We start from the raw sequence: 144,179 nt of genomic DNA, 5'->3' as shown, positions 1-144,179 counted from the left end.
GCAAATAGTTCTCAAGACTCCATGTCAAAAATACCCAACACAAGAAAGGTCTGGTGGAGTGGCTCAAGTGGTAAGAGTGCCTGCCAGCAAGTGTGAGGCTGTGAGTCCAACCCCCAGTACCACCAAAAAAATAAAATAAAGTGGGGCCAAGTTGGAGCAAGTAGGTCACTGGCTTGCCCTTAGGGGACATAACCCTGACCCTTTCCTTCCTCCCTCTATCTGTCTCTCTCTGTCACTATGAATTGCCACATGCTCCTGAAATCAGAGTTTTGGACCAAAGGCCCAAACTCCTGGGATTCCACATGCCAGGTCCAGCCACTTGCCCCTGAGACACTGTGAGTGACAAAGAAAGATTTATGACATGGCTCTCTTGGTACAGTGGAGTCTGTGATCAGAAGACTTCCAAACTCTTTGTGTGCCACAGGGAAGAATCCATGGCAGGACACATGGGTGTAAGTGGAGTTTATTACAAGTTAAGGGAGAGAAATACAAAAGGGAGCATGGTGGAGCCAGGTGGAATCTGGAGAGAGAGCGAGCATGTTTCTGCTATCCAGGTGCTTTTAAAACCTACACTAACCTAAGGGAAGGGAAGAACCAGGTGATTTCCATCCAGTAATCAATGAGTGGGGCTGGGCATGGGCGGTTCCCAGGCCAGGTGAGGGCGGTCCCTGAGCCAGAGCATGGTTAATCTGAAATACAATTTTTTTTATGAGTTCTGAACTTTCCCTAATTCTGGCTTGCCTCAATCCCCCCAAGAGACAAGAGCCCCCAAAAATATTTCTGAGGTTGCTGACAGGAATTCTCTTTTCTTCTGAATCTGCTTTGAGCTGACAAGGGGCAGCAGACCCTACCTACAAGGGGATATTGCCTCTCCTATTTCTTTCCCTTGGGGCTAATGTGGACACAAGGTGTCTGAATTACTGTCCAGCACAGTCAAGGTTTCTCATGGAGACCTAGGTTGTTTGTGGTGATGTTCATCAGTAGAGATTGATAGCCCTGTTGTCTCATGATTTGGGTCCTATGGGCCTTCATTCTGGAAAAGACAAATCTGATTAGCAAGTTTAAGAGGCATGACCCAAATGCAAACACTGATAGGAGAATCAGAAAGGGCCCTGCCAGGTGTAGCAGGAATGATAAAGCAATATAATTTTTCATTTTGAAAAGTAACAGTCTTATGGTTACTTTTCCTATAGGTGTTTATCCTGTAGCTATTTTTAACCCTTGGATGGCCCTCTGTTTGGACTGCCACTGTAGTGGGCAGTTAAGGACTGATTATTTGGGGTAAGATCTACATTAGGGGACAGCTGTACCAGGGGCAGGTCCTAGTCCAGTAAGAGGTACGGAAAGGAGACTCACAGCATCCCTAAGCAGAAGTTAGATAACATTAAATGTTCTATTGCCATTGCTTAAACAGAAGGCCTTGGCCAAAGAATGAGTTTGCTTTTTGCCAGAAGCCTAGAGGGCTTAAATATTAAAGCACATGCATAAGAGCCCCTTTTTAAAAATCTCTCTGCTTTGGTTACTTTTAGAGGTCTGGCATAATTGATTTCATCTAGATTTGAAGAAGTGCCCTCATTTGTGCAGTCTTTTTGAACTGTCCCAGGTGGCTGAACACCACTTGTCTCTCTAAGATGCCAAGCTAACTGCTCAGGGGCCTCATGCTCTTCAACTGTTTCTCTGAACGGTCATCTCTAAAGATTCTGCCAATTTGGCAGTTTTGTCCCTCAAACCCAGGAATAGCCTCTCCTGCAAAGTCATAGCTTCTTTTAGAAAGTCAGATTTTGTTCCACGGAGGAGGAAAAATAACAAATCAAACAAATCAGAAGTCAGCACCAATGAGACCTTTCTGGTCAAATTAAGCAACAAAGAGATTTATTAAAAATGACTCTTAGGGTGGGCTTAATTAAATCTAATTGTCCCATGGAGGATGTACTGACACCTTTAAGTTGCTGTAAAGTGTCAGCAGGTAACGGTTATGAAGTTTGTACAAGGAAAATGCAAAATGATCCCAATATTTAAGAATGTCTGTCCTGGTTGACAGATAAGAACTTGTCAGAGTCATTTTTCATGGGCTTATCTTTAAATGTCCCAGTAAGATTAGAACTATAATGACAAAACTTAAACTGGTTACCAGTTTAGTAATTAATATAACAGTCTAGTTACTTTTAATTGTATATAGTATTACTAAATTTCTCTTACTATAATTGGGATGTGTCATAAGAAGAGGCAAAGTAAGCACTCAGTCCACCTTCAGCCATCTTCTGGGTACAGACATGAGCAGGGGACAAAGCCCAGTATTTCTGTTTTTTACCTTCTGGAGGTTGTTTCCTATATGCAATTCCTGGAAATAGGAGCCCTCTAACATCTAGTTATAATCAGAACAATGGTGTTCATTCTTTTCTGTTTCTTCTCATGTCAGATGGCCAGTAAACAATCTGTTCCTAGATCCTAAAATGTCTCAAAGGCTGAGGGAAATAAATGTTATCATTTGTGTGAAATGGCTTCCCAATAACACATAAGTTTTGATTCCAAATAGAGTGAACTTGTCTTATTGTAATTTTATGTTTTTGTAAACTAAAAGGTAATGGCAATTTATTACAGCCCCACTTAAGAGTTTTTTACATATTTTGTTTCATTTAATTCTCTCAAATTTTCTATTAAATTGGTCACCATGTTACAATGTAGACAGAGAGATAAGTAGTTTATTGAAGTTCACACAATTTCTAATTCAAATGCAGTTCTGTTGATACAAAGCCAGTGCTCTTTCCACAGAAGTACAATAAACCTAGATCTTACATGAGTCTCAGGCAATCATCTCAGCTCCCTTAGAATGATACAGTACACCCTTGGTATCTAAGGGGTACCTGGTTCCAAGGATGTATAGAGTTCAGTGATGTACTTAAGATACTTGATTCACTTTTTTCCCATAATGCCATCCAACTTCTGCTAAAGACATGTCCCCTATCAACAAATCTCAAATTGTCACTTTATCACTTAAATTAGGCACATTAACTTTTACCTTTCTTTTTGGGCACCATTTGCTTTTGAGGAGGGAGATTTTCACAAAACAAAGGGCAGGGAAATAGCAGATCACACAATGATTTAAACACAACTGATGGTAACACAGGGCTGACTGAGAGCTTCTCTGCACTGAGCTACACGATGTGCATGCAGGAACTTAAATTTTTTGTTTTTGTAATTTCTTTTGACTTTCTTCTTCTTCATATTTTCTGGATCATGCTTGGTCAAAACCACATGTAATAAATCCATGTATGAGGCAGGTTAGCTGCCTTACCTCATTGAGACAGAATGAGGTAAGGCAGCTTATTTTGCCTACTTCACTCAAGACCATTTTTTAATTTATACCAGTGTGGAAGTCTAAAAAAGCTGGTTTCTGGAGGCTAATGACTCTATAAAAGGATGGGTAATGCCATGGACTGAATTGTAATCCCCCCTTCCCACCACCAATTTATGTGGTGAAGCACTAACTCCCAATGTGACTATATTTGAAATAGGGTTTTTGAGAGGTAATCAAGGTCACAGTACCATAAGAATGGGGCACAATCTGATTTGAGGATATGATTGGTGGCCTTATAAGAAGAGACAGCTCTCTCGCTCTCTCTCTCTCTCTCTCTCTCTCTCTCTCTCTCTCTTTCTCTCTTCCTCCTCCTCCTTCCCATGTGGACATGATGAGAAGGTGTCTGTTTCTCAGACAGGAAGAGAGACCTCACCAGTACTTGAATCAGTTGGCATCTTGATTTGGACTTCCTAGCCTCCCACACTGTGAGAAAATAAATTTTTCAAGCCACTGAGTTTCTGGTACTCATCATGGCAACCTGAGTTCACTAATACTGGTTAGAAGAGGAAAAGCAGACAACATTGGCAGAGAAAACCACATAGATCAAAATGCCTTTAAACTACTGGAATAGAGGAAAATAGTTGAGTAACCAGAGCAGGCAGATGGGGGACAGCAAGGAATTTCTTAGGTATATGGTAGAACCAGACTGTATGTGATCAAGGGACTAGAATGGTACCAGGAAACCAGAGCTGCACATCAGACACCAATGGATCTTGATGTACATTAAGTGTCCTCGTTATTTCCAGAAAATTATCCTTTCCCCCTTCATAAAAGCCTCCATGTTTGAACCTTAAGTCATCAAACTAATGTACCCACATCCCCATGGCTTATACTTTTTCTCCTATCATGTGATGAAGTGTTCATTAATCAAAGCAAATGCCTCCACTTTGTGCAGTCGATTCTTCACCTACTGTGCTCCAGGTCACTCCCTCCCATTCATTAGGGGATTTTAGCACTGCGTACTTCAGGTTTCTTGCCTGAAGCTAGAAGTGAGGGGGCAGGAACCTCTTCCCCCTAGAGGGAGGTGTTCAGTTCATGGGTCTTGTTTTTGCCAAATCCCAGCTGCTTTCCTTTCCTTTCTGTGTAAACTCACTCAAATTTGGGTTCCTGGCACTAGGACTCTCAAAATACTATCTCTTTATAGCTTACTAAAATTACTAAAATGTTTTATTTGAAAATATAAAATATGATATAAAGTTAGGAACTTATGCGTGACTATAAACTTACTTACATATAAAATGTAAAATAATGACCTTTTGAGGGGAACAGATGGAAGAGTAGAAGCTTTCTCCACCAGGGCCCAAGAATAAGAGTTTGGATATTGAAGAAGAGACCACCTACAGAAGAGCCAATGAGAGGAGAGCACAGAGAAACACAAAAGAGTGAGGCTCTAATGTACTGTGTTTTCATTTTTATTTGCTTGTGGCAACTTTTAAATTTCCCCCTTCATTTTTTGAAAACCCACTGATCATTCAATAGTGTATTTCTTTTTTGGTCTCCATGTATTTGTATATTTCCTGTAGTGTTCTTTCTTTCTTTCTTTTTCTTTCTCTTTCTTTTCTTCCTTCCTTCCTTCCTTCCTTCCTTCCTTCCTTCCTTCCTTCCTTCCTCCCTTCCTTCCTTTTTTCTTTCTGTAGTACTGGGACTTAAACTCAGGGCCTACACCTTGAGCCACTCCACTAGCTCTTTCTTGTGAAGGGTTTTGTCAAGATAGGGTCTCATGGAACTATTTGCTTGGAGTAGCTTTGAACTGCAATCCTCCTGATCTTTGTCTCCTGAGTAGCTAGGGTTACAGGCATGAGCCACTGGCACCCAGCTCTTTGATGTTGATTTCTAATATAAGATTCAAGGAGTTATTTCAGTTTTCTTCTAATCGCAAAAGTTGGCTGATGTCCTAAAACATGAGCTGTTGTGTAGAAATTTCTATGAGCTGCTGAGAAGAATGTATTCTGTGATTGTTTGGTGGAATATTCTGTAGATGTCTGTTAAGAGCATTTGATCTGTAGTATGTCATTTAATTCTGAAGAGACTTGTTTTGATTTTCTTTTTGTTTTGTCTAGAAGAGCCATCTATCAGTGAGATTGGGGTATTGAACTCACTTACTATTATATTGAAAGTCTATCTGTGCCTTAATGTCCAGTAGTACTTGTGTTATGAAATTACATAAATATGTTTACATATTTATATGTATATACATGTATATATATATACATATATGTATATATATATAAAATCTCAAGCATCAGCAATGTATATAATTATATACAATATATATAATTATAAATATATATATATATTTACAATTGCTATAACCTCTTGATGGATTGTTCCCCTTATCAGGATGAAATGACTTTTTTGTGTTTTCTGAGTAATTTTAGATTGAAATCTGCTTTGTCACATATGAGTATAGCTCCTCCTTCTTGTTTTCTGGTCCCATTTGTTTTGAAAAATCCTTTTCCATCTTTTTTACTTTAAAGTTGTTTGTCTTTGCCAGTGAGGTACAATTCTTGCAGGCAACAAATGGCTCAGCTTTTTAGTCTACTTTGCCTGTCTTATCCTTTTGTGTGTGTGTGTGTGTGTGTGGTACTAGGTTTGAAATCAGGGCCTCATGCTTGCTAGGCAGGTGCTCTGCCACTTAAGCCATGTCCAGCCCTTTTTGTTTTGCTCTTAGAGTCAAATGCGTTTTGCTGGTGGCTGGCCTCAGATCGTGATCCTCTTACTTATTCTTTCCCTATAGCCAGGGCCACAGGTGGGTACCACCACACTGGCTTCCTGATCTCTACTTTCCAAGTGGCTGGAATTATAGCTATATATAGTCATGCTTTGCTATTCTGTGTCTTTTAATTGGAGAATTGAGATTGTTAACATTCAGAATTATTACTGAATGTATATCCTAGTTCTTGTCATTTTATTATTTTTGTAATGTTTGATTCTTTCCTATTCCTCATTTGTTGATCTACTTTTGTAGTGAGATTTATTCTTTCCCATAATCTCATAGCTGTGTTTATCTTCCTCTTCAGAGTATTAAAGTGCCTTAAGTATCTTCTGAAGTGCAGACTTAGTGGTCCTGAATTAATTATGGGGGCACTGGTGTTGGAAACTCAGGGCCTCACACTTGTTACGAATGTGCTCTTATTGCTTGAGCCACTCTACAAGCCCCATTTATTTTTCATTTTTCATGGAAGTTTGTGTTTCTCCTTGAATTATAAAGGATAGCTTTGCTTGATATAGTTAACTAGATTGACAGTTTTTCTCTCTTAGGGCTTGAAGTATATCATTTGACATCCATCTTGCTTTTAGAGTTTCTGTTGAGAAATTTGTTATTTTGATGGCTTTGAATTTATATTTGAGTTATCAATTCCTTCTTGTGACTTTCAATATTCTTGTTCTGTATAGTTTATGTTGTAACTATAATATGACATGAAGACATTCTTTTCTAGCGTAATCTGTTTGGTGTTCTAAAAGCCTGTTATATCTGGATGACCATTTTCCCCCTTAGATTTGGGATATTTTCAGTCATTGTTGTACTCAATATGTTTTTTTCATCTCTCATCCTGCATCAATGCCCATGATGTGTAGGTTTCTTCTTTTACTGGTGTCCCAGATGTCTTGCATGTTCTGTTCAAATTGTCTTTCTTTTTTCATTATTGTTTGAATGTTCTAATTCATCTGTCTGTGGTCAAGCACTAATAATCTGTTTTCTACTTGATCCAGTTTATTGGTGCTTTCAATTGAGGTTTTTGACTTATTGAGCTTTTCATTTCTACAATTTCATTTTGATTTTTTTCACAATTCCTACCTCTATTGAATTCTTCTTTTATATCCCACATTGTTTTCCTTATTTCATTAAGCTGCTTTTTGTATTCCCTTTGAATTCATTCATGCGTTTATTTCTTAGTTTCATTGATCATTCTTATAATCATTGTTTTGAATTCTTTGGGATTTTTTAAACACTTTTCTATCATTAGATTCCATTATTGTTGAATTATTGATGTTTGGAAGAGTTGTGTGTCTTGCTTTTTCATATTACTTGTGTTTCTACATTGACATTTATGTGTCTGTGGCCACATCACTGATTGGATGTTTTATATTCTTTGTTCTTTCAGTTGAAGTATTTGCAATGTTCATGCAGGACAGGGTAGTGACAGGTGAGCCATTGTTTCTCACCACCTGACTGAGAGTTCATCTAAGTAGCCAAACACTTACCCGACATACTCATGGCACTCCAGCACCACTCTGAGAGAAGAAAACTGGCTGCAGAAGTGACTGGATATGTGATAATATGGAAGAACAGTAATAACTAATTAAGAACAATTACCACCAGAACTCCAGTAACTTTGACAGAATAAGAAGCAAAGGTAACACTATATAAGTTAGGATGACAGTAGTTAATTTAGGGTAGGAATGGAAATAAAACAGGAAGAATTATACTAGTGAATAGTTAGAGAATATAAACAGGTATAAAAATGGAAGAAGAAGCTGAAGTAAATAGAAGGGAGGAATGAGAAAGAAGAGAATAGAGATCTGGTTAAAGATGTAATTTGGGGGTGGGGAGAGGAGAAACTAAAAAAAAAAAAAGACACAGCAAACAAACACCCAGCTGAAAACAATAGGGAGGGAGAAAGGAGGAAGAAAGGAAGATTAAAATATTGAAAATTACAAGACAAGTTGGCTACAATCCCTACACTTGTGAGGCAGAGGCAGGGAGATCACAAACCTAGGCCAGCTTATACCCTATGGGGAGAGACTATCTCAAAGACAGAAAAAAGATGAACCAACAAAGGCCAGCCATGGTGGGACACACCTGTAATTCCATCTACTTGAGATGCAGAGATTGGAAGGATTGCTGTTTGAGACCAGCCTAGGCAAAGTTTGCAAGACTCATTTCAACAAACAAAGTAAGTATTGTGGCTCATTTCTGTAATCCCAATTGGAGGCACAGGTAAGAGGATGGTGGTCCAAGGCCAGCCCGTGGCAAAAACCATGAGACCCTATCTGAAAATAAAGCAAAAAGAGCTAGGGGCATGCATCAAGTGATAAAGCACTTGTCTAGCAAGTGCAAGGTCTTGAGTTCAAGGCCCCAGTACCACAAAAAAAAAAAATAAAGAAAGAACTGGATGAACAAATCAAAGAAATCATTAAATGTAGAAGTAACATAACTATAAAAGCAAGGAAAGGAGAAAAAGAAAGTGTATAAAAACAAAGACAACAAGAAAGGGTTCCCAGCCCTTGCTGTGTGTTCACATAGACCAGATGATGCAGACTTCTAATCTCTAATATCAATTGTTGGATCAGGCTCCTTATACAATGGCTTCTCACCAGTGATCTGTGATTGAATTCAGAGAACAGAGAATTTTCCTGGTGCCTAAATGCTTTGCAGATTCCAGTATCCTTCTTGATGTTCATTGTTATGTTTTCTAAGTCTCTTATTTTTTCTTTGTTTACTCTCTACTCCTCTGTGCCATGACACTTCTGCTCAAACCACTTGTGGATGCTGTCCTTCCCAGTTCTACTATCCCCCCCTCTTTTTTTTTTTAAGTGAAATTCCATCTGTTTACAGCTGAAACCACAGTGCATGCTTTTTGAAGTTTTGGTTTATTTGTTCTTTTGGCTCAATTCCTATTCTTTGCAGCTGCCCACACTCCATGTTTCACACAGGGCTCTCTACCTGCAGTGGAGTGTTCTGTCTCTCCTTCTGTTCTGCTTACCAAAGCTGTCTTCCTTCCTTTTTTAAATCTGGTTCTGTTTGCTCCTGAAACCTCAATGTCTTCCCGCTGTCACCCACCTTCTAAGGTAACTGTTCTCCAGCTACTTCCCTGGAGATGCTAGGGTTGGGTTCCTTTCATCCACCATCTTGTTTATTGGCTATTTGTATATCTTCTTTGAAATGTTTATTCAGATCCTTTGCTCAAAGTTAAAACAGCAAGCATTTATTACCTCACAGTTTATGTATGTCTGTAATAGAAATACACCTGTGGCTCAGTGTCTCACAAGTCTGCAGTCAAGGTGTCGGAGTATGGTGTGTGGTCTCAGCCAAGGAAAATCCTGTTCCCAGCACATTCATGTGTAGCGGGTCAACATGACTCAGTTCTTTGTGGGTCTTTGGACTGAGGTCCTCAGTTTCTCCAAACCCGTTACCTTTAATACCTTACCACTTAAGGCATCTCTGTAGGGCAGTGCTCAACAAGTCAATTGATATCTCATCTATCCATGAAACAAGTGAATGAAAGACAAAAAAAGCAAGATGTATGCAGAGGTCTTCAAATCAGAATATAACTTAGTATTGGAAATGACATCCAAATTCTGCATTCATTAGAAACAAATCCCCACACACTTGCACAGAAATGATCAAGATGGGAGGAGGGAACTCTTGGGCATGGGCAGATAAGCTTATGGCATAGGATTCTGGTGATGGCTTCATGGGTGTATGCTTATCTCCAAACTTATCAAGTTGTACACATTAGCTGTGGATAGCTTTCTTTTACATTTTTCTCTTCTTTATTAGTGTATATTAATTGTACAAAGAGGTTTCATTGTGATAACCATGCATACATGCAACATACTTTGATCAAATTCACTCCCTCAATTACTCTGTCTTACCACCCCCACATTTTAAACAACTTTTAATAGATTTCATTGTGTATAGCTTTTTGTATGTAAAAGATTTAAAAAGGAAATATTTTTATTTATTTACTTTTTGGTGGCACTGGGGTTTGAACTCAAGGCTTCATACTTGCTAGGCAGGCACTCTACCCCTGAAGTCACCCCACTGGCCCTAGGAAATATTTTTTAAAAGAAACAAATCATAAGTCTGCCCATACTAAAAGGACAGGACAACACCGGGCTTGAATGTAAGAGTTAGGGATCTTTGGGAGCCATCTTAGAAGCTGCTAACCATATCTGCTCTTGCCCACATTATAATTGGGTTCTTGACCTTTTATTATTTTGTTCTGAGAGCAGGTACTCTTACTTCTTATTTTCTCAATGGTATGGTTTGCACTATAAAAGTTTCATGGTTTGTTTTGAGGTGGGGTTGCCCTCTATTGCCCAGGCTGGTAGTGAACTTCCAGATTCAAATGATTCTCCCACCTTAGGCTCCTCAATAGCTGGGACTATAGTCATGTGTCACCCATGGCTGGCCAAAATTTTTAATTAAAAAAATACATTTTTATCTTAAATGGCTATTGCCAATTTGCCTGCTGTGGGCATTTCACACTCCCACCAGCTACCTATGGTGTGCTGGTTTCCCACACAGCCTTGCCAATAGAGCACATTGTCACACTTTTGGATTTCTGCCCATGTCAGGGCTTTGGACATGCCAGGCAAGTGCTACCACTGCATTATGTCCCTAGCTCCAGATTCTCAAACCCCTACAGTATATGGTGTGATACCCATATGTTCTTACATTAATAATGGACAGGGTGCATGTGTGTGCACACACACAAATGGTCACAAATGAATTGTATGATTCAGAAGAGAACCCTAGGTATGTAGCTCTAATGCTAAGTGGGAAATTGGACATGGAGTGGAACAGTGGAATGGAACTGGGGAAATGTCCAGCCTCCCAAGGTAGAAAGGGGAGACCTGATCCAGGCTTTGGACTTCTGTTTTGGGTAGGGAAGACAGGGCTCCTCTCCTGTCTTGTACTATAATGGGAGAGCAGTGTTCTTAATTGCCAGAGAGCTTGTGAAGGAGGGAGGGAGTGTGTTAGAGGAGATTCAGCATTGGATAACAAAGCTTCTAGGAGGAAGGGCACCACAGGTTGGGACAGAACTGGTACCTCTTAGTATAGGTTTTCTTGTTTCTGGCAAAACACTAGGCAGCATTTTTATCACATTCACACAGCTGTTGTCCTGGTTTGCAGCACAGAAGGTTGCCATAGCAACAATAGTGGCCACATAGCACCAAAGGCCATGATTACTGAGTGCAGCAGGAGGGTCTTCATGCTGATGACTCTCTTAGATGTGCCCCTGTTGATACCTCTAGTGATTCTTTCAAAAGCTTTTAATTTTGATGTAGCCAATTTACCTACTCTTTGTAGGTGCTTTGGGTGTCATGTCTAAGAAACCATTGTCACAAAGATTGGCTTATTTCCTTCTCACACTTTTATTTATTTTTATTATTCATATGTGCATACAAGGCTTGGGTCATTTCTCCCCCCTGCCCCCACCCCCTCCTCCTTCTCACACTTTTAAAGTTGTAGCTATTAGTTCAGATCTCTGATCCATTTTGAGTTAAGTTTTTGTGAATGTTATGAGTTATGGGTCCAGTTTTATTACTTTGAATGTGGATGTCCATATTTCTCAGGACTGTTTGTTGAAGATTATTTTTTCCATTGAGTTATCTTGCCTCCACTTACTGAAACACCACAAATATGACACCTTACTTCTAACCTCTCAGTTGTCTTCTATTTATTTGTATGTCTATCCTTATGAAAATACCATGGAAGATTTGTGGTAAAGTGTATGTGTGTGTCACTGGGGTTTGAACTCAGGTACTCATGCTTGAAAGGCAGGCACCCTACCACTTGAGCCACTCCACCAGTCCTTTTTTGTGATGGGTTTTCTCAAGATAGGATCTCTGCTTCCTACAAGCTAGGATTCCGGACAAGAGCCATCCACCTGGCACTTGACTGTAGTAAATTTTGAAATCAGAACTTTTTCATCTTGCTTTGCCTCCTCTAGGTTTCTTGCATTCCCACATGAATTTTTGGATCAGTGTGTTCCTTACTGCAAGAAAGATAGATAGTTGAGGGTTTTTTGTTTTTGTTGTTGTTGTTGTTTTTTCTTTTGAGACAGGGTCATTTTTATGCAGCCCAGGCTGGCCTCAAACTTGTGATCCTCCTGCCTCACCCTCCTCAGTGCTGGGATTACAGGTGTGTATGAGCATGTCAATCTTCTTGAAATTTTGGTAGGAATTGAATTTCATCTGTGGACCAACTTGAAGAATATTCTCATTTTAAAATGTTAAGTCTTCTGATCCATGTACACTTAGATCTTTAATTTCTATCAATAATATTTTATAGTTTTTAGTACATAGGTCTGATACTTTTTGGTTCTATTATAAATGGCATTTTCTTAATTTTTATTTTTAGATTCTTATTTATTAGTTCTAGTGCTTTCTTTAGTGGATTCCTTAGAATTATCTATATACATGATCATATCATCTGCAAAACTTCTTTCTTTCCAATCTGGTGGCCTTTTACTTCATTCCCCTGCCTAATTGCTCTGGCTAGAACTTCTGGTACAGTGTTGAATAGATGTGCTGAGTATAGGCTCTCCAGACATCCTTGTCTTTGCTCTCAATCTTGGGAGGAAAGCATTTGTTTTTTACCATTAAGGATGATGTTGACTGTACGTGTTTTGCAGACTACTTAAATGAGGCCAAGGCAGTTCCCTTCTGTTCCTAGTTTGGTGAGTGTTTTTATTAAAAAGGCTGTTGAATTTTGTTAAATGCTTTTTTGCATCTATTGAGATAATTTTTTAACTTTTTTTTTTTTGGTGATACTTGGGTTTGAACTCAGGGTCTTGAACTTTCTAGGTAGGTGCTCTACTGCTTGAGCCTTGCCTCCAGCCCTGTTTGCTTTAGTTGTTTTTCAGGTAGGGTCTCATATTTTTTCCCAGGCTGTCCTGGAACACAATACTCCTATTACATAGCTTTGTATAGCTGGGATGACAGTGTGAACCACCATGTCCTGCTTCTTTGTTGAGATGGGGTTTCACTGACTTTTTACTTGGACTGGTCTCAAACTGCTATTCTCCTGTGAGCCACCATGCTTTGCTATGAGCATGGTTTATACTTATTGTGTGGTCTATGGTAGAGCTTTTCAATGCCAATAGGAGCTATCTCATTTCCCAGCTTTGTTGCTTAAGTATTTTGGTCACTTTCCTATTTGTTGCATCTGTTTTTGACAAATGCCCAGGGTGAAAGTAGAAGGAGGATAGGCAGGTCCCAGTGGGTAAGCTCTGATATTAGATTTTAAAAGGCTGTGTGACTTGGGTGCTGGTAGCTTATACCTGTAATCCTAGCTCCTAAGAGACTGAGAGTCTAGGATCATGATTCGGGGCCAGCCCTGGCAAATAATTCAGTAGGCCCCATCTCCAAAATAACTAGAGCAAAATGAACTTGGAGGTATGGCTCAAGTACTAGAGTGCCTGCTTTGCAAGCATGCAGCCCTGAGTTCAAACCTTGGTCTCTCCCTCTTCAGTCCCCCCAAAAGGGCTATGTAAGTGGTTCACAATTTCCAGGCAGGCACTTTACCACTTGAGTCATGCCTTCAGACCCAGAATGGGTCTTTTTTAGGAGAAACCAAAGATTTATTAAGACACCATTTAAAAGAGAAAAAAATGGTGGGAGCAGCTAGGCAAAGGACCATAGCACTACTGCTAGGTCTATTGCTGCTGGAGTGGGTTTTTAAGAGTGCCAGCCCTATTCTGTCAGTCTTTTATACTGGAAGATTAATTTAGCACAGAACATAGAATACATTGAAAAGAAAAATCTGAAAGCAGGTTAGAAGTTCTTACATAAATTTCAGTTTGAGATAATCGCCTAGATTTTGGTCAATGGCATTGAAAATAGGAACTTTCTGACTTTATATCATTAAGAAGGAATTCATAAGACGTTTACAAAGTAGTTATTTAATGTAACATTTATTTCATATTAGCATGTTATCACTTGTACAAAGTAATGAATTTCGTTATGATATTCCATACATGTATGTAATGTGCTTTGATCATATTCACCCCAGTACCCTCTTTTCTCCTCCTCCCCCTTCCTCTTCTCAAATAGTTCTCTTGTACTGTAATGTCTTTTTAAATTTTTTTATTCTATTTTTTTAATCATATTATTGTACTGGGGGTACATTCTGACATTTACAAAAGTTCTTACAATATATCATAGTTGAATTCATCCACTTCATCCCTCTCCTTTAACCCTCCTCCCCCCATTCCTGGAATAGTTCAACAGGTCTCATTTTTTCATTTTCATACATGAGTACATAATAAATCCACCACATTCACCCTCTTTTGCCCTTTCTTTCCCCCTCACACACATATACTGGTTCCAACCCTCCCAGGCAGGACCTGTTTTGCCTTCTTATTCTCTGTTTTTGAAAAAAAAAAGACTTTTTGTTTGTTTGTTTAAGATAGCTATACAGGTACCGTTTCCATATATTTATGTATTATAACCCAAATTGGTTCATCCCCTCTATTTTTCTCCTTCCTACCTTACTCCCCTTCTTATGTTGATTTCAACAGGTTTAAAAATTCTATATTCATTCTTGCATAGAAAGTTCATCAACCATGTTGACCTTAACTTCCTTCTATTACCCTCTCTCCCATTAGTGACCTCCCCTTAGTATGATCTGTCTTTCATAATATTGCTGCATTTGTATTAGGTCTATATTCCTCATATGAGAGAAAACAAGCAGCCTTTGGCTTTCTGAACCTGGTTAACTTCACTTAAGATAATGTTTTCCAGTTCCATCCATTACCTGCAAATGATAAAATTTCATTCTTCTTTATGGCTGAATGAAATTCCATTGTATATAAATACCACATTTGCTTAATCCACTTATCAGTTGTGGGGTGTCATGGTTATTTTCATAGCTTGACTATTGTGAATAATGCTGCAATAAACATGGATGTGCAGGTGCCTTTATTGTAACCTGACTTATATTCCTTATGGAATATAAGTGGAATTGCTGGGTCATATGGCAGTTCTATTTTTAGATTTTTGAAGAGCCTCCATACTGTTTTCCATGGTAGTTGTAATAATTTACATTCCCACCAGCAGTGTATGAGTGTCCTTTTCCCTCACATCCTCACCAACATTTGTTGTTGTCTGTGTTCTTGATGGTAGCCACTCTACCAGGAGTGAGATAGATTCCTAACATGGTTTTGATTTGCATTTCCTATATGGCCAGGGATGTGAATAATTTCTTCATGTGTTTTTTGGCCATTTGGACTTCTTCCTTTGAGAAATCTCTGTTCAATTAATTTGTCATTTTCTTCACTGACTCACTGGTTAAGTTTAGTTTTTTGAGCTTCCTGTATATTCTGGTTATCAGTCCCTTGTCAGATGTATAGCTAGTAAAGATTTTCTCCCTTTTTGTGACCTGCCTCTTCAATATGGTAACAATTTCTTTTGTTGTGCAGAATCTTTTTAGTTTCATGTAGTCCCATTTGTCAATACTTTCTCTTACCTGCTGAGGCATTTGAGTTCTGTTTAGGAAGTCATTGTCTATGCCTGTAAGTTCCAATGCTCTTTTCTGCACTAACCTCAAAGTTTCAGGTCTTATGTTTAGGTCCTTAATCCACTTTGAGTTGATATTTGTACAGGATGAAAGACATGGATCTACTTTCAGTTTTCTGCATGCAGATATCCAGTTTCCCAGCAACATTTGTTAAAGAGGCCATCTTTTCTCCATCATATGTTTTGGGCACCTTTGTCAAAAATCAGGTGAGCTTAGCTACATGCTAAGCTTCTACAGTTGAGAAAAACATGTATTGTTTTTCCAAGTCTGGCTTATTTCATTTAACATAATGATCTCCATCCAGTTCCATCCATTTTCCTACAAATGACATACATTTTTTCTGCCTTATGGTTGAATAATACTCCATTGTGTATACATACCACATTTTCTTTATCCCTTCATTCATTTATGGGCATCTGACTGATTCTATACTTGGTTATTATGATTATTATGAATATTGTGGGTGTGTAGGTATCTCTTTTTATGCTGACATATTCCTTTGGGTATACACTCAGGTAGTTTAGCAAGATTTATATTTGGCAGCTATTTTTTTTTTTTTAGGTAAGCTTCATACTGATTTCTATCATGGTTGCACTAATTTACATTCATACCAATGGTACATAAGGGTCACCACCTCCCAATCCTTGCTACCATTTGTTGTTTTTTTTCTTCTTTATGGAAGCCATTATGACTGAGGTGAGATGGAATGTAGTTTTGATTTACATTTCCCTCATAGCTAAGGATGCTGAGCATTTTTTCATGTACTTATTGGCCATTTGCATATCTTTTGAAAACAGTCTGCTCAGTTCATCTGCCTATTTGTTTATTGGATTATTTGTTCTTTTGCTTTTTAATGTTTTGTGTTCTTTATAGTTTCTGGATATCAGTCCCCTATTAGGTAGCTGTTGAAGATTTTCTTCCATTAATAGGCTATCTCTTCATTCGGTTAATTGTTTCCTTTGCTCTGCATCAACTTTTTAATTTTATGCAGTCCCATTTGTCAATTCTTGCTCTTGTTTCCTGGGCTATTGAAGTCCCATTTCAGAAAGTTATGCAGAATGGTTCAAGCGGTAAGGACAACTGCCTAGCAAGCATGAGGCCCTGAGTTCAAGCCCCAGTGCTGCAAGAAAGTCATTGCATCTACCTACAAGGGTTTTTTGTTAGGTTCAAACTATTCAACGAAGCAAGGATAGATGAGAAAGAAAATGAACCTACCTCAACGACTGGACAGGCCTTTATTAAAAGCCAGTGAGGGGCACAAAATATGCCTGGAGAAATCCAAAAGTGGTTCTCAGTCGTGGTAAAGTGCAGTCCTTAAGTAGGGAAGGAGGAGGGAAAAAAGGTCACTAGGTAGCTGGTTCCAGGAAGGGAGAACAGGTGTCTGGTGGGTGAAATATGTTGTTTTGCAAGTTGTGCCACAGTTCAGGGGAGGAGAGGAATTTTGAGGTAGCCTCAGGGCGGGAGTTGTTTGTCCAAGTCTTTTATAACCTTCTATTATTCCAGACTCTAAAGGGATATAAGAAGGAGCAGGGACAGCATTATATTCTGGCTGCTTCCTCCTGACTGAGGGGCACAGATGACTCATGGGGATCCCTAAAAGTCTGGAGGAGGATCATGATCGTGACTTATTTGCTTGTGGTCTGGGATATGGTGGTCACTCGATCGGTCAAAAATCTTTGCAGAAGGCTAATAAAGCAAGGAAGAAAAGTTAACAGTAACAAGATTACAAAGAGAAGGGTGATGATGGGCAGGAGCTATGGGGGGGAGGTTACCAAAAATAGTGAGGGAGCTGGCACTTTGTTTTCTCAAAAAATGAGGATGGTTATGGGGAAGATTGAGGCATCAGTGGTGTAGGATAAAAGGGGAAGTAGGTATGCCAGAGTATGGGTTTCTGTCCAGTTAGAGGGCAGTCATATGTAAGCTTGATATCAGCAAATGAAAAATATTCCCTGTTTTAACTCCAGGCAGCTCCAGGATGTGATCTCAACAAGAAATTCTACCTAGTTTGTGTTGCTCTCTTGGTGATAGGAGTTGAAGGTGGTGTTCAGATGTGCTGCCGTGAGGGGTTGTACCTGTGGTGAGCTGGTGGAGGATACCAGCTATTCTGACATCAGTCTTCCAGTTTTTTTGGTGGAGGAAAACATGGGTATTGGAGGGGGTGTTGGGAAGTAACCTATAGTCTTGGTGTGAGAATGGGTCTGGAAAGGAAAGAGCAAAGAGGGAGGTGGTCCAGACATCGGGGGAGTATAGGAGTAAAGGGCCATTCAGTGGTCAAGGCCCAGTGCAAATCCAGCATGTTGACCAGGAGGGGTTAGTTTCAAACAATAATGATGCAGAGGAATTCAGGATAGGAAGCAGTGGTGGTGCTGGTTATGCATTGCTTGGTGAGAGTGAGGCACTGAGTGAGAAAACAAGAAGAGTATAAGGCAAAGGGAATAGAAGGTTATTTGGTCTGGGGTGCAGTAGAGGAAAGTTCCCTGGAGCCATAAGTCCTTGAGCACATCTAGGGTCCGTGAGATAGATAGAAAGGTTGAGGGAAGACAGTAGAGGTTTTGAAGGTCAATACTAAGGTCAGTTAGGAATTGTAGAAAGTGTTTAGTTAGGGGTTTCTTTGTGTCCAGGATGGACTGAAGCAGAAAGATCTTCAGGGAAGTAGGACCAATAAGGGTGGAGCGATATGAATGAGGGGGATATAGTTTAAGTCTAGGTATGTGGACCCAGGCTGGGTATCCTTTCAATTTGGCTGCTGTGGATGTGGCTAAGATAATTTTATATGGTCCCATCCATTTGGGTTTTAGGGAAGTTCTAGAGTGAGGTGTGGAGATACAGACCAAGTCACCTATTTTGATTGAGGAAGGGGTCTTGGTGGAGGGGAGAGGCTGGGGAGGGTGAGAATCTGAGTGGGCCCAAAGGGCAGCTCTGAGATAGGAGTGGTTGAAGCAGTGGTGGGGGCAGAGTGGCTAGGGGAGAGGGTAGAAGCCTGGTATGAGGAGAGGTTGCCCATACAGAATGTCAAACGGGCTGATTTGGAGGGGTTTCTTAGGCGTGGCCCTTATTTTGAGGAGGGCTAAGGGTAGTAGCTTAATCCAATCTAGGTGGGTTTCAATGGTCAGTTTGGTTAGGGTGGTTTTTAAGGTCCAATTGATGTGTTCCACCCTACCAGAAGATTGTTGTGGATGGTAGGGAATGTGGAATTTCCAAGGGATGTTTAGATATTGGACTATCTCTTGTGTGATTGTGGAGGTAAACTCAGGCCTGTTATCTGACTGCAGAGGTAGGTATCCCAAAATGGGGACTAATGTCCCATATTAGGATGAAAGCCACTGTGAGAGGCTCTTTTATTAGTGGTAGGAAAGGCCACCACTCACCCCAAGAAGGTATCTACCAGGACCAGAAGGTATTCAAATTTTTTAACAGGGGGTATGTGGGTAAAGTCTATCTGCCAGTAGGAGGCCAGGAGGGCCCTGCGAGCTTGATGGATGGGGAAAGATGGGGGTCTGATATTAGAAATGGGATTGGCCTTTAGACAAATAGAGCAGGTCTTAGACAGATTCTGTAGAGTTAACTGGTCCGGAGGTGTTAGACAGATTTGAGATGTGAGAAATATTTGAAATGACTGTAAGTTGGGATGAAAGAGGTTGTGAAGGTATTGCAGAGCAGACTGTGAGTAGTTATGGGGAAGGACCACTTTGTCTTGTAGGTACCACCGCCCTTCTATATTTCTCCCTTGGTTTGAGGAGAGAAAGTCCTGTTCAGCTAGGGAGTAAGAAGGGAAAGCTGTAGGAGGGTGGACCAAGAAGAGATAATGAGGGATTGGGAGCCCCAGTGCAGCCTCTCTGCTTAGTTTATCAACTTCATTGTTTGCCTGGGATATGTAGTGACCATCGTGTTGATGTCCTCTACAGTGAATGATTGCAGCCTTTGAGGGGAGTAAAACTGCTTCTAGGAGTTTTTCTATGAGTTTTACATTTAATGATGGGTGTTCCCTTTTGTGCTAAGAAACCTCTCTCCCTCCAGATGAGAATGTTGGAGTGGATGATGTTATAGGCACACTTGGAGTCTGTATATATGTTGATAACCTTGTGTTTTGCTAGGGTGAGAGCTCTGGTTACAGCTATCAGTTCTGCACTTGAGATGAAGTTTTAGGTAGTAATGAGGAGGGAAACAGGACTGATCATCATGGTATCCTTCAATGTTGTCATATCCCACCTGATCAAGGGAGGTTTTGTGTGAGCTCCCATCGATGAACCAGTTGGGAGCTCCCACAATGTGCTGATCTAGAATGTGTGAGAAAGGATTTAGACCTAGAGTTAGGCCTAAAGTTTCAATGCAGGAGTGTAAGGGGGTTCTGGACTGGTGAGGAATTGGGAGTAAGGTGGCTGGGTAGAGGGTTTTACATTGCTGGTAGATTACTGAGGGGTCTAGTAAGAAGGCATGGAGGAGTTGGAGTCAAGAGGGAAGAAGAGAGAGAAACACCTGATGGCTTAATAAGTCCTGGACAGAGTGAGAAGTTATGACAGTCTGGGGGTTGTGTAAGGTTAGCTTGTTGGCCTTGGGGATGAGATCAGCAATGGCCAAGAGAAATAGAGGACATCCCAGACACAGTGTCAAGTGGTTTGGAGAGGTAGGTTATGGGATGAAAGGTATCACTTGCCTTTTGACAGAGGAGGCCTAGAGGCTGATCTTTATAGAGTGGAGGAAGAGAAAAAAGAGATTGGAGGGACTAGGGAGGTATAAAGAAGTGGCTTTGCTGAGGGAGGTTTTAAGGAAGTGGATGGCTGAATCAAAGGAAGAGGGGGCCAAGAGGGCCTCTTCCGGGGATCCCTTTGTGGCCACATAAAGGGGTTGTGCTATAAGTGAGAAATTGGGGATCCAGATTCTGAAGTAATTAAAAAGCCCATTTTTAAATTGGGTTGTTTGATTATTTTTTTTGCTATTATATTGTTTGAGTTCCTTATGCACTGTAGATATTAGCACTTCTTTGGTCTGTTATTCCCTTTGTTGTACCGAAACTTTTTAGCTTGAAATAATCCCACTGGTCACTCTTTTGCTTGCCTGTTTGTTTTCTGTGCATTTGGGGACATGCCTGAAAAGTAATTTGCCGAGGTCAATGTCCCAAGGCATCTCATCTCTCCCATGTTCTCTTCTTTATTTTTGAAGCTTCGGGTCTGACACGTAAGTCTGTAATCCAGTTTGAGTGGATGTTTTTATCTGGTGAGAGACCAGAATCTAGTTTCATTCTGCTGCATGTGGATATCCAGTTTTCCCAGCACCACTTATTTGAAAGACTATTCTTTTCCCAGTGTGTTGTCAAAAAAGCAATTGGCTGTAAGTGCACGGTGTTATCTGGGTCTGTCTCCCCTGTTCTGGTTTGTGTGTCCTTCTTTACACCAATGCTATGCTGTTTGATTACCATACCTTTGTAGTGTGTTTTGAAGTCAGGTAGTATAATGCTTTTTGCTCTGTTCTTTATGCTCAGTATTGCTTTGGCTACTTGGAGTCTCATCCCAGTGAGAATGTTTTATCAAGAAGACCAAAAAATAACAAGTGCTAACAAGGATGTGAAGAAAGAGAACCTCTTTGGTTTCTTTGTGGGAATGTAAATTAGTATAGTCACGATGGAGAATAGTATGGAGGGTTCTCAAAAAACAGAACACAGAACTACCGTATGATCTAGCAATCCTACTGCTGAAACCAACAGTAGTGTCAAAAAGGCACACTCCCATGTTTATTATTATTCACAAAGTCCAGGATATGGAATCAACCTAAATGCCTACCAGCTGACTAATGGATAAAGAAAATGTGGTCCATGTACACAATGGAATATTACTCAGCCATAAACAATCACGAAGTCCTGTCTCATCATAAATCAACCATAAAAATTTAATGTGACAGATACGCTAAAAACTGAGTTGATCCCCACCTACTATATGTATGAGTCAAAACATCACAATGTACCTCATAAACGTACAAATGTTATACATAAGCAAAAATTAATAAATTTGAAAAAGAGCCAGGTTAAGACGCATGGACATATTTAGAGGTGACCCATTGCAATTCTGTGGATGGTAAGCTCTTACCCCAAAGTCCTTTAAAATATGGGCTTATGTTCTGGTATTAAAGGAGCAGTGTTTTACCAGAAAGACCACTGTGGTGGCCATACGGTTTGTTCCAAGCTGAGAAGATTTGGAAGTGAGAGGGGCACTAATAATAACTATGCCAAGATACCAGGTAGAAATACTGATTATTCTGGGGAATCTGGGTGTAGGGTCAGCCTACTACTCAAGCCATCTAGAAAATGTGGGAAAAAAAGAAAAATTAGTTCAGTTAGGTTGAGATATGTGAACAAACATGGGTGTGGAGCTTGGGAGATAAAAAAGGAAGTTTAACAGACAAATGTGGAAGTCATCATGGAGGGAGGGATAAGGAGAGAAGACTAGATTACTTTATGAAGTATGGAACAGTCTAAGAAAACAATTTCCAAACGGCTGATGAGCAGTCTTCATCGGTCCTAGTTTTTTCAAAATCTTTAATGAAACTCATTTAAAAATATTATATACTTATTCACCTTAGTTAACAGGCTATGCTACATATAATTTAACTTTTCCATGGAGGTTCACTGACCCTGCTCTATCCATCAAATCCTGCACCACACCAGAGACTCCAGAAGTCCCAATGCCCACTTGCAGAGCAGGTCTGTGGAGCTGTCTGCTTGTAACTGTCTCAACACAACAGTGAAATCAAAGATTTGTTACTTTAAGTCCTTTAGGTCACAGTTTTATGGGACACTCCTTTAAAATTAATTACTGAATCAGAGGTAAAAAACAGCTTTTCCTCAAGTTCTTTTCTTATTGTTCAAAAAGTGCTATTTGCTGTTATCATTAGTGTTTGCTGAGTTAGCAGAGTACAGTGCCTATCTTTACTGCGTACCTGAGATTGTGGCTTATATTCAGCCTATTTTCTCCTCGCGTTTGCAAGAAGCTTAATGCTAGAGATGTGAAGGAGGTCTAAACCTAACTATTCCAAAAAAAAAAAAAAAGTGTGCTTCCATGCACTTATAAAGAGCTTGTGCTAAAGCCTTTGTCCGAATCATGGAAGGGGACAGTACAAGAAATAACAGGCAGCACCACAGCCTACCAATGTTTTATCAGAATTACAGGCATGTGCAAATTTAAAATCTTATTTTTATGCTCTAAGAAGATAAAGATCCATTAATCCACATTACAGATAAATTCTTTCTGTAGTAACTGCTCATGTTCTGAGTAACCTTTTGGTGCACAGATGGAAGGAGGAGAGGAAACAGCAATGGTGAAATATTAGCAGGCACTAACCTCTTCCTTCAGGGGACTCTATAATTATTTAGAAGTATAAATAGCTTCACTATCCTTACAAGCTTATCTACATGAATTATTATTGCACAGTCATATATACAAACATATGGTATACTTAATAAACAAATGTTTATCAGCACATACAGCAGTTGGCTCTATCAGCCAGTCTGTGGGACAATTAAAATCCACCCCCCATCCCTTGACAGAGGTCTGTAGAATGAGACTGCAGTGTTTACATGTTAGGATAGTCATTTCACCATTTTCTATTCAAAACTGGAGCCAGCTGTTCCATTAGGCCCACACAGGGCAGAATTAGGTAAGCACTAATAGAATCTGTTTTTCTAATACTTGACTTTTTAAGAAATAAAAACTCGAAGAAACAGTGTTTTGAATGTTGGAAATTTCTAATAAACCATTCATGCCAGCTTACTGTAATAACATCTCCATCTGTATCTGCAACTTGAGGTCCTGGGCTCCAGGCTTCTGTGTCCAACTACCAGTTTAACACTGGCATGCCCATAGCACACGTGGAGGAACTCACATTTACGTGCTTTACAGCACACCTGACCTGCATGGCAAATCTGCTTCCATCCCATTCAGTCCACCTCTGTAATTGGCACAACTGCTACCAGTTGCTGGACATAAAAACTCTGTCTGATCATAGATTTGTGTTTCCCTAAAACCCCAAACAAGTCTCCCTGGTACTACCTCCAATATAGATCCTAAATTCTGATCACTTCTCACCCGATCCAACAATAAAACCTGGTCTGAATCATCCTTATCACTGGTCTGTTAGTTGATTACTGTTATGGTTTGAGTGTGTCTTCCAAAAGCTCATGTTGCATTTTGGTAAAGCAGAGAGGAGTGGACTCTTTTAGAGATGTGGCCTAGTGGGAGATGATCAGGTCACTGGTGGTATTACCTTAGGAGGAGAAAAATGTAGCTTTTGCACGATGAAGCTTATTCCAGTGAGGGTAAGTTACAAAAAGAGGAAGCCCTGCTCTGAATCTCTTCAGCTTCTTGTCTCACCATGTGATCTCTTCTGCATCGTGATGTCATCTGCCTAAGGCCCTCTAAGAGAGCAAACAGATTTGGCCACCTGATCTTGGACTTTCAGTCTCCAAAACTAGTGGCCAAATACATATTTCTTTCTAAAGTTCCCAGCTTTAAATATTTTTATATAGCAACAGAAAATAGACTAAGTTACTCACCCATCTTTCTGTTCTTCCATATGAAGAGAACTCTAATGTCATTCAGAATGGCAATGTGCTAGCTTACAACAAACAAGCATACAAACAAATATCTAAATTTCTGGTTGGAGCTAAGCATGGCCAGGTCACATGATCTGGCCTGAGAAAGTAAGTGGGCATTGCCATAAAGGTATTTAAGAGAGGGCTGCAGTGGTTGTCAGGGATCCATGTAGCTCTTCATGCCTGCCACTTCAGGCATGTGGGGCGTAAAAGCCTGGCAAGCTTGAGGACCTGAGTTCAAACCCTGATACTGCAAAAAAAAAAAAAAAAAAAAAAGACACATGGGCCTGATTTCTGGTGGACAGACCTGCATTCCTTTGCTGGAGTGCCTTCTGCCACTGGGGTTTTTGCTACCTGTGTGACAGAGCAGAAGTGCCAAAGAAGTAAAGCCTTCAGGAGCAACCTTGGACAAATGGTTGCCAGTGACTGGTGTATAAATACTTGCTCCTGGGCTGGGAGAACCCTGAGGGGTGTGTTTCCCCATTAGGAGGTGGTTTGATAACATAACTGTTTCATTTCCCCAGTCTCAAATGTAGTAGGCAGAAAACTCCCCAAAGTACCAGGTCCTAATACTAAAACCAATAAATATTATCTTAGATGGAAAAAGGTCCTTTCATAAGTTAAAGATCTTTAGGTGGGGAGATTATCATAGATCATTTGGGTGGGACCTACGAGAGAGGAAGAGAAATCTATATACTGAGATATGGAGATACACAGAGATTAGAGATTTGACTGTGCTGGCATTGAGACTGGCGTGATGCATCAACAAGCCAACCACCTGAAGGTGTAGGATGCAAGATTTTTTCCGAGAGTATCTGGAAGGACTGCAGGCTCACCAACACTTTGATTTTGGCTCAGTGATAGGGAGTTCAGGCTTCTGGCATCTACCTATGAGTGAGTACGTTCAGCTGTTCTAAGCCACCAAATTTCTTATAGCAGACGTAGGAAACCAATACAACACATCTTCCTATCTTATATACTTCTATCCAAACCCATCTTAGCACTGCCTTCTGTACGAAAGCCAAATGATGGCACACACTTGTTTTTACTAGTTTTCCTTCCCCTGCTCCCTTCCTGGAAGGTAGATGTGATGTGGGAGATGGTCAGCCATATTGTAACTATAAGGTGACCACAAACAATAAAGCCACACGCTAAAGGTGGTGAAAAGAGAATGGTCATCTAGACTTTATTTACAGTTAATTACTATATAGTTCTCTTACTGTATAACAGGCATCTCAAACCAAGTCTGCAATTTTTCCAGCCTTCTTTTTATTCTGATAGATAGCACTTCTTTCAGTTATTGGGCCAAAAGTCTTAGGTCCATCCTCTGCTCATCCTCTTCTCTCACATCCCATGCCCAACCCATGATCACTAATACTGTTAGCTCTTTTGTCAAAATATACTCATCTGTCACTATCTGGATTACCCTAACACCTTAGCTTCTGCCTTTTCCACCCTTCCCGTGCTACGATCTGTCTTCCCGAAGAACCAGAGCAGGGTGGGACCTAGGACATTTAAACATTAAGTCAGAAAATGTCATTCCTTTGCTCAAAGTCCTCTAGTAACTTCACATTTTACATAGTGAAATCCAGTCTTTATCAAAGTCCTGAAGGCCCTCCAGGATTTGGCTCCATTTCTTTCTCACTCCATTTCTTGCGCTTTTTCCCTTGCTTCCTTCTCTCCTTTCTGCTCCTTGAAAACAACAACTATGTTCCTGCCTCAGAACCTTTGCTGTTGCTGATTCCTCTGTCTGGAATACTGATCTACATATCCATGTCTATATCACTCACTTCTTTAGATCTTTCTTCAAATTTGCCTATCAGAGTTATTAGATAACTCTTTATTCCCGTCTGTTTAATTTTTCTTCATAGCATAGCAGTTATTACCATTCCTCCTGACATATTTTATACATACTATATAATTATCATCCACTACAACGTGTCTCCTCTCACTAAACTGTAAGCTTCATGAGGTCTCTGGCATTGTTGTGAGGCCCCTGTATCAGCCCTGAACTGCCAGCTACAAAAGAGTATGAACCATGATTTGTCTGGGTTTTGCATTATGAGCCTCAGGATCTTATTTAGTCTGTGTTTTAGCAGGCTTCTTCTGATTGCTCCCATAGAGCAATGGGAAATTCAGATTCTTGATTCAGCCTCTGTTGTCATTTGGCGGGAGGGATTCCTCTGGACCATCTCAAAAGTGTGCTCCCCAAGAAAACCTGTACAATGGCCCATCATGATCTTGTCATTCCATGAAGACTCCTATTATTTTAGATGAGTTAAAATAATATGCTCTTTCTAAACAAGGCGGCAGACATATTAACTAAGCCTATTGAGAGTCCTGCACTGTCGTAGCGCTGAGAACAAAAAGAGGAAAAGACCAGTGCCCTGTGCTCAAACGCAACGTTCACGAGAACTAAGCCACCATCAAAGGAAGAACGAAGCCTGTGTCTTCTGGGGGCAGTAAGAAGGCTTCGGGAGACAGATCTGTCAATCAATCAACGAGCCCATCACCCGAATGAAAGGCCCCGCCTACTCCAGCTCAGGAGCCCGCCCCCACCTCAAGTTGGCCCCAGTGGTCCCCCACATACGGGCCCAGCCAACCCAAGGACGTCTCGCGTGACGTACCTGAGACGCGTGCGCATCCGCGGCCGGGACCCTGCGTGCATGGAAGCGCTGGGAGCGACCTCTTCGGCCTGGAGGCCGCAGGTACAAGGCTCATCTGCGGCTTCCGCCGCCGCCATCTCGCCGGCGTGAACAGTCAGGTGGGCGGCGTCGACGGCGAGGCGGGGTCAGCGGCGAGGACACGGATGGCGGTGAGGACCGGGGCGGCGAGGATGGTGGTGGCGGCGGCGAGGACGGTGTCGGGAGCGAGGACCGGGACGGCAGCGGCGGCGGCGGGGACGGGAGCGGCGTCTGCGTGGAGGACCGGGGCAGCGGTGGCGTACGCGAGGACGGCGTCTGCGTCGAGGACGGCGGCGGTGAGGACGTGGGCGGTGTCGGGAGCGAGGACCGGGGCGGCAGCGGCGGCGGCGTCTGCGGCGAGGGCGGTGAGGACCGGGGCGGCGAGGATGGTGAGGACCGGGGCGGCGAGGATGGTGGTGGCGGCGGTAGCGTCGGCGAGGACCGGGGCGTCGTAGGAGAAGACAGCGGCGAGGACACGGATGGCGGTGAGGACCGGGGCGGCGAGGATGGTGGTGGCGGCGGTAGCGGCGGCGGCGAGGACGGTGTCGGGAGCGAGGACGGGGGCGGCGGGGACGGGAGCGGCGTCTGCGTCGAGGACCGGGGCAGCGGTGGCGTACGCGATGACGGCGTCTGCGTCGAGGACGGCGGCGGCGTCGATGGCGAGGACGGCGTCAGCGGCGAGGACGGCGGCGGTGAGGACGTGGGCGGTGTCGGGAGCGAGGACCGGGGCGGCAGCGGCGGCGGCGTCTGCGGCGAGGGCGGTGAGGACCGGGGCGGCGAGGATGGTGGTGGCGGCGGTAGCGTCGGCGAGGACCGGGGCGTCGTAGGAGAAGACGGCGGTGAGGACGGGGGCGGCGTCTGCGTCGAGGACCGGGGCAGCGGTGGCGTACGCGAAGACGGCAGCAGCGGCAGCGAGGACGGCGTCTGCGTCGAGGACGGCGAGGACAGGGATGGCGGTGAGGACCGGGGCGGCGAGGATGGTGGTGGCGGCGGTAGCGTCGGCGAGGACCGGGGCGTCGTAGGAGAAGACAGCGGCGAGAACGGTGGCGGTGAGGACGGGGGCGGTGGCGGCGAGGACCGGGGCGGCGGCGACGAGGACGGCGGCGGCGGCGGTGAGGACGTGGGCGGTGGCGAGGGCGGTGTCGGCAGCGAGGACCGGGGCGGCGGCGGCGGCGCCCGCGGCAGGTGGGCAGGGAGCGGCGGGGCGGGCTGCGGCGAGGGGGCAGCGCGGGTTCCGCCACGCCGGCTCCGCTCCGCCTCCGCGGCGGGCTGCCGGCCGAGGCCCGGGCGCCGCATGGGTCCCGCGCGCAACTCGCGCCGCCGGGGCGGGCGGGCGGGGGAGGGGGGACGGCGGGCTCGAGCACCCGTCGCGGCTCGGGACGCCGCGTGCCCGCTGCTTCAGGGCCGGGGCCGAGGCCGGGAAAAGTTGGGTGGACCGCGAGCCCGCGTGGGCCGGGCGGGAAGTGCGGGTGCGGGGCGGCCGGAGGCCCGTTCGGGAAGGCGGGAGGCGCGGGCCCCGCGGGGTGCGCTCCGCGTGGCGGGGCCCTGCCGGCCGGGACGGAGCGCGGGAGGCCGCGAGCGCGGCGGCGGGGACCGGGCTGTGCTCCTCCGCTTCCGTCCGGACGCGCCGGGAGGACGTCTGGGGCCGCAGTCGCCTGTGGACCGCCGTGTCTGTCCCGGGGAAGTGCCGGAGGGCCTGCTGAGTGGCGATGGCGGGGGGCGCCGCCAGCAGCGCGAGGTTGGGCCGCGCGGAATCCGAACTCTGAGAAACTCCCATCCGCGTTCCCCCTCCCGTCCCCCGCGGCGTCCTGGACCCAGAGAGCCCGGGTTCCGAGTCCCGCGGCCCCCGTCCCACCACCCCGGTTGAAGAGGCGCCTGGGTCGGGCCAGTAGTTGCCCAAGGCCCGCAGCACGTGAGCGCGCAGCTTCGGGGACAGGAAACGTGGCCTTTCATGCTTTGGCTGAGGTTGCTTGTTTCTGAAACGAGGTTCGGGAATGCTTTATTAGCACAATCTGTGCGACGCCCCTTGACGGCAGACAAGACTCATGTTGGGTTCTTCTTCCTTCTTCTTTTTTTTTCTTCATCCCAAATACACTTTGTATTCTAGACATCAGATGCCAGGTCATTTGCAGTAGTGACGCAATAGTAGAGACCTATACTGTTGGCCTCTTGAGGCCTTGTTCTATACTGGATTTGTTAGCACGACCTTGGATGAGCCATTTGCCCTCTCTGGACATCAATTTTCTTATCTGTGAAATGGGAGATGAGGTTGGTAATTTGACTAGAGCAGCCACACAAGGATACTTCAGCTTGTTCTAGAGGAATTAGGATTGATTTAAAACAAAAGAGATGAGAAGCAAGAAGGATTTAAAAAGCGAAACAACAAACTAAAAATACTTGGTATTAGATTTAATGAGAATACCGTTCTCTCGCAGGCAATTGGTGTTCTTGGCTACACATCTGTCTTTGCTAAGAAGTTGCTAAGTGCTTAGAGCATATTACGTGTATCGCCATGGACCTGATTTTTTTTCTTTCTTTTTTAACCTTCCAGCCTGGACTAGATGCTCAGTTGGGTTGGTCTTGGTGGGGCTTTCCCTGAAGAAAATCCCCAAATCTGTTATTGCCATGTTATTGGTTTTCTTCTGTCGGTACAGCCACACTTCTGCCATCTTGTTCCTGCTGGCCTAAGAAGTAGTGAGTTAATTCCTACTGCATGTGACATTTCTGAACTAATGGGTTTCTTTCAACTGAGTGTAGTAAGTGGGCAAGCAAACAGTGTGCTCAGAGGCAGCACATTAAAAACAGCTCCAAGCAACAGTTCTCCACTCCACCTGACCCCCTAGACCCCTGGCCAAGCTGTCAGTAAAACCTCTGGAAACATTTTAGATGCTGTGGGCCATGGAGTTGAAACAACTGGGGTCATTACAGCACATTAACCATCAAGCCAAAGTATTGGAAAGTGAGGAGGATTTTATTTTAATTATTTTCATTTTATTATAACCGAATGCTTCTCTCCTATTTGCTTCTGCTAGTAGCTTTCAAAATCCATTTTGGGTCTGACCACATGATTTTCAGTAATCCACCCCCACCTTTTTGTTGTTGTCTTAGTTTCGTGGAAGCTGCAGTTAGTGGTTAGCTCTTGAGGTAGTGAAAAAATGCTATCTTCTCCAAAAAGTAAAGGCTTGACCAATTAGGTTGAGTCTTTAAGATAGCTATACTGTGCGTGTGTATAAGTACTACTTTAACTGAGGACTATTCAATCAATAAAAATCATGCTCCTGAAAATAGTTACCATTTGAGACCCAGGCTGTTTTTCAGACACTGAGGTAGGAGTGAGCATCAGTTCACATATGAGAAAACAAAGCCAAGAGCAGACACAGCTGAGTGTTACAGCAGGTTCCCACAAGCTTACTGATGGTCTTTGAATCCTAACAGACTTTTTGTAGTGCTGGAAAGGGAATTCTTAGCTATCCTCCAGGGTTGTATTATGTATGTGAAAAGCAACAAGTAGACTGTAAAGTGTTCCCTAACCCAGGACATTTCATAAACTCTGGTGGACCCAGGAAGCAGCGTGTGAAGTGGTAAAGGCTATCTTTGGGATTCTTTGGAGCCTGTAGGATCTGGAGGAAATCCTGAGCTCTCTCACACTGGTTTCTGCATATGTAAAGTCAAGGCAATACTATCTGCCTTGCTTTACTGAGCTGTACCTGTGAATTGCAGTGGTGCTCAATAAAGACTGGTACTTCCTTTCTCTCCCTGTACAGGCACTCCAGATAATGGGATTGATTAAGTCTCCAGTAGGAATTGTTCTCAGGGGAAAAAGGCTTTTAAAGTACATTTTTGTCCTTATGAATAATTCTTCAGCTTTTGCCTCCGCAACCCAGCCCCCAGCATGCACAGTGAATATTCCAGGGCCTGTGGTAACCTAGTCCAAAAAGAACAAATTGATCAAAACCAGAGGCCAGAAAGGACAGGTCTTTTGTAGGAAGTTGAAGATGGATGTAACTAGTTTCCTTTTGTTCGTTTTGTGGGCTTTATCCTTTTTTATTCATTTGTCACAGGGAAAAGACACTGAATTTGGGAGTTTCTAGCTGTAGGGAGACCCTAGAAGAACTGTAGCTGAATGTGACTGACAGTAGAAGCTGGAAAGCTTGGCATGAGGGAACACTCTGTTAGATGTAGAATTTGGCTACATATGGGGCTAATTTCCACCAGTCTGATAAGGCTTTCTTGTGGGATTTTGAAGTTTTTGCGCTCCAGGCAGATTTTGACTGGTTGGTGGCATCATAAATGAGTTTTCATAGTAAGTTGTATGCCGAAAAGGAAATTAAATTCCAAGAGGGTGTTTGTTGTGACTGATGCCAGAATTTCTCAGAGAATTTTATTAAGATTCAGTCAGTCTATAAAAGTACTTTTTAGTTCCCTGAAGATATTAATTAAGAAATAGGTTTTTTTTAAATAGCAGTGTCTCCTTTGTGAGCATTTGAGATTTCATCCTCCTAAATCATTGGAACAATTGAAGTCCAAAACATCATAGAGATGTATATTTCTAAAGCATTTTATCCTCCTTTTCACATTGTTTTGGTAGTGAGTTTTGGTTTCTTTCACATTTTGATAGCTTTGTTTTTATATTGGTAGAGCTCCTGTGTGCCTTCTTTTCTTTGAGGTTATTCTTGTCCATTCATGGTGAAGAGGTAGCACAGTTAGGTGCAGAAGAGTGAGGCAGGCACACCTCACGGTGAGCCACGTTGGAACAGTACAGGTGATCGTTTTGGAGTGCTGGGCTCTTCACAGCTGCTTCTTGCAGCTGATTTAAGAGTTGATCGATTTACTGCCAATGCACAGAAGAGGAGATGGTACAGAAACACATGTCCAGCAAGGAGTTAACCATAGAGTTGCATGTGGGCCACCACAGCCTGTGCTTCCATTGATGCTGCTGGGGAAGGCAGGGGCATTGCTTGCTCTGCTGAGCATGTAGCCTCTGTCCTATAGGGTGGGAGGTTCATTAAGGAGTGAGGGTCAGGTTTGTATCTGTATATGGAAAGATTGTGTGGAGGATGAAATGCATCAAGGGGAATTAGGAGAAAGGAATCCATTAAAGTAGTCAGCTGGAGACACAATGAGGGCTTGAATGTCAGATACTAAGATGGTGGCGTGGTGATGGAGGAAAGGGAACATGTTGGGATCAGAAGAGCTGAGTCCCCCTGCATGTTGAAGTTGAGAGGGGATAGAATCAAATCTGAGCATTTCCTGTCCTCATCCTTCCCACTGCAGTTCTGGGCTGCCAGGGGTGGAGATTCAATCTCCTTATAGACGGAAAACAGTCTCTGCAGAAGCAGAATTGCCTCCTTTGGTCGATTTGCTGACAGCTAGAGACAGGTGTCTGAATCCAACCTGCAAGGACTGTCTCCTCTCTGTGCCTGTCCACTGGCCTTATCATTTCTACATTTCCAGAAGCGTCTCAGGACAGAAGTCAGGCTGCTCAGACACTGTTTAGGGAGATTCTGGTTTGAGTATTCAAACTTGAAGTAAGTGAAAAGTGCCAAAGACAAGAAGCTACCAAAGAAAGAAGCCTTCAGTGGTGTCCCAATATTCCCTGGTTTCCCAGAGGACCCCTCGGGGCGCTAAGTACTAGTTGATCTGTCCTAGGTGGGGTTGACTGGGAAAGGTGAGTTCACTGTGAACAGTGGGGAACATTGGCCAGCTTGAAGGGGAGGAGGCCATCCTTCCCTGAAGTCTGAAGTCTCTGGGGAGCCAGGCCAAGACAGAGTGGCAGCACAGGGTGATGGTTGACTGATACCTAATCATAGAACACACTGTTGCCATTTTCGAAATGTACTGGTCTTGTATCCTCTTCCCCTTGTCAGTGCCAGACATGGTAGTAAACTTTCTTTTGGGCGTCTGTTTTTCCGACTTGCATAATACCCCTGATCTTCAGATGGTTGCTTCTTGCTCGGTCAGGCTGGAGATCTGTTGATCAGGTTCTGGCTTTATTTGGGCTGCATTCTTTGTGAAGAGGCAGCCGAGTTACCTGTGTGGATCAGACTGCTTCCCTGCTTCATCAGTCACAACCCATCTCTATCAGCAAGTCACCTTGCATAGACTCAGCTCACCTACTTTCTGCTTGATGCTTTTCCTTTCCTTCAAAGAGGTGACCTTTTGTCTTTGTTCTAAGGGCACCTTTCCCTGGCACTCTAACTGTGAGGTGTTACAAGCATCTACTGAGTTCATCTTGTATGGTAGGAGCACTTGCCAGACAGAGCACATGTTTTAATTGGAGAAGAGCATTCTTGCCTGCAGATATTAGCTGTTACGCTTACCTCTTGAACATTATGTCCTAGGCAAAGCCTTGATGCTGTTTTTGTTTCATGTTTGTGTGTGTGTGTGTGTGTGTTTTAATTCTTACTGGGATGCAAAAAGATATTTATCAAATGTTTAAATCTACAGTAGTGCCACTGCTCTGGCAGGCAGAAAGAATAAATACATATCTAGCCAGGATACCACTGATTTGTCTTCTCTTTCCCACGTTGTTGCTGTTTTGTTGGCAGGACCATCTGATTCGTGTACTGGCGCAGTTTCGATTTTAGTAGTGAGTGTGAAAAGATTCCTGGGCTGCTTGCCGAAGCGAAGGGACTCCAGTGAGTGGGCTTCGGGGCTGCCGGTCTTGACTCCAGAAACCAGTGCTCTGTCTCTGTCAGGAAGGGCAGGCCGAGGGAGCTTGCCTGGGAGGGCTGTTGGTGACAGTGAGAAACCTCCCCTCTGATGCCCGTTCCCCTCAGCATGTTGCTGGTGTTGGAACCCAGGGCTTTGTGCATGCTAGGCGAGTGCTGTACTGCAGAGCTATATCTCCAGCCCAAGAACTCTCTTAATCTCAGTCTTGATTTTCCTCATTCAGTTCGGTTGAGAGTCAGGAAGGCCCCAGAACCGATGCAGTTTGGGGACAGCAGGTTCAGGATAGGATGGGCAGCAGCTTCTCCGTAGGTCTCACCATAAAAGTTTTCCTGGCATCCTACATTTCCCTCCCTTTCTATTGATCCCAGTCCCATCACTGGGAGCTTAGAATTGGGATTGAACCTTATCAGCCAGCCTTGTTGACTGTAGAGTGAGGCATGGAAACCGTTTAGGGTTGGGTCAGCAGTTTCACATCTGCATAAGAACTCTGTTTTGGTGGTCGTGTTTACAGTCAGTTCACTTGATTTCTGGTAAATTATATAGACAGTATGTGAATACATTCTCCTGCACCCCACCTTCCCATTCAGTCAGTGTAGAAGTGTGAAGTGGACTTCTCAAGCCTTCTGTCCAGCACCTCTCCCCCAGGCCACACCACCTGCTGGGTCCTCAGGAGTAAGTAGTCTTAGCATTTGGATGTGTACCCTGAAACTGTCAGCTCACATAGACAGGCTGTATAGTTAGACTGTATAGGCAGCCTGCATAAAAGAAAGTTTTTTCTTTCTTTTATAAGCTTAAATCTGATCACATGTGTTCTACTACTTGCTTTGTTCATGTAACACACTTTAGAGATCTTTTCATGTATGTAGCTTTTCTTTGTTCTTTTATTTTTCTACAAAATATGTTATAGGTATATCATAATTTATGAATTGGTTTCCTTTTGATGGACAGATATATAAGTTAATTCTTTAAATTGTGATGTTCTCTTCACACAGAAACACCTGTGTTTCTCTAGGAGTAGAACTGGTTTGTCCAGTGTTGCATTCATTTAACATGCTGCCGTAGTACTTTTACTGTGCTCCTGGGAGATGTGCTGCTTTCAACTACCAATCGCGTATGAGACTGCCCGTTTCCCCACTGGTGGCCATTCTCCTGAATGAAATAGTTTGTGTTTGGTAGGCATTTTGTTGATTGTTGGTAAAGTTGTGACACTCATCATTCAGCCTCTGGATCTTAGTGGTGAGATCCTAGACTTTCAGTGACTGTAGAACAAGCCCACAGGACCTTGTCTCTGCTCTGGTCGATGTGAGCCCCTGGAAGCAAGTGCTTCTGGTTGCACATGCACATTCTCTCCACTTCTCCCAGAAGCTAGGTACAGTGATAGAACACTTTAATTTTGGTGTAACATGCCAGAGAGTTTCTCTGAATCTCTCCCCTGAGGAACCAGGAGTGTGTAAGTACTAGTCAGTACTAATGTGCCCAGCACTGCTGAGGCAGGGATTCGGGATTGGGAGGTGACTGGGAGAATGTTTAGATACCATGAGCCAGAAAACCAGATGCTGTTGTTTCTGGGAAGCCTGTGAGAATGTGGTGAGGTGAGATTCTGTATGAGGCAGGTCTTTCCTTCTAACTGTGTGGCCATAACCCTTCTGGCTTGTGCAGTGAGGTCACTGAAGTGCAGAGGGGTAAAGTAGATGATTTTCTTGGGCCAGACAAGGCTGGGATTCAGCCTTGGGCCCGCCTGCCTCCAAAGCTTATGTTTTTATGTTCCTAATAGTGCTGGCCCCGAGATGATATCCATCATTCCATGGTTTCATTCTCCTGGTCACCTGTATTTGCATCAGTGTGTGTGTGCATGGATGTTTGTGAACGATGGCAAGCTCGTTTTGCAACCCTGATGTATTTGCTCACCCAGCCAGATGTCCGAGGCCTGCAGGTTGAATGGGGAGAAGGCTATACCCAAGACCTGCATAGCAACACAGTGCAGGGGTCCAGATGAGGAAAATGAAACCTTGCTGTTGGGAGCCGAGCTGGGTGGGTGAGCCTAGGAGCACCCAGAGCACCCAGAAAGGATGCAGCAGGACTGGGGCAGACGTGGTAGCCTGTAGAGTCAGGTACACGGGCCTGTAACACGAGTCTGGATGATGTATGTAAAAGTTAACTATACAAATGAGATAGCCATAGCCTGTGGTGTGAGAGAGATTCCAGAGTAGTGTGTGACGAGTGCCAGAGGGATGGCCCTAACAGGAAGTCAGCAGAATGGAGACTTCACCTTGACTCTGGAGGTCTGAGAGGCTTCTCAGAAGCAGAACAAATTGAAACAAACCTTGCTTACCCCTTAGAGAACAGGGGAATTCAGTTTTTAATCCACCTTGCACTTGACAGGTAAGGATACTTGAGACCCCAGGGATGAGGTACCTTGTTCAAGGTCGTGGTCCTTGTGAATGGGAGCCACGCCTGGATCCTGCCCCTCTGTCCCACCCCACCACATATGTGCTTAGTTATTGCTGCTGTAGCAGTTCTCCTGGGAGCTAGCTGGTACTTATCACCTATATTATGGGCCAAATGAACGAACAAGGTCCCAATTCAGTTTTTTACCTGACTCGTCTGTCTGAGTGAAGTTAGAGTGTCAGCTTCTCAGTTTGGCCTTGGGTAGAGTAAGTGTAACACCCCTGCTTCCCTTCTAAGTAGATGTTGATTCACTCAGGAAATATTTACAGTGTCCACCAGGTGCCAGTTACTGTTCTTGGTACTGGGGATTGTGCAATGAATGAAAGAGGCCAAAATCCTTGTTAGGCTATTTTCTAGTGAGGGTGACAGACACTAATGAATACGTACTGTGTATGCTCGTGCCCTAGGAGTGTGGTAACAAAACAGAAGTGTGTTCTACCCCAGTTCTGGAGGCTCTGAAGGGCCTGTTACCTGCTTCTTTCTGAGCTTCTGGTAGTTGCTGGCACTTTATGGTGCTCCTGACTTGTGACAGCATAGGTTTTGTGTCTGTCTTTGCTGTCACATGCCATTACTTGGGGCTTCCCATGTGTCTGTGTATTAGGGTTCTCCAGAGACACACAACTAATAGGAGACCGGTGTTAGAGCATGACTCACTGTATTAGGGTTCTCCTGAGAAGCAGAACAAATCAGGGTGTGTGTTTGTGTGTACATGAAGAGATTTGTTGTAAGGTTTTGGCTCGTGTGATTATGGAGCCTAAGTCCCAGGATCTGCAGTAGCAAGATGGAGACCCAGCAGAGCTAATGGTGTCAGTTCCAGTCCAAGTCTCAGGGTTGAGAATCAGGAGAGTGGAGGGTATAAGTTCTGGTCTGACAGCTGTCAGTTTTAAGATACTAAGAGAGCCAGTTTTTTGGTTTAAGTCCAAAGGCAGGACAAGACCAGTGCAGCAGCTCAAACTAGTCAATCAAGAGGACTTAGTTCCCTCTTATCCAAAATGTTTGTTCTGTCAGGTCTTCATTTGATTAATGAAGTTCACCAACGTTAGCCAGGACAATCTGCTTTACTTTACTCAATCTACCAATGCAAAATTTCATATTATCTAGGATCCCTCCCCCAACACAGAATTGATGGCTAAATATCTGGGCTTGTTGATAAGTAAAATTATCCGTCACACTCATCTTAACCAATTGTATATGCAAAGATCCTATTTCCAAATAAGGTCACGTTCTGAAGTTCCAGATGGATATGAGTTTTTTGGGATACTGTCAAACCCGGGAGTATGTGAGATGAGGCAAAGGGGGAAGGTGAGGTGTTGGAAGGTAGCCAAGGAAGGCCTTGCTGAGAAGGAGGTGTTCAAGCTTCAGTGAGGGGGAGGGGTGAGAGGAAGGCATGTTCTGGGGGAGGTTCTGAATGGAGAAGAAGGGTCAGCAAATTGCAGAGGCTCTGAGGTGGGTTCATGTGCCAACAAATGGCATAGGGCCAGGGTCGTTAAGGAGCAATGTGTGTAAGTGGGGATATGTGAGGGGATTGAGGATCAAGGAGGTCCTTGCCTGTTTTTGTGAAGACTTTGTTCTAGTAGGCCTGGAGCCACCCTTGTGGCTTTGAGCACAATATGAGAGCAAGATAGTGTAAACCAACTGAATTTTTCTAAGCTTAATGGCCATGCCATCCGTGTGTGTGTGTGTGTGTGTGTGTGTGTGTGTGTGTGTGTGTGTGTACCTAGATATTTTGCAGCAGTTATTTCGAGGTTTTTAAAAAATGTAGTGCTCTCTTGACTATTGATCCACCATCCTTTCTGTCTGTTCTCTTTCCTTCCAGATGCCTTTCACCCCATAAACCACATGCCTGGAGAAGGAGACAGTAGACAGGTGAGGTGGTGGTAGGGACTGCCAGTAAACAGCATTTGTGAGCTACAGAGCCTCACACCACCTGAAGTGGTAGGCTCTTTTCCCTCCAGCCCTGGGCCTGTGTGGTGGACACTGCTGATAGTTCAGGTGCTCTTTGCTCTGAGCAGATTTAGAAGAAGTTGAGGTCCATGTGCAGACTTAGTTTGTTCAGCTTCCTGGATCCTTCTGTGTGTAAAGTTATTATGCTGCGAAGAGTCAAGTCTGCTCCCTTGGTCAACGGACCACATTCGGCCTTGAAAACAGGGCAGGGAGGAAAGTCCAAAAGGATATGTGGAAAGCCATTGAACTCTGGTGTGGATACATGAGCCCAGGGCCTCTCTACCACCCACTTTGTATGGCCTAAAAGTTTTCAAACTTCATACTTGTCATAAAAACACTCCTGCAAGCTGAGTATCTGGAGGCTTGTCCTCAGCATACCTGGCCCAGCGGTCCAAGGCAAGGCTGGGTCAGCTTGCTTTATTACTGAGGAAATCATGATTTCAGATTCCAGCTTCAGACTTGAGAGGAAATCGCGTTATCTGGTTGATGTGGAATTTCCTCTTGAGGCTTCTGCAGGAAAGGGCCTACCACTGTGTGATGAGCGCTCCTGAGAAATGGGCCATGGTTGGGCCTGCTGCATCTGCCTGAGGACATACCAGAAGCTGCCCATGTCAGGAGGTTATGTGGGCATCGCTGGCACCCCAGACCCCCAAGAGACATCACTTTAGAATATAATTATGTGTAAGCAGAGATGGAAACAGATTTCCCTGTGCCAGCTGCAGCTGCTTCTCTAATGTTTCAGGAGTTACCTTTGGGGTAACACTTCTTCTCCCTCTCAAGCAAAACATACTTATACAAAATAAAGTTGTGTAGACTGTTCCTAGGTAGAAGCTAGCATTACAGATGTGTTCGGTAAGAGTGTAATTCCTCCTAGTACATCAAAAGGACTTCCTTAAAGGAACTGCCTTTTAAGTTCACAGCCTTTCTCTGCCAGAGCCACTCAGGAAGTTTGGGATCTAGTTATAGTTAGAGCAGAGCTGGGCCTTGCTTAGGATTGAGAGCCAGAGGAGGATCCAACTCTTCCCATAAAATAGCTTCTTTATCCTGTGTCCAGGGGTGGTTTTTATCTGTGGATGTACTTAAGCATTTAGTAAGTAAATACTTGCTGGTGGGTAAGATCACACTCAATGTGGGCCCTAAGGTCTTCTCTGGGTTCTGAGCTTGCTGCATGCTGTGATTTAGCTCAGAGTTTTGAGAGTGCAGTCTTCTGGTCCACAGTTTGGTACTGAAATATGAAATTCTGGTCTCATCCTAGAATTTGGGAAAGCCATTTGCCTTTCTGAGCCTCAATTGTCTGATCTTTAACCTGAGGGTAGATGAAATGAGTGTCTCCCTTATTTGCTGCCTTCCTCCCCCCAGGGCAGGTCCTTGGCGCTGGCTGCTTCCCTAGTAACATGGGAATCCCTTGAGGGTACGGCTCTCTAGAAAAGGGAACATGAACTCTGTCCCAGCCAACCTGACACGTACCCAGCTCTCCCCGAACTCAAGACCCTGAGCTCCAGTGCTCTCTGTATGGTCTTCTTCCCGGCTGGCCAGATGGTCAGGGTTCTTGCTTTCTGGGTAGATGATAGTGAGAGGAGTAGCAGATACAGAGGATTTGGCTAAATCTCCATCTCTGGAGGCAGGTCTCTCAGTTGCTTAACCTCATCTGTTCTCAAGTTTCATACAACTTTCTATTCTTTTTTATTTTTAAATAACTTTTGTTTGAGTTAACACATATATTACAGGAAGCAAATAAACACATGAAGCAAGGAACAAAATCATCCATATAACACACAGAATTTTTTATTTTTGCCTTGAACACAGGCCCTGTATTTCTGGATGTTGTAAAAATTGTTTTTGTATTACAAGTAAGACAGGAAAGAATCGATTATACTCCATGCTTACATATACATTAAGTACTAAATTTGTTAAGAATTAACAAATTCATAAATATCATAAAATGTTTTTTAAATGGTTTTCTCTGGATTTTGGTATTGTAGGTTTACATTGTTGTATTTTTGGCATTTTCTACATTGTACATGTATTCTCTTTGTAGTAAAGCCTATTAAAATCAATGTTAATTAAAATCAACTGTTAAAATCAGTGAATGAAATCAAATATTGATTTAGGATCAATATTTGTGTGTGCTAGACACTATAAGAACGCGCCTTTACTCAAGTGGTGGAGTACTCGCCAAGCAATCACAAGGTCTAAGTTAAAAAAAAGCCTTTACGATGTCTTATCATTGCAGAGCAGACCATTGAAAATGGTACTGTGTTAAAATATACCTAATGTAAAATTGACTTTAACCGTTTTTTAAGTACACAGTTTTGCAGCATTAAGTACATTTGCTATGAGACCCTTTCTTTAACTCCTTATTTATAAACTAGAAGCTGAGACTTAGGAAAACAAAGACCTTGCCTAAGATCCCAGAACTGGTAAGTTTCTAAGACAGTATTTGAGGGCAGACTGACAGATATTCAGAAAGCCTCAGCGTTCTGGGCTCTTTGGTTTGTGGCCTTGGGATACATTTTCTTATTCTGTCCTGCCCACCACTGAATGAAGAAAACCATTCACTCTGTGTGTTTCTCCCTTGAGACTTGTTGGGGTTACATTTTATGTATTTGTCAGGAAGCTAGGATCAGCGTGAGGCAGATGGATACCAAGGTTGATGACTTGGGTGCTTCTGTTGTGTTAGTGAGAAAGGTTGAAGTGTGTGCTGCTGTGCTGGGCAGGGTGTCTGCTGGGATTCTGTCTGTAGAAGGTGGCCGGCAGCAAGGTGTGCTGGAAGCACCGTGGCCCAGAGCTCAGATGGATGGTATTACCGGGTCTGGGTGCACTGTGCTGGGTAGTTTTGGATAACAAGCACTGAACTTAAGAGTTAGAAGGTCTGGGCTTCAGTCTCGGTTTTACCACATGGTAAATATGCTTTGGCCTTCATTTCCTCATTTCTAAGTGGTCGATGGAAGTGCCTGTTCTGCATGCCCACGATAGTGCTGGTGATTAAGAAAGTGCTAAGTAAACCCGAGGGCTCTCGAGTATTGTTTCTATGCTGAGCGTTTAATGCTGAGGGAAGAGTGTGTGGGGCTCACCCCAGAGACCCGAGAAGGATGGGTTTGAATGTGCTTTTCTGGGCTGTCAGCATGCTTCTTCTGCTGTTGCTTAGCTGGTAAAGTGGATGTTCCTCCGTGTTCTACCCAGTACTAACTGTTGTGGGCCTTTACTGAAATTCATCCCTGCCAAGTTCTTTGAGTTCATTCTCCCCAAGATGCACATATCCCTGCCTGGGTGAATTGTAATTCACCTGATTTTGTAGCTCCATGTGGTTGAAGTACGCAGCAGCTTTCCCTGGTCTCAGCTGTCTGCCTTGCCTCCACAGTTCAGTCCCTCCATTCTACTCTCTAATGCTAAGTAGCCCTAAGTGTGTGAGTGTGCTGGGATCTGGACGGTGTCGTTGGGGGGAGAGGAGCTCGCATTCTCCTTGGACCCATTTGTGCAAGACACTGCAGAAGGTCAAGATGAAGACAGGGCCTTAGGTCTCAGACAACCCCTTGTTTCACAGGGAAGACCTACAATTAGGGCTGGGAGTAGGCCCCACCATGAGAACTGTAGCCTTTGGTCCACATGGATGGAAGTGGGTTGTTGGGGAGAGTGGGGATGGAAAGGGGATAAGTTGTTGGCTGACATCTGTGACTGGTTGGTTTTTTTTTTAAACTGGGTTTTGAACTCAGGGCCTTGTGCTTGCTAGGCAGGTACTCTGTCACTTGAGCCACAACCCTAATGACTGCTTGCTTTTTAACAACTGTTTGAGTTAGCTGTTTTTGGCTGGGATTCCTGTGTAACCATTGGGGTAATTTTTGGAGTCATCACTGTTGCAGCATACGATTCATTTGAAAGGAAAGCCAGGTCTGTGTTGGGCTTTGTGGAAGCTGGTGGCCCTATCTCACTGTCCACTTGTTCTTGGCTTTGAGACTGGTACTCAAAGACAAAGTAAGTCACAGATACCTATTTTGAACTGAGTATGGCTGTGCTGCATGGAATTTAATTTCCAGATCAAATCCTGTTGGCTTACATTTGGCCATAGCACTCTGGTTGGTCATGGGGTTTATTTACAAAGTGTGATGAGTCTGTGGGTAGGAGACACTTGAGTTCTCCAGCCTTTAGGGGAGCAGCAGTAGAGAAGCCTTGGAACCACTCAGGAAGCCAAAGTGGAGGTTTTCACCTTCTATTTTTCGTTTTCTGAAAATTTTTGGTCCCTACTAACTGCAGGAAACCTTTTCGTTTTGAGGAATCAAATTGAGTTTTTACTCAACATTACTTTGCCTCTGTTTTAAGGCAGCAATAGCTTTTAGTTGTTGACTTACTGTGTGCTGAGCCTTTTATGTAGATTATCTCATTTAATCCTTATGCCTTGGAATGTGAGTATTGTTTTTCCCACTTACAGAAGAAAAAAACCAGGTGGTTCAGTGATTTGCCCACAGACCTATGTGTGAGTAGCAGGGCCAGAGTCTGGTCTTTTGCACCACAACCCTGGGCACAGAAGAGTCCTGGATGGAATGGGGAGCTCATTGAGGCTCTGTGACCTCTTTGACCCTCCTCCCAGGAGAGGCTGGCAGTGGGCAGAGGGGACTGTTTTGAACCTGGACTTAGATTTTAGGCTGTCTCAGTGGAGTGACTGGACCACAGAAATGACAGTTTTTACCCTTTGTTGCATCTTTTCCTGTTTCACTACTTTTTTCTAGGTGTCCTTGCTCAAGACAAGTGCAGTGAGGTGGTGAGATTGATGACTGCAGGTGGTGATGGCATCAATTAACCACCTGCCCTGTGTGTGCCAGCTGCTGGGCTGAAGGTTCCTCCTTGGCAGCCTTCCATGCTCTCCCTGCAAGTTTGAGGAACAAATCCACATTTCTAGGGGGTGTGTCTTTTGTCTCTACAGCTTTTCCTCCTGAGATGCTTAGAGAGTCCTGGCAGGAATAAGCTTAAGGTTGTTTATAGTTGCTGGCATGTCAGTCTTGCCCAGGTATTGGCTCCTCTTGCAATTGAGAGCCACCACCATCCCTGTTTCACAGACAGGGATTTTAAGGGAAGTTACAGATCTGACACTCTTCTGAGTAGCAGCTTTCTTCTCTATGCCATGGATTCCCCTGAATGGCTCCTAAAAAACATCTGAGAGGGTGTTTGTTTAAAATTAGCTTGTGTTCTGAAAGTGGAAAAAGGGCTGTTCAGATGCTCTTTGGGCTTGCTGGTACCCAGCAGGCTTCCCCATTAGGAGTGCTTGGCTCATGCTGGGCTCCTTCCCAGGCATTTTCTGGCTTTGTCAGCTGGGGCTGGCTACTTAGCCTTCCTCAGGCTGTAGCCTATAAATTGCTAATAATGATATCTAAAAGAAGCTGTGGTAAAGTAGAAGTGAAACAACATATGTAAGTCACAGGAGTCAACTAGTTTTCAACCAACATGACTTAGAAAAATCACAGAGCTCAGCTACAGAAGCTGAAGCCTGAGAAACTCCTCCCTTCCTCAGGACAGTGGTAAGGAACCCCCCCCTGGAAATCCTCCTCCAAAACAAGAGGGCCAGGATGGGGCATAAGGAGCTCTTATTTTAGGTAGGATCTTTCTAAGATTTTCCCTTCATTTTGGTTTTGGGATTTTTGCTTTAGTTGCTGGGAATCAGAACCCTAAGCAAGTTCATGTTAACCACATGGCCTCTCAGAAGTGCCCAGATTAGTCTTTCTAAAATGATGAAATACTTCAGTAGGGAAAAAGAAACAGGTATTTCAAACATGCGTATTGGACTTGTTTACTTTTAGGGTAATACTTTCATTGATTACATAATCATGGTGAGGTGGCCTTGAAAGGCCTCTGGCCTCTCAAAAGACCTGCTCAGGCATCTAGTAGATTCGATCTTAAAGTTCCTACCACTAACGAGAGACCTTTTTTCCTTTCTTCCTCTCTTCCTCCTTCATTTTTATAAATTTGAGACAAGCATAGAGAAAGCTTCAAGAAGAGCAGGAAAAGTGACCTGTGATTTTTGATCTTTGTGAATTCTAATTTTGTGTGTATTTGCTGTGTGATCTTGAGCAATTTTCTTTACTTCAGTCCTGAAGGAACCTAAACTCTTGTATGGGAGATAGGCCTGGAGTTGTGATTGTGCTAATACTGCTGTGGGTTCAGACCAGGATTCTTTTCTTTAGAGATTGAGTCTTGGCGTGATAGTGGTGTTAGTAGTGATGGCTTTGAAGCCCTCTGCTTATCTGTCCCTATGCCCCGAACCTGTCAGCAAACTCTGCAAAGGCAGGAACATGGTTTGTGCTCTGTTGTGTTTTAAGCATTTTATGTGTCATACTTTTATGTGCAGTGCAGTTGACACCTACATAAAAGATGTGAAAGCTTTGGGCTATGCACGTAACCTGGCAGAAAGAAGGCAGAGAGGTAGATTACATTGTCAGGTCAGCTATGGCCATTTACTGTGCAGAATTGGCTCTCAACCACCAGGGGTGCTGGGAGCTGTATGGGGCCAGGGATGCTGAATGTGCTCCATCATAAGGACTGGTGCCACAACCAGATTTTTCTCTCCTCATGCCATGTCCACAGCCCCTCTGCTGAGAATGAGCTGAAGGGATGAGTAGTGTTATCTCCTGTTTTATGATTGTGAATTTTTTTTGTTGTTTGTTTTTGTGGTAATGGGTATCGAACCCAGGGCCTAATGCATGTTAAGCAAGTGCTCTACCACTATACCACAGCCTGCAGTGCACCCCAAAAGTCATGTTTTGAATGCAGCTATAACATCTCAGGCCCTTAAATCAGACACTGGCATAGTTGTCTTGAGCACATACCCAGCCATATAAATTTAACATCCCAAGAAACTTAAATGAGACGTAGGGAAGAACTTTCTGACATTCTTTGCTTAGTTTTAAAATTAGTGCTAAATGCAGCATTCTAGAGAAGGAGCTTTTCGCACTATTAGTTTAGTGATTTGACACTTTAAAAAAGATGAAATAGAATAAAAAATATTAATGTATCACACACAGTAAAACTGTGTATGTGCGTGTGTGACTGTCCGAGTCACAGGTGGAAATGTGTTTCTGACCATGGTCATGGTCAGGCTGTCTTGATTATTGCTTATGTCAGTACTGCTTGGATTGTGGAATCCTTGTAGCAGGGCTCTTTCTCTTTCATTTCTGTCCCCTTCATCATTAGCCCAGTGCTGAGTCCTTCGCTGATTGTTTGGTCTGCTGGAAGAACTGGTTATAGGTTCCCCTTCAGACAGATGAGTGTTAAAGATAATTTGGAGAGTATTGTCCCTTCAAGGAAATGAGAGAGGCGGTCTTGCCCTTGCGTTAAGAATGAGACAAGCAGAAACACACTGGGGTGTAGCAAAATACATCGCTTCGGACAAACCAAGGGAATAGCAGATGCAGGGAAGGGGATGAGTTTCCTGCATTTGCTGAAGACAGATCCAAAAGGAACTCAATTGTCATTCATCTCCTCCACTAGACTCTTACCAGCCAGGGAAGATTAAACTGGTGTCACAGGAGAGGGGACTGGAGGCCGACGCCACGCCCAGATAGGCTTTGTCACAGGCTGTACCTGTTCTGAGGACTCATTCATCTTTTCTAGAATCATCTACTTTTCCCTAAGTTGTCTACTTCTTCTTTCTCTCCCTCTACAAAGATCAGCTTCTGTATTTTCCTGGGTATTCGAGTATTTACTTTTCTTTCATATGACACCTCTGTGTGTGTAAATAAACTTATATGCCTTTTCTCCTGCTAGTCTGCCTCCTTTTTGTTTATTTTGTAGACTCAGTTATCCAACCCTTAGGTTAGAGGGAGAGTTTTGACTCCCCTGTGATGCCAACTGTGTGACAAGAGCTTGGACTGTGAAGTCAAGAAACTTGAACTTACATTGTGTGTGCATACTTCTTAGTTGTGTGAACTTGGGCAACTCCTCCATCTTTCAGCTAGGTGTAATAGTGGCACCTACCTGAGAGGTGTAGTGAGGTTAGATGAGCTAGTTCGTGTTTGAGTTAGATGCCTAGGATCTGATAAGCACCACCTATTCTTCCTGGATTTATGATTTGTTTTTTGTGATACTGGGTTTTGAACCCAGGGCCTACACCTTGAGCCACTCTACCGCCCTTTTTATGTAAAGGGTTTTCTTTTGAGATAGGGTCTTGTGAACTATTTGCCCAGGCTGGCTTTGAACTGCAATCCTCCTGCTCTGTGCGCCTCCTCAGTAGCTAGGACTGTAGGCATGAGCCACTGGCTCCCAGCGGGTTTATGATTTTTTTTTTTTTGTAGTACTGGGGGTTGAACTCAGGTCCTTGTGCTTGTGAGGCAGGTACTCTACCACTTGAGCCATGCCCCCAGCCGTTTTTGCTGTTAGGTATTTTTTGAATAGGGTCTCACATTTATGTCTGGGCTGGCTTGTACCTCAGTCCTCCTATTTATGCTTCCCTGGTAACTGGGATGGCAAGCACACGCCACCATGCCCAGCTTTTTATTTGTTGAGATGGGGTCTCATGAACTTTTCGCCAGGACTGGCCTCAAACCATGACTCTCCTGATTTCCAGCTCCTGAGTGGCTGGGATTACAGGCATGAGCCACCTCCCTTGGCTGGTTTTATGATAATATTAAGAGCGATTATGTAGCTCACCTTGGTCCCAGGGTCCCAGTTAGAGCTCCTGGAGTTCCAGTTCTATGAGGGTTGTTGATTTGAACTAAACTCATAGCTTGAACCTGTGGCTTGGTTGTGGCAGTCAAAGGAAGTAGCTATTGCAGCAGAGCAGGCGTGTGCATTACAAGGAGATGTCCTGGTTTTTAATGTAGAAAACAGTGTTGGCATGAAATAGGGCTCTTGCAGTTGGATCTGAGAATGCAAATGGCATTTCTTGGGAAAGCCAAGAGCCTTTAAACTTCCTCTAAAAGCAAGGTTCCCGAAACTAAGGTAGGACTGTATATGCTTGAACTGGTGGTTTTTTGTCTAGCACAGTTGTGGTGGAAGCTCTGAGATCTGGCAGATGCTGGTTCTTACATCATCCACTGGGCCTAGCAGAGCTGCTGTGCAGTGAACACATGAAAGTGTGTGTGTCAGTAGCTCACAGGGTGACTTGCTGAAGGTGCACAAAAGAGAGGACCAAACAGGCTAGGTTTTTGCATTGCCCCTTGTTTTCAAGTCCAAGTCTACTCATGTTGTTCAGGTGGAAGCCATCTTTCTCCCCAGAGTTAAAATAATTTTGTCCTTTATACCTGTAAGTGCTGATCGTTTTCGTGTTTTGGGAGGTAACAGCGGTAGATACTAAAAGTTACCTAATGATAGTTTCTGACTTACACTTTAGTTGAAAAGCTGTCCTTTCTTTGGAAGCAGCATAGTTTAGAGACAGTTGAGTGTAATGGTTAAGAGCACAAACGTTTAGCCAGACCAGGCTCCTAGCCTGTCTGTATTTCCAACAAGCTGTGTGACTTTGGGCAAGCACCTTAACCTGTCTGTGCCCCATCTGTAAAATGAGCTCAAAAGAGATTCTACCCCTTTATATGTTGTCAGAAGGAGTGAGGCAGGCTCATAAACTGCAGCAGGTGAGAACTGTTACTATCGTCATCTTCCAAGAGACTGGGATTCTAGGCCTGGCCTTGCTGTTCCTGGCAGTGCTCTGGTAGGTTGCTGAGCCTCTCCGAACCTCAGTGTTCTTTTTTGTGAAACAAGGAAGTTGGCTGGATCCCTCAGACACCTGTGCAGCAGGCGTCCCATTTCTTGTCAGCTGAGCAATGGGTGAGGTCTGCAGGATTGTGAAGGTTCCCTTTTTCACTAAGGGCTTGTAGTTACTTTGCCAGATGTGGTCCTGATAAGCCTGTGTTTTTTTTTTCTTCGTTTTCTATTCTTAGTGTCTCTTCCTGTCCTTACTTCTGCCAGGGCTGCTCATGCTTATTGTGCGTTTCCTAGACTGTTGAGACTGCAGGTAACGCCTGTTGGGCTGGAGTCAAACCTCACACCCAGGGGATGTTATAAATTGGGGTGGTCCTGTTACTTTGCCATTGGCTTTTAAATTTTGTCTGTATGTCTGTCCTGTGCTCCCCAGTCTATCTGAGGCTGACCAGGATGAGCCAGAAAGGATTGGCTTTTGTGATCTTTAATAAGCTGCCTTCTTGCTTTGTTCCTTCCTGGCCTTCAGTTTAGCTTGAATGTTAAGAGCTTACCGAGCCCCTCCCAGTGTATTTTTGTATTTCGCAGTGCTTCCTTGTGAGCCCCATTTTCGTAAGGAGCAGGGCTGTGGAGTTCATGTCTGGTCTGCGATTGACGTTTCAGGCTCATCTTCTGGTTCTCCCGACAGGCATGCACCATGAATTAATTGAGTTGTTTTCATCTCACTTCCCGCCTAATTGAACACCTGCCCAGTGAGTGCTGCCAGCTCACCTGCCTGCTGCCTGCCTCGCCAGCCGTCCCTGTCATGTCAGTGTCTTGCTGTACTAGAAGAGTCAGTCTTGTCATTTGTAGTTAGTTGATTATGTTCTTCAGAGAACTGTTTTCTTCTTCACTTAATTTAAAGGCACTGAGGCATCCTCTTTCATACAGTCCCTCTGCATTCCCATCTCATCCTCCCAGTTACCATTGCTGCTGGTGGTAAACCTCAAAACTGCCCAAAGACCCAATGCAGAGCGAGCTGTGTGGTGGCCTCCGGCTGTTCATTCTTAAAGCACTGCTGACGGCAATAGGGCGGGTGAATTTGATCACAGTGCGTTACATGCATGTGTGGAAACATCACAATGAAACCTCTGTACAATCAATATGTGCTAATAAAAAATAGGGGAAAAATAAAGTACTGCTGATGGTTTAGACCTGATGAGAAATGGTCTTTGAAGGATGGAACACAGGATGGTTTTTCTTCCCCCACCTCATGGTAGTGTTAAGTCCTGAACTCAGGACTTAACATGTGCTAGGGAGGTACTTTACCACTCAAGCCACACACTCAGTCCTTTTTGCTTTAGGGTCTCACTCCTGCCCCCTAGCCTTAGACCTAGTCATCCTACCTATGGTCTCCCACGTAGCTGGGAGGACAGGTATATGTCACCATGCCTAGCTTGTTTGTTCAGATGGGGACTTGCTAACTTTTTTCCCTGGCTTTCCTGGAACCTCAAAGTGCAATCCTCCTGATCTCTGCCTCCTGGGTAGTGTGAGCCACACTGCACCAGCCAAGATGACTTAAAGACTGCTGATTTTCTTTTTTTAAACATCAGGGACTTACATGTTTCTAAAGAGAAAGATGGTGTTACTGAAAATGACAACAAGGGCAGGAAATCTAGTCCTTCCTGGTCACAGAAAGCTGTCTTTGTTCTGGATCTGTTTGTCCACTCCACTGTTTTCTTTGGTTGAAAAGTGCTATAGCCAGCCATGTGGTTCCTAGTGGAGCCTTGGTTAGGTATGATTTTGTTGTTAAATATATACCAGGCATACAACAACCCTCATTAATTATTCGGTAGAATTTTATATCTTAGTTCTGCCTTAGTGGTGGTCTGACCTTTTAAAAATAAGTATACTTGTGTCTAGATTGAACTTACTAAAAATGACATTAGAAAAGGCATTTTTAACTACTTTGATTACACTGTGGTTTTGAATTTTGCTTTCAGTTTCCTTTGGGCTTTTCTTGGTAGAATTTTAAATTTTTAAATATTTTGAAGGGGCATGGTTCTTCAAAAAAGCTACATAGAATTACTGTATAACCCAACATCTCCATCCTAATTCTGTTCAAAAGAACTGAAAACAGTGTGAGTTCTTGTAAATGAGTAATTCATAACTGCATTGTTCATGAAAGCCAAAAGGTAGAAGCAACACAAGTGTTAAAATGTGATGTGTCCTCACAATGGAATATTACTCAGCCATTAAAAGGAACAAAGTACAGATAAATTATAACATGGATAAACCTTTAAAACATTATGCCGTAGGTGATATAAGCCAAACACAAAAGGCCATATATTATAGAAGTCCATTTACATGAAATATCTAAAATAGGTAAATCTATATAGAGAGAAAGCAGATGGATGATTGCTAGGGGCTGTGGGGAGGGGAGTGTGGGGATTGACTGCTTAGTGGGTTTGTTTGGGGTGATGAAAATGTTTTGGTGTTAAACAGAGGTAGTGATTGTACAGCACCGTGAATGTGTAAATGTCACTGAATTGTACACACCTGGCACATTGATAAACACATTACATGAATTTCACCTCAAAAAGATTTGAAGGGACAGCCATATTGTTCTTGTCAAGTGTAGCTTTTTTTTTCCCCTCCCTGAACTAGGGTTTGAACTCAGGGCCTCCTGCTTGGTAGGCAGGTACACTAGCACTTCATCTATGCCTCCATCCAGCCCTACAAGTAGTTTTTAAAGAGGCACCATATAGCCATACAAGAAGCACTCTGCTGTTAGAGTGCTCTTCACTGTGGGTACAAGAAGGAAGTGGAGTTAGTTCGCAGGCCTGGGATCCTGGCCTCTCACTCCACGCCCTGGGCAAGTGAGCCTGGCATGGGGCCTCCCCACTCTTGGCCTGTTTCCTCTTCTCTGAAGAGGGCTTAGAAGGAGGCCGCCCCTTTTAGGGTTGCCATGAGAATCAGGTGAGATAATGGATATAATGTTGGACCCACTGTAACTGCTTAATAATTATTAACCTTTATCTCATGTCTGTCGAAGGAGAAAAGAAAGTGGACTCTGAGAGAAGCAAAATGCCAGAACTAGAGAAATAGGGATTGATGTCAGCCGTGTAGAAAAGAATAACAAAGAATCCTGTTCTCTAGGCTCCTTTTAGAAGTCTCCATGAGCTATGGGAGCTTCTGAGAACTGACTTGTACCAATTAAAACAAAAGAGCATTTGTAAAGCACTTAGAATAGTGCCTGGCTGAGTGAGTTCTCCGTGAGAAGGAATCAGCCACATTTTATGGCTGTTAAGAAGGCAGCTTGGGCGACAGCCCCTGCCCACTTCTCTTCCAGAGCTGCCTACTTAGTAGCACTGGGTGGTCTCGTTTCATTCTGGAAATGGTTCTGAGTCAGCACTAGGCACACATGGAGAGCTGCCTGTGTCTTTCATTAGCCCCTCAGGTTTTGCAGGAAATTGAGCAACTGACTTCACTTCTGTGGGCTTGTTTTGTGTTTCTGATTCCTTGGGAGAAAGGACTTCATTATCACCTGCCCCCAGGTGAATCCTATAGCCTAAGGAAGGCTGGGCTGTGGAGGAGGAAGGGTGGTGAGGCAGGGAAGGCCAGACTGACTCTCACTAGTTAGGACGTAGTTGGTAGGTCTTCCTAGCACACAGTTTGGTCTAGGAGCTCTAACTTGAGGATACTACTTGGATATCAGTGACTAGGATCTCTCTCTTTTCTGTTTTCACTAAATGTCTTTACTACACAGCACCTTATTATGTTCTGGTGATTTTTCTACTTTTGGTGCTTCACAATTTAGTTTCCAAATAGTGTCATGGGCTTGGGGTGTAAAGAGCAGGATTTAACAGTTGTGGGCATAGAATTTCACTTATCTGGCTACCCCTCCTTCTTCTGAGGTACTTTTTTCCCTTTGCACTCTTGGGGCCTACCAGATACAGGTTTTGGTTCCCTGTATTCAGGTCGTTCTTGACCTGACTGGGACAGTCAGGGCTCTCCCTGAATTTGTTTTTTTAAGTAAAAGAAAAATTCTTAAGACGACCTGGGTGTTGGAAGAGAAGCCTGGGCGGTATTGCAACCTCGTAAATATAGGATCCTGAAGGGCCCGTCTCTTCCTCTGTTTCTACAGAGACTCCAGTGCATGGATATGCTACTTCGAAGTGCAGGTGAAGCAGCCTCTGTGTAGAAACCTGAAGGAATGTAGAGCTGATATGGGACTTGCAATCAGATCACAGATACTAATGGGTTGGACTGTGGAGAGATGTTGATGGGGAGCTGCTGCTGTGCTGCCCAACTCAGGATTGGGCTGTGGACAGGCTCGGAGGCATGGTGGGGATTATCTCAAGCCCATGTCCCTGCTCTGTCTGTGGTGGTGAAGCTCGGGCAGGGTTCTGGAGCTCTGGTGGCCCTGGCATGCTCTCTGCTGGGGAAAGCTGGCCTGCTGGGTTTCAGGAGGACGAAGGTTTGCCTTGGACCCCCCCACTTGCCCAACTGCTCTCATTGTAGTTTGCCTTAGCTAAGCAGAGGTGTTTTGTTTCCTTATAACCAACATTGGGACCTTCAGTGACTCACAGGGCTTGTCGTCCTTGGTTCTTTCCTCACATACAGTGGGGTATAGTTATGGCCTCACAGTTTCTGAGGATAAAGTGAACTAACGTACACACAAAAGTGTGTAGGGGGTGCTGTAGCAGGAGTTAAGGGACTGTAGAACTTCTGTGATTATTGTATTAATCACTCAACACTAATGATTTGATTATCCTGAATATCATTGGTTGTCACTACTACAAATTAAACATGCTTTCAGAAGCAAAGGATGCCATTAGCATGTTCAGTATATGTATTTCTTTAATCACAGAGTTGTTTGACCTGACTTAGTATTTGTAGGAAATGAATAAGTGACTCTTGATAAATTATGGGTTTTAAAAGCTGAAAAAGACTTTTTCTGAGTTGAGTCTTAATTATGTCCTGGGGAGCAGAGAGGGCTGCCTCTGAGTCAGATGAGCTGTTCTTTATTTCTCTGTGACAGGAATAACAGCACTAAAATTTTGGAATAATTTGCACATTTGTTTGGCTTTGGAGTTCAATAGCTTTGGGTTTGAATGTAGTGTTACCCCTTACTGAACTGTGTTACTATCTTGTCACCTGTGAAATGGGAAATGAGGATTACAGGAGGTGACGTAAAGTCTTAGCTAGGTGTGTTACGGAGTAGGTGTTGAGCACGTGGTAGCTTCAGACCTAGTAGAAATTATGAATCTAAATTTGATATTTAATGCCTAAATCAGTTAATATAGAATGAATTAGTCAACTACTACTGGGTGCCTCTAAATAAATGAGGGGTGAGAGTGGGGTGGATGAGAATGAGTATAACCATTCCTGTCCTGTGCAAGGTGCTAAGGCTTCAGAGGGGGCAGAGGATGGAGGCTTTCTGGAGAAGGTGTAGAGCTGATGGGAAAGTGTAGCAAGCACTAAAGATTGAGGTGACCTTTGGAAGAGATTACATTTTATTTATGATTTTATACATGTGTATTTATATATGAGCTGATTTTTTGTTTTATTTTTCTTTTGTCTTCTGGCTTACATCCCAGACTCTCGGTTTCTGACCATGAACGTCTATGCCCATCACACATCTCAGAATTTAGCGTTACTTTTTTTAAACTCATTTTTGCCATGATAATGGTAAAAGCTAATGCTTTTTGTTAACCCACAGCCCTGCAAACGATCAGAATTCTCCTACCAGATTCTGCCTCCCAGCCTCCCAGCCTCCCAGCCTCCCATTTGCTTCTCGTTGGTTACTTTCTGCACTGGAAGTGGCTTCCAATGCTGCAGATTTTCTTCTGCAACATGGCCTTCGTTCAGAAGGTGTTCACTGCGCATCTGCTACAGGCACCGGGCTTGGGAGGCCTGGGGAGTAGAAAGATGAATGGGACAGGGTGGTCCCTGCCCTGAAGCAGCTTAGAGAATAGAGGAAACAGATGGGCAAATGGACTCTAATTAAATATGATTAGTATTTTATGCTGGTTGGGTAAGGAAAGACATTTAGTGAGAGCCCCAAAAACCCAGAGTCCTCCGTCGGCCATGTGCTGCTATATGCCTCACCAAGTGCAGCCTTTATCAGTAGCTATACTTATAAGACCTCCATGTGATGCCCTGCTTGGGAATGAAGCTTTCATCACCTGTACCCAAATCCTCCCGCCAGCAAGTTCAGATTGAAAGAGAAAGTCTACTCTTGCCCTCCTCCCACAGACTAAAACCTGCTCCTCATCCCTGGGATCCCAGTCTCAAACATGGTACTGCCACCAGCCTAGTGACTTGAGAGTATCTTAGAGCTCTTCTTCCTCTCCCCTCACATTCCCGTGTTCTCTAAGTCCTGTCACTCTTCTACCTTCTTCTCTTCCTGCATCCAAGACAAACCATCATTCGTAACTGCAGGTCATGACCCTTGTTACTGGATGCTAAAATGAATGTAGAGGGTCCTTTCCAGTACTCAGAAGTACAGATAGAAAAAGAAAGAAAACGGAAAACATGAGAATGTACCACTTGCACTAAGGTTGAGTTTTATTTTGTAAGACTTTCATTTGTATATAATAAGAATAGGTTGTTTTTTTTTTAAGCTAGCATTTCCGCGGGCTTTATATATACTGCCTTCTTTATCTCTACAACAGCATATACAGTAGGTACAATATCATTGTCACTGCTTTGCAGATGAGATGTTGAAAAGCTAGGCCAGGGTCATAGGTGATGCCAGGGTTCCAGTTCAGGCAGCTGGCCTGCATGAGTGTGTGTTTCTGTCTGTGTGTGTCTGTGTCTGTGCGTCTGGATGTGTGTACATCTGTGTCTGTGCCTCTGCCTGGGTATGTCTGTGTGTGTATCTATGTGTCTGTGTGTCTCTGTGCATGTACGTATGTGTCTCTGAGTATATCCTGTGTGTGTGTCTCGGAGTGTCTGTATATGTGTGTGTCCCTTTCTGTATGTGTTTCTGTGTGTGTGTGGTCTCTCAGAGGCTGTGGTCAGTCCATTTCTATATGCTCATTTATTCCCTCCGGGCCTCTACACTGAAGCCACAGTGACCTTATCCTTTAAATGGGATCTTCAGAGATCACATAGGTTTAGAAGAGTGTGAAATGTGTGTGGTCACAAGGCCCTGTATAATCTGGTCTCTACCTACCTCTCAGCTTTGCTAACTACCTTCCTTTTCCACTGGCCTTTTAGCTCCAGGCTTTGAAGGACCTCAGGGCCTTTGCATGTGCTCCTGTGATCTTTCAGACTGACTTAGACCTCTTCATGACTTACCTCTATACTACCCTGTACTGCAAGTTCACCATACTCGGAACATAAACAGCTTCCTGTTCAGTTAATGTCTGAGGACAGAGTCATACAGGCTGGCTTGTATCCCCAGCCCCAGGACAGCATCTGGCACATCAGTGAATGTTTCCTGGGTGTTCCATTAGCTATGGGAGGTGAACAAGGGTTTTGTCCCTGCCAAAATATTCCTTACTCTTCTTCCTGTCTGACCTTCAGAAACATTTCTTTAGTTGGCCACCTCAATTGCTGTGAGTCAAAATCTTTTTAGTGAGTTCTCCCTCCTCTTTGTGTATATCTTTTAATCTAGTGGATTCCCAACACACTGCTCTAACTAGATTCAGAGCTGCTGGCCCGCAACTTTTGGAGAGGGAGTGTGTGGGACCTCAGGTCAAGTGAGCAATTTAGCCTCAAGCTTCCTGGTCCATAACGCGGGGGTGGTTAACAGTGTATAAGCCCACATCCGGGGGAGGCAAATTGTGTGTGAAAGGTACCTGGCAAAGCAACGTTGGCTCTTCTGAAAGGTGTTTTTTTTTTAATCTTTTCTGTCTTGGGTCTCCTCCTGCTTGCCAGGGTGCCTTTGTGGTGCTGCTTTGAGGTGACTAAGGCCATGCAACCCAGCCTTAGTCACCTCAGTCAAAGGCAGTTCTCAGCTGAGTGTATAGCCCCAGGCCAAAGCTGTCCACATTCCTTACCCACTTTCCAGTACTGGTGATTTTTAAAACCTTGACGCTTGACCCTGGGGAGGCTTTCTGGCCTGGGTTAGTGCACTGAGAGCTCTAGATGCTGCTTTGCCTCTGAAGTGGTAACGACAGTGATGAAAATTACAGTTTTTGTTCATTGAGCATGTGCCTGATGCCAGACCTGTCCTCACAATGTCCAGATGCAGTGCCTTTGTACCCACCAGCCTGTGAGGTAGGTGATGGACTCCCCATTTTTGCAGAAGAGGAAAGTGAGGCACAGTGAGTTTGAGAACATTGCCAGGGTTTCTGACTTGGAGTTCTCTACAGAACACTCTTCTCATTTAAGTTATAGCTATCCTATTAATGGCTGTTTTGACTTTGAAAATAAGTATAAGCACCTTAAAAGCAAGTGTTTATAGCTGTCTTTTGTTTGTTCTCTGCTCTCTGTTGATTGGTGTAACCAGACTTTTCCCTGGTGAGAATGCTGCTCAGGAGGTCTGCTTGTGCAGGCTGTGCCTGGGTCTCCTTCCTCCTGCTCTACCCTTCCCACCTCCAGTGGTGGAATTAGAAGCTGATTGCTCTCCCTGCTTCCGATTCCTGACTGCTCTGTTTGTCTTCTCTGGCTGCATTCCCTTTTCTCTCTTTACAGCTGAGTTTATTGCCCTTTGCTGACTCCTTTATTTTTATTTTCCAGACTTGCCCAAAATGCATCTTGATTTTGGCATCTTTAGATTGTTAAAACCCTGCACTTTGTTACTGATGGTCTCCTTCATTTTGGAAAATTTTATTTGGATGCAAATCTATTTTTCAAGACTCTGTTTTTCTTCTTTCTTCCATCACTAAATTTTGTTCTTTTATATAAATCTTCTTTAAGATTGTAATAATGGACCTTCAATGCCCTAGAGATTGACTTCCCATCATACTTGTTTTTAGAATCATATGCTATGGAGCAGAGGTTGCTTTTATGGTATCCTTGGTTTTTTTAAAAGGCAAACCTGTCTATAGTATTTTGGTAGTCAGCACCCTCCTGTGACCTTTGTAAGATCAGTTTTGAATACCCCATGCAGTGTTAGAGACACTGGGGTCCTTCTCTCTCTTGCCTCTTCACTTCATCTACCACCACTCCCTGCTCGCACTACATTAAACCAGTGGTTCTCAACCTGGTTTTAGGTCTCCTTTACATTAGACTTGAAAAACTAGTGAGATTTCCCCAAGAGCTTTCATTTATGTGGATTATATCTAGCAACATTTACTATCTTAGAAATTCAGAAGATTTAAAAATATTAAAAGTTTGAATATAACAAACCTATTACATGATAACGTAGTTATCAGATAGTTACGAAAGTATTTCCAAAATGCAAATACTTAGTAAGAAGAGTGACATTATTTTACCTTTTCAGACCTTTTTAAGGTCTTCCTTAATGGAAGATAGCTGGGTTATCGTAAATGCTTTTGCAGTCATTCTGTTGTGGTACGTTGTGTTGGTTGAAATATATGCAGAAAATCCAGCCTTAGAAAGATCGGTAGTTGAAAAGGGGTAGATTTTTAAATTGTCATGTCAGTTAATTGGGGATGGCCTTTGAAACTACGTCGGAACGTGGTGGTAGCGGTTTCTCAGAGCTTTGCTGCATTGTGCAATCTGAAACCATATCCATCAACTTTCTTTTTTTTTCTTTTATTATTCGTATGTGCATACAAGGCTTGGGTCATTTCTCCCCCTTTCCCCCACCCCCTCCCTTTCCATCAACTTTCATTTTCTTGTGTGTTGAAGTTCACTGGTTGGTCTGTCTTGCACTTTGAAGGATCTTTTGTGTATCATTTTATCATTGCATGAGTCAATCTTTGAAATAGCAAGCATGCTTTATTCATTCTTCAAGAAGTATCTGTGAATATCCACATCTGAATAGCCACACTTTTTCTGTTGATTGTTCTCTACTAAAAGTGCTTTTTTTCCCTGCAGGGAAAGTGCTTGATGAGTTTACCTTTAGTCTGGGGGATATTGAGAAAATGAAATCCAGGGTTGATACTTAATAGTGATAGTTGTTATTGTTTCCCCCAGGACATCCTTAGGTGAGATTGATTTAAAAATAAACAAAACAAGGCTGTGTGAGCGTATGGTGGGGAGACTTCAGAGAGTGCAAGCACATATTCACCTCTGTGATCCATGCTAAGACACCTACAGTATTACCACCATTGCTTTCACACCATCAGTGCACGTATTAACACGGTTAAAGTTAGATTTGATCTTCCAGGATTTCCAGAGAGGGTTGTGACTAAACTCATTCATCTGCACACACTGGACTGTTCCTCCCCACCACCCAAATAGGGGCTCACTGTGTATCCACACTGCTGTAGAATTCCCAGTACTCCTGCTTCTGCCTCCCAGATGCGGCAGGGATCACAGAAATGTGCACCACACAGTGTGCACCACACCTGGCCACACTGGACTCTCTTCTCCTGTTCCCATATCTTGGCTTCATGTCCTTTCTGCCTAGATGCACATTTTTACCACCATCTCTGTCCCTGTGTATGCACGTACACATACATATGTGTAAGTATCCATTTACATATACATTGTATATCTGTACATTTACTTGTGTATTACTGCAGTTAATACTGTTTACAATCACATGAGCAAGACAAAATGCTAATCAGAAAGACACATCTTGCTGTCCCTTTTGGTGCAGTATGCTGACACATACTAAATGAATGTATTTAATCAAAGGACACCGTGTTGATACAGTAAAGTCACCCTTTGGTATTGTGATTCCCCGGATAGATAGTAGGAAGAGAGTTTTGTGGCAGAATAGCCTTGGAGTCAGAACCTTGCAAGATTGATTCAAGTCGTATTTAACTTGGCATATCATTCTGTGAAGTCCCCTACAGAGAAGTCAAGCATTTACGTGCTTACTAAATGGTGTATTTTGTTTTGGGGGTGTGGCTATAGAGTTGTGCTGGATGAACTCTGGGAATGCATAAACATCTTCCATCTCCTCCCCATGTGTATGGTACATAGGAGGAAAACATCTCTGTCTCAGGTTATCGTGTTGCTTCAAAGCCTGAAACTTCTTCAGCCACATCATACTCCTGTCAGAGGCTGAACACTGACAGACGGAGAGACCCAGGGTTGAGTAGAGCCATGGAGAGAACGTGCATCTCGGTGGCTGTTTTTTTCTAGGTGTTGCTCCAAGATTGAATTAAGACCATTATTAGGGAGTTTTGGACCTCCTGATTTCTAATCCTTGTGATTCAGTTCGAGTTGCAGAAATATAATGAATTGCTAATTAAAAAAAAAAACTTTCTTTTCTTTGAAAAAATTCACACTAATTATAGAAATTTATAAAAACACCAAAAGGCATAATGCTGAAAATTGCCTGTAATCCTATTCAAAGATAATCTCTGCAAACACTTATATTTGCATTTATTTTTATTTGCATAATTAAGATCATTGTATATAAATTTTGGTTTCTGTTTTATTCAATTTAGCATCTGAATATTTTCTCCTGCATTGAGAGCAGCACAGCATAGTAAATTTCCATGACTGAGTAGCTTAAAATGATAGATACTGTTCTCTCAGAAGAGAGGCCAGAAGTCCAACATCAAGGTGCAAGTAGGACTGTGCTCCTTTTAGAGGCTGTAGGGAGGAGTCTGTCCTTCGCTCTCTCAGCATTCCCTGACATGTGACTCCATCACTCCAGTGGTGTTCAGATGGCCCATGTGTGTGTGCGTGTGTGTGTGAGTGAGAGAGAGAGAAAATACGTGTGAGTGCGAAATCTGCCTCTTTTATAAGGACACTTGTGATGATTTAGGTGCCACCTAGATACTTGAGGATTCTTCCTCATCTCCAGGTTATGAACTTGATCACACCTGCAAAGAACATTTTTCCACATAAGGTAACACTTTGAGGTTTCAAGTTAAAACCTGACATCTCTGGGACCGTTATTTAGCCCACTACAGAGTTTAAGAGCATGGTCTCTGGAGCTAAGCTATATAGGCTTCATCCCAGTGCCATCTGTTAGCTACAGGATGACCTTGAGCACATGCCTGAACTGTCAGTGCCTGCATTTCTGATTGCAGAATTGGAATTAAAACACCTGTTTGCCTGTGTGTGAGTCATACACACACACAAGCACACAAAGAGCACTTAAAGGGTTTAGGGTACTACCTGCCTTGCCTAAGGAGTAGCTGTTTTCATTGTAGTTGATGTTTCTTACTAGATATTTCTTGGTAAAATGTGTTTCTCACGGCTGCATAAAACTTTATGAATCTACCAATCATTTATCTCATAATTTCTTCTTGGCAAAATGTCTTTAATTTTTCATCTCAGATGTAAGGATATCTTTTGAATGTTTTGCCCCTTTTCAGATTCATTCCCTAGTGTAGAGTTTTACAATGTCAAAGGGTATATACAATTTTAAGTCCCTTTACCAGAAGGTGTTAAGCTGCTTTCCAGAATGATTGTGTCTGGTTATATTCCTATCAGCAATTGAGTGATGAGAGTGCTTATTTTACTGAAGCCCTGTTACAAGTGTTATCATTTTCAACATTCCAGGCATTTTGAATAGTCTGCCCTTTAAGGCTGGAGTATAACTTAGCAAAGGGACTAGAAACACAGTGTTCCTTAGGCAAGTTCAGCAAACTTACAGTGCAAAATGAAGTCCTTGCTTTGTCAGATGCCTTCTCCATTCTGTTTCAAGGCCTGGAAACTTCCCAAGTGTTTTTGAGGTTAGAGGGAGAGCTGTTGGGCAGGGGGGCTGGGGTAGCAGCAAAGCAAGGCTAGATATACAGATTTCAGTTTACAGTTTTGTTTCTGTTTCCTAATTGTTCACCGGCATGAGGAAGGCATACTTGAACAGGAAACAGATCAGTCACTTCACAGCTAAATGCCATGTGAGGCCTAGGAGATTGGGGTAAGAGAGGACAGCTGCTGCATTGCATTGCTGGAGACGCTGGGGGACCAGCCCTGGGTAGGGCTGGCATCTAGTCCTGCCTCGTCCTGGCTTCTGGGTACTAGGGATCCAGAGTGTGTTTGCTCAGAGGGACCTCATCAGAGATTATCTGGTTCACTCCTGTTCAGGCTGTGCGGAAACACAGGGTAGTGGTCTTGTTTCCCTTGTGGAGAATGATATGAATGTAGAGTATACAGCATGCAGCTACCCGAATTCCATGGTACTCAAACTGGTTGTCGACTGACTGGTGTCCTCAAAGATATATTCCTATCTTGATCCCTGGAACCTGTGAATGTTACTTTAATAGGAAAAGGTTTTTGTAGTGTGAGTAAGGATGGATCTTGAGATCATTCTGGATTAGTCAGTAGTCCTAAATGCAAGCAGTGTGTTCTTAGAAGAGAAAGGCAGAGGGAGTTCACACAGATAGGAGAAAGGCAGTGTGAATTTGGAGTCAGAGATAGGAATCATAAAACCACAAGCCTAGGAATAGCAAGGCCACTAGAAGCTGGGAGAGGCAAGGCACAGGTTCTCTCTAGAGCCTCCAGAGGCTCTGCCTGTTCATTGACTTCAGACTTCTGACATCCAGATAGTGAGAATAAATTTCTGCAGTTTTAAACCACTCACTTTGTCTAGATAGCCATACAAAACTCGTATACCAATCTATGCTCTCTTCAACTAGACAGTTCCACTGACCATGTGCTCATATTGCTGTAAATGCTTCTGAGTGCTTCCTCTCAATTTCTGTACTGCTTTTGTTATGAACTGGCAGCCAAGAGTTGGTGGGTGGCACTGGTTTGAGACCACTCCTTGAGTTCAGTTTCCTGGTCTTCCTCTGCATTTTATGGCAGAGGAAATGAAACTGAAGCCCAGAGAGAGGCAGTGGTGGGCAAGGTTCAGAACAGCAGTGGCCTGCTGCTTGGGATGGATGGACAGGACTGGGTCTGGGGAAAGCAGACAGTCGAGGTGATCTTGGGCATGTTCTGTAGGCCAGCTGGTGTCCCTGTGCTATTTTCTGCTCAGTGAAAGCTGAAGCTGTAGCAAACCCCTAAAGTACAGAATTGCTCAAAGGGCCCAGAAACCAGGGCAAACTTACTGAGCCTTTGCCACAACTAGTGAGTCAACTGCAGCAGGAAAAGGAGCCTACCAGTGACAGAGGTAACTGATGGCTTCTGTGACTTAATTTTTTAGCCCATCGTTTCATTCTTTGTGGCTTAGGTCATGTCTTCTGAATGGCAGTTATCTCTTATAAGAATAGAGACTAGACTATAGTAAGTTTGACCCTTTTTTCCCCTTAAATAGGACTTTTTCTTTGTTACTGTTTAAAATCCGAGTTTTAAAGATTCATATCTATCAGCTTGTTTGACTTTAGCACCTCATTCCCAGGACCTTTTCCAGAGCTACGTCTCTTCACCATGAAGCTCCATGAATTTCCCCAGATTCAAACTTGGGCTTCTTCAGCATTTTTACTTTTTGAGCAAAGATGACATGAAGAGGGTAAATAGACTGCAAGCCTTTCTGTGTTTTTCCCAATGTTGTCTGGAATCAACTTACTGAACACTTCTTTCCACTCATTTGTCTGCTTCTCTTGGGTTGTGAGTTCCATCATCTTCCAGATTTGGCAGACCTGTTGGTGCTGAGCGCATGTGGTCTTGCATATCTGATTGTTGTTGCATTTTAGTAAAACCAACCCAGCATGGATGAAGCAGATATCCACTGGCAGTCTTGACATCAACAGGCGCTTCAGTCATTGTTTGCCATTTTTTGACCATAGAACACATTTTGTCATGGGTAAGATCCATGCTGTGGAAGTTAGGCAGATTTTGCCCTGAACAGTAATTAAGTTGAATTTTCTACATGCAGTTTCATCGTTCTGTAGGTCAGCAAGGCTCACTTTAAAACACACAACCCTTGAGGTTATCAGATGAAATTTTGGTTCCTTGAGTCCTTGTGAGGAGCGGTTTTTTCCCCCAATTTATTTACATTTACAAATAATATAAATTCAAAAATATATAAATGTAAAAAATAGAAAAATTATTTTTTGCAGTATTGGGGATTGAACTCAGGGTCTGTGCCTGCTAGGCACTTGAGTCACACCTCCAGCTCTCAATATTTCTTACATTGAGCATTGCTGATGCTTTCACATCATACCACTGTCTCTTAGTAGATGGATCCACTTTCTTCTTAGCTCTCTTCTTCCTGCCTTTTGTAAGGCACTTGTTCTTAACCAGGGTGCTCCTCAGAGAGCGAAGGCATCCTGACTTCTCAGTTAAGGTCCCAACCAACTCCTTAACTTGTATTCATTGCCCTTGGAAGGCCTGGTTGCTTTTTTCTTTCCAGCCTGGCCTCCAGCCCTGCCTTTCACACACCTTAATCTCTGAGCCTCACCAGAATCAGTGCTGTCTAGCAGAGGCCTAACAGAGGTTAGGTTCTTGTAAGCCCACAGTAGATGAGTTTATGATTGATCAACCAAGATCTATTGGAAAAATATGGCAAGGTGATAGAGGTTGACCCATAAGCCTTTGAAGTTTTCTAGAGGGAACAGTGTTTGCATACACTAAAATAGAACAAAAAAGCAGCACAGACAGTAATACTGATAACTGTTGCATGGGCAGAGTCATCTTAGCCCATCCAGCCAGTCAAGTTGTCAGATAACTGTTGCTATGTAAGTAAGCCAGGAAAGACCAGGAGAAAAGTTAACCCTGCCTGAACCATCAAACCAGGAGAAACTGAAATGTTTAAGACAAAGAATAAATAAGAAAAGGCTGTGCAGTAAAACCCACTGCACTTATTTTAGTAATGATAGGCATTGTTTTGTTACTCAGTTACTCCTTACTTGCTGTAGATGCTTTTCAGATTCTTTGTGTTTTCAATGAAATTCTTAACTTTGTTTTTTTTACAGGTAATGCCCATATTATGACCCCCCCCCCCACACCATCTGGGGCTCCGTCTTTTTTTTTTTTTTTTAACTGTGAGTTAAGTGTGTATTTTTTTGTTGTTGTGCTGGTGCTGGGTGGGGATACATTGGAATATTTAAAATGTTCTTACAATGTATCAAATGTATCATACTTGTTGAATCCCCCCCTTTCTTCCCTCCCCCATTCCTGGAACCACTTTAACAGGCACCATTTTTGCATTTACATACATGTGTATACATTGTTTGCACCGTATTCATCCTGCTACCCTTTCCCTGCCACCTTCCCCACCCCCAGCAATCCCTCCCCTCCCCACCTCCAGATAGAACCTGTTCCACCCTCCTGTTCTCTGATTTTGTAGAAGAAAAAACATAAAAGATAAGAAAAACATGGTGTTTTTGCTAGTTTGAGAGAAAAATAGCTGTACAGGGAGATTCTTTTTGTTGTTTCCATGCATATGTGTATTACAAACCAAATTGGTTCATCTCTACCAGTCCTCTTCACTACTCCGTACTCTCCTTCTCATAGTGGCCTATGCCAGTTTAAGATTACTATATTCATTCCTGTACAGTGAGCATATCAGCCACATTCAAGTTTTTGGTTTCCTTCCCTTGCCCTATCCCTTCCCTTAGTGTGACTTGTGCTTAATAATATTGGTGCATTTGTTTTAGGTCTATAATCTGCATATGAGGGAGAACGTGATTTTTGGCCTTCTGATCCTGACTAACTTCACTTAAAATGATGTTCTCCAGTTCCATCCATTTACCTGCAAATGACAAAATTTCATTCTTTGTGGCTGAGTAAAATTCCATTGTATATAAATACCACATTTCTTAATCCTTTCATTTGTAGTGGGGCATCTTGACTGTTTCCCTAGCTTGGCTATTGTGAATAGTGCTGCAATAAACATGGGTGTGCAGGTGCCTCTGGAGTAACCTGAGTCACATTCCTTCAGGTATATTCCTAGGAGTGGTATTGCAGGATTATGTGGCAGATCTGTTTTTACTTTTCTAAGGAGCCTCCATACTGTTTTCCACAGAGGTTGCACTAGCTTACATTCCTACCCAGCAGTGTATGAGGGTTCCTTTTCCCCCGCATCTTTGCCAACATTTGTTGTTTGTGTTCTTGATGATAGCTATTCTAACAGAAATAAGGTGGAATCTTAGTGTGGTTTTGATTTGCATTTCTTTTATGTGGGCCTCCGTCTTAATATTTAATGCCACTGAGATTTTATAAAGAGGTCACAGACCTCTTTCCTTTTTTCTCAGACTTTATGGAACAATAGTTCACAGGCCCTTAGCACTTTCTCTTATATTTTATTTGTCCCAAGGGTTTGTTTCAGAAGGCTCTGTTCTTTCACCCTCTACTTTCTTTTTTTAGACCCAACCCTGGATCTCATTTGTAAATCAGTGATATTTGGTTGCAGGAATCAGAAATGCTCTCATTTAAGCATTTGTTCACTGACTAAAGTAGTCTAGTGAACAGTTTAAGTTAGCAGAAGGTTGCTGTAGAATCTCAGGAATGCAGGGAGTGATGCTTGACCAGCCTGTGGGGAACTGGAATGGGAGGGACCCTCTAACTCAGGGCTATGCTGTACTCATCATGGTGGTGATGGGTGTTTATTCCCCCAGTCAGCAGTCAGTTGGGAGAAGGGAGCCATGTGACTGCTGTCTCAGCATGGGTAGGGTCCCCAGAAAAGGAAAGGGCTCTGTGGAGTGGTAGTCTGCCAATACCAAGCATCTATTATACCTTTTCTTCTAATTTCTCAACAGGAGTTACTCAAGTCACCTTTACTGGAAATCAGTTTGCTGAAATTATTGAAACAGCGGTTCTTGAGTTTGAGAAAAAGGTAAAAATTCTCTCTTAAGAGTGACTAATCTCTCAGGCGAGATTTGTCCCTGTCGTTCCTCAAACAGTATGTAATATTTTACCCCTCCTCTGTGCCTGGCCAAGTTCCTGTTCATCCTCTAAGACCTTTATCAAATGCCTCCCCAGCCTGCGTCTGCCTCCCCAGGGCTAGTGTTGAATGGGGGCTGCATGAGGAGGTTTTAGGGTGCGGTTTGGTCTCACTGTGGTTGTGTCCTCTCCTGGTTGCAGTATGTCAGACCTCTCCATCCATACCACGCTACTTTAGTCAGTGAACAATTGCATCTTAGCCCATCTCCCTATCCTAGAACTTCTTGCTTTAAATGAACTAGTAATAAGTTCCTTTTCTCAAACCGTTGGTGCACCTGCTAAATATCCCAAGGAAGTTCTTTACTCCTTTTATCAGCTTTCTTGGTCACCATCCTTTTAGAAGACTTATCCTGTCCCTTTCTAGACAGCAGTAATCCCAGTGCCTCATGTGTCTGTAGAGTGCTTTCCATTTTGCAGGGTGCTTCTACACACATCCCACAAGTCCTGGGAACCAGGCCAAAGCAAATGATAATTTCTCCCTCTCATACTCAAGAAACAAGCTCAGAAGTTTAAAGGTTTGCTTAAGGTCATGGGCCAATGTGAATGGAGTTTAGTTTTTCCCTCCTCTATACCATCTTGGTCCTTCCCTTTGGAAAGCTGCTTGTGCCACAAAACCTGGGCATTCTGTCCCTTACTCACCTCAGCGTTCCTTTCAGGGGGAGAGTCTTGATCTTCTGTTGAGAAATGCAGTCTGACCCCATTGCTTTCCCCACCTCCAGCCAGGCAGCTTCCTTGCAAATTGTCTTCCCCCTGAGATCTTCTGGTCACTTTTAAAAGTGGCTTTCGTTGTTTGTTTGTTTCCTGGCAGGGTTTACCTTAATGCAGGAAATTTAATTATTTTATGTAGCTGCTGTACTGTCTTACTCTGAGTAAACTGGAAGACATTAAATGAGTTTGATCAGCTTAATCTAGCTGTGTGTAATGTTCTTTCTTCCCTTCCTTAAATAGTTGCAAATGGCTCTGTCAGTCAAGGTAGCAGAGCACAATGGGATTGCCATGTGGAATTATTTAGTTAAGTATGATTTTTAAAAAATGGCTCAACTTTTAATTAGAAAGCAGATTGTCAACTGGCATTTTGATTTGTCCCTTGATGGGGAAATTGGAATAGACTCATCATAGTAAGAAACAAGGTTCTAGCCCAGAAGGACAAAGATTAGCTTTAGAGCAGGATGTGATTTCAATGCATCCTCTCTGCATTTTTTTTGTTGAGAGAATTTCCTCTGCACCTGATACTGCCTTGGATTAACAGTTTTAATGGGAGACTCTAATCTGGACTGTCCCAAACAGAATGGGATTCTCAAGGGGTATCTCAGGCCCAAGATCAAATACCACCACTTTTTTTTTTTTTTTAAACCGGGAATCCTTGAAACATCAGTATGAAGAAATCGGCAAACCTCTTATGATACCTGTAATTGAAGAAGGCGTCAGACTACATGCTTCAGCTGTGGCATGATGCAAAAAGCATTTTACTGTGAAAAGTTGCTGTATTCTCAACCCCAAATCCGGATCTGTGTTACTGAGGATCATAATAGAAGCAGCCTGTGTATCTCCTGGTTGCATTTGGTCTCATAAACATCTCATATGGTTGTACTTCATCTTAAACTGGCACAATGCTGGCCATTCAGTCAGTATGAAAAGCTGCCGGGAAAGGGCCACCTCTCAGGTTGGCTCCAGGTGCTTTTTGTAGCAGTTAGCAAACTTGAGTCTCATGTGGGTATCTCAAGCTTAATATGTCCATGTTTTAACTCTTCGTTTCCTTCTACTGTAATCTCTTTCCAGACCTCCCTCCCCTCTATCTCATTAAGGCATGTAGTTAGTTGTTTACTCACTTTTAAAGCCAGGACCTGAGGAGTCATCTGTTAATATTCACCTTTCTCTTCCTCCAAATGATGCTTCTCCCAGCATAGCTCTTGAATCCATCCACTGTCCTTGAATATACAAGCCAGTCTTGTCATTTACTCAGGTCACTGCACAGCCTTTTAATTAGTGCCGTATGGCCATGCTCATCACTTTGAACCCAGAGTTTTCTTTCTTTTTTTTTTTTTTGGCGGTTCTGGGTTTGAACTCAGGGCTTTATGCTTGCTAAGCAGATGCTCTGTCACTTGATCCACTCCACCAGGGCCCTCCCTTTTGCTCCCCTTTTGTGTGTGGTGTGTGTGTGTATTTTCAAGATAGGATCTCAGACTGTTTGTCTGGGCTGGCTTCGAACTGTGATCCTCCTGATCTCTGTGTACCGAGTAGCTAGGATTACAGGTGTGAGCCATGGTTGCTTGACTCCCAGAGTTATCTTTAAAAGTAAGTATGGCCATATGGTTTCACTCCCTCACTCAGAGCCCATCAGAGACTTCCTCCTGTACTCGGATGCAGCCCATAAGCCCTGCACGGTCTGTGGAGAGGCCTGTGTGGTCTGGGACTCAGACTTGGCTAGGGATTCCACAGTTTTGTTAGTAGTCCTTTATTGTAGTGTGTGAGGTGCTTTCTCCCCTTGCACTTGATTTCCTTGAAAGATCAGAATGACTTTCTTTGATTTTTCCAATGCAATAAATAATTTTTTTTTAAAAACCTGCCAGGCTCTCAAAGGTATATTTAGAATGCATATTGTCTTCTGGGAAATGGAACAAGAAGTGATTTGTTCCCCCAAATTCCAGAATATCAACTCCTAGAGCTCAAAGGTGAACCACTATTTCATTTGGTTCTTAAATAAGTTAACAAAATATGTAACCAAATAAAATTATAATATTCCCTGCTACTCTCCAAGTAGCCTTTCTCCCAAATATTTTGATATAAAAATGTTCAACATTTTAGCTCAGGAAATTATGGATGAAACTTGGTTCTAGATTGGTAGTAGAAAAGAATGATATCCTAAAGAGGAAAAGGAAGAAGAAACAAAGCTAAACATTAGTGTACAGCTTTCCTTTTAAACACATTTCGCCTATTGTGAAGCCTGTTTGCGTTCTTATCGTCGCCTTGAGCTTTCCTCTTGTGTATGTTTGTGGAGATGTGCACATACCTGAAAAGCAAACTGTGTCTTGGTCAGTGATACTCCCCATCCTGCCCAGGTCTTCTGTTCAAGGTAATTAATGGGAACACTGAAATTCTAGTTAGATATTTGATGCACTGTGGCCTGAAATTAAGACAACTTTTCTATGACCTTGAATTTTAAAATGTATCAGTTTGGTGGATCCCTTTGATGAGCTGTTAGCAAAGATGATAATGAGAATACCAGACAGGGGGATCTCCTATGTGTGATGAGCAGTGTGGTTGAGTTTATGACCAGGTGCTATGGGAGTACAGAGATGGGCCCCTCACTCACCTTGGGGAGTGCACAGTCATGTGACCCTTGAGATGAGTCTTAAAGAGCAGTTTGCCAACCACAAGTTGAAGTTGGGAGGGAAGGGCCTTTCAGGCAGCTGTGTGGGTGGAGCTCAAGGAGGTCACGGGAACATGACACGGCCAGAGAACTGCAAGGAGCGTGGATTTGGGCACAGTGGGAGGCATGCTGGAGTAGGTTTGGCTGGAACAGGTGCCTGATATTGTAGGACCTTCCTTGGGGACCAGATTAAGCAAGGGGCTTGGACTTTTATTCTACAGGCAGTGGAATACCACTGTAGACATTTTTGCTTGGGAGTTAGTGGGTCAGATTGTTTCTAGAGTACGGATTCCGTAGGCATGGACTGAACTTCTAAGACCTCCTGAAAGGAGGTCCTGTCCTTTCATCTGTTCTTGTGGGTGTGAGACTTGCAAAATGTAATTGGTGGGTGTTAAGTTAGTCCCTTGCTGGGGTTTCTGGATGGCTCCATTTTGTATTCCACTGGAAGGCCAAGGTCTCGCTATGCTCAGCAGTCCTCTGAGCCAGGACACTAAACTTTTGAGTTCCTGCAGGTTGGAAACAATGTACCAACAGTGCAGTGTTAGCAAGTTCTTGAGTCTGTGACACTTGCTGAGAATCTAGATGTTTAATTATCAATTACTGTTGGCTTGGCTTTCTCATTACTAGTTGAACATGATTTGATTGGTTGTTAACTCTGCAGTATAGAATAATGGATATTTGTGTCAGCAATATTTTTTTGCTAAAAAGTTTCTGATAACTAGACTTTTAAATAGCTCTGAGATTTAGATGAATCATCTGTAGCCCTTTGCAGAAGAACTTGTTCACATTCCCATGTATGAATTTCTATGGTGATTTTCAGGTTTTCCCTTGTTTTTGCTGGTAAGGAGAACACGATGTGGTGTTCTCCACCACGATGTGAGACAAAGAAGTGTGGCAACTTGAGCCTGCCTGCACATGCAGTGGTTTAGAAGTATTACTTAGGGCTTGAGAAAGTGGTAAGTTTAGGAGAGAAACATGGGTTAGGAGCTGTTGCAGAAATCCTCATGATCAAAGATGAGGCCTGGGAGGCGGGGGAGGGGGATGTGTTTGAGAGATGTTTAGGATGAGGGAGTGGTGTGAGGAAAACAGTCTGAACTAGGGAGCGAGAAAAGGGGAAGGTGCAAGTAATCCGAGATTTCTGACCTGGGCATTAGTGAGAGGAACAAGTTAACAGTCAGCAAGTACATCAAACAGGCCACGCTGAGAAGACTTAGAAGTAGGCAGATGTGTGGCATGTTCTTCTACAGGCAGACAGAAGTGTGACTGTGGTTGAGGTGTGGTCGGGGCTGGGGCTGGGACTGGGCTCAGCACATTGTAGGCAGGGGCTTGAAGGCCAGGCCATGTCAGTGCTCTGTTGCATTGGCAGTGGGGAGCCAGGAAGGCTTTTCCATTTAGAGCACTAAGATCAGCCCTTGGTTTAAATGAAATCCTTCTGGCTGGAAACTGAAGGAGCTAGAGGCAGGTAGGCATTGGATGAGAATCAGTGAGGACTGTCACTGTAGTGGCAAGGAGAATGGACAGGTGTGGTGTCTACAGCCTTCATCATTTGGGGGGATGTGGCAGTGTACAGATTTTAGCCTCAGTGCAGAAGGGCATGGTCATCCCCTATTCAGCAGGAGTGGGTAAGGGCAGCAGAGAGGAAGGTAGGTGAAGGATAACTTGGAGACCTCTCTCTTACTAGTGTGACTGGGTTTGCCTTCGGAGTGGTTCCATAGAGGTCTGAGTGGACCGCTGCCGCGGCTGACCTGGAAGGCTGTGGAGTCTGGAGGTGAGCAACCAGCATGTTGCTCAGTGAACCTTACCTTCGCACTAGAAAGCCGTCTTTTGCCATGCCCTTTGCCCAAACCATCCTCACTGACTAGTCAGCTTGAAGTTCAACCAAAATGAGGGCATTTAATTTAAAGATCAAATATCTATCATTTTGTTAGTGACAAACCAACTTCAGCACTTGAGTTCATTGTCTGATGGGGTCATTCTCTCTCTTCCCCAAAAGTCACCCTTAGGAGACTGCAGCCAGAACACTGTAAATATTCTAAATATTCTATAGTAGCTTAGTTTGCTGTCTGTTTCTTTCAGAATATTTGAATTTTGTCAGGAATCAAAGGCCTGCAGTGAAGCACAAATGATAGGCTTTGAGATAATCACCAGTGAATTTGCAGAGGCCCTTTGGATTGGACATTGTTCCTCTGCTCTCCCTCTTGCTTACTACACATCAGCCCTGTTCCAGCTGCTTGGGGCCTCCTGGCTGTTCTAGAAACCTTTGAGGCGCTCCAGCCTCAAGGCCATTTACCCTCTCTCCATTCCCTCCTGGACACATTCTTCCCCTCTCCTCTCCTGGCTCGTTTCCTGCTTTCTTTCAGGCCTCTTCTATCCTGTCAAGGAGACTGTGTGTCCTACAGCACTGTCTGTAACAGCATGTGCCCTACTCTCCCACCTTGCACTGCAGTATCTTTGTTTGACAAAGTATACAAACCTTCAGTTAGTATGTGAATTTCATGAGAGTTGGAACTTTGTCCATTCTTCTGTCCTTGCTGCCAGCACAGTATCTAGCACATCAGGGTTGCTTTGAATTTAGTGAGTAGTGAATGATCTGATGGGCCAGTCATTTAATTAATCTGTATATTTACAGCAGTTAATCAGTGTGTGGCATGTAGCAGGTGTTTGGGATGTATAAGTCCATGATGAGACTCCAGCACTTTGGAGTGCTGCGAGAGTTGTTGAATAAGTGAATGGATGTGCGTGCTTCCCTTGTCTGTCTTCAGGACCCCTGCCAGAGAGGTGGTAAGCCTCATTTCTTTATTGGAGAAGGCCCAGATGTGCAGTCTGTGGTCTGTAGTTGCTCTTCCTTTGATAAATTCAGTCAGCCCCTCCCTCTTTCTCTCTTGGTATGCCTACCTACCATCAGCCAGGCTCTGTAATTAACATACTGCAATTTAGCTTAGAGATGAATTTTTCATTTTAAAGATGTCATAAACAACTGGCACTTATGATACCTTGGTGGTTAATGAAGTTTGTGTCTAAAAAGAACGTAAGGGCTGTGTTCATGTCTAGAAAGGAAGGAGCTACTGGCCCACTCCTGGCCACAGAAATGCAGGGACAGGCTGACCAATTCTGGTGAAGTTTTGTTTTCCTAGTTCCAGGGGTACCGTAGTATACCAGCCAGGGTTAGGGCAGAGCCAAGGGATGAGTGGTGCCTCTTCTTCAAGACTTACGTTTTACCCAAAGATTTGTGGGAAATGACATTTAAAGACTGTTAAAGCAAATTATGGGTATTTGTTGGAAGAGAATTTAACACAGCTTAGGAGTTAAGAGCAGGCCATGACTGCCTGGGTTTGACTCTGACCTACCACCTTCTTGCTTTGTGGTCCCAGGCCAGTCACATAACCTCAAATTTCCTTCTCACCTCTGGGATGGGGGCCTGTTGACATGGAAGAGCCGGTGGCATGAGGATATTGTTAGGGATCACTGAGAGCCACGGAAGGCTTCATCACAGTGTGTGTACACTAAGTAAATAAGGGTGCTGTTATGTATAATTCCTTGACATTTTAAGATTCAAAGGAGAGTTTTTCTTTTCTTTTCTTTTCTTTATTATTATTTATTTTTTTTGTGGTGCACTGGAGCGCTCACCTTACCAGGCAGGCGCTCTTATCACTTGAGCCACTCCACCGGCCCTTGTGAGAGTTTTTACTTAATTACTGGATCTTGTTGAATGTGTTTCTGCCTCCATTGAGCTGATCATGAATTTATGCACAAATCTATTTATATGTTATATTAAATTAATTGGTTTGCAACATTGAAATAATGGGATCAATCTCACTTGGTCATGGTGTATGATACTTTTTTAATGTTTCTGGATTTGATTTGCTAACATTTTGCTAAGAATTTTTATGTCTACATTCATATGGAATATTTGTCTGTAGTTTTTTTGTGATGTCTTGATCTAAAGTTGTTACTCTTCCCTCATAGAATGAACTAGAAAGTTTTCCTTTTTGAGTCAGTTTTTTAAGAAAACGCACCTAGCAATTTGTCAGTTTCATCTCTATTGTCTAACATTTTGACACTAATTTGTTTCTAATACTCCCTTAGGCACTGTTTGATTTTTATATTGTTAATTATATCCCCTCTTTTGTCCCTGACTTTGGTGATTTGTGCACCTTCTCTTTCTTGCTTGCTTAGTCTAGACAAAGGTTTTTCAATTTTGTTGATCTTTACAAAGAACAAACTATGTTTCCATCTATTTTATATATCTTAATATTTTCTTTCATTGATTTATGCTCCAATCACTATCATTTTTTTCTTTATTCTGTTTGATTTGTAGTTGTTTCCTCCTCTTTTTCTAGTTTCTTAAAGTAGACACTTTTCTAGTTTCTTAAAGCTTATTGCTGGATACCAGTGGCCCACACCAGTAATCCTAGCTACTCAGAAGGCAGAGATCAGGAGGATCAGAGTTCCAAGCCAACTTGGGCCAATAGTTCATGAGACCCTATCTAGAGGGCTGGGGGAGTGAGTTGGGTTGTAGAGTGCCTGCCTAGCAAGTGTGAGGCCCCAATTTCAAACCCCAGTACCACCAAGTGAAAGCTTATTGATCTGAGACTCTTCTTACTTCTATTGTAGGTGCTGGAAGATGTGACTTCATTGTTTTACTTGCATCTCATAGGTTTTGACATGTTTTATCTTCATTTTAATGCATGCCAACTATTTTACAATTGCCCTTGTGGTTTCTTCTTTGACTCATGGGTTATTAGACATGTGTTGTTTTACTTGCAAATATTTGGATGATTTCCAAGATTTCTTTCTGTAGATGATATCTAATTTAATTCTATTGTAATTAGAGAACATGTTTGTATAATATCAATCCTGTTAAATTTGTTGAGGCTGATTTTATGTCTATCCTGGAGAATGGCCTATGTGCTCTTGTAAAGAAGGTTTATTCTGAAGTTCTGAAGTGATTGGGTGAAATGTTCTGATGTCAGTTTGGTAGACTAGGTTCACAGTGTTGTTCAAGTCCTCTGGATCCTTCCTGGTTTTCTGTCTAGCTTTTATCAACAATTGAAAATGGGGAATGGAAATCTGTAATTATTGTAGTTGGTTGTTGCTTTTTTTTTTATGGTGGTACTGGAGTTTGAACTCAGGGCTACGTGCTTGAAGAACAGGTGTGCTACTGCTTGAGCCATGCCTCCATTCCATTTTGTTCTGATTATTTTAGAGAGGGTGTCTCTAGAATTATTTGTCTGGGCTGGGCTCAAACAGCCATCCTCCTGATCTCAGCCTCCCATGAGCCTAGGATTATAGACATGAGTCACTGGACCCAGCTTGATTGAGTCTTTAGACTGTTCAATTTAACATACTTCTATTTGGATTTACATTTGTCATTTGACTAATTATCGTCCTTTATGCTTCTGTCTTTTTTGTTCCTCTGGTCCTTCTTTACTGCCTTCTTACATTTTTAGTATGCTATTTTAATTGTTCTGCTGATTTTTTGAAACTTACATATTCTTTCCTTATTTGGTCTAGGAATTGTAATGGGCATCTTCACTTACCATAATATAGTTCATATTTTTACCAATTAAATTCTGGTAAAATATATAAGCTTTGCTCCAATAAAGCGCTTTTTAAAATTTTTATTGTTTTATCATTCATATGTGCATACAATGCTTGGGTCATTTCTCCCCCCCTGCCCCCACCCCCTCCCTTACCACCCACTCTGCCCCCTCCTCTCCCCCCCACCCCCTCGACACCCGGCAGAAACTATTTTGCCCTTATCTCTAAGCAATAATAGGAAGCAATAATAGGAAGGACCAAGCAATAATAGGCAATAATAGGAAGGACCAAGGGTTTTTCCTAGTTGAGATAAGGATAGCTATACAGGGAGTTGACTCGCATTGATTTCCTGTGCATGTGTGTTACCTTCTAGGTTAATTCTTCTTGATCTAACCTTTTCTCTAGTTCCTGGTCCTCTTCTCCTATTAGCCTCAATTGCTTTTAAGGTACTCCTTTGTGAGATAGACAATGGTATACTTAGTGCTTTATACTTTCTTATGACTTTTAAAGAAGTTAAGAGAAGTAAGGAAAAATGTGTTTATAGAACATTTTATATTAACTCTTGTATTTACCATTTCTAGTACTTTTCATTTCTTCCTGTGGATCCAGCTTACTTTCTGGTATCATTTCCTTTTATTCTGGAGGAGTTTAATATTCTTTGGAAGGAAAGGTGGCCAGCAAAACACTTGCTAATTTTATTTACTTAGAATGTCTTTATCTTGCTTTTATTTTTGAAGGATAATTTTCTGGATATAGTGTTCATGGCTGACATTTCTCCTCCAACACGCTGAGTATATCATCCCATTGTCTTTGGGTCTCCAATGTTCCAATGGCACGTCAACCATTAATCATGTTGATGGTTTCTTGTATGTGATGAATTTTTTGTTTGTTTGTTTTTCTGTTTCAGGTTTCAATATTATCTCTTCTTCTTTTCAAAGTTTGCCAAAGCTAAATCTATTTGTGAATATCTTTGTATTTATTAAATTGTAGTTCACTAAGCTTCCTTGATGTGTACATTAATGTTGTCCATCAAATTTTGGCCATTATTTCCTCACATATTTTTTCATTCCCTTTTTGCTCTCCTCTCTTCCTGTGGACAGTTGTTACACATGTTTTAGGACATATGTTGTCCCACAGTTCCTTCAAGTTTTTCTGTCTATTTAGGTAGGATAATTTCTATCAATCTATATTCTAGTTCACTGATTATTTTGCCATTTGACTCTGTTGTAAAGCTCCTTAGTATTTTATTTCATTTATTGTACTTTTAAATGTCATAACTCCAAATTTTATTTTATTTATGTATTTTTAATTTTTATTGTTTTATTACTCATGTGTATACAATGCTTGGGTCATTTCACCCCCTGCCCCACCCCCTCCCTTACCACCCACTCCACCCCCTCCATCTCCCCCCCACCCCCTCAATACCCAGCAGAAACTATTTTGCCCTTATTTCTAATTTTGTTGTAGAGAGAGTATAAGCAATAACAGGAAGGAACAAGGATTTTCGCTAGTTGAGATAAGGATAGCTATACAGGGAGTTGACTCACATTAATTTCCTGTGCATGTGTGTTACCTTCTAGGTTAATTCTTTTTGAGCTAACCTTTTCTCTAGTTCCTGGTGCAATTAAGTATTTTCTGACTTGTAATAATAGCACTAGTGATATTTAGAATGGAAGGGTGAGAGGGGATGGAAAGCAAAGAAGTTAAGGGAAAGGGAGAAACAAATAATCAAGTAGAAAAAAAACAAAACGAAGAAACCAACAAAAAGTTTCAAAGATACAAACAGGGAGAGACAGTGTACTAATCAACCATAAGCTGAAAAGGCATTAGAGAGACAGAGAGAGGATTGAAAATAAAAAATAAAAAGAGTAAAGATAAGAATAAAATTAAAAAATAAGTAAATGAAAGAAAAAAATATAAAATAAAACAAAATAAAAAATAAAAAAATCTCCAAGTTCAAATGCAGTGAAGTTTCAGTCTTAATAATTTTGGTGTTCGTCCCTCAGCCTTCAATCCTGGAGATGGTGCTTCAGATGTATAGAGGGTATTGAGGGGATGGGAGGGGGGGAGGGGTAGAGTGGGTGGTAAGGGAGGGGGTGGGGAAGGGGGTGAAATGACCCAAGCATTGTATACACATATGAATAATAAAATAAACAAATAAAAATATAAATAAAAACTGAAAAAAAAACCAATCTTTTTTTTTTTTTTTTTTTGCAAGGTGTGTGGGATGGGAGCAGCACTGCACCCTTCTTTTGAAATGCACCTTTGAAAGGCATCAGTGGGAACACCTTTGGGACATAAAAATGTATTAAGTTCAAGTACCTTTTCACCCCAAAATAGAAAACCAGAACACTTTTGGTTGCAGTATTATTTGTTTACAATAGAATTTAACACATAAATACAAATAAACGAGATACAAATTTGTTGCATTGTAACACTGAAAATATGGTTATGTCCTCCTATAACCTAATGAAACATACACTGTCAGAAACACTCACTAGGTCTAAATTTTAGATCTCATTCATTAGATACTTTCTGAGCACCTTCTATGTGCAAAGCACTGCACGGTTGTAAGTGCTGGGGGTTCAGTGCTGAATAAGACTCCCTGCTCACAGAACTGCTCCAGTGGTGGAAGAGACAACAACATAAGGACAGTCACAGAAATAGAAATCTCGAGGCTGTTTCAAACATCACAGTCTCTTTTGGGGAAAGATACATATATATACATGCATACACACATACAATTTTTTGTTTTTGAGATGGGTTCTTGCTACATTGCTCAGGCTGGTCCCAAACTCCTGGGCTCAAGTGAGCCTCTCGCCTCAGCCTCAGAAGTAGCTGGGACCACAGATGCACACCACGTGGACAGTATCTCTAAACTGACTTTTTTACAGGTTGCGAATTTTTAGTGAGACACTTAAAGTTTGTAGTTCTGAACTGCATCTCTAATTTTAAAATCCATATTAAGCTCCTTATAGCCATTCTAATGGAATAAGGCTCACATGACATGTATGAGAATGTGTGGGTACACACACATATATGCATGTTTACTGGCCACGTCACTATTTAGGTACACATACACACGTATTATGTAGAATGCTGTTCACATAACTTCTCAGGTCGCATTTGTCCTCTATGAGAACTATTAATGCTATAATTTCTAGGCCGTCTGTTGGTGCCCCAAATGCATGGCATTAAAAAAAACCAATCTTTAATTCAATCATAAAAGTCCAGTACAAGCCATTTGTAGGGCTTGGGATTTGTTCTTTTAAAAACAACAGGGGAAATGCAACAAACTGATATTTCCACTTTTCAAAATCCTTCAAGGAAAGAGTGGATCATAGAGTCATAGAAGATTAACCTAATGAAACCCACTTTCTCGCCAGCAATAGTTTATATACCTTCCATAATCTTAATACATATCCCTGAATGAAGATTTACAGTTCAGCTTTGCTTACATTAACCATTTTAAAAATGCCAATAAAAAGCAAGCTAGTGCTTGCTTCCTACATTGCCAAACAACTGTTCCTAGATGCATTTCTTCTTAAAACAAGGGGGTCATCATTTGTACAAAGCAATAGTTAGCTTCCATATACATTTTCCAGAAATGGCATGTGACATTCAAAACCTAGACACTCTCACACTTGCAAAGTGGAATCTTGAGTGGAATATAGAAGCATGAATGGCAAAATTGAAGATCAGTAGCAGAATTATTTTTCTATTTATTTAAAGCATAGTAAAAAATGGTACACTTTGGAAATTCAGTGGCATTAATTTGCTGTAAATTGCCATTAATTTGAGGAACATCATACAGTTAAAAAAAGAGAGAAAAGGAATTTTTTTATTAACAGTGCTCCTGTTTTGAGAACTGCATTACATAATTTTACCTTCCCAAACAGACCATTCACAAATATCAGGTCAACAAACTGCTAGCATCCATAAAAATGGTAGTTTCTGACTAAAATGCAAGAATTTAAAAGTGGTATCACACAAATTCTTAAGAGTAACATTTCTGGTTATTTCATATACCTTTTTTGAATAGGAATTGACAAGTTGTCCTTAAAAATTTTGCATATCTTACTCTTCTGTCATTTGTTTGTGAGTCAGCTTATTTCTTCCCAAACCATTAAATGCTCAAAATTCTCAAATCTGATGGGTAGAAATTTTTACTTACTATTTGTGTGTGTGTGTGTGTGTGTGTGTGTGTGGTGCTGGGGATCAAATTCAGGGCCTGGGTGTACTAGGCAAGCACATTACCATTGACGACATCCACAGCCTTGTATATTACAATTCTTAAAAGCTCACATATCCTGGAACATATACAACCACTGAATAGTGCCTTATCGTCTTAGATTTCTAAAGTTACTATTGTTTAACACCTTCATCAAACTTCTTTCTTGGAATAGCTTTCATAACTTAATAAGCTATCTACCCCAAATCACTTTTTCTTAATATTCTCAAATGATATTCTTCATCTTGAAAAACAGTACCAAGAATTTGTATGGGGCTCATTTCAACAATAACTATCAATGATTTCCAAAGCCAAGTCAGTAAAAAATCTCCAGAACAACTGCTATTTGTATTGATTTCTATTATATAATGAAAGTAGTAAAATGAGTTCTATCAGTTGAAGCTTCAAGTCAAGTCCCCTAATTCCCAGTCCTCAGCCTCTATCTCTATCTATCTATCTATCTATCTATCAATCATCTATCATTCTATCTATCTATCTATCTATCTATTCAGAAGCTTCCAAGTCATACATTTATTCACTGGGCTATGAAGAAGGATAGTACAAGATAATGACTCATTTATTATTTTATTCAACAGATGTATATTGAGTACCCCTGTACCAGGCACCAAGGTAGATTCTATGGGTACAATTATGAGCATGAGGACACTTGGTACTTGCTTTCATGGAACTTGACCAACACAGGAGATGTAAATTGATCAAGTAATTACATACACGATATATAGGTGTGTGCCTATATATATGTGTGTGTATGTAGTTAAAAATTTCATATATAATTAAATACTTAAGGCAATGCTATCAGTAAATAATAGGCAATGTTTATTGAATTGTTACTATATTCCAGGCACTGTGACAGTGCTTTATAGATACTATATCATATAAGTCTTCACAAATCTATGAGGTAGATATTGTAATTATCATAATCTTATACATAAGAAGCTAAGACTCGTAGAAAAGAAGGAAATTGTCAGGTAACCTTGCCAATAAGCAATGAGATAGGATTTGATTCTAGGCAGTCTAATTTCAGTGGTTGTGAGTGTGACTATTGACCGATGCCCTTCTCTCTGTGGGAATGAAATTTAGAAAACTGATCTAGTCCAGGGAGTTCAAGATTGCTTGAGTCAGCTGCTGTTGCATGTTGAAATCCACATTAAATACTTTTGACTTTCATCTCTACACTGATGAGAAGCCATGGAATGATTTTAATAGGGAAAAATAAAATTGGATTTGAGATTTGAAAGGATAACTTTTGGTGGAAAATGGATCAGAGAGGCAAGAGAAGCAGGGAAGCTAGCTGGGAGGTTACTGAGAAAGCTCATGTGAGAGATGATTGCGGTTTGGATGAGGGCTAAGATGGTGGTAATGGACAGAAATGGAAGAATTTGAGAAGAAGCAAGACGTGGTCTATGTGGTGATGGACAGAAATGGATGAATTTGAGGAAAAGCAAGAACAGGGCTTTTGGTGGTGTGGAAATTGGGAAGGAAGAAGAGGAGGAAGATAAGAATTTTGTCTTTATTGCTGACTGTGGCATTGCATACTGGTGGTGCCTTTTAGCTAGAGAGGAGACAGTGGTTGAGGACCAGGCTTGGTAGAGGAGAGATAGGTAATGCTCCTGGAAAAGGTGGCATTTCAAATCATTTGGTATTTCCAAGTGTAAATGCAAAAAGACAGGTATCAGCAAAGCTCAGAGAGGAGGGTGAAGATAAAAGTGGGAGCCATGGGTGTGAGACTGATTGGTGACACTGTCGTGACTGTGCCGTCAAGCCAGGAAGGAGGCACTGGGCATGGAAGGAAGGAGTCAACATTGTTACCTTGAGGATTTCTTATAATGGACAGCAGATGGCGGAGAAAGAACTAGAAAACCAAACTGCAGAAGAGTGGCCCAGAGGACAGGGAGATGTCACAGGAATTATTTAGGGACAGAGGGAATTTAAAATATTAAATGCTGCTAGAGTTCAGATAGCATAAGGATTTTTTAAAAAAATGTTGTTTGAATTTAACAGATAGAAGGTAGCCTTCTGGATTTCTCCTTTGTTTTCCTCTATCAAGTAACATCATTTATCAAGTTAGAAAGCAGCAAAACCAGTATTAGTTTAATTTTGAGTAAAAATATTCTCACCTTGTATTCAGAGACAATGTCAAAATATTTTTAGAAGAATGCTTTTGCATTTTTAGAAATTCTCAAAAGCATTGAATACATAAATCATAGTATTAAATAACGTGTATATAATAATATTCTTGAAAATACTCTTAGAACTTAGCATTAGCAAAAAGTTCCTCTCAAGGAATTGGTAAGTTTATTTTTATGGTCTAAGAAACTATTAACCCAATTATATTAACTTAGTAAATATTAACCTTATATCTAACAATATAACCTAAATATTACCAGAAATTCAGAGCTACAGTTAATATAGAAGGGATTTAATCATTGAAATGATTCCTGTCTCTTATATTTATGTTTTCTCTGACTTTATACTGGTATTTCTTACTTGAGGTATTATGTAGCATGTGAGCTTAATGTGGGAAATTACTTATATTCTTTTTTGAATAAAAGTTATTAAAAGTTAATATCTAAAAGAAGTAAGTTAGGTCAACGAGTATACAAATGGTCCATACACTCTATTCTCAATAATTTTGAAGATAAGTCAGGCATAAATAGATTCTAATCTGGCTCAGCCACATGCTAGCCTGTTATTCTGTGAATTGAATATTAATACCTACCATATTGAGTTGCTTTAAAGAGTAAATGTGGTAATCTATACAAAATGACCACTATACTTGGCAGATGGTAGTAACTTAACTATTGTTTTCTTCTGAAATCCTTCTCCAATCATCAAATTATGTTTTCAGAGTAGAATTTGTTAAAAAGGTGATTTTAGATTTTTGGTCATATCTTCTCTTAGGCTTACCTCAGCTACCCTGACACTTACTGTCTTATTTGATTTTGTATTCCTAATGCCTACCTCATTCATTAGCATGGGTCCTATATTCAATTCATGCTGTCGAATGAATGAATGAGTGGCAAATGTGAGAGAGAATGAATGGTGAATGGACCTGGAGTGCATCCATGATCACCTCCCTCTAGTCCCTTTTGCCTTCTTTTTATTAAGTGTAACTCTTCCCCAGTCTTTGAGAACCCTCAAATCCTACTTCCATTTTGAAGCTTCTTATAATTATAATGTGCACAGATTGGTCACCTGCCTTCTATTTAGGTGTTTTTCACGCTATTTCTAGCAGTAATTTTTCTTAATTGAAAAACCTTGCATAAGACTCTTAGGTTATGAAAGAGACTGTGGGAGTGCTCTGCCCACTTTCCCTACCCACTCTGTGGTAGACTTTCCACCTTGCACAGTACACGTCTCCTCTTGGATATCCCTTATATCTTGACCCAAAATTACATTCCACAAACCACTATGCTTTATTCTTCTGTCCTCCCATGTATTCATAATGCATACCATGGTCCGCCTCCACAGAACTTTAAAATCCCCTGGAAGCAGGAAGAATGCCTTAACTTTCCTGTCTATCTCTGATGAGATCCACATAGGTGCTGAAAGTTTAATGAGTCCCCAAGAAGTGCTTGTTATTCTTCTGCAGTTTCTTTCTCCCTTCTTGAGATAATGTCAAGTAAGGTGAATTGAAAGTCTCTTGATTTGTGTAGTCAGCTCATCAGAAAGAGCCTTTATTATGAGAACTTCAGAACCTGATTCTGTCACTGAATGGGGAAAAAAGACCTTGTTTCTGTGTGAATCACTCTATATACATTGCCTCATTCAGTTCTCATGTCCCTGTGGGGTAGATATCAACATTCCAGTTTTAATTATGGGAAACAGGACATTTCAAGTAACTTTGCCTTGAGTCCCACAGCAAAGTACACTTACATTCATTAATGTTTGACTCTGAAACTTTTGATTTCTCCACTGTAGCATGAGATCTCAGTGTTTTAATTATATTTTATTTTTTCTTAGAAGGAGCCTTATACCCAGATGGAACATCTGGCAGGAACAAGGATGATGACATGGTTCCTCCTGGCAAAAACTATACCTACGTCTGGCCAGTGAGAGAGGAATATGCACCTGCTCCTGCAGATGCCAACTGCCTGACCTGGGTATACCATTCACACATCGATGCCCCTGGGCTAATTGGACCCTTGCTGGTGTGTAAGGAAGGTAAGGCAACTCCCAGTCCTCAAGAGTCTATTCTCAGGTAACTAGTGTGTAGTGTGTTTCCTTCCTTCGTTCCATACTCCATACAGAATATGTGTCCTCTAAACTTTCTTTAGGATTAGGAAAGTTAGGGGAGAGGGAGGGGGCAGAGTGAGGGGTAAGGGAGGGGGTAGGGGCAAGGGGGAGAAATGACCCAAGCCTTGTATGCCCATATGAATAATAAAACAATAAAAAAAAGGAAAGTTCTTGTAATGTGGTATCAATCTGACACCATATTGGGGGGTTAATAATTCACATTTTGTTTAAGAATCATACCAGCATTCTGAAACATACATGATTTATGTTTTATAACATAGCATTCCTTAACACTATATGTAGGAAAGTGAAAATTTTAGTAAAATTATTAGGGATTGCTTTTGCTTCATTATTTTACCTAATTAGTTTCTTTTTACTCGCTTTTAACTGATTTAGTGTGTCTGTGCTGTCAATAAAATCTACTCCCTTGAGGAATGGCCAGGTTTTCCAGGTCTGCACTTGTGAAAATTTCTGTTTTATGACTTTGCTTTTCGATAGTTCTGTCATTTCCATCAAAGCCCTTTGCTGTTTTATATTGTGAGTTACGGGTTGTCTATATATGTGTTCTTGACAAATTTCAGGCCTACCCAACATCATTGGCAGAAAGGAAAGATCACTTTGATTTAGTTCACCTTGAACTTTTTAATCTAGTCTCTTGAATGTGCCCAATAGATAAGCTGAACAGATATTCAGGGACAAGGACTGATGTGGATAGAGAATTCATTATAATGTTTACTCTCGTGGATGAGAATCAAAGCTGGTACCTTGATGAAAATAGCAGACATTTCTGCACTGACCCAGATTCAGTAGGCAAAGATGATGCTGTATTCCAGAGAAGCAACAAAATGCATGGTGAGTATCTCTCATGCTCTCAAATACGTGCCATGTTTTTATGCCATGGCATAAGGTACTATGAGGGAGGCATGTTGAACCTGGTTTTGCAAGATGTGTAACTTAGTGACAACAGTGGTTTGAAAATGGTATAAATAAAGCATAACACATGCTGGAACCTAAACAAATCTGAGAGAGGACAAGCCAAACTGAGTACGATGTGCAAGGTTGTAATACCAAACTATACGAGTAGGGTTTCAGTACATACTTGTGAGTTTGTTATGTTGTGTTCCCAGACATTCTTTAAACCGACAACACTTATTGAACATCCGTTGTACACTAGACCTTGCGTCTGTACAAAATAGTGAAATCTCTACAGTTACACTGACAATTGAAACAGAAAACAGCATGCCAGTTTTGCAGAGTGGGGTTTAATGTAGCATTTTAGGATGTGGGGATTAAGCGGTCTCTTTCCACTTTTTTCCTAGATAGTTCTAGTGGACATAAAGGAAGTCTTTAATGTAAACCTCCCAGTTCATTCGTTTTTTGCTTGCCTATCTCAGAATCATCTTTACTGAGTCAGCCTGAATATTGTCAGGAAATCATAAGAAAGGGAAGGAGTCCTGGCAACATCTAGTAAAAACTGCTTTATCTTTATCTTTTTACTTTTTAAATTAACAAAATATAAACATCTGTCATAGTGCCCTCAAATTAGACCCTTTCTTTTACCATTCTGCTGCATGCTTTTGTCATTAAATTAAGTGGATACTATATTCCAGCTTTTCTGCTAGATCCTGATAGCCATTAGATGAGCAAGACAGTTTCCAGTTCTGAGGAACACAGATTCTGGTGTGGATGGTAGATATACAAATAAAGGAATAGGATGGGAGCTGACTGAGATATCCTGAAGTGTGAGCAGCACTCGATCTTCTTCTGACCTTAAAATTATGCTCACATGCAGTTCTCAGTGTGTGCCAATCTCCTCTTTTTCCTCCTCCTCCCTCTTCTCTTCCCCTTTGTCCTCCTCTTTCCCCTTTCCCTCCCCATCCTTCTCCCTCTCCTTCTTTTAGTTTAGTTTGTTTGCTTTTTTGAGATGGGATTCTCACTATGTAGTATAGCCAAGGCTCGTCTGGAACTTGTGGTCCTCCTGCCTCAACCACCTGAGTGCTGGGATTACAGGTATGTAGCAACATGTCTGGCTTGACCTTTACTTCTACTGAGTGTTTTTGTCTCAAAAAAAAAAACAAAACAAGTCAAAGTCTTTATTTCCTTTCTTTCCATACTACTTTTTAAGAGCTAGAATGTCTCCAAAAAACATTATAACCAATGATCTGTTTTGGTTTTCCAGTATTACCAATGTTTTGGTCCCGTTCACCTCTGTAGGAGAGTCATCGCCCACTAGTGTGTTTCTGTTTTTAGCCCTCAGTGGATTCCTTTTTGGAAACTTTCCCGAGCCTGAAATGTGTGTTGGTGAATCTGTGTCCTGGCATCTGTTTGGAATGGGGAATGAGATTGACATCCATTCCATCTGTTTTTATGGTAACACCTTCATCAGCAGAGGGCATCGGGCTGATGTTGTCAACCTGTTCCCAGCTACCTTCCTCACGGCAGAAATGATAGTTGAGAATTCTGGGAAATGGATGATAACCTGCCAAGTCAGTGACCATCTACAAGGTATAAAGAACAAAGACCAGTGTGGAGCTCCTTAGAATGGCACAATTAAACCAGTCACTGGTGCTTGTCCAGTGCTTGCTGTTTGGTATATATATGATGCATAATTAAATATATAGGAAAATAGAACATTCTTTTAGTTGGCATTTTGCCCACAGGTATTTGTTAATCATGTCCCTATGAACAAAATGGGAAGATTAAAAAATGATGACACCTTCAAAGAGCCAACAATCTAGTAGACACAAAATGAGTAAAATGCAGACATGAGATCAATTTTCTGTGGACATTATACTCACTACTATAGAGGATCTGGGGCTTCCTGAGGAGTTGAATCCTAAGCTGAACCTTAAAATGTGAGTGGGATTTGAATAGATGAAGAAAAGAAGGAAGAAAGGTTTCCAGGCAGAGGAAGAAATGTAAATTGAGAAAAGCACATGTTCTCTTTGAGTAACTGTATATAGGATAAATTTTTAGCACTGGAAAAGTCTTTAGATAATCAGCATCAATTCTCCATCCAGTTTTTGAATTTCATGTGAGTAATTGTATCAGCTTAGCTCTTCTCTAGACTTCTCTATTAGAATGTTCTTCCTTATTTTAAGAAAAAATTCATTGATATATAGCATTCTTCATGCCCATGAAAGGTGGGTGAGATATATGTGTTGACTTAAATGCCTATTGAATAACTCAGTCCTGGTTCTTTAAGACTGCACAGAATAGGTCCTTACTTAGCTGGACCATAAGGTTCATCCCAGAGGAGTGATGAGGGAGAAGCCTAAGGAGGCAGACTGGGCCCTCATGTTTTCAGCCCTCAGTGGATTATTCCTCTTTGAAAACATACTGAAGTCTGAAATGTGTGTTGGTGGAAAAGACTGGTTAAGCTAAGGAGGCGTGGCTGTGTCTAAAAGGCATTTGTGAGTCTTAGATCCTTTGGCACACTAGTGGCATACCATGATCAGTATAGTGGTTTGGAAAGATTATTAAGACATATGTGTGCAGAAAGGATTCTGTGGGGAAAATGCTAGCTAAGAAGCATCGGCAGCATTATATGACATATAAAGTGTCAGATCTAAGATGGGAGAAAAGCAGGGAGAGAAAAAAATGTACCAGTGAGATTGACACAGGACAAATAATGTCTGATTAAATTTGGATACCTCTAACTATACACAGTCACTCACATACAGAGATCCAACTGTTCAGGGATCTTCAATAACACATTCTTATTCCTATCAACCTTATGCAACCAATCTTAGCATTAGTCAGCTGGGTTATTCCAGTTAAACTAAATTCAGCTCAGAAGTTGGTCAGTTATGTCCCAGATAAGAGTCTGAGATGACAAGGATAAACAAAACAAGGCTCCTGTTCTTAAGGGGCCTCATGCTAATAAATCTAGGAAGAAATTTTTTGACTAGGAATTCCATATCTAGATTTAAAAACAAGACAATAGCAACCATTTGAGACTATTAAGTTGCTGAGTTTGGTCAGTGGTTTGTGAACATAAGTTAATGTACTTCCTGAACTGTCCATATCCTCAGAAAAATGTCCTAAAAGTTAGAAAATGTCTAATTTGATTTTAAAAATCAATAATCACATTTAGAGATGTTGGCATCATATTTTCATGAGTATGCTCCTTCACTATTTCCCACACCTTTATATATAAGTATGTCAGTTATAAAACCAGTCTGTTAATACTGCTCTGTAGCTTACTTTTCCCACTTATTAATATATCAGAACAATATTTCATGACAGTGATATCAAAGTACTGTTAATGATTCCAGTGTCCACATTATTTAACCAACATCTATTGCTTAACAATTTTCTCCATTTTTTGCTATTCTAAACAGTTTATGTATATGCTTGCACTTCCATCTGAACATTTCCTTAGGAAAAGTAGATTTGGAATTCCTGGATCAGAGTCCAATTGTTTTACAGCTGTGGACACACTGCTCAGATTTTTTAAAGAACTTATTACTGTTCCACCCACATGTGTAAGCATACCCCTCCCTCCACTTATCTGCCAACACTGAGAATTGTTAATCCTTTGTAGTTTTTATCAATCATCTGATCAATGAATAGCCGTTCTGTTTGGCTGCAATTAAGGTATTAAGGTTGAAATACTTTTCATTTGTTTATTGGCTAATAATATTTCTTTTGTGAATAATCCATTTTTGTTCCTTGTTAATTTTCTATTAGAGATGTACCTTTTTTTCTTCTTGTTATTGATTTTTAATTAGTATGTATTGATTGCACAAAGGTTTCATTGTGATATTTCCATACATGCATGCAATGTACTTTGATCAGGTTTGCCCCATTATTACTTATTCTTAGTCCCACCTTTTTACAATTTTAATAGATTTCATTATTCTGTTTTCATACATGGACATAAAGTACTTTTATCATAATTCCCCTCACCTGTTTCCCTCTCCTTTTGCCCTCCTGATGATGCTGGGGATTGAACTCATGGCCTCATGCAAGCACCACACCAGTGAGCTACAACCCAAGTGATTCACATATAAATCCTTTGTCATATATGCTACAAAATTTCTTCCTCCCCACAGCTGATCTTTTGTTTTTAACTTTGTTATAGACAATTTTCTGTATAAAAGTCTTAAATGTTCATGAAGACAAATCTGTTGATTTTTTCCTGTGTGGTTTCATTTACTCCCTGGTTTGTGGTTCTGCAGCTGGCATGCTGGGGCAATACAATGTTGGTAACTGCAAAAGTGACATTCTTCACCCCAAGATGAATGGGCAGCAGAGGCGCTACTTTATAGCAGCTGAAAAAATTCTTTGGGATTATGGCCCTCTAGGTTATGATAAATTCAGCGGTCTTCCCCTAAATGCCTCTCGCAGGTAAGCACCCTGGTCTTTCTCAGCCCCTTTCTAGAGAGGCATGCTGTTGACTTTCCCTGTGACCTCACTGGTATTCTGGGCCCTGTTCTGATGAGTGTAATGTTGTTGTTTAAGTAATCACATACCATGATGTCTTTGAGTGCATGAAACAATGGGATACTAAAAATGATCACTCTTTTCCCAGGATCCTTTCTAAATTGTATTTGTGATCAACAATAAGACACACTTAGTTTCTTCATTTCATACGTTCTTCATTTCTTATATACATACATACATACATACATTCTTCCACCAAAGTAAAGCACTTGAACCTTTCCTAGAGAACTTGTGGGAACCATATATGAAAATCTCTTTGAAGTCAACTTTCATTATTGGTCAGTGTGAGAACTAGATTTTAAAATGATGCCTTCTAGAATTCTGAAGTGCCTTCTGAAATATAAAAGATTAGACTATATTCAACTGATATTTAATGTGATATATGAAAACAGAATGCATTAGCAAGCATGAGGGATACAAGGATGTCTAGGACATTGTTCCTGCCCTTATGCAGAGAAATTAACTGCACAGGAGAGAGAAATAACTTTACAAGTTATGAGTAAGAGTCAGTGAATTCTCTGGGTTCAGAGATAGCAAAGATAGCAAGGGAAGAGGAATTGAAGCAGAATCTTCAAGAGTGACAAAATTTATGTAAGTGAATAGTAAAGAGAGTGAAATATTGGATGCAGGGGTTAATGCAAAGCTCTTGTTATATCAGAGAGATTGTTCAGGTCAGAATGATTGAGTGGAGCATTTGCATAGGGAATGAGGACTTGCACAGAGCAATGGGTTGAGGATTGGGATGAACTGGGTTTCAATTGAAAAGTCCTTTAATACTTTTGAATCTTGTTTGATTGGCAATTGAACTTTTTAAAAAAATTTTATTATTCATATGTGCATACAAGGCTTGGGTCATTTCTCCCCCCTGCCCCCACCCCCTCCCTTATCACCCACTCCGCCCCCTTCCTCTCCCCCCACCCCCTCAATACCCAGCAGAAACTATTTTGCCCTTATTTCTAATTTTGTTGTAGAGAGAGTATAAGCCATAATAGGAAGGAACAAGGGTTTTTGCTGGTTGAGATAAGGATAGCTGTACAGGGAGTTAACTCAAATTAATTTCCTGTGCGTGCGTGTTACCTTCTAGGTTAATTCCTTTTGATCTCACCTTTTCTCTAGTTTCTGGTCCCCTTTTCCTCTTGGCCTCAGTTGCTTTTAAGGTATCTGCTGTAGTTTCTCTGCGTTAAGGGCAACAAATGTTAGCTAAATTTTTAGGAGTCTTACCTATCCTCACCCCTCCCTTGTGTGCTCTCGCTTTTATCATGTGCTCAAAGTCCAGTCCAATTGTTGTGTTTGCCCTTGATCTAATGTCCACATATGAGGGAGAACATACGATTTTTGGTCTTTTGGGCCAGGCTAACCTCACTCAGAATGATGTTCTCCAATTCCATCCATTTACCAGCGAATGATAACATTTCGTTCTTCTTCATGGCTGCATAAAATTCCATTGTGTATAGATACCACATTTTCTTGATCCATTCGTCAGTGCTGGGGCATCTTGGCTGTTTCCATAACTTGGGTATTGTAAATAGTGCTGCAGTAAACATGGGTGTGCAGGTGTCTCTGGAGTAACCTGTGTCAGTCTTTTGGGTATATCCCCAAGAGTGGTATTTCTGGATCAAATGGTAGATCAATGTCTACCTTTTTATGTAGCCTCCAAATTTTTTTCCAGAGTGGTTATACTAGTTGATATTCCCACCAACAGTGTAAGAGGGTTCCTTTTTCCCCGCATCCTACTGTTGGTGGTGGTGTTGCTAATGATGGCTATTTTAATGGGTGAGGTGGAATCTTATGTTGTTTTAATTTGCATTTCCTTTATTGCTAGAGATGATGAGCATTTTTTCATGTGTTTTTTGGACATTTGAATTTCTTTTTTTGAGAAAGTTCTGTTTAGTTCACTTTCCCATTTCTTTATTTGTTCATTAGTTTTGGGAGAATTTAGTTTTTTAAGTTCCCTATATAGTCTGGTTATCAGTCCTTTGTCTGATGTATAGCTGGCAAATATTTTCTCCCACTCTGTGGGTGTTCTCTTCAGTTTAGAGACCATTTCTTTTGATGAACAGAAGCTTTTTTAGTTTTATGAGGTCCCATTTATCTATGCTATCTCTTAGTTGCTGTGCTGCTGGGGTTTCGTTGAGAAAGTTCTTGCCTATACCTACTAACTCCAGAGTATTTCCTACTCTTTCCTGTGTCAACTTTAGAGTTTGTGGTCTGATATTAAGATCCTTGATCCATTTTGAGTTAATCTTGGTATAGGGTGATATACATGGATCTAGTTTCAGTTTTTTGCAGACTGCTAACCAGTTTTCCCAGCAGTTTTTGTTGAAGAGGCTGCTATTTCTCCATCGTATATTTTTAGCTCCTTTGTCAAAGACAAGTTGGTTATTAGTTGTGTGGCTTCATATCTGGGTCCTCTATTCTGTTCCACTGGTCTTCATGTCTGTTTTTGTGCCAATACCATGCTGTTTTTATTGTTACTGCTTTGTAAAATAGTTTGAAGTCAGGTATTGTGATACCTCCTGCATTGTTCTTTTGACTGACTATTGCCTTGGCTATTCGTGGCCTCTTGTGTTTCCATATAAATTTAACGGTAGATTTTTCAGTCGCCTTAATGAATGTCATTGGAATTTTGATGGGAATTGCATTAAACATGTAGATTACTTTTGGGAGTATTGACATTTTTACTATGTTGATTGTACCAATCCATGAGCATGGGAGATCTCTCCACTTTCTATAGTCTTCCTCAGTCTCTTTCTTCAGAAGTGTATAGTTTTCCTTGTAGAGGTCTTTCACATCTTTTGTTAGGTTTACACCTAGGTATTTGATTTTTTTTGAGGCTATTGTAAATGGAATTGTTTTCATTCATTCTTTTTCAGTTTGCTCATTGTTAGTGTATAGAAATGCTAATGATTTTTCTATGTTGATTTTATATCCTGCTACCTTGCTGTAGCTATTGATGATGTCTAGAAGCTTCTGAGTAGAGTTTTTGGGTCTTTAAGGTATAGGATCATGTCGTCTACAAATAGGGATATTTTGACAGTTTCTTTACCTATTTGTATTCCTTTTATTCCTTCTTCTTGCCTAATTGCTCTGGCTAGGAATTCCAGTACTATGTTGAATAGGAGTGGAGATAGTGGGCATCCTTGTCTGGTTCCTGACTTTAGAGGGAATGATTTAGGTTTTTCTCCATTAAGTATAATGCTGGCTGTAGGTTTGTCTTATATAGCTTTTATAATGTTGAGGTACTTTCCTTCTATTCCTAGTTTTCCTAGAGCTTTTATCATGAAATGGTGTTGGATCTTCTCAAAGGCTTTCTCTGCATGTATTGAGATGATCAAGTGGTTTTTGTCTTGCTTCTGTTAATGTGGTTTATTACATTTATTGATTTTCGTATGTTGAACCACCCCTGTGTTCCTGGGATGAAGCCTACTTGGTCGTGGTGAATGATCTTTTTGATGTGTTGTTGAATTTGGTTTGCCATTATTTTATTAAGGATTTTTGCATCAACGTTCATTAAGGAGATTGCCCTATAGTTCTTTTTAGAGGTGTCTTTTTCTGGTTTGGGGATGAGTATAATACTGGCTTCATAAAATGTGTTAGTCAGTTTACCTTCCCTTTTTATTTTGTGGAACAGTTAAGGAGGTTGGTATTAGTTCTCCCTTAAAGATCTGATAGAATTCAGCAGAGAATCCATCAGGTCCTGGACTTTTCTTTTTTGGGAGACTCTTGATTGCTGCTTCAATTTTGTTTTGTGTTATAGATCTATTCAGGTGATTAATGTCCTCTTGGTTCAGTTTTAGATGATCATAAGTATCTAGAAATATGTCCATTTCTTCAAGATTTTCAAATTTATTTGAATATAGGTTCTCGAAGTAGTCTCTGATGATTTCCTGGACTTCCATAGTGTTTATTGTTATGTCCCCTTTTGCATTCCTGATTTTACTGATTTGCGTATTTTTTTTCCTCACTTTAGTCAGGTTTGCCAGGAGTCTATTGATCTTGTTTATTTTTTCAAAGAACCAACTTTTTGTTTTATTAATTCTTTCTATTTCATTGATTTCAGCTCTTATTTATTTTGGGGTTTGCTTGTTCTTGTTTTTCTAGGAGATTGAGATGTAGTATTAAGTCATTGATTTGAGATCTTTCAGTCTTTTTAATATATGCACTCATGGCTATAAACTTTCCTCTTAGGACTGCCTTTCCCCTGTTCCATAGGTTCCGGTAGGTTGTGTTTTCAGTTTCATTGAGTTCCAGGAACCTTTTAATTTCCTTTTTTATTTCATCAATGGGTATCTGATTTCTTCATTTCCCTCTGGTTCCTGTACTAATTTATTATTGTTGGGGAAAATGATTTCCCCCTTTTTCCGTCTTCCCATCATTGCCCTTGCCATTTTTACTGTTCCTATACTGTGTGTAATTCAGTATTGTCTAGCTTGTAATAATAACAATGGTGATATCTAAAATGGAAGGGTGAGAGGAGAGGGAAAGCAAAGAAGGTAAAGAAAAAGGGAAAAACAAAACAAAACAAAACAAACAAAAAAACCCCAAACCAACCAACCAAACAAAGAAAAAACAGAGCCAAAGAAATAAACAGGGAGAGATAGTATACTAATCAACAGTAAGCTAAACAGGCTTTAGAGAGACAGAGAGAGAGGATAATGAAAAAGAAAAGACAAAGAAACCACAAGTTCAAACACAGTAAAGTTCAGTCTTAATAATTTTGGTGTTAGTCCTTCAGCCTCCAGTCCTGGAGACTTCTTAGTGTCTGTGAAGTAGTTCTGTCAGGAAGTAGTTCTGGAGGGCATTTTAGAAGAGTGTATGATTTAGAGAAGTGGTCACAAACTGTAGCCCACTTCCCAAATCCAACCATGCTCATTCATTAATGTTGTCTGTAGTTGTGACAGAGATAGTATAGCTCATGAAGTAAAAAATATTTGCCATATAGTGCTTTATAAACAGATTTTAAAGTTTGCTAAACACTGATTTAAAGTATGGGAAATGAAAACAAAGCTCCATTCAGTTTCCAAGAGTGGATCTTATGAGGCAGTTTGAAGCAAAAGAGGATATGTCAATAGAAAAAAAGTATTTTACAATATAATTTGTTTATGGTTTTAGATGTGGGAAATCTATTATTTTTAAAGGTGTTACCAGGGCTACTAGGGATCAGGGAAAGAAAACATACTCCAGCCATAGTAACTGAAACTTCAAAAATATTTGAATGATTAATAGGCTGATAAATGAGTCAGGTATGTATATATAAAGCAACTACAAGTCTTTAATGCTATGTCATAAACCAAAGTCCTAATTAAAATCAGACCTGATATAAAACGTAGGCACTTCCCATTATTTAACAAGTGAGGGACTATCTTAATCTTTCTCTTGGATGTTACATGGTGTTACATGGCTTGAATTAGTGACCTTGAGTTATACTGCACAGCACTGGAGCTTAGGAGACAGTCATATAAGTTACTTGAAAAATAAATTTACAAATTAGAATTATGGGACACATACTTATTGTTTATTCATTTGTACATCCAGACAAATATTTATTGAGTACTTGTGACATGCAAATTATGCTGCCAAACACTATACCAGATGCAAATATTCTTCTTTGGAAGAAGCACATGACTTTGTGGGGAAAATCAAACATGTCCACACTTCTGTAGGAGTGGTGGATTATGGATGGTACCATGGGAGGCTTTGGACAGAGTCTAGGGAGAAAAAAAAATGATATTAGTAAAACTGAAAGTACAAAAGCTGAAGCTGTGTTTGAGAAGTATTGAGAGTCCCATTTGACTATCATATATGACCCAAAAAGAAAGCAGCAGGGCAACCCAAGACAGAAATTTCATTGAGGAAGCACATGGAGGGGCTTGAAGGATTATATTTTATTCTGTAGGCCATGGAAGTCCCTGAGGACTTCTAATTATGGGAGCGACTAGATTAATCTGATAGTGTTAGTAGGATGAGCTGAAGGTGGGGTGGGCTAGAGACCAGAGAGGAAACAATTTCTAGATTCTAATACTAGAATGATGGCAGATGGAACGGAATATTATTAAATATTTCTAGATTCTAATATTTAATATTATTAAATATTTCTAGAATGGTAGCAGATGGAATGGAATATTATTAAATATTGAATGGTTTATCTATTTTTTAATTCCAGGATACATATAGTGGTTTGATGGGTCCTCTGATTACATGCCGAGAAGGAGTATTGAATGAAAAGGGAAGAAGAAGTGATGCTGACTATGAGTTTGCTCTTTTGTTTTTGGTATTTAATGAGAATGAATCCTGGTATCTGGATGATAATATTAAGAAGTATCTCAATAAAGATCCACGAGATTTTAAACACACTGATGATTTTGAAGAGAGCAACAAAATGCATGGTACATCAGACATTCAAAGGAAGACCAGGGTCATAGAAATTCCTATCACTGTAGGAGACCCCCCCCCCACCTCCCTCTCTGGGCCTTTCCCTCTTAAGGGCACCTGAACTGAAGAAAGTCCTCTAAAGATTTTTTTCAGAGTGAACCAGCCTAGTCCTGGGTTGTCTGACAGCGAAGTTATTGAGGCTTTGTACTGACTGTCTTTAGGAGTATCTATCTCAGAATGCTAAGATCTTTAAGCTATGAAGAAGTAATTTTTAAAAACAAAACAAACAGAAGTTGTAATGTTTAATACAAAATATAAAAATAAGTGTTATATGAACCATTACAACTTTTGTTTGGTTAAATTTAAAAATTTGATTTAATTTTCTAGAACATGAAACTCCAACACTGAATTTTTGTTTTAATGTATCTGCTAATTAATTCTGTATCATTTAAGAAATTTATTTTGGTAGGAATAATGTGTTCAGATCGATACTTCCACGTACTCTAAGACCTGCTTTTGAAGATGGGCCATGCCCAATGTCTCAAAGCTAGTTGTTAATACAAGTTAAAATACTGTGGCCTGATTCCCAATTCAGCTACTCTTTTCCCTAGAATTTTGCTTTACTTTCTCAAAAATATCTTAGTATTTTCTCTCCTTTTAATGAATGCAACTTATTTGGCTATGTCATGGATTCACAGAATAAAGCATTAGTAGGATGCAGAGGAATAATATTCACCATTGCAAAAACTCAGCTTTGCTCATTGTTAGGTCCTGGGTTCAGTCTGTGGGAAGCTCTCCTTTTGGAGGTTCGCCAGGCTTATGCTAGTTCTCAGAAGAGGAAACATTAAAGAAATGACTTATAATTAATTCAATGTTGATTTATATATGCTGTATTCTTTGTAGCTTAGTACACTCATTTGAAGAATGGTATAAGTTTGGCTTCTCACAAATGAGCCTATAATTCACTTCCAAAAAAGGATATACTGAATAAACAAGTAAGCAAACAGTACTGCCATCTAACATATAGCTTTGAAAAACAAACTGATTTCTCTTTTCTGGCTTTCTTTGTACAAAGATTTCTTAGTAATCTGAGTTGAGAATCTAAAATGGGGGAGTCATTAGTTAGTGAGGCTGTTAGTTATTTATCAGGTAGAAAAGAATTCCTGTGAACTAATGATCTTGAGCTAGTTCTAAAACCAGGTTAAGTAGTAAGTATGTTTGCATTGATCAGAAGCTATTGTCTTTTCATTTTCTTAGCCATTAATGGGAAGATTTTTGGAAATTTCCATGGCCTCATAATGAATGAAGATACAATGACAAACTGGTATTTGTTAGGAATAGGAAGTGAAGTAGATATACATACCATCCATTACCACGCTGAGAGCTTTCTTTTCAAAGTAAGTATAAGAAATATGCTTTGGGGAAATTGTTTTTTTTTTTTCATTTTTTTTATTGTTTTATTATTCATATGTGCATACAAGGCTTGGGTCATTTCTCCCCCCTGCCCCCACCCCCTCCCTTACCACCCACTCCGCCCCCTTCCTCTCCCTCCCACCCTCAATACCCAGCAGAAACTATTTTGCCCTTATTTCTAATTTTGTTGAAGAGAGAGTATAAGCAACAATAGGAAGGAGTAAGGGTTTTTGCTAGTTGAGATAAGGATAGCTATACAGGGAGTTGACTCACATTAATTTCCTGTGCATGTGTGTTACCTTCTAGGTTAATTCTTTTTGATCTAACCTTTTCTGTAGTTCCTGGTCCCCTTGTCCTGTTGGCCTCAGTTGCTTTTAAGGTATCTGCTTTAGTTTCTCTGCATTAAGGGCAACAAATGCTAGCTAATTTTTTAGGTGTCTTACCTATCCTCACCCCTCCCTTGTGTGCTCTCGCTTTTATCATGTGCTCAAAGTCCAATCCCCTTGTTGTGTTTGCCCTTGATCTAATGTCCGCATATGAGGGAGAACATATGATTTTTGGTCTTTTGGGCAAGGCTAACCTCACTCACAATGATATTCTCCAATTCCATCCATTTACCAGCAAATGATAACATTTCGTTCTTCTTCATGGCTGCATATAATTCCATTGTGTATAGATACCACATTTTCTTAATCCATTCGTCAGTGGTGGGGCATCTTGGCTGTTTCCATAACTTGGCTATTGTGAATAGTGCTGCAATAAACATGGGTGTGCAGGTGCCTCTGGAGTAACGTGTGTCACAGTCTTTTGGGTATATCCCCAAGAGTGGTATTGCTGGATCAAATGGTAGATCAATGTTTAGCTTTTTAAGTAGCCTCCAAATTTTTTTCCGGAGTGGTTGTACTAGTTTACATTCCCACCAACAGTGTAAGAGGGTTCCTTTTTCCCTGCATCCTCACCAACACCTGTTGGTGGTGGTGTTGCTAGTAATGGCTATTCTAACAGGGGTGAGGTGGAATCTTAGGTGGTTTTAATTTGCATTTCCTTTATTGCTAGAGATGGTGAGCATTTTTTCATGTGTTTTTTGGCCATTTGAATTTCTTCTTTTGAGAAAGTTCTGTTTAGTTCACTTGCCCATTTCTTTATTGGTTCATTAGTTTTGGGAGAATTTAGTTTTTTAAGTTCTCTATATATTCTGGTTATCAGTCCTTTGTCTGATGTATAGCTGGCAAATATTTTCTCCCACTCTGTGGGTGTTCTCTTCAGTTTAAAGACCATTTCTTTTGATGAACAGAAGCTTTATCTATGCTGTCTCTTAGTTGCTGTGCTGCTGGGGTTTCGTTGAGAAAGCTCTTAACCTATACCTACTAACTCCAGAGTAGTTCCTACTCTTTCCTGTATCAACTTTAGAGTTTGTGGTCTGATATTAAGATCCTTGATCCATTTTGAGTTAATATTGGTATAGGGTGATATACATGGATCTAGTTTCAGTTTTTTGCAGACTGCTAACCAGTTTGGGGAAATTGTTTTTAACAGAGTCAATGTATTTCCAGTGGTAAATAAGATGGTTACTTGGAAATAATGCTCATGAGAGGTTGATATGAGAGAATGGAACAGAATAGTATGATTATACCTTCTCCTGGTGGATATTTCTTTATACATGTGTGTATTATTTCTTATTTTTCTGTTTTTAAGGCAAGACACAAACTTTGCGAGTCTGGGTGTGGTGATTCAGGCCTATTACACTAAGTACTTGAGGGTAGAGATTGAGAAGATCTGGGTTCAAAGCCAGCCTGGGCCAAAGTTAGCAAGACACTCATATCAACCAACACAAAAGCTGGTAGTGATGCTTGCGCTTGACATCCTAGCTGCATGGGAAGTGTAAAAAGGAGGAATGTGGTTCAGGCCAGCCTGGGCATAAATGAAAGATCCTATTTAAAAATACATCTAAAATCAAAAGGGCTTGGAGCATGGCTCAAGTGGTAGAGCACTTACCTAGCAAGCACAAGACCCTGAGTTCAAATCCCAGTACTACAAAACAAACAGAAAACAAAAATCTGTGAGTCTCAGATAAGAGTTATCTCATCAGTTACATGGCTATAATTCTCATAACCCTGTATTATGTATTAATACTGTATAACAGGGACCATAATGTTAGTCCCTGTTACTGGCCCTTTTTCTCTCCCTCCTTTTCTTTTCTTTGTGATTAACAGAATAGCCCTATCCAATAAGGGAGAAATTATGAGCTCTGGCTTGGGCCCCCAAAGTTATCCTGAGTTTTGCCATAGAGAGCTGGACCATGTGTGACCTACTCCTTGGCACCAAGCTATACCCTATGGGTGGTGCTAACCGTACAGCAGAGTCACCTGGGGAGCTGTTGAGAAAGCAGACCTGCAAAATCAGTCTTCAGGGAAAAAGTCCACATAGTCAGCCATCTCAAATTCTCAGTACCATCTACAAGGAAATAGAGAATGGTAATCTAATCTGAGGGAGGGGCAGAATCTGTCCTGTGCTCATTGTACAGGGATAAACAGTAATTTCATAAAAGATCTAATATCCTCTCCTTTCTGTATATTTTGAAGGGTACCAAGTATTGACTGTATTGGCTAATATAGTGATTAGACTTCCACTATTAAATAGCTATGCTGCTTTTCAGAATTTGGCTTTTTCAATACTCATTTTAAAAACTAAATAAAAAATTTAGAAAATAATAGAGCTGAGCATGGTGGCAGCTACTCTGAAGGTGGAGGTGGGAACATCGTGAGTTTGAGGCCAGCGCAGGTGAAGTTAGCAAGACCCTATCTCAACAACAAAATACAAACGAAAGAACTAGGGAATAGCTCAAATGGTAGAGCTCAATCCCCAGTACCACAAAAAATTATAAAATTATATAAAGTTTACATATAGTTATATAAATGTTAAAAATTAAGATATAACTTACATTATATAAATTCACCTTATTTACTGTACAATTTTGTTCTGTAGTGTAACCAAAAACAATCAAAACACAATAGTTCCATTACCTCCCAGAGTTTTCTACTGCATTCCTTGTATCACTTACTTGTCCAACCACTGATCTATTTTCTGTCTCTGCTCTGATGTGAATGTATCCTCCAAAGTTTGTGTGCTAGAGACTTACTTTGGTCTCTTGAGTTCTTGTGTGGGTATTTTCTTTTCCGTCTGCCTTTTGCCATGTCATGATACAGTAAGAAGGCCCTCACCAGGTGCTGGTCCCTTAACCTTGGGTTTCTTAACCTCGAAACCACAAGAAAGAAGCTTCTATTCTTTTTTCCTCCCCTGTGGTACTGCAGCTTGAACTCAGGGCCTACACTTTGAGCCACTCCACCAGCCCTTTTTTGTGAAAGGTTTTTTTTGAGATAGGGTCTCACAAACTATTTCCCTGGGCTGGCTTTAAACCGTGACCCTCCTGATCTCTGCCTCCTGAGTAGCTAGGATTACAAATGTGAGCCACCAGCACTCAGCAGAAATCTATATTCTTTATAAATAAACCACTCTCAGGTATTCTGTTATAACAGCACAAAACAGACTAAGACAAACTCTACAGTTTTACCTTTTCTAGAAGTTCTATTGTTTGTACGTCTTGAATCTGGCTTATTTTATTCCATATAGGTAGTTCAATTTCATCCTCTTAAGTGCCTCAGTGGTTTGTTTCATTTGATGGTTGAGTAGTATTCCATTGTATGGATATAATGCAGTTCATTCATTTATTCTCCTATTAAAGAATGTTTGGATTGTTTCTAAGGTTGGTTACTACAAATAAAGCCATTGTGAACATTTGTACACGTTTTTATGTGAATGTAAGCTTTCGTTTCCCTTGAGAAAATCTGTGGGAGCAAAACTGATAAGCCCTGTGGTAAGTGTGTATTTATAAGAAACTGCCAAGTTATGTCCAATGAGGTGGCACTATTTTGCATTCCCAGCAGAAATATATGAGAGCACTTTTTCTTGTGAGTTTTTATTCTTCTTCTTAGCCATTATACTATACATGTAGTGTATCTTACTGTTTATTTACATTTTCCTAACAGCTAATGATATGGAACATCTTTTCATGTGCTTTCATGTGTTACCATCTATAAATCTTTGGTGAAATGAGTGAGTTTTATGCCCATGTTGCTGCTTTTTAATTTAACGTTTATTTTAACTGATGTATAAAACACCAAAATTGTATGTATTTGTGGGGTTCCATGTGATGTTGCCATTCATGTGTATATTGTGTAATGTCCAAATTAGGGTAGACGTCTCTATCTCTTCAAACATTCATCATTTCACAGTTCTTTCTTGTGGCTTTCTGAAATACATAGTACATTATCTGTAGTCACTCTGTTGGGCAACAGCTCACCAGAACCTTTTCTAACTGTGATCAACATCTCTCCCCATGCCCCTCCCATATGAGTGAGATAATGTGGTCATTATCCATACATGTCACTGAAAATGACAGGATTTCATCCTTTCTCATGGTAGAATAATATCACGGTTTCTTTCTCCATTCATCAGTTTTGGACACACAGATCATTTCCATTGCTTGACGATTGTGAATTCAGCTGCAATGAACATGAATGTACAGATGTCTCTTTGACAAACTGGTTTCCTTTCTCTTGAATATGTACACGCTAGTGGCATTATGCATGGTAATTTTATTTTTAATATTTTGAGAACCCTCCACATTGTTTTCCATTACGGCCACACTAACTTACATTCCTGCCAAGAGCGTGCAAGGGTTCCATTTTCTCCATATCCTTGCCAGCATCTTTTGTTTTTCTGTCTTTTTGATATTAGTCATTTTTACCAGGGTGAGGTTATATCTCATGGTGGTTTTGATTTGCGTTTTCCTGATAATTAGTGATTTGAACATTTTTCCATGTATGTGTTTGCCATTTGTATATCTTCTTTTGAGAAATATCTGTTTAGGTCTTTTGTCCATTTTAATTGAGTTATTTGCCTTTTGTGATTGAGTTTTTTAATTTCTTATATATTCTGAATATTAATCCCTTGTCAGAGGGGTTAAAAGTTTACAATATTTTCTCTCATTGTATGGGCTGTCTCTTCACTCGGTTGATTGTTTCTCCTTTCTGTACAAAAGCTTTTTAGTTTGATGTGATCACATTTGTCTATTTTTCTCATTTCTTGTGCTTTTGGGGGTCTGTCTAAAAAAATCCTGACTATTGTAATGTCTTAAAGAATTTCCCCATGTTTTTTCTAGTAGTTTCACAGTTTCAGTTCTTACGGTTGCCTTTAAGCCACTTTGAGCTTATTTTTGTAGTAGTGAAAGACAGGAATCTAGCTTCATTTCCTGAGTGTGGATACCCGATTTTCTCAGCACCATTGATTGAAAAGTCCCTCTTTCTTCAATGTGTGTTCTTAGCACCTTTGTTGAAATCAGTTGACTCTAGACACATGGGTTTACTTCTAGGCTCTATATTCTTTTCTTTCATGTCTGTTTTTATGCCAACACCATGCTGTTTTGATGATTAGGGTTTATAGTATATATTGAAGTCATGTAGTATAGTGTTTTCTGCTTTGTTCGTTTTTCTCAAGATTGCTTTGGCTATTCTGTGGGTTTTTTTTCCGGTGGTACTGGAGTTTGAACTCAGGGCTTCATGCTTGCTAGACAGGTGTTCTACCACTTGAGCCACTTCACCAGCCCTTTTTTGTGTTAGGTGTTTTTGAGATAGGGTCTTGTGAACTATTTTGCCTGGGCTATCTTCGAACTGTGATCCTCCTCATCCCTGCCTCCTGAGTAGCTTGGATTACAGGCGTGAACCACATGCACCCAGTGTCTTTGTGTTAGCTTGTATGTGTGTGGTTTCATAAATATCTTAGGAGTCTTTACTAGCTCTGTAAGGAATGTTTTTGGTATTTTAATAGAAATTACCTTGAATGTATAGATGTCTTTGAGTAGCATAGATTATGTCTTTAAAATTTTTTGGATTATTGATTTTTACTGTAGAGTTTGGGAGCTTTATTATAATCTAGATACAAATTATTTATAGGCTATGTGATTTACAAATATTTGTTCCTAGTTTATGGCTTGTCTTTTTATTTATAACATTATCGCAAAGAACAAAATTCTTAATTATTGGTCAATTTTAAGTTATCTTTTTTTAAATTTGTGGCTCATACTTTTGGTGTCATATATAATAATTTTTTGTCTAACTCAAGCTTATAAATACTTTCTTCATTATTTTCTTTTAGAAGTGTTATAGTTTTATATTTAGTTCATTTTTTGCATAAAAATAGCCAAATATTCCATCCCTATTCAGTAAAACCACTATTCTTGGGCTGAGCATGGTGGCACATGCCTAAGGAGGCTAAGACAGGAGGACCATGAGCTTGCAGCCACCCTAGGCTACCTAGTGAGTTCTAGGTGAGCGTGGGCTACATAGTGAGACCCTGTCTCAAAAAACAAAACCTATTCTTTTTCCCATTGGATTGCCATTGCACTTTTGTCAAAATCATATTGCCCACATATTTGTGGGTCTGTATCTTTGCTCTCTATTCTGTTATTTGATCCATATGTCTGTACTTTCTTGAATGCCACACTTTTTTTTTGTCAGTACTAGGGTTCGAACTCAGGACTTTGTGCTTGCCAGGTAGGTGCTCTATTGCTTGAGCCATGCCTGCAGTCCTGACAAGCATGCTCACCATGCCCAGCTATTGGTTAAGATGGAGTTCTACAAACCCCTTGGCCTGGAATTTCGATCCCGTCTAGTAGCTGGGATTACAGAAGTGAGCCAGTTGTGCTCAGCTCTTAATTTTTTAAGATTTAAAATTTTTTTCTTTTTAAAAAATTGATTGTATTTTTTATTTATCACATTAATTATATGAGGGGATTTCATTATGATAATTCCATACATGAGTACAGTATGCCTTGAACAAGTTCACCCTCTCTTGTTACAATAATGTTAAAATTAGGTAGTGATTTGTTTTTAATGGGAACATCTTTGCCTTCCCATCCAAATTTTAGAGACAGCTTAGATTCCAATTTTGAAATCCTGTTGGGATTTTTATTGGATTTGCTTTGAGTTTTTCTTGACAACATTGAGAGTTCCAATCTATGATCATGGTGTATTTCTCTATTTACTTAGGTGTTCTTTGATTTATTTCATCAGTATAGTTTTCAGCATACATGTCTTGCATATATTTTCTTTGATGTTACTAAGTATATCATATACCTAAGCTTTGGTGATGGTGTAAGTGGTATTGTGTTTATTTCAGTTTCTAATTATTTATTGCCAATATATAAAAATAGTTGATTTTTTGCACATTGACCTTATATTCTGAAACTTTTTTACTTGCTTTTTCATAGATTTTTAGGGAGATTTTCTACATAGACAATCATGTCTGTAAATAATGATTTTGTTTCTTTATTTTCAAACTGTATGCCTTCCCTCTCCCCTACCTTGTCTTATTTCACTGGCTAGGACCTCCAGTATAATTTAAAGTATGACTAGGGAAAGTAGGTATCTTGGTCTTATTCTTAATCTTAGGGTGAAAGCCTTCAGTCATTCACTACTGATTATAAAGTTAATAGTAGCTTTTTCATAGATCCTATTTCCTTCTATTCTCAGTTTGCTGAGAGTTTCTATCATAAACAGATGTTAAATTGTATCACGTTTTTTCTGCATCTGTAGAAATGTTCATATAATTTTCTTCTTTAGTCCACTGATGAATTGTATTGGTTTTCAGGTGCCAAACCACCTTTTCATTCCCTGGATAAACCTTACTTGGTCATGATACACTATTTTTTTATTCGTTAGCATTTTGTTGGAGAATTTTGCATCTGTGTTCATGAGTAATACTGGTTGTAGCTTTCTTTTCTTACATTTGTTTGGTTTGGGTATCAGGGCAAAACCAGCCTCATAAAATGATTGAAAGTGTTGTATTTGTTGGGGAGGTGACAAGGAAAAGGGTAGGAGGGTGAATACAGAGCAAAAACGTGTACACATGTATGTAAATGATAAAAAATGATACCTGTTGAAAGTATTCCAGGAATTGGGGAGGGGAGGATAAAGGAGAGCTGTGGAGGGGGTGAACTCAAGTTTGATATATTTGAAAAATTGTAAGAACTTTTGCAAATGCCACAATTTACCTCTACCCAGCACAACAATAAAGGAAAAAAAAAATAAAAGGTTACCTCCTGTTCTATTTTCTAGAAGTTTATTTAAGATTGATATTACTTCTCCTTTAAATATTTGATAGAATGTGCTAATGACTTTATTTGGCCCTGTTAGAATATTACATATTATATAATTTAAGCTTCCTTATTAGATATAGTGCTATTTGGGTTGTTGCTTCTTGAGTGATATTTGGCAGTTTGTTCATATCTTTTAAGTTATAGAGTTTATGGACAGAGTTATTTATATACAATATTTCTTTATTATTCTTTCTTGTGTTTGTAAGGTCTTGGTGATGTTCTCTCTTCCCCATACCTGTAATTTGTGTTTTTAATTTTTTCTTGATCTGTCTGTCTAGAGATTTGTATAACAAATTAGTCTAAAACTCAGTGGCCTAAGACAGAAAACACTTATTATCTCAGTTTCTCTGGGTCAGTAGTCTGGGAATAGTTTAGTTAATTGGTTCTGATTCGGCATCTCTCATGAGGCTGTAGTCAAGTTAGCTGGACCTGCAGTTGTCAAAGGCTTCACTGGAGCCAGAAGATCTGTTTTCAAGTTCACTCATGTGGCTGTTGACTGAATGCTTCAGTTCCTCATTATACAGGTATAGCACAGGAGCTGGCTCCACCCAGAGTGACTGATCTAAGAGGAGAGAATAAAGGGTCTAAGAAGCCATATCTTTTGTAGTCTAATTTTGAAAATGGAATGCTGTTACTTCTGCCATATAACAGTGGTCTCTCATATAGCATAGAAGGAGACTATAAAGGTTATGAATATCAGAAAGCGGGGGTACTAGGGGTATTATAGAAGCTGGCCACTACAAGCTTTGTCAATTTTATTGATCTGTTCGAAGACCCAACTTTGGATTTCTTTGCTTTTTCTTTATTTTGTTTCTATTTTTGCTTTTATGAATTTCTGCTCTTTACCATTTCCTTACTTATACTTACTCTGTGTTTCTTTGCTCTTATTTTTCTTCTTTGTTGACTCATAAGATTTTTTTTTTTTAATTTTTGCGATAGATAAGTCTTACGGAGAAGATGTATACGATCTCTTTCCTGGGACATTCCAAACCATTGAACTGTTTGCAGATCACCCAGGAACATGGCTACTACACTGTCATGTGTCTGACCACATCCATGCTGGCATGGAGACAACCTACACAGTACTCCGGAACATAGGTACTATTGTCTTGTCAGTGATGCCAGATGCTGGTACCAAGCTTCCTGTAGACCTGGAAGTCAGGAGGCATAAGAAAAACACAGATTCACTCCGCAAGGAGCTCATAGTAAAGTAAGAGAGTCAGCTATGTAAATACGTAACCATAATGGAGTGTGATATGTGCTGTAACAGAGTGAAGAGGACCAGGTCCAGTGCAGTGGCAGGAGGGCATGGTATATGAACCATTTTAGATCCCATGATGCTCAGGATAGATGTCAGTGGGTGAGCAGAAGAAAGAGGAGAGATGTTGGTGAGGCAAAATCCTCATTGGTAAAAAGAAGTGACTTATGGCATGAAAAGAATCTCCTACCCTTAACTTACCTTTTTTTTGGTCCAGACAACAGGATTCCATACTCCACTAAGTCTCCTTCTGGAGGAGTATCCCACCCAACCATGGTGCCCTCCAATGGTAATGATATCCTCTCCTGTGTCTGTGTGTGAATGCTTCAATGTTCACTCCCCAGGGAGAAGCAGGTGCCTGATGCCTCACTTTTCTTTTGTCACAGAACAACCTGGCAAAGAGGAGCTCTATTTCTTTGGCAAGAATCTGGGCCCAGGAGGAGCCAAGGCAGCCTTGGTCACTCTCTTCATCACTGGACTCCTCTTCCTGATTGCCACTATGATTCTGTCCCTCAGACTCCGATCTGCAAGGAGACAGATGGCTTACCGAGAAGTCCAGTCCTGTGCACTCCCCACGGATGCTCTGGGAACTCTCTGGCCTTTCTTGGCGGCAGTTGTGAGGTTCCACAGCTGGCTAGATGGTGGGCCAACCAGGAAAATGGACCAAAGCATTGTTCACCAAGGAAGGTTTATACTGTATCCTGGATCAGGCTTCTGATCCTCTGTAGCATCATCCAAAGCAATTTGCTTTCATTTATTTATTTTTAAATGGGCTGTGAATAATCCTCAGGTACAAAATATACAGAAAAAGGAGAATGCACAGGACTGAGAAATGCCTATCCTTAGTCTGTTCTCTGAACAAATTTGCTTAAGTGGGAAACCCCCTGAAAGATATTTTCATATTCCATCTTTCATAACTTTTAGATTAAAGTGTTTTCTTTGCTAACCATCAGTTTCTAGATGAACAACTTCTAGTTATAATGACTCAGACGTCTATCTAATTAGAATAACATTAATTTTTTTTATCACAGTTACTTGAAATGTTTCCCTTAGTCATTCCAGGGAAAATAAGTTTCTAAAGAGTTCATGGAAATGTCTTAAATCAGTATCTAGTGATAGAATTAGACCAAATGAATTTTTGGAGGCTTTAACCACCTCTCCTGGCCTCTTCCCTTTTACTATAAATAGCCTGTGCACTGTTTATTATACAAGGCAAAGTTATAAGGTTTTTTTTTTTAATTGCTGCTGTTTTTATTCAAAACTGTAGAAATACTTGAATGTTTACAATTCACTTCATGTTATATGTTTTTACACTGTTTCCATAGCAATATCTGTACTTTCAAAAATTAACTAGAAAATTTATATTTCTATTTAAGATTTTGGGAGGGCTAGAATCTGTGAAGGAGCAGGCTTGGTTTTCCCACTGTGAGTTAGAGACCTGAGGGTTTCCTGTAAGGTCTCAGTAAGGGGTAGAACTTCAAGTCTGGGCTTGAAACTTGAGTCTGATTTTTCGCTGAATTAGGGGGAATCTTCCCAGGTCTCCATCTTCTGTGAAATAAGAATAGTGTCATCATGTCAGGAACATGAGGAGGAATTCACGAATGCAGCTGACTGGTTGAGAGAAGAAGGCTTTCTAAAAACCCCAAATTCTCTGACTCTTAAAGCCATAGCCCTTGAGGGGAGGAGAAAAAAAGGAAAGTGTAGAAAAAGAGTCTCAGTGGTAATTTTTAAACCATTAAATCAACTTTGAAAGTAAGTATTAAAATTTCCAAGACTCACATGCAAAAATAAAATATTGAATAACTAAATTCAACCATTGTGAGGTAATGCACCCTCTTTGTAGGCATGTCTAGACATTAGGTGCAAGATTGATAAAAGCAAAGTTGTTTTATTACTAGACTGAGAAATTGCCCTTAGCTCAGGGCAAGGTGCTGATGCCAGAAGAGTGATAATAGAACATCTGCCTTAACAGTGGATCATTTGAGTGTCCAGGTGAACGAGTACAACCTAATAAATACTCTGGTGGTGGAAACTTTTATACTTTCTCATCTTTTTAGTGAGGGGAAATGGGTAATCTGCTAGAATCTATAGTATTACATAAAACAGGATGAAAATGCTAATGAGTCTGTTTGTAGTTTGCTTGAATGTTGTATCAAGTAGGGTACCCAAAAGATTTTTTTTACCCAAAAGGTTTTGAATTTCAGCCTGCTAACCACTGTGATTTTGTAGTACAAGCTCTACAGTTTTCAACATGTGTAGGCTGTACAATTATATAATAATAATAATTACGGTAAATACCTTATTTATTACCTTTACTATGACAATAATTCATTTAGTTATGTTTTTTCTGTTTCACTTGGTTTATTTTTTTAATGGAAAGAAAATAGTTTTATTGCACCATTTCTCTTTTTAATAAAGTTTCACATTTTAGAAGATGACTATTTGGATTTTTTTCACTCAAAATTACCTGCCATTAAATGGGGAAAGTGATGGTTAAAAAATGTATTGTCTTTTAGGTATTTAATCACAATGACTAGAAAAAAATGGAAAAAATAATGTATCTCTACAAATAATTTGACCCCTCAAACACTGTCTCCTCAAACACACAATCCTCCTTCATTCTCAGCTTCGCTCTTTTGGGACAATTAGCCCCTCCTTTCATCAACACATGTCTTTTTCTTCTCTTACAGTGGAAGAAGTGCCCTTGCTCCTTGCATGGCCAGGTTCTCTGCTTCCTGTTTTCTCAAAGACTTAATTCCCCCAATTATAAGTTTTTCCTTCTATACTACTCTATGAAATCATCAACGATGTTTTCCACTAAAAATGGAAAGCAAAGAGCTTTCCATCTTTTTATTACTCAACCTCTCAGCAACAACTGTGAGTTCCTTCCCTCTGGACACCTCTGTAGTCCACTGGCTCTGTGAGCTTCCTTCTTCCTCAATTTCTATTTCTTCTCAATCTCTTTTGCTAGTCATTCTCTGTCAGCACATTCCTCAGAACTTGATATTGGGACCTTTTCAAATCCTTTGTCTTTTAAAGTAGATGGAGTAGTGTTCCCAAAGATTATATATCCTAATTCTGAAACCTGTGTTGCTATCTTATATTGCAAAAGGGATTTCGTAGTTAATTAAATTAGGGATCTTGTGATGGGGACTTTATCCTGGATTATCCAGATTGTCTTTAAATGTAATCATAACGTCCCCTATAAGAGAGAGGCAGATGGAGATTCTATGATAGAAGAGGCAGTGTAACAACTGAAGCAGGAAGCTATACTTCTGGAGATAGAGGAAAAACCCAAAAAGTTAAGGAACGTGATGTATAAAGAGCTAGAGAAGCAGAAGAGGCCTGGGAACAGGTTCTCTTCTAGAGCCTCCAGAGGGAGTTTGGCCTGGAACTGATTTCAAACTTTGGAGTTCCAGAGCTGTAAGAGAGTAAATGTATGCCGCTTTCTCGCTGTCACGCTTGCCTCTTCCAACCACTGCCCACACAGCTACTGCAGTGTTTTTCTCAATATGACCAGATCACTCTCCTAATTCGTGCATTTCTACTTTACTTTTAATAACCCCCAGACCCTTTTCTTTGTTGGTGAGGCCCAGGCTGATTTGACTCATGCTCACCACTGTCACATCTTGGATTCTCTTCTGCTTCATTATTAATTCCTGTATCTTGGTAGATCTTTTCTAACAAGAGATCTCAGAGCTTTGCCTTCGGCACTCTCCTTTCTATGCCTTAAATTCCCTCCCTTTTCATCCTCTTCAGCATCCCCATCCCTTTTCTAACCTTTCTAGTTCAGATGTGAGCTCCCCAAGCTGCCTTCTCCAAAGTGGGTCCCTTCTTTTATTTCCCACCAACGCTGGTTTCCTTTGTAGCACTTATCATAGGAATAATCACTTTAGATGTCTGTTAGCTTGATTTTTGTCTGCCTCTTTAACTGGAAATTAGGTTCTGTGAAAACAACAACCTTTGACCTGTTTTGCTCACTGCTGCATGCAATTAAGACTGTCGTACAGATAGATAGCGACTGATCAGCAAATATTTCTCAAATGAATATTAAACAGAACAGACAGTCTAGTGCGCTTGATTATTTTGACTTTGACTACTTTGGTTGCAAAATACCTCATTCAAATGTCAAGGACCTCAAACAAGCAAAACAGAATTCTGGGAGAGTGGCTGTGAGTCCCAGAACTCATCATGGCCTCCTTCTAACATTAAACTATGGCAAGGGGTAGGGGCAAGGCTGAAATGGGAGGAGAATGTGTAATTTAATCCCTAATTGCACCTTATAATGGTAAAAAGCAATGTCATCATCAAAAACAAAATCTGAGAAGCATCATAGCCAAGATGAGCTAAAGAGACTGCAACTAAACATAATATGCTATCCCAGATGGGATTGTGGAGCAGAAGAGTGTTAGGGGAAAACTAAGGAAATAGTAGTCAACTGTAGACCTTCTTTAATGTATTGATAGTGGTTTGTTAACTGTCACAAATGTACTGTACTTTGCAAGATGGTAACAATAGGAGAACTTGAGTGCTGGAGTTGGGTGTGTGGGAAACATCTGAACCATTTCCTCACTTCTTCTGTAAATCTAAATGTAATCTAAAGTGAAAATTAAACTAAAATTTAAAAGTTAAAATCCATTTGTTTAAAACAAGCTATATAACCTACACTTTATTAAACATGTTAAACTCCTGAGGATGGTAATGATAGCTATCAAATGGCAAATAGCTATGATTCAGCAGGCAATATAAAATGTGTTATTTCATTTACGCCTTAGAACAAACCATTGAGGTGGGCAGTATTATTCTTATTTAGTGAATGAAAAAATTGAGGCTTAGAGATTTCCTGTGATGTATCCTTGGTTACACAGCAACTGTGTGGCAAACTCAGGAGTTGAATCCAGGCTTTTGTCTTTTTGTTTCATCCCAAAGATTGCTGGCGTGAGTCAGATTGTTTGATCTTTTCAGTAGGAAAGGCGGCTGTCCTAGCTATCATCCCTTAGATGCCCCTTGTTTCTATCCTTAACACCATAGTACCACTTGGGACCTCCTTATTTTCCATGCAAAATTGGAATAGCCTCTTATCCAGTCTCTCTACCTTCACTCTCTCATTCTACTCCATTCTACACATGGCTATCAGATTAATCATTTTAAAGGACAACTCTATTTATAGTACTCCCTTCCAAAAACTCCCTTAATGCTTACTGCAAAAAGTCCAGACTACCTTCCCTGGCCCCTACCTTTTCATCTTTAACTCCTTCCTCTTCATCTTCCTTTCCAGTGTTAGGAGTCTTTACTTCCCATTTCCTAACAAGTTTTCTTTTCTCTATTTTAAATTCAGCAAATATGGATTGACTTCCAGGGCTGAAGGAAGTTAACAAAACTCATGAGACTCAATCTAGATCCTCCGGGGTTGCTATGTAGTGAAAAAGCAGACATGCAGCCACCGTCATATAGGGAGCTAAATGAAACACATCTTTATACTAACAAATCTGAAGACAACAGAGGAGGAAAGTGCTGCAGGAGTGATGGTCTCATTACACCTGGGGATCCTGGAAGGCTTCCCAAAGAGGTACTGTTTGATCTGTTGGATAAGTTGACATTGATAGGGAGAGAACTGGAATAGCTTCTGTGATTTACTTACTCCTAGAAAGCTCTTGCCTCAGCTCTGTTGGCCCCAAACTGACTCATCTTTGCAGGCCCTACTCTTTCTCTGTACTTCTGTTGTCATTTCCTACCTTTCACAATAATACTTACCCTTTCTAACTTGTATTATAGTTAACTGTTCTTTACTTCTCTTACTAAGTAAGCCCTGAAGACTTGAGGAAAGGGAATGCCATTGTTTCATCTGTGTCTGGACCAGAGCCCACTCCCTCGCGTCACCCTTACACTCCGAAGGACAGCATTTCCACTGCTGAGCGACACACCCAAGAACGCACTGGTTCTGTTTACTTCTAGGTGTAAGGCTCTTGCCCCAGAGCTCCAGACCAGGAGAGGAAAGCCAAGGAGACCTAGGGCTGCTGTCATGCCCTCCTCTGGGCACTCAGCTCCTGAATTAGGAAGTCATTCAAAGAGAAGCAGCCATTGTCCCTGTCTCTAGCACTAGAGTACTTACTGGCTCCAAAATTTTGCCTGGGCAGAGAAGCAGGCCATAAAACAGAGGTCCAAGTCTCTCCCCAAAGGCACAGACTTCGTATACAACAGTGTGGAAAAGTTCAAATGAAGGGTGCTCTCTCAGTGTAGGTTTTGGTAAAAGGCAATTGGAGACTGGCAGATTTGTGGGGATATAAACTAAACTGTTGGATCTGTTAGGTTGCTAGAAGGAAACTAGGAAAGCCAGCCAGGAACAGCTCTTTTGAAGTCAGAATAAATTTTACATACTGACCTTGAGAACTGCCACCATAAAAGAAACTAAACTTGATTGGATCGGTTTGCGATACAATTTAGGCCCCAGGACTTTGTTAAAAACAACAGAGCAATGAGCCTGTGCATGGTCAGGAGAAGAGACAGACGAAGAAAGCTCCATCCAAATGAGTGCCATCTCTGGGTGGCTGGGCATACTCAAGGCTGTGCCCCTCAGGCATCATAAGAATCTTCACACTGCTGGGGGTTGGGGGTAGACTGACTTATAGCTAAAACATACAGAAGAACTCCTAGAACTCAATAACAAAAAGAAAAACAACCCAATTGTTGTGTAATTGGGCAAAGGACTTAAAACATTTCTCCAAAGAACATAAACAAATGATCAATAAACGCATGAAAAGATGTTCAATGTCCTCAGTCATTTGAGAAATGCAAATCAAATCCACAATAAGATATACCTCTTGAATCAAAGAACTGAATACAACAAGTATAGGCAAGGATGCAGTAAAACTGGATTCTTCTACATTGCTGGTAGGAATGTGAAATGGTGCAGCCATCTTGGGAAATAGATCAGTAGTTTTGCAAAATGTGAACCAGAAATTCCATCCAAAAGAAATGAAATCCTATGCATATCCACACAGAAACTTTTGACTAATGTTCTCAGTAGTATTACTTATAATAGTCAAAAAAGTAGAAGCATTACAAACATTACAAACGTCCATCAACTGATAAACATAATGTGTATGATACATCCACTCCGTAGGGTACCCACAGGATATAAAAAGGAATGAAGTACTCACATATACCAAACATGGATGAACTTCAGAAGCTACATTAAAAGTGAAAGAAGCTAGGAACAAAACACAATGCCTTGTATGATTCCATTTATATGAAATGTTCCAGAAGCAAATCTATAGAAAGTAACTAGGTGTCAAAGCTGGTGGTGGGAAGAGGAAGAGGCTGCTAATGAACATGGGGCTTATTATGGGGTGATGAAAATGCCCACAGTGATTGACTGCACAACTCATGCAACATACTAAAACCATGAAGCTGTACACTTTTCAGTGAATTTCTGGTATGTGAGATGTCTCAATAAGAATTTTAAGTCCTTGATCCTCTTTATTACTAAAGCTACCCAGCTTTAGTTTCTATAATTTACCAATATGGGCCTTCAAAACCCTTTGCCCAGTTCAGTTCTCCAATTCTTTTCACATTTCCCCCTTAATTGGAATCCCCTCCCTAAGGTATAGTCAAGTCACATATTCATTTGGAAGATTTTCCTGACCAGATCAATCCTTCTTCACCTAATTTTGCTCTAATTCCGTATCTCTCATAACTGGCAGCACCGTAATCTCAAATGTATACATAAAGTCATTTCACCTTATTCCCCTTGAATTCTTGCCTTAATCTCTTTTACTTTCTCAGCGACAAGTAACAAATGCTTCTGGACTTAAAATGGGGTTCATCCACCTAAAAACTAGCTAGCATTTGTTGCCCTTAATGCAGAGAAACTAAAGCAGATACCTTAAAAGCAACTGAGGCCAATAGGAAAAGGGGAACAGGTACTAGAGAAAAGGTTAGATCAAAAAGAATTAACCTAGAAGGTAACACCCACGCACAGGAAATCAATGTGAGTCAATGCCCTGTATAGCTATCCTTATCTCAACCAGTAAAAACCCTTGTCCCTTCCTGTTATTGCTTATACTCTCTCTACAACAAAATTAGAAATAAGGGCAAAATAGTTTCTGCTGGGTATTGAGGGGGGGGGGAGAGGGAGGGGGCGGAGTGGGTGGTAAGGGAAGGGGTGGGGGCAGGGGGGAGAAATGAACCAAGCCTTGTATGCACATATGAAAAATAAAAGAAAAAAAAATGGGGTTCATCCCAATAAACCTACTCAGTGTAAGTTAAAAATGGATTTAATATACCTAACCCAGCCAACATCCTACTAAGTAGCACACCACACAGAGTTTTGGTTTTGGCCCCAGGACTGTGGTTGACAGAGCTGCAGTCTGCTGTCGCTGCCCAGCATCATGAGAACATTCACCCACATACTGTTAGCCCAGGAGGTCAAAATTCAAAGTATGGTTTCTGGGCCAGTGAGTGGGGCTCAGTAAGTGCTTGCGTAGCACGTGCATGGCACCAGGTTTATTCCCTGGAACCATAAAATCAAAACCAAAGTATGTTTCTGTTGAATGCATATCATTCTTGCACAACTGTGAAGTTGAAAAATCCTACGTTGAACCATGCTAAATTGGAAACCATCCATGTTACTTCAGTATTGTAAAGACCAAACATAATTTTGTGAACTCAGCTAGAACCTTAAGACAAACAGGAAAAAGTTTACAAACAAATACTCCTGTAGAATCAGTAATGTCAAAGTGAATAACAAGCATGATCTGTCCTTTATAAACCCTGCCAGCTCACCAGCTTTACATGGCAGAACCTCAACTATGTCTCTATATCCCTTATAACATTTAGTACAGCATCTTGAACACAGATGGCACCAAAACTCTGCTGAATAACAAATGATTAGTACATGAATGCAACTTATGTATGTATTGAGTAGTCCTCAAACCTTAACAAATATCCCAAATCTTAAAACAGGAAATGGAGATGAAAGAAAGAAAACTAAAATACGGGGCTAGGCATAGTGGTATATGCCTATAATCCCAGTTACCTAGGAAGCTGAGATTGGGAAGATTACAGTTTGAGGCCAGCCTAGGCAAAATATTAGTGAGATTCCATCTCAAAAAAAACTGTAATCTCAATTACATGGGCAGCATAAGGAGGAAGATGGAGGTTTGAAGCCAGCCTGGGGCAAAAATACTAGACCCTATCTGAAAAATAACAAAAAAGGGCTGCTGGTGGCATGGCTAAAGTGGTAGAGTGTCTGCCTGGCAAGTGGAAAGCCCAGAGTTTAAATCCCAGTACCTCCAAAAAAAAAAAAAAAAAAAAAGGAAGAAAAAGAAAGGAAGGATGGGGCATGCATTCACTTTTCAATATGAGTATTAGAAGTATGTATCCTTATTGTGCTTTTTCAAGGTAATCTCTTACTGCTGCCCTCTAACCTTAGTGTGTGGTGGGCATCCTTAGCTTTCAATAACTACTGCCAGAGAAGAAAAGAAGACCACTAAAGGACCCAAGAATTTAAATATAAAAGTGTACCTCTTCCTAAAAGTAGGGGCCAAGATTCACACTCCTATGCCTCTTCTAGCAGCCAGGAAGAAATTAACAATGAATCCTAGAAGGACAGAACATGTGAGGTGAGAATAAGGAGCACTGGTTCCAAAGAATAGAGGGTTGCCAGGGGCAAAACAGAAATCTTATTATTTGAACTTCTGAAAACAACAAAGATGGTAGGTTGGTCATACAAAAAACACAAGCCACAAATGGCTAAAATCCCTGATCCAGACCAAGTGTAGGAACCCAGAATCAGTAAATCCAAAAGCAGGTCTTTCTGGTACTTTGAACAGCCAAGCCTAATTCCACTAGTAAAATTTCCCTCCCAAGCCCTGAAATAATATGAACACAAAACACCTGTCACTTGTCATACTGTTTTAGAAATGTTTTTTCCTCTTTCTAGTCATACTTTTCTGGTAACTTGTGTTGGGTTGTTTAGAGGGCAGAATACACACATTGTAATCACTCAGATCTGCTTAGATTTCCCTGGTAGCAAAGCAGTTAATTCCAAATTTATCCTTATTTAAGTTTGGTAGAGACTTTTTAAACTTGTTTGAGTCTCTTTAAAAATTCTTTTTATTTGTAAACACCTTTAAATTACACCTTTGCTTTCCTGCATTTAAAAAAATATTCAATGGTTTAGATTAAGGGATTATGGCATTTCATTTTTCTTCACTTCATATAGAGTACTAAAGAGCAAAGACAAAGATAAAACCAAGAAGACAATGTTTCTTAGAATATTATTTTTTTCATTTGCTATCTTTTTTTGCATTCATATATACAGGTGCTAACACTCTGAATATTAAATGAGGCATTTGTATTTGTTTGTTGTTTTGACACAGGATCTCACTATGTAGCCCAGGGTGACCTTGAACTTGTGATTCCCCTGCCTCTGCCTTCCAGTGTTGGGATTATAGAAATGTACCACCATGCCCAGTTCTCAAAAAAGCATTTGTATTCTGGGTTTCTTTTTTCCAGAAGACTAATTACCATCAAGATGTTCTTCATGTATGAAGGAAGATAACATTCAATTACTACTCTTAATGACCTCAATGAAGATATCCCAGTGAATGCTTTGTTTAACAACATAAAGAGGACACATCATTTTTAACAGTTAAAAAGTACTGAAACAAGAAAGCAGTTACATATAAATTTTGCAAGTTGATAGAATCAGGCAAATGTACAAAAAAAGACCTTGATTTTTAGGGATAAAGGAGTTGGTAAATAAATATGAGATAGGGTCTCATTATGTAGCCTTGCCTGGCCTCAAACTAGCAATGCTCCTGCCTTAGTCTCCCGAGTGCTGAAGTTCTAAGTGTGAGCTACTACACGTGGCTTAGGCAGTAAGGGCAGGATGGCAGTACCTGGCACATACTACAAGCTCAAAATATGACTGCTAAATAAAGAACTAAACTAAGAGCCTTCATGAGGTACACAGAACATAAGTCATTTCTTATGAAAAATGAACTTATTTAAGAATTTTAAAAAGGGAGGGTGGGTACAATGGCTCACATCTGTAATCCCTGTTACTCAGGAGGCAGAGATTAGGAGGATCATGGTTTGAGGCCACCCTGAGGGAGAAAAAGTTCACCAGATCCCATCTCAAAAAGAAAAAAAAAAAAGCTGGGCATGCATCTGTCATCCCAGCTATGTTAGAGGCCAGAGGCAGGACTGTGGTTCAGGCTGGCCTGAGGCCCTCGGTTCTAACCCCAGTACAGCCAAACAACTTAAATATGACTTAAGCTAAAAATATTAACTATGTATTGAATTTACACAAGAAATATCTTAAAAGCCTTGCAAATCTCCTTAAATTTCCCTAGTCTGCCAATTTAGTAACTTAAATTCAAAATTAAAAATTCACTTCTTCCAGTTACAGTGTAAGTAATATGGCTGATAGGACAGAAAACTGGAAGTTTGAATGATTTTTAAGAATTACATGGTCTTCTGTCCACACAACTAAATAAATTTAAAGTGAACACTTGGAAAAGAAAATCAAACAGCAATGTCTCCAAAAAGAAAACACAACTTACCTCGACTTGAAAAAGCTCTCCAGCTCCCTCACAGTCACTGGATGTGGTTACTGGGGTATGAATATGCACAAAACCACTGTCCTGGGGAAAAAAAAAGAAAAAGAAAAACTGCTCTTTTCAATATATCTGCATATGAAACAATTCCAAGAACACATACCGTCTTACACTACAAAAATGCACTAAGAGAATGCCATATCTAATCCCTCCAAAACTCCTCAACTTTAAGACTGTTGAGAGATCAGTTGAGTGGTTTTCTTCATTTGCTGGGTTTTTTTGTTTGTTTGTTTTTATTTTTGAGACGGGGGTCTCACTGTGTATCCCAGGCTGGCCTCAAATTCGTGATCCTCTGGCCTTAGCCTCCCAAATGTTGGGATTACAGATACACACCACCATGCTCCCTGAGTTGAGTGTTTTACCATGTACAGAATCACAAAGAATTTTAAGTCTGGAACAGACTTTGATATCAACTTGTGTAACTTCTTCATTTCAAACATAAGGAAATCGAGTATCAGAGAGACATCATGAATTTGCAAAAGTCACGCAACCAGTCAGTGGCTAGGTCCTCAGGAACTATTTGTAATCCTATTTCTTCTGCCCACTTCTCTAACATGCTGGTGGTGATTTAAAACACACTCACCAAGGCTAATGGGTGATGAAGATGTTGGCCAAGCTGCTAAGGGAATGCAAAGTGAGCAACATCAAGTTCAGTTATCATGGAAGGGAACATCGATTGTAAGCAATTATCAAAAAGAAGAACAATTAAGGTCAACACACAAACAGGGACTGAAGAATAAACAGCAAAGTTGCAGAAATGACTTTCAGGGAGTCTCTGTCACTCAATCGATGGCAGAATGCTTTGCTCACTGCATAGGAATATTCTGAGCAGCACCAAGTCCATCCATTACCGAGGCTTCCAATCAAAAGTCTGAGACGATTTCCATTAGTGAACCACAAAAGCTGTTGCTAGTAGGATTAAAATAACCTGTCAACTTCAAGGTTATGCTTCTTTCATTCTGACCATGGATGGAGCCAAAAGGTTACATTCAGCATAGATACGGTAGAGTGGGAGTGAAGGCAGGTGAAAGTGAATTTATAATACAAAGGCAGAAAAGTACGTGCTTAATGCAAAATTTAGCTATGAAATCAATACAATCAATTCATACATTCATGTCTCTGCCAAGTTCCACCTGTCCAGGTGGAACATCTCCAGGTATTATCAGGGACCTCCCAAATAGGACACTTCTGAATTCAAGAATTCTGGTTTGAATACAAAATATTTAGTCAATGACTTGCTTCATGATATAGAGGGTTAAATATTCAAGCTATAAATATGTACTTGAACCTGAGAGCAGTATGCCTAGAGGTGCTGTGCAGAGCACGTTATAGAGTGCTAACGAGATATAATCAATAACACTACTGCATAAAATTTTTATCTCCTAGGAGCCAAGAATATGGACACAAACCATTTATTCCACACGAATGTAGGCAACTATGCGCATGTGCACAGTAAACAAAGAAAAGTGAAAAGTCCAAAGGAAACCAGGGTGGGGAAGGGGAGGTAGAAAGAGAGAAAAAAACTTTGTAACTAAATACAATTGCTAAAGTTAGTACTGCTTAAATGCCACAAGAAATAACACTGTAAACCTGAAGTAAATAACTATCACATAAGGAATGGGATTTAAAAAAAAAAAAATCACACAAGGAGTGAGAATTATCTTTAATAATACCAACCTTTTCAATAAAGGTTTACCAGCTGCTAAAAATGCTCCTCAAAGTCCATTACATTACCAAACACTATAAAGGAGGAAATAAAAAGAATAAAGCAGCGCAAATAAAGTCAAAGAAGGAAAGTGAGAGTGGAAGCAGATAGAAAAATGGACAGGAAGTAACAAAGAAAGGTGGAATACTGTCACTGTCTGCCTCAAATGGGTTACCAGCATCAGATACTTATGCTATCCCACAGCAAAGGGGTTCCTGATTAGGGATATGCCCACCAGAGAGAGGCTAACACTGCACTCAATTTTCAAGATTCCATTCCCTACCTCCAAATACCTACATATTTTGATACACATTTTAGAACCAGATATTTTATAAGGCTCTGAGTATCTAAAAATTACAAAATTCACATACACATCACTCAGAAGACTGATGGACTATATTTTTCTTTCACACATAACCAAAATAACTATCACTATTTAATCAGCATCAACAAAAAAGAAATACGAGAAGAACTGCTCAACACTCACCATTGGCAACAAAAGTAACAAGAAGAAAGAAAGAAACAAAAAGCCATAAAAACTATAAAAAGCAGTCACACAGACTGAAAAGCACCAGAGTAAAGACTACTGCACTCCACAGAAGACTTGGAGTCTGCTATAAGGAGGAGGATAAGCCCTAAAACTCACAGGCAGAACCTTCCTATAGTAACAAACCAAAGAAACAGTACCAAATACCAGATAACACATAACTATTACTTAAGTATACCCCAGAGTACTATAGTGACTTCTTTAAACAATTCAGTACCAAATGTCACACATACAAGTATATAACATAGAATGAGACATCAGGATTTTTCAGTTAAAAAGTGAATTTACAGCACTTGACAAGTGTCTATCTTTATAACTCTCCATCAATAGTGCTAGAACTCAAGTTATTTTCAACCATATAGATGTTATAAAACTTTTACTTCATTGTACTTAATTTTCTTGTTACAGATTTTTCTTATTTTTAAATTGTTTAGACTATGTGTAAAAGCTTCAATTGATAATGAAACATAAGTACGTAAAGTTTACTTGTCAACAGATGGCCAATACTACCACCTAGTGGTCAAAAATCTGTAAAACTGTTTCAGAATTAAAGCTGGCACACTTTTCAGCAGCTGTTGAAGTCAATGGGAAAAACTGCATTTTTGGAAGTAAACAGATTTTATGTTTGTGTGGTTCAAGCACTACTGAAGAGCCATATGGAAGTTGTATAAGTAAGCTTGTAAGAGCATATGTATTGAATCTCTCTGTGTAGCCCCAGCTGGCCTCCAACTTGCAATCTTCCTCCTCAGCCTCCTGAGTACTGGGATCACAGGTGTGCAGCACCTCAGCCAGGCTCAGCTGTAAGCTTTATCTGCTGGACCAGATAAAGGTCACTTGGTGCCCTCCCAGTGACATGATGTACTTATCTTTGAGCAAGATGGAGAAACGGATTGGATCCCTCTTACCTGCAACAAAACAAAAACAATAAAAACAAGGCAAAGCACATGAAGCAGTCAGTGCTTTTCAAAATACTGGCTATCAGATACCAGACAACAAAAGACAGTGCTCTCCAAGTGATGGGAAACAAACATGATGAACTCTACCAGTCACCCAGCTTACAACACTGAAATTTTCCAGCCACAGCATAGGAGGAGAAAGTTAAAGTGGGGCCAAGCACTCAATGAGTTGAGAAGAGACAGCTAAGAGTCTGGGAGACCAAACTGGCTAGATTTTCATGAGAGGAAAGAACTTCCCAGAGAACTCCAGGGATTTGCAAAGGGGCATTTAGGAGTAGAGAATTAATTAGTATATGCATGGAGGAAACCACCCAAGAATTAGGAAAGAATGATCTAGAAAAGTTAGAGGAGAAGGGTGTGGTGGTACATGACTGTAATCCCAGCTACTTGGTAGGGAAAGGCGGGAGGATCGAAAGTTTGAGGCCAGCCCAAGCAAAGTTATCAACAACCTGTTAGGGAAATCTTATCTCAAAAACAAAAACAAAAGGGCTGGGGCATAGCTGAAGAGATAGAGCAGTTGTGAGTGTGACGCCCTGGTTTCAATTTCCAGTACCACAAAAATAAATCAATAAATTAAATAAGTAAACTAGAAGAAGCAGCGTGTAGTATTTACATATTGGCTGAATGTTCCCACAAACCTAAGTGGAAAAACTCATAATTCACAAGCACAAGGTAGAGTTAGTTCTCAGGAAGACCACACTGAGCACTATTCCATATCTGCTAAACAAAAACAGAAGCAAAGCCCCAAAAGATCAGTTTGACTGCATACCAGAACAAAGTTCAAGAAGCTTCATAGGTATCCAGCACCCAACAACATAAAATTCATAAAGTATGGCATCCAATCAAAAATTAGCAAACATACAAAGAGGCAGAAAACATAACCCAAAATGAAACTAATCAATCTATCAAAAGTAACTCACAACTGACAGACATGTTAGAATGAGAAGAATATAAAAACACTTTTTAGATTAACATTGTACTCCATATGTTCAAAAAGTTAAGTACACATGGAAGATATTAAAAAAAATAATAATAATAAGGCCCAGCTGTCTATGGTGGTTCTTAATCCCAGCTACTTAGGAGGCTGAGACAGAAGGATCACATATTGGAGACCAGCTTGGGCAACTTATTGAGACGCTATTTCAAAATAAAATAAAAAGGAGCTAGGGATATACCTCTTGCCTACAAGAGTGTTTCCCTAACATGTAGGAAGCCCTGGGTTCAATTCCCACTACATCAAAAACAAAACAAACCCCAGTCCCAGTGAACACCTGCCTATGAGTTTATAATGTATGATATGAAAAACACACTGAATGAGAGTAACAACAAATTAGGCACTGCAGAAGAAAAGATTAGTAAACTTAAAGACAAAGCAAATGAAACTATCTAAAAGAAACAGAAAAAATTTGTTTCAAAGAAAAGTACATTAGGGTGCTAAAGGGTATCATCAAGTGACCTAATATATAGGTCATTTCAGTTCCCAAAGGAGGGAGGTAACAGAAAAAGTATTTGAAAAATTATTGGCTAAAACAATTTCATAAGCCAGGCACAGTGGCACATGCTTGAAATCCCAGCTACTTAGAAAGCTAAAGAGGAGGACAGCAAGTTCAAGGCCAGCCTGTGTAAGACCCTGTCTCAAAAAACTATGTTTTTCATGAAAATCATAAACTCATGGATCCAAGAAATTCAACAAACCCAAAAGAAGCATAAAGAAAACTGTGCCAAGGCACATTACAAATTCATAAAAAGCAGTGATAAAGAGAAAATTTTAAACTCCATAGTGGTGGGGGAAGAGAAAACGAAACAAGTTACATGTAGAGAAACAATCCATCCTGAGAGTAGGGCGAATGAGAGCCAGGACAGTGGCACCTATAAAGTACTTAATTGCACCTGTAATCCCAGCACTCAGCCTGGGCAACATAATGATGCCCTGTTTCAATTAAAGCAAACTTCCCAACCCATTAACTTATAATTCTATATTCAGAAAAGGTATCATATGAAAAATGAAGGTGAAATAAAGACATTAAAGACATACAAATGTTTGGGGTTACAGGTGTGTCCACCATCTTAACTGCAGGGAAGATTTCATGGGTATGCACATATGCCAAAATTCATCAGACTGTATACTTGTTTGTCCAGTATTTTACGTCAATTATTCTTCGATAAAGCTATGAAGCAAACTATGCGCACACACAAGATACATACATACACACAAACACACACATATACACATGCCTGTTTTAATTAATTCTGCACAAAACATATAAAGGTGCTTGGAACAAACAGTGACAAGAACTTTCAGGAAAACACCCAGTGTTGTAATTATTCAACTTCTTCTCAAGAAACACTACCTTAAAGAAGGAATGAATAGCAGCTGTGGCTTCACTGCGACCCTCAATATAGAAGCCAGAGCATTAGTCCTACACCTGAGGTGAGGATACTGTCTCAAGTATCCAGAGGATGCCTCTCTTTATACTTGATAGGGAAAGCCTGGGAATAAATAGAAAAAAATTAGAAAACAAACCCCCAAAAAACAAAACCAAAAAATATCCTACTTTATAAAACCAGTTTCCAGAGCACTTTTTAAACAGTAGTGCTTTAGAACAAGACCAACATGCTTTTTATTTCTTAATATCTCAGATTACAGTACACATTATTCCTACCAGGTAAGTAGAATGGTAAGTGGATTCAGAGATGTGGTTTGAAGCCAGCTCTCCTACTCATTGGCTAAGGTGCTTAGCATCACTGAGACTCACCTGTTATTTATCAAGCTACCCATTATCAGCTACTCACTAGCTGTCAATCTCCTCTTACAAATGAAGAGATTAGCATAGAACTATGCAAAGCAATCCACTGTTTGGCACACAAGAGTTCAGAATATTATAGATATTAAAATGATTTTTCCTACCATTGTATGCACACAGCTGGAATTCTATTTTAAAATCACCCCAGTCTCTTCAAAGTACTGTTTATCAACAAGTTGCTGCTATCTAAGAACATGAGGGAGGGCCAACAGCTTTCTTTCATTTTTAGCAGAATACTGAAGATTTACAATAATTTTTAAAGGAAAATATGACTTCAACTTGAAATATTTCCAACCTTCCCACACTCATGTTACCAAATTAAGAAGACAGATATATCCTTTCAGACAAAAAACCAAAATGTCATTAAAAAAGAAAAGGTAATAGAAATGCTTAAAAAGAGCTACACTGGCAGCCTGCTTCTTTGAGAGTTGTCTGTTCTTTTCAGGTCTTGTGAATATACTGATTTTTATATTGTGAAGACGTAAGTACCACACTAACAGGAAAACGTGGCCACATTAATTGAGATCTCAGACCGCTAGGTGTTCAAAATTCTCTCATGTCTAAATACTTTAAAAAAACACTGAACTGAAGGTGAAAGTAACAAACTAACAGAAGCCAAGGGAGAACAATTTAAAAATAGGAAAACATATGGCAATTTTTAATATTTGTAGGTCCCTCTGAAAAAAGCAAACCCAGGCTGGCAGAGTGGCTCAAGTGTTAAGAGTGTCTGCCTAGCAAGTATGAGGCCCTGAGTTCAAACCCTAGGGCCTCATACTTGCTAACCAAAAATGGTTAGCTTCTCCATTCTTGACTTCCAAATTATTTCACTCTATTTTTCAGAAACCTTAGACCCTCATTCCTAATCTTACATGTCAATTAGAATTTTTGGAAAATTACTCAGAATGACATTTTAAAAGAAAATTATTCCACTTTATTTCCTTACATTTAATTTTTTCCATTGCTCCAAAAAAACTACAAATGAATTAAGATGTTATAATTTTCCTGTATTTTTTCCTCATGAAACATTTGAAAATAATAAGCAAAGACAGAGAAGTCAAATGGCTAGAATGTAATGTTCACATGTGCCACTACTTGTTGAACTGTAGGCAATTCATTTTGCTTGGCTGGGCCTCATTTTCTTCATTGCTATGAATTTAATGAATTAGATTGATAACTTTTTATTTTATTCCCTATAAACTCTTTATCAGGCTTATAAATATAAAGCTATTAATAGAAATCTTGTAAAAAACAGATATAAAAATCTCTTAATATAGAATCTTTTTGTCTGTTCAGCCCAAATATTACAACAGTTTAGATCAGAACCATCTAATAGAACTTCCTCTGATCAGTGGAAATTCTCTGTATCTGCACTATCCAATATGGTAGCCAATAGCAACATTTGGGCACCAAATACCATCAAAGAACTGGGATTTTTTTTTGAGGAAGTGTACTGGGGGCTTGAACTCAGTGCCTCACACTTGCTAGGCAGGCACTCTACCACTTAAGCCATGCCTCTAGCCCTCTTGTTTAATTTTAGTTGATTTAAAATCAAATAACCATAGGTGACTAGTGACTACTACTCTTAGTTGATCAGTTCTGGACCATGCAAAAATCACTTTTAGCTTTCCTAAGAATGTAAAGCTGAAATGGTATTTCCTGGTATGAGTCTGTCATTGTGGCTGACTGGGCATGCTTGCAAAAGCAGTGAGTCTTAACTATGACAGACAACATAGAGATGCACAGATCAATACTTAGCTCTTACTCAGAAGACTAAGATCTTTACACAATAATTTTGTTACTATCTCTAAAGGCTCTAAGGCCTGTTTCAATTATCAGGGAAGCTGGGTTGGAGGCCTGGCTCAAGTGGTAGAGCGCCTGCCTAGCAAGCTCAACACCCTAGGTTTAAACTCCAATAATACCAATTACTAGGAAAGTCACAAGTGAAATACGTTCTATGTGCCGTATTCCCAATAATCACACTTAGGGCTGGGATGTAGCTCGGTGGTACAGTGCTTGCCTAGCGTGCGCAAGGCCCTGGGTTCGATCCCAGCACCAAAAAAGAAAAAGACAAAATGAAAAAAAAACAATGCCAATAATCACACTTAAAACAGATTGCAAATATTCTAAATTAAACCAAAACAGCCTTCACAAAAGTGTTACTGAGCATACCTTGGCATCACAATTTCCAATAACTTCAATTTTTTCTGCCTTCAATTCCACATTTTGCCCTCTGGATGGGCTTTTTACCAGCTGTCCCTGGGCTTCCACAGAACTTCCGAAAGCCAGTTCTCTACAGTAACCCAAAATAGAAACAGAGAGTTAAGAATTTGGAATTAAGCGGTTATATAAGTATTCTTATTAAAAAGTAAATTGACCAAAATTTTTGTCTTTGATAACATACTATGGTAACGTAAGAGGCTATCATTGGGGAAGCTAGGTGAGAACCACATGGGAATTCTCTGTATTATGTGATATCTTTTTTCTTTTTTTGAGACAGGGTCTCCTCATGCTTAGCCCAAGCTGGCCTTGAACTTTTGATTCTTCCAAGTGCTGGGATTATAGATGTGTACCAATGCACTGGCTTATATCATATTTTTTATGTTTTTATTATTTATTTCTAGCTAGATGGTTTTAGCATATATACACTACTTTCTTGTTTAAAAAAAATGTATTTTCTAGTTCAAGTTTACCCACAAATTAACTGTATGACTACTACAGAAAGTGACATGTACTCATTTATTTTTAAGAATCATCTATTAAGAAGTTGGAATAATGACTGAATTGCCATTCCAGTTCTAACATTTCATAATTATAATAAATATAAGTGTCTTCTTTAATAAACTGTACAGAAATATTCAACACAGTAATACTGTATTAAAGTAAATAATGTCAGGAAATTCCACACCTAATTGTGTGTTTAGTATACAATATTCCCTTTTAAAATTTATTCTTATATAAATAAGAAAACTTATACAAATAAGACTAACCACTATTGCATCAAATACTTAAGTGTAAACCAAACAAAAGATGTGAATGACCTCTACAAGGAAAACTACAAACTTCTGAAGAAAGAGATTGAGGAAGACTATAGAAAGTGGAGAGATCTCCCATGCTCATGGATTGGTAGAATCAACATAGTAAAAATGTCGATACTCCCAAAAGTAATCTACATGTTTAATGCAATTCCCATCAAAATTCCAATGACATTCATTAAAGAGATTGAAAAATCTACTATGAAATTTATATGGAAACACAAGAGGCCACAAATAGCCAAGGCAATACTCAGTCAAAAGAACAATGCTGAAGGTATCGCGATACCTGACTTTAAACTATGTTACAAAGCAATAATGATAAAAACTGCATGATACTGGCACAAAAACAGACATGAAGACCAGTGGAACAGAATAGAGGACCCAGATATGAAGCCACACAACTATAACCAACTTGTCTTTGACAAAGGAGCTAAAAATATACGATGGAGAAATAGCAGCCTCTTCAACAAAAACTGCTGGGAAAACTGGTTAGCAGTCTGCAAAAAACTGAAACTAGATCCATGTATATCACCCTATACCAAGATTAACTCAAAATGGATCAAGGATCTTAATATCAGACCACAAACTCTAAAGTTGATACAGGAAAGAGTAGGAAATACTCTAGAGTTAGTAGGTATAGGTAAGAACTTTCTCAACGAAACCCCAGCAGCACAGCAACTAAGAGATAGCATAGATAAATGGGACTTCATAAAACTAAAAAGCTTCTGTTCATCAAAAGAAATGGTCTCTAAACTGAAGAGAACACCCACAGAGTGGGAGAAAATAATTTGCCAGCTACACATCAGACAAAGGACTGATAACCAGAATATATAGGGAACTTAAAAACTAAATTCTCCCAAAACTAATGAACCAATAAAGAAATAGGCAAGTGAACTAAACAGAACTTTCTCAAAAGAAGAAATTCAAATGGCCAAAAAACACATGAAAAAATGCTCACCATCTCTAGCAATAAGGAAATGCAAATTAAAACCACACTAAGATTCCATCTCACCCCTGTTAGAAAAGCCATCATTAGCAACACCACCACCAACAGGTGTTGGCGAGGATGTGGGGGAAAAAGGAACCCTCTTACACTGTTGGTGGTAATGTAAACTAGTACAACCACTCTGGAAAAAAATTTGGAGGCTACTTAAAAAGCTAAACATTGATCTACCATTTGATTCAGCAATACCACTCTTGGGGATATACCCAAAAGACTGTGACACAGGTTACTTCAGAGGCACCTGCACACCCATGTTTACTGCGGCACTATTCACAATAGCTAAGTTTGGAAACAGCCAAGATGCCCCACTGACGAATGGATTAAGAAAATGTGGTATCTATAAACAATGGAATTTTATGCAGCCATGAAGAAGAATGAAATGTTATCATTCGGTGGTAAATGGATGGAATTGGAGAATATCATTCTGAGTGAGGTTAGCCTGGCCCAACAAAGCAAAAATCGTATGTTCTCCCTCATATGTGGATATTAGATCAAGGGCAAACACAACAAGGGGATTGGACTTTGAGCACATGATAAAAGCGAGAGCACACAAGGAAGGGGTGAGGATAGGTAAGACACCTAAAAAATTAGCTAGCATTTGTTGCCCTTAATGCAGAGAAACTAAAGCAGATACCTTAAAAGCAACTGAGGCCCACAGGAAAAGGAGACCAGGAACTAGGGAAAAGGATAGATCAAAAAGAATTAACCTAGAAGGTAACACACATGCACAGGAAATTAATGTGAGTCAACTCCCTGTATAGCTATCCTTATCTCAACCAGCAAAAACCCTTGTTCCTTCCTATTATTGCTTATACTCTCTCTTCAACAAAATTAGAAATAAGGGCAAAATAGTTTCTGCCGGTTATTGAGGGGGTGGGGGGTAGAGGGAGGGGGCAGAGTGGGTGGTAAGGGAGGGGGTGGGGGCAGTGGGGAGAAATGACCCAAGCCTTGTATGCACATATGAATAATAAAACAATAAAAAAAAAAGACTAACCACTATTGCGTTACTGGGGGCAAAACAAACAAACAAACCAAACAAAAACCCTACTACATTTTCACCAAGTCTGAGAAGGTATTTTGAGAGGTTCTAACTTAAAATATGCACTACCTAACATATAGGAATATTCCTTGGGGGCTTTGAGAATACCTAAAAGAGATAGGCAGTCATCCTCCAGAACCTCCAAAACTTAAGTACCATTAGAAATACCCATGATTACTGTACTGATTGATATCATCAGAAAAACAACCTTTTTTGAAAGATTGCTTATTACATTAAAGCAGTCTTTTTGTTCTGCCCTGTTGACCTAATAGTCTCATGAACCTAAATAATGATAGAGAACATTAATCCTAACAATCTTTGGAATAACAAAGCACTCTTATTCAAGTCAAAATAATCTTTTGCTTCCCAGAGGTTATGCCCTAACACAAAGATGGTGTCAGTTTTAACATCTTCTGAATGAGGCCATAAAAGTTTCTTCCAATGTATTCAACAAACAGTAATTGTTACTTTGTCGGCACTATGCCATGGGCCAACAATACAAAAATGAATAAAGTACTATCATCCTTAACCTCAGAGAAGTAGGAGTCCTTAGTCAAAAGGAATCCAAAAGGAATACAGCTGATCACCTACTAATGTCATACATTCTATGACAGAGGTGGGCACCTGCCAGTGTCAAGAACTAGGAACATGAGATGATCCCTTATCTGGAACTACGAAAGACACATGAAGAAGAGGCTGATCCGGTTAAGGCAGCAACATCTATAAGAGCTAGGAGTCAGGAAAGCAGAAGAGCTTAGAGGAGGGTAGGTAGTTAAGAAAGACTGAAAGAAAGCACAGGTAAGGGTTATAGCATGTGAAGATGTTAGACAAGGAAAGCCTGAGCTGGAAGGACCCTGATTCCAAGTATTTGTATTTGGCCTTATCTTAAGCTATAGTCCATAGATTTGTTTAGAAAGATCACTCAGGGAGCAATGTAAACACTGGCTTACTGAAGTGGGAAACGCTGGAGATGGAAAAAAAAAAAAAAAAAGACTCTAAAAAGCAACTTGCCTACTGTCAAAGCTTGAATCAGCCACAACCTGAAGGCTCTCCAAAGATGACCCATCATTTACATGTAGAAACAAGACTTCCTTCTGGGATCAGGCTGAACGAAACCATCCCTAAGGAACAGAAACATTTCCAAATGTGAATTTACAATCATTTTACATTTCATTACACATGCAAAGAAGACTAAATAAAAGAAAAAACCGTACTCACAATCTTACCTCAATATATCAACTGCATAAAATGAACTGCTTTTAGTTTATCTTTGTGTACACAAACTTAAGTTCCTTAGCACAGTGAGACACACACTTTGACATTCTACCTTTTGTTGTTTTCATAATAAAGCTCATTATTTTGAATGGGTGGCAATGGTCCATCAAGTTCATGAGCCTAATTCACAACCAATGCCCTCAATACTGGCCTTTCCCAGGTATTTTTGTCCCCATCCCCCTTCCAATTACAAAGAACAGGGTTTACAACTTGGTGCCTTTCGCTTTATATGAAATTCTCAGAACGGAGATTACATAGTATAAACTAGACATATCTTTACAGATTTTTTTCCTTTTACCAAATATCATACCAAAAAAAAAACCCTCTCAAAAACGTCTCATTATGGGGAAGGAGGGAGGAAGGAGAATGGTGTAGGGGTGAAGTCAAGTATCATGCATTTGATAAACTGTAAGAACTTTGTAAATGCTACACTGTACTCCCACCCAGCAGGACAATTTAAAAAAAGTCTCATTATGAACACATACTAAGTGATACACAAAGTTTCAAAATCTTAATTTAAGTGATAGGTACATGCCAGTACAAATGAGATGTCTTCAAGTAGACCAGTAATGCTAAAAACAACTCTCAGATCTGCCCAACTTAAATTAACTAGCATAGGCATTAAGAGAGACTAACACTCTAGTGGACACCAAAAAATTGTGAAGTATCTAATAAATGTATAGTCAATGAATAGAGATAGACACTCACCATTAAACATGCCTGGGGAAAGCAAGAGATGACCCTACATACAAAAACCTACTGATGCACTGGGCATGCCAGTACATGCTTATAATCCTAGCACTTGGGAGGAGGAGACAAGACGGCCAGTTCAAGGCCATCCTGGGTTATATACCAAGACACTGTCTTGAAACAAAACAAAGAAACACAAAAAATATCTATTGATTATGACCTTTGGGTCCTGCAATAATCTGCAGATGCTGTTGTTAAAAGTTTCTCTAACACTTACTTGCATTTCCATAATGCTTTAAGGGAAGGAAATGTGTACAATAGTTACTGAAATGTATTGGCAGGGACATAGATGATAATTCACAAATGTTTTTCAGTTAAAGCTTACATAGTACATGTACTATGTAAAAAACACTCTACTACCTTCATATACGTTCTCATTTCCTTCTCCCAACAGCTCTAAGGACTAGTATAACCATATCACAGGTGAGGAAACCAAGACTTGGCAAAGTTTAAAAAAAAACCCTTGCTGAAAGTCACACTGCTGGTTGAATGGTAGATTCCAAATTTGAACCCAAGTCTCTCTGACTGGAAAGCCCTTGATCTTCTGCCAGTTACACAGCATGAAGTATAAACTGCCTCAGTCCCATGTACAAGGTGCTTCATAAGGGCATTTACTTTTTGGTTATGATCATTCAACAGTAATTTCCAAAGCACTACTCTTATTTTTACTTGCTAGTGCAAGTTAACATTCACTGAACATTTTTTAATGTGCTTCTGTTCTAAGTTCTTTATAAATATTATGCTATTTAATCCTCACAAGAACAAAATGAAATGGTTATCATTTTTTAAATGAAATACATTCAGAAAAGTTCCAGAAAATGGCCCAGGTTACAGTTACCAAGTAGTATAGTTGGGATTTAGACACAGTTACGACTTCAAAATTCATGTTCTCACCAACAAGCAATTTCCCTCTGCTTGGGGGTCACATCCTGGTGCCATTTCCACTCCATCCTAGTCACTACCTGATGAATACAACCTTCAGGGCTCAGCTGAAAAGTCACCTGAGTAAGAAACCTTCCCAAACTTCAAGCATTAAGGAATTCTCTGCTTTCTCAGTTATTTAATATTTGACACTAGTAATAATAATATTGCTGTAGAGTATGTCTGTCCAAAATAAGTAAAACGTGAGCTACACACATAATTTTATAGTTTTTAGTGACCACATTAAAAGTAAAGAGAAATAGGAGAAATTAATATTTTACTTAACCAATTATGCCCTAAATATATCAACATGCAAGCAGCATAAAAATATGTTGAGGCTGGGCATGGTGGTACCCACTTGTAATCTCAGGTACTCCGGAGGTGCAAATAGGAAGATAGTGGTCTGGGGCTGGCACGAGTCAAAGTTAATGCAAAGGCCCTACCTGAAAAACAAACTAAAAAGCAAAAGGACTGGTGTGGTTCAAATGGTAGAGTCCTGACACAAGCTCAAGTTCAATCCCCAGTAACATATACAAACAAAAAAAAATTGTGTGTGTCAAGAGAGGGATTTTTGCATTGTTTACTCTTGAAAATTACCATGTATTTTACACTTACAGTACATCTCAACTCAGACGTTTTAAAAGCTCAGAGGCACAAGTGACTGGTTGCTATATTAGACTGTAAAGCACTAAATTGAACCTCTAACTTGGGAGGCAGGTTCTGCTCAATCTTCCAATCCTCTCGATTAGCACACAAAAACGATCATTTATGAATGCCGAGCTAGTAGATGAGTGCAAGAAAGCTTCTGATTTGGATCATGGAAAGAATATGGAAACTCAAATAAATGCAAAGAGGATCCAAATGGTCATTATGCTAAACAGCAAGGATCTATAACAGCAAGGTAACTGCATCAGTGTCTTTCAATCTAAGGAGGTCACCCCGCCCCCTTCTTTAACATGCTCCTGTTAGAGGGAATCTTCCATGTGGAATGGCTGCAAATATTACTAGCAGGAGAAATAGTAGTAGCTAACATTTATTGACTGTGGGCCACTGATCTAAATATCTTATACCCATGGTACCATGTAAATTTCAGGACTATAAAGTCGGGACTGGTATTATCTCCACTTTCATAAAAGTACACTAAAGTTTAGAACACTTAAGTCATACGCCCACAATTAGTAAGTTTCTTGGTGGGAGAGATTTAAAGCTAGGCAGCTCCACACCTACGCTCTTTCCAACGACTACATCCCACGTTCCCCTAACTTACTAAAACGTAAATTACATGCAAGCCCCACCTTAGGCACTGAGGCACCTAAAAGCTTAACAGACAAGGTTTAATGGAAGGAGTACTTCCTGACATATGAATACATGTGACAAAAACACACAGTTTCTGCCTTCACGAAGTGAGGGCAGGACAACCATTACACAACCGTGGACATTCACTCTGAGATCAAGGTGGAGGAAGGGGGCTTGTCTGCTTACACTTTTCTGTATGACTCACAAGATTACACGCAATGCTCTGGTATCACGAAAATCTGTTTCTGCATTTCGTAGACATCAGAACAGTTTTGCAAAAAGTCACAGCACCTTAGGAAAAAGAGAAGCGCGGACTCCTGCTGTGTCTACCTGGTCTAACTTTTCCCAGATGGTCGTCCCGTCTGACCCGACAGCACAAAGTAAAGCTAGATGTGGCTGTGCCACATAATTTCCTAAAGAAAAGGCGGGGGAAAACCCATCCCCTTTCCACACACCCACCTGAACCTTCACGCGCTCCCCACTTGCGCCCCGGGCCCTGAGGGCGTCTCGCACGCTCAGTGGCGGGAGCTCTTGGCCTCGCGCACGGAGCCGAGGAGCAGGAGCGCAGGGCTTGCAGCAGGCACCGGGCCCCGAGCATTGCGCGACAGCCCCGGGCCTCTGCCGGCCCAGCCCAGGCCCCAGCGAACTCCTACACGATCTGCAGACCCTCCCTTTCAGCTGCCCTTGCTTTGGGCCGCAGCCCTGCCTTCGCACGCTCTAGGGCCCTCGGGTGGCTCTGCTGCCTTTAGGGAGCCTCAGCTCGGTGTCCACAGAACCTCTCCTCTGCGTTCCTCTTCCCAACAAGGCGGAATGGAGCCGGCACACTCAGCTACCTCCACGAAAAAAACCACGCTGCTGAGTAGCCAGAGCAATCGACCGCGGAGAACTAATTGCAAAACTGCATCCCGACGCCGGGGAGCAACAGGCGTTTCTACCGGCCTACGTCAGCACGCTAACGTAGCTACGACATCACGCTACGAAGAGGCTAAGACTGAGCATGCGTCCTCGTGTCCCCGAGCTAGGAAGGCGGGCCAGAGGCAAGGTGAGGGAGGCGGGGTAGAGAAAGGGGCGTGACCAGGCTCTGAGGTGGGCGGGGTTAAGGCACCACCTGGTCCTAGGCGTTTTCACAGAGGGAGCAAGGGGGCACAATAGGTGAGAGAGCTAAGCATCTTTCTAAAATGTCTAGGGCAGACCAGGAATACGGACAGGCAAGGATGGCTAATGCAGAGGACAAGCGTCCAGATGGAGGCTCTTAGCTATGGAGGGATGTTGCCAAAAGATGTCTGTCGTTCCTGAGTACTGAGCGCAGAGGAAATCAAACGTACTCCCTGCTCAAGTCACAGTTGTGTGGCATCAGTCATCGAAGCAGACAATTGCATTAAAAGGTGATCAGGTGCCTACCCGAGCCTGAGCTGGGATGCCAGAGATGGATTTCTGGAGAAGACAGTCGTCTGACAGGCAGTAGAGGAGCTGAAGAGATTTTGAACATGGCAATCAGAGAAGGCATGACAGGTGAAGATACTGGAGAGAGACTGACAATGGGAAGCGTTGCCTATTTTTTCCAAAAATTATCTGCATATGTTTGACCATGACTTTTATATACTCAGCTACATTTCGAATTTACACAAAATTTACTTTTTTTTAAAATTAGTGAAACTCATGAAAATGTTTCTACCTAGTTAAACAATAAAAGGTAGAATTGAAAGCTAGTTACTTGAAGTTGTCACTGCTCTTATGTCTGTTTTACACATAACTTAGCCATGAAAATGCCTGAAATGACCCACTCAGTCATACAAATGTCAAATTTAAAATTTCTGGCTCTCTGCACTATAATACTATACAGTGTCTCGAGGTGGAAAATTATACCATGGTCCCTGTGGTCTCTTCCACCAAGGAGCTCATGGTCTAGAGACGGAGAGTGTCAAGGAAAGAGATATAAACCACTAAGAGTACACAGGGATGTATGTGCCAAGTGAAGTGGTAGATGAGTTTTTGAGGAGGACCAGAAGCCAGGAGGACAAATGACCTAAAAGCATTGTAAACTGTTCTCCAGACCAGAAAATATCTTCTGCAAAAGTACTATGTCCCCAGTGAACTGATGCCCTAGTCCGATCTCCAGTATTGAAAAGAAAAGTACTTGGGTACTTCTTGAACCTTGAGGAAGGAAAAATGGAAACTTGAAGCCTTCAGAATTATGTAGCTATGGGCATTTAAAAATTAAGTATGGACCAGATGCAGTAGTGCAAACCTGTGATCTGAGCTACTTGGGAGGCAGAGGTAGAAGGATCACAGTCTAGGCCAGCCCAGACAAAAGCCTGAAATTCTATCTGAAAAACAAACTAAAGCAAAAGGACTGGGGGTGGCAGCATGGCTCAAGTGGTAAGAAGAAGGTCCTGAGTTCAATACTCAGTAATGCCAAAAATAAAATAAATAAGTACAATATTACCTTGATGAGTTGGCTGCAAAATTTGGGGAACATGACATGTTCTCCACAATGACACGTATCCCAGCGCAAACCTCGTTTTTGACTATTCCTAACCTGTCCAAAGGACCAAAAGTAGCAACCAGTTGTCTGGTGAAAGGAAGCCTTATAAGAGCACAGCATGGCTACCTTGCCATATATTAGGTACTTTTGTATAGAAGGAATGGATTCCATTTTAATTTTTTCTGAGATTGGAACTGACACATGGATAGAAGGTACAGGAGACATTAGACAAAAGTAATTTCTAATGAGTGTGAGTGACAGAACTCTGTTTCTCAATTACTCACTGACTCTTCATTAGAAGAAGTGTTCACAGTGCAAGATCATCATCCATTAAGTACTTTGAGAGAGGATTCCCATATTAGAATAGAGGTAGAGTCAACTGCGATTTAATGTCTGCCCTAGATCTAATATTCTAGATGCTAAGAAATGTCAGTCTTGAGATTCAGTCACCAAATATATATTAATCAATAAATAAATGTTGGTCATCTTCTATGTATCAGTAAAAAAATACACTTTGTTCCTGCCTCTTGAAATGATACATCCAACAGAAGTGCTAAAAATTAAGCAGATAATTGCATAAATAACTGGTTTAATTACTAAATTTAATTGTAATAAGAATTCAGAAAAAGAAAATGTTTTTATGACAATATAATTCAGAGTCTAATGGAGGGTAAGTACTGTGGTTCTTCAAGAACCAATCAGATTTTACATTCCAAAGCTTTTCAGGACACCTCCAGTCTCTACTGATTTCACCTTTCTTCTATATTCTATTGCCCTTAGACACAAACAGAGAATTTGATTTATTTACCCCTAACCACTGGTTCTTAAAAATGGTAGGGCATTGGAATTCCCTGGAGAGCTTTCCTAAAATATACATCCCTTAGCCCAGCTCCCAAAATTTCAGACTCAGTCAGTCCTGGCTGGCAGCAAAACATGTACATTTTTAGAAAGCTCCCCAGAAAAGTTGATACATGCCCCTCTTCAAGAAACACTAATAACAATGACCTCTTGCATGGTTTTGTGAAAGTTTTAATCAGCAAAGTTGTAACGTTCTTGAGTATTTAGAGCATGCTCTTGTTTATCTTGTGCTGAAGATATGGCCCCTACTGAGTAACACTTCTCTTCTTTTACTGCAGGATCTCTGAGAGCAGTGTCCAGGACATACATTGCCAAGGAATATGAAGGGGCAAAAAGATCCATGAATGGATCACTCAACTATTGCCAGAGTTATACTCTGCCATGAGTGATCACAAGCAATCACTTATTGAAATAAGTAAGCACTTGTTGTTTATATTTCTGGAGTCAGCAGGGATAGGCTTCTTTATCTGTTGATGGGTCTACTGGCTTCTGGTGGGGTCCATGTGCCTGCAGCTCAACAGCTTATTCTTGTGTCTGTGAACTGAATGTGTTTCACCTGACTTTGACCCCCTTCCCTCTTGAGGCAAGCAGGCTAGCGAGTGCAAGAATTCTCACAGCACCAACAGGAGCAAGAGGACATCTCAGATGTGCAGTTCCATTTCAAGCCGCTATCTGCGTTGCATCAGTCAAATCAGCCAAAATGAGGTGCATGGAGGAAGCTTATCATGGAAAGAGGGTCGCACATATTACAGGGCGAAAGCTATGAACACAGAAACGTGGGAAGAATTGTGTCATTTTTCCAACTACCACAATGAAGCTCCTCTTAATATTTCTTTTCTGCACGGAACCCTTTCTGATGCTTTACAGAAGGTCAATTCTTATTGTATATAACCCTGATTAAAATGTCATTAAAACAACCTGACCACCTCTGAAAAGGCAAGCAAGTAATCTTGTTCAGAGAAAAAAAATTATAAGTAAACAATCACGAATGCCATTTCATTTGCCATTAAATAGAAAAATATCCCCTTGTATTTCACAGACTCCCTGTCACTCAGATGATATGTCACACTTCATTAAACTAGAACATCAAATGCAGAAAACAATATATCTGCTGCTCAATAAGATTATCTGTTCCTTGAACAAGGTTTGAGGAAATGTCAACATGATGTATTTGAATACAGGAAATTAAGCCAAGAATTGCAACTAGAAAAATCTTAAAAGTACCCCAAATTTTCTTTGAAACAATACAGCATCTTTTTGTCACCTGTGATTTGACCATTGGTTCAATCTCTATTACCCCATGGTGTTACTTTGTGATCTGTTATAAAGCAATGTGTGCAGAATATCCAAAAGTCCAATTTAGAATTGCCAGAAAATCAGCTTGGGGATGATAGAGGGTTTGTATGAAGCTCCTTAGTTTCCAGGAAGGCCATGCCATCTCTTTCTCTCCAGGTCTTTATTTCCTAAAAAATGAGAACATTATTAAGTAACATGGCATAACCAACTATGAATATATAACATATATGTTCATTACCAAAATGATAGATACATTACTATGACTTTTTGTGTGTGGTACTGAAGAATGAAACCCAGGGCCTTGTGTCTGCTAGGCAAGTCCTCTACCACTGCAGCCATGCCCACAGCCCCATTACTGTGACATTTTTCTCTAAATGAACGTGATCATTTTCTGTATTTGATTTTTTAAAAAGTTGCTCTCAAGGTAGGTACTTCAGTGATTCCTGGTGAGAGATTGGTCAGATATACAAATATTACATGAAATATTATAATAAAATTGTTTTATATTCTTGCTTCATCATTTTTTGTGCAATTGGATTTTAAACAAATCATCTATCTACTCAATATTCATATCTATAAAAGAAGACAATTTGCATAAATAAATAGCAGGAGCATTTGAATATGTGGCCAAGTAATAGATAAAGGACCTGAGGCAATTTCTAGGTCTGCCAGATACACGTAGTCATTCCTTTATATCCAAGGGCGATTTGATGCCAAAAATCCATGCATGCCCAAGCTCCTTATATAAAATGTATAGTATTTGCATGTATCCTCTTGTATACTTCAAATCATCTCCATATTACTTAAAATATTTAAGACAGTGTAAATTCTACGTACATAGTTGTCATACTGTATTGTTTAGGGAATAATGATAAGGAAAAAAGTCCACAAATGTTTAGCACAGACAATTGTTTTCTGAAACTTTTCAGTTCACAGTTGGTTGAATCCATGGATATGTAACTCTCAGATACGAAGTAATGACTATACTTTTATTTGTGTAGGTTGTGTAGAATCACTGTCCTGGTAGAGTTATCTTTGTTAACAGTGTTATTTTAAGTTTTGCTTGGTTTCTCTTTCTAAGAAGAGGGACTTTAACCCATAGGATCAAGAAAATAATATGCAGCCTAGACATGTACATTCAGGTGTGGGCTTATACACCATACTGAGGAGACTTGAGTCTTTATCACCTTGCATTGATGGCAAGATTTTTCAGTCATAGCTACAGAAGTAAAGAAGGTAAGTTGAGATTTTGATATAACAGAAAAGTTTCTCTTGAGACTTTTTAAATTGTTAGAGAAGAGAGAAACTCAGAGAGGCATGATAAGGTCTTTCTCTGAGAAGTGGTGACATTTCAAAATATATATGATTACATAGGAGCCAGAGTACAGGTCCATTTTCCTAGCAAGTTAGAAATGATAATACTCCACAGCATTAAGGACTCTCACCCTCTTGTCCAAACACACATTTATATGCCCACTTTGTCTCTAGGTAACATAACAAGAGTAGGAACAGACTGCTAGAAAAGCTAGGTCCTCAGGAGAGTGGAGGTTAAAGGCCATTTTTCTATTTCTAATGGAGAATCCTGAGGAACTAATGTTGTAACTTCTCTTTCAGTCAGAAGGAAGAAATAATAGCTTAGGAATTTGATTCCCTTAGGATCTCTTTGATGGGCCAATATAGCTAGTGGCACTTGCAGCAAAGAAAGTCTAGAAAGCACTTGGGCAAGCTAAGCTGACTTAAGGACACCATGCAATTAAGAGATGCTAGCAGAGCAATTCCACCCAGGATGAAGGGAACAACAGCTGACTCTGGCTTGGGATCAGCCCACACTCACCTTGAGGAAGTAAAGACTATAATATGAGTAATGCCAGTGGCAGAAAATGAATTATTTCAAAGTATTTGTTTTCAACAGTTGGACTTCTGGTACTTTTGTGAAAAATACAGTGAAATAAATGTTTAATAGCCAAATGATATCTTGATGTCAACGGCACTAGTAAGCACTTGTATTTTCAACTTTATTTTACTGCTTGATGGGACAAGCTAAAATTGAAGAACAGTGATTTTCAGTATGTAAAAGCTGCATGCTATTGCCTTAAGATGGAGAAGTGAGGACAATGTCATTTCTGAAATGGCAAGAGAGAAAGCACAGAAAAATGGATAACTAATGTCTAGATTTATAATTTGATATTAATATACATCAAAGGTTATCAATATATTCAACTAGACAAGAGAATAAAAGATTAAAACAGCTTGGTTTTAAGGGACCAATCTGCATATAGAAAATTTTGAGTCCTTCATTTGATAAAAAGAAAAGTTGTGAATGAATATGGAATTGGTGGTGCTAGCAAGGACTTTCATGGTGTGAAAACCATTTCCCTATCAACTAGGGTGAGACCCTTGTACTGCTGAAAATGTATTCAATCAAGTGACAGGCTTTAATTAGATAGGACCATTCAGTTTTCATACTCACCATTTCTATCTTTCCATGATCCATTTCCTCATCTGAGGGAAGCATGAATAAAAATTATTCCAGTCATCCTAAAGTGAAGGTTTTAAAGTATAGAATTAGCTGTCAAAAAAAGAGGCTGGTTTCCAATTATGAGAACATTTGCCCATTTGTCTTTCACTCTGGAAGACATATTTGTGCCTAACTTATTGGGCTCCATTTTCTTATACTTAGAGAGCTCAGTTCTATCATAACTATTTCAAATTCAAGGACTTGCTCAATTTTAGAAAACTTTCTAGATGTTTTACCTGTAGCCAAATTGTCTACTATAAAAATTTCACATGCAGTAAAGATGTCCAGCAAAAGCTTAAAGGATCCAAATAATTTGGAAGAGTTTTTTGGAATATGTGGATTTTAGAAAACTAGATGTAAAATAAAAAATTAAATGGCCAAGTGTTTGGACAACTTTGGGCTAAATGAGCAGACTTCATTTCTTTAGTAATTACTGGAGTGTTTTCAGATATACATAAATTTACTGGCATCAGACTTCCAGGTTTTTCCACCTCTGTGGTTTTTCATGAGGGGAGGAAGCCTGAAGCAGGGAGTTTTGTCATTTGAGTAACTAGAAATATTAACTTTTATTTTGATTTCTTTGAAATTAGCATGTGACTATATGCATACTTTATGCTCCACCCTGAACAAGTTTGAAAATATTTCTATGATGTCTACTATAAAATAGAATGGAGACCCAATTTCATATGACTCCCGGTAGTGTTGCACCTTAATTACTTGCCCAAATGAGCAAGACACATGAAATGTATGACCTCTGTTTTGGACCCTCATCCTTTATCTTTTAAATACTTTGATGATAGAGTTAGATATAGCCTGATATGCTAAGAATTATTGGTTAACTTTCATAATTTTTAGAGGATTACATACAAAAATACATTTGCTTATTTGATATTGTTCTCAAAACTAGAGTATATATTTTTAAACTGTTCATTATTTGGTGGGTATATACTAAAAATTATAATCCATACAAATATTTGGCTTTAATTATGCTACTTTTATTTTCTTACTTTTAGTTTAAACTACCATTATTTCTTTCCTGAGCAATTATAATTGCTTCCTATTGGTCTCCATGTTTCTACACATATCCCATGACAGACTTCTTTACCCAGCAGACAGAATGATTAATTTAAAACATTAACTAGACTATATTCCAATGATGCACTACATCACTGAATGGTTTCCACTGGTAGGTAGATTTCTAAGGTGCCTTCCAAGATTCCCACCCCTCCATGTATGCATAACATGATTATTTGGAAGGACAATCCTTTGAATGTGAACAAGGCTTGTGAAGTAAACATGATGTCATTTTGTGCTTGAGATTGTTATGTTATTTGACAAAATGGATTTTGCAGATGTAATTAAGGTCTGCAGATTAGACCAAAGGGAAATTATCCTGAGCAAGCCTGAGCTAATCTGGTGAACCCTTTAAGGGGATCTAAGGCTTTCCAGAAGTTGGAGAGATTTGTTATCAGCCAGATTGTCTCCTGTTGTCCTGGAAGGAAACAACCTTGTATGCCTAGGAGACATCTGAACTCTTGTGTTTGTTGCAGCGTAATTCTCAAGAGCCAAGATAAGGAAATGATTGAAGTGTGTGCCGACAGATGAATGAATGAAGAAAAATTTGGTATCTGTACACACAGTGGAATACTATTCAGCTTTTAAAAAAATTACACATGTCATTTGTGACATGGATGAACCTAGATCACATTACAATAAGTGAAATAAATGCAGAAACAATTACCATATGACCTCACAAATACTGGGAAAGGGGTGACATTGGCCAATGGGTACAAACTTACAGTTAGTTAGAAGAATAAATTCTGGTGTTGTATTGCATAGCAATGACTATAGTCAATAATGATATATTGTGTATTTTAAAATAAGTAAAAAAAATTTAAATGCTTTCACCACAAAGAAATGATAAATATTTGAGTAGAGGAATATACTAATTAGCCTTATTTGATCATCCTGTAATGTATACATGAATCAAAACATCACATTGTACTCCATAAATACATACAATTATTTGTTAATTAAAAATAAAACTATAAAAAATAAGTGGACAGTTGGTCTGGTTGAATATCCAATAAACTTGGTAGAAAGGATTGTCTTACTGGGCTTAAGAATTTAATATTTGTATTTGAATTTTGTAGATTAAAAAACAAAATTTGAAAGAACTAAAAACAAAGAAGGAAGAAAGGAAGGAAGGAAGAAAAGAAGGAAGGAAAGAATGAAAGAAAAAGAAAGGAACCTTTATTGTAGGGGAAGGTAACAAAGCATTCTCAATTCTTCTTCCTCATCTGTATAATTTTACTAGCGTTTATTTTGCTTATCTATTACCTATAATTACCAAATATATTTTTGTTATTATTTTGAACAATTTCTTATCTGTTACATCAATTTATAATAAGAAAAATAAAACATTTGATTCTTACCTTCACTTATTCCTTCTCTAATTCTCTTTTCTTTCAGCAGTCTTAAATTTCTGACATATTTCCTTCTTTCTGAAGAATTTCTTCAGAAGAATTTTTATTTTGTATTTCTTAGAAAATAGGTCTAATGGTGACAAATTTCCTTTATATTTATTTGGGAAAGTTTATATTTCTCCTTCATTATTTTCTTTTTGGTGGTGCTGTGGCTGGAACTTGGAACCTCATACTTGCTAAGCAGTTGCTCTGTTACTTTATCCCTTTCACCAGCTCTTTTTGTATTGGCTTTTTGAGATAGGGTCTCACATTTTATACACAGACTGGTGTAGGCAATGATTCTTCTAGTTGTGCCTCTTCAGATAGCTGGGATGACAAGCATGCCACCTTACCCAGCTATTGGTTGAGAAGGGGTCTCACAAACTTTTTGTCTGGGTTGGTTTGGACCGTAATCCTCCTGACCACAGCCTTCTAAGTGGCTAGGATTACAGGTTTGAGCCACAGTAACTGGCCTCTCTTTCATTTTGAATGCTGATTTCACTGAATATAGAATTCTAGTATGTTTAATTTTTATTTTGCTTTGTTTTCCCTCATTTTAAATAAATATTTCATCCCCCTTGCTTCTTGCTTACATGATTTCTGATGTGAAGTCCAATGTAATTCTTATCCTTGCTGCTTTGTAGTTGGGTGTTATTTCCTGTGGCTTCATTCAAGATTTTCTCTTTGTTTTTGATTATCTGCAGTTTCAGTTCAATATGCCTGGGTGTATTACATACATACATATGATATTAATATACCATATGTAAGTCTCATGTTTGGTGTATTCTGAACTTCCTGGATCTTTGATTTCATCTGTTCTTTTTGCCTTTTCTTCTCCTTCTAATATTTTCATTATAAAAACTTAGACATTTTGTAATTGTTTCATAGTTCTTGGATATTATGTTGTATTTCTAAACAATTTTTTCTCTTTCATGTCAATTTTGCAAGTTTCCACTGATATTTCTTCATGTTCACTTATTCTTCCCTTACTCAATCCAGTCTATGAAGAGCCCATGAAAAACGTTCATTTCTAATATGTTTTTCATTTGTAGCATTTTATTCTGATTCTTTCTTAGAGTTTTCATCTCTCTGCTTTCATTACCCATCTGTTGTTGCATGTAGTAAACTTTTTATATGATAGCCCCTATTCATTGCTTAAAATTTTTTATTTGATATTCCAATATATCTGCCATGTCTGTGTCTGTTTTGACTCTTTCTGTGTCTCTTCAAACTGTGCTGGTGAATGGGGGTTGTTTTGCTTTTGTGTCTTTTTGTATGCCATGTAATTTTTTGTTTAAGCCATACATGAAGTATCACATCAGTGTCACTGAGGTAAACTGACTTTAGTGTCAGGTTTGTTTATCTGGCTAGGACATTAGCCTGTGTTTACTCTGTTATATTGGTAGGTGGCAGAGACTAAAACTTCTGGTCTTTTTGTCTCCCTTGTTGTCATTGGCTTTTCCTAGAGAATTCTTCTTAATGTCTGAGCCATTAAGTTATTTTCATCATACTCCTTCTGTTGTACAGGGAATCTGTGGATCTGGTAAAACATCTGAGGAGGGCAAATGTTCTGTAGTATGCTCTGGTTGCAGGTGTTAGTGAGAGTCTGTGCCTATGCCACTAGCACTTCTCAGTCTCCTCCCACAATTGAGGCACAAAGTTAGAGGAGGCTGGAGTTCAGTATTCTCTTTTTCCAAGTCACTTAGTTTGTGATAAAATTCCAGTCCATTAGGCTCTGATAAAATAGTTTTTTGGAGCACAGGTCCTGGGCATGTTCTGGGCATACTTTAACATGGCTACTTTTTTCTCTTTTCCAACCAGAAACATCAAGGGACTTTTCCTTTGATCTTCAATATAAGAATTTGTTAGGGGTCTTGTGGATGAAACTCTAATACTCTGGAACTTTTACCTTTCCAATTTTTCCACTTGGAGATGCCAACAATTCCATCAATTACCATTACAGTTTTCTGACCCTAGTACTGGTTCCTATATGGGTTTCTACTTGTTTCTGCTCCAGTAATTTGTCACATTCTGTATCCACCCATCTTCTCTCCAAATTTGGAGGGCAGTTTTTAACCTTGGTACCTTAGTTCTCTCAGCAATCTAATAAGACTTGTTTTCATTTTGATCAGTTTTTCTTCTTGTT

At 40.4% G+C, this 144,179-nt stretch overlaps 1 protein-coding gene, 1 long non-coding RNA gene and 1 pseudogene across 2 annotated transcripts; 2 read left to right on the top strand and 1 right to left on the bottom strand.

Moving 5' to 3' along the window:
* Nucleotides 1–27,028: 27,028 nt before the first annotated feature.
* LOC141422522 (ferroxidase HEPHL1-like) lies at nucleotides 27,029–107,894 on the top strand. Its single transcript, XM_074070361.1, has 11 exons — nucleotides 27,029–27,034; nucleotides 27,067–27,832; nucleotides 82,481–82,681; nucleotides 83,426–83,605; nucleotides 85,004–85,258; nucleotides 87,937–88,105; nucleotides 94,365–94,587; nucleotides 95,831–95,970; nucleotides 105,141–105,299; nucleotides 105,677–105,748; nucleotides 105,846–107,894. Exons 1-7 carry the CDS (start codon nucleotides 27,029–27,031, stop codon nucleotides 94,381–94,383), a joined length of 1,596 nt encoding a protein of 531 aa, XP_073926462.1. The 3' UTR covers nucleotides 94,384–94,587; nucleotides 95,831–95,970; nucleotides 105,141–105,299; nucleotides 105,677–105,748; nucleotides 105,846–107,894.
* Nucleotides 28,476–65,247, top strand: LOC141413854 (uncharacterized). Its single transcript, XR_012438849.1, has 3 exons — nucleotides 28,476–37,862; nucleotides 42,665–42,837; nucleotides 65,171–65,247. It is a non-coding gene; the product is annotated as an uncharacterized lncRNA (long non-coding RNA).
* LOC141411039 (asparaginyl-tRNA synthetase-like) lies at nucleotides 106,448–133,380 on the bottom strand (annotated as a pseudogene).
* Nucleotides 133,381–144,179: the final 10,799 nt, after the last annotated feature.

The sequence above is a fragment of the Castor canadensis genome, chromosome 1 (assembly GCF_047511655.1).
Source record: "Castor canadensis chromosome 1, mCasCan1.hap1v2, whole genome shotgun sequence".
Classification (NCBI taxonomy): domain Eukaryota; kingdom Metazoa; phylum Chordata; class Mammalia; order Rodentia; family Castoridae; genus Castor; species Castor canadensis.
Note: the sequence above shows the minus strand (reverse complement) of the source record. Positions and strands in the feature narration are given on the sequence as shown.

Coding starts and splice junctions, on each gene's coding strand:
- LOC141422522 (XM_074070361.1), top strand. Junction 27,833..82,480: donor CGGCGAGGACAGGGATGGCG/GTGAGGACCGGG, acceptor ATTTTTTCTTAG/AAGGAGCCTTATACCCAGAT. Junction 85,259..87,936: donor AGTCAGTGACCATCTACAAG/GTATAAAGAACA, acceptor GTGGTTCTGCAG/CTGGCATGCTGGGGCAATAC.